This window comes from Anomalospiza imberbis, chromosome Z (genome assembly GCF_031753505.1).
Source record: "Anomalospiza imberbis isolate Cuckoo-Finch-1a 21T00152 chromosome Z, ASM3175350v1, whole genome shotgun sequence".
Classification (NCBI taxonomy): domain Eukaryota; kingdom Metazoa; phylum Chordata; class Aves; order Passeriformes; family Viduidae; genus Anomalospiza; species Anomalospiza imberbis.
In genome coordinates this window covers 69,583,291-69,704,517 of record NC_089721.1, presented here as the reverse complement: position 1 = coordinate 69,704,517, position 121,227 = coordinate 69,583,291, and the positions used below count along the sequence as shown (strand labels likewise).

General features: G+C 43.1%; 1 protein-coding gene across 8 annotated transcripts; it reads right to left on the bottom strand.

Moving 5' to 3' along the window:
• Nucleotides 1-27,267: 27,267 nt before the first annotated feature.
• Nucleotides 27,268-117,620, bottom strand: ZNF462 (zinc finger protein 462). Of its 8 annotated transcripts, none has more exons than XM_068177609.1 (13): nucleotides 117,441-117,620; nucleotides 77,624-77,874; nucleotides 71,473-76,994; nucleotides 70,440-70,604; nucleotides 68,561-68,829; nucleotides 65,369-65,487; nucleotides 61,069-61,260; nucleotides 45,982-46,246; nucleotides 43,327-43,463; nucleotides 37,774-37,997; nucleotides 35,266-35,398; nucleotides 30,745-30,859; nucleotides 27,268-29,802 (listed from the first exon to the last, which is right to left on the bottom strand). In XM_068177609.1, the coding sequence occupies exons 2-13, from the start codon at nucleotides 77,841-77,843 to the stop codon at nucleotides 29,598-29,600; spliced, it is 7,566 nt and encodes a 2,521-aa protein (XP_068033710.1). In that variant the 5' UTR covers nucleotides 77,844-77,874; nucleotides 117,441-117,620; the 3' UTR covers nucleotides 27,268-29,597. The 8 variants fall into 8 exon arrangements, with proteins under 8 accessions (XP_068033710.1, XP_068033706.1, XP_068033713.1 ...); XM_068177605.1 differs by lacking the exon at nucleotides 117,441-117,620 and adding an exon at nucleotides 116,801-117,303; XM_068177612.1 differs by lacking the exon at nucleotides 117,441-117,620 and adding an exon at nucleotides 116,801-117,302 and having other exon boundaries at nucleotides 71,473-76,553.
• Between the last annotated feature and the right edge of the window lie 3,607 nt (nucleotides 117,621-121,227).

Here is a 121,227-nt window from a genome sequence, read left to right as displayed (position 1 = left end):
ATTATCTCTGTGTGCTGTTAATTGTGCAGTGGTCTTTGCTGGTTTTGCCAGAGCAAATAATAGTGATTATTTGTGAATTAGTTGTCAGATACAACATACAAAGACATACAAAACCATACAAAGCCATACAATACAAAAAAAACCTACAAAAAACAAAGGTTCCTCCTCATAGCTGCAACTTATTTTGAATTATTTATAAACTAAATCATGCGCTAGATGTTTGTTTTGGGGGTTTTTGTTGTTTTGTTTTGTTTTGTTAGGGTTTTTTGTTTAGTTTTTCTTGTTTTGTTTGTTTGTTTGGGGTGGGGTTTTTTTGCAGTTGCATTGAGATTAGCTTTTCTTTAAAGCCTCATTTTTTACCTTTGAAATATGAAAGAGTCTGGAACAATGCAGAAATTCAGTAAAGGCCTGAGTCATATTCGTGACAGTGGGACAGCACTGCAGATTTGCCCAGCTGATATTGTGTGCTTTACAAACTCAGGTGAATGCAGTGGAGAAAGGCTGAGATCAAAATCTAAATTAAAACGCTTTTTCCTCCAGCTAGTTTTCTTTGCAGTTACCCATGAGCTTCTCATTAGGAATGGGATTGGCCCATGAATTCATGGCACGTGGAAGATATGCAGTTTATGTGTCCTACCCAAAAGAGAATTAGAAATTTAATATCCTACGTCCTATTAATTTTCAATAAATCATTAGGTTTCCAAGAGGTTAAGTTAGATTTGAAAATGACAGCAAGGCAACTGATATTTTCTGGTTAAACCTCCAACCATCAGAAATCATTTTGCCAGAGTAGGAGAAACCAAAGTGTTAAAAAAACCACTGTTGCATCAAGGGTTTGTGGAGACAAGGAAGGGAAGGAAGAATAAGAAGCAAATGCAAAGGAAAGATGGAGAACAATAACTTAATAGAAATGTAAATACAACTATGTATACACATACACATACTCTAAATAAAAGTGTCCATTTGTGCCAATTTGGGCATAGGCCAAGGCACGTTTTCCATCACTAATATCAATCACAGGCTTCAATTTTGCTTAAAAACTGCACTTTGGGATGAGGTTACAAAGTGCCTCACACCTATTACCAATGAAATTTTGTGCACGAGGCTTTTAATGGTGTCTCCACAAGTGGCTTGAACCTGTCCCCCCACCCTGCTTGTTAATGGCACTGGAGCAGGGTGGAACAGGGACTGAGGCTCCCAGGGCTTTGCAGACAACAGAACAGAAGGGTTTGAACCGCTGCTCCTCCAGATCCCCTTCCTCAAGGCCCGTCTCTGGGTTTCTGGCATCTTCTTCTCTTTGGCTACAAAGTCTTTGCTTGTCAGAGGTTTTATTTCTGGTGTTGACCTCAAAAACCAGATCCCAGCCTGAAATAAAGCTCCTTTGTGCTCCCAGAGAAGGATTGGCCCAACTGAATAAATGAGATGTTGTGAGGGGTCCTGTTGCAGCTCAGTTCTGCATAAAACACTGCTGTGCCTCCACAGCAGGGTCTGAGTACTTCACACTCCCCTTCTCCTTTCATTTTCACTGGAATGGGGCGGGGGCAATATTCCATTTCTTTCCAGGTGAGGAACTGCTGGATCAAAAAACCAAAAAATTTCATAGAAAACATCCACAGGTAGAGCAAGGAGCTGAGATGTTGGGTTTGTCCTGCTTCCCCAGTGCCACCACCATGTCTGTCCCTCACCCCTGGAGGACACAGACATGTGTCACCCACCTGCAGTGTCACTACCTCCTCTTGCAGGAGGATTATACAGCCACCCACAGCTCCTCCAGCCAGTGAGAGGCTTTTGGAACCATTATTTGCATGCTTGAATCACAGACACAGTCCTGCAGAGTGGAGCTTTGGTGCTGGTGTCTCGCTCCATGTCCGATGAAGTGCCTGAGCTGGGTCTCTCTGGGCATGGGAAGCAGCACTGAAAGTGGACAAGTGCCCAGCATGGACAAGTGTCCATCTCCCCAAGTGCCATTGGTTCACTTTGGCTGTAGGCACGAGGAATCAGTCTGCATTTTCACTTCAGGTTGCCTTTGCAGCTCACACATGATGTCCTCCTTGCTGATGTCCTCTCCCAGGGAATATCCTGGAGGCAGAGAGAGCAGTACCAAAGAGCAGGCACCCCAGCTCAGCCCCAGCAGCATTCTGCTCCTCTCTTAGGCGTGGCTTGGCCTTTTTTTGGCCCTTTTTCACTACTCACACAGCGTGAAGGGATGGGAGGAAAGAATGGCTGCCCTGTTTTGCATGGGGGCTCCCTGTGTGTCAGAGCTCCACAGCCTCATCTCTCCCATCCCATCAATGAAAGCACAAAACCTACTCAATCAGAGCAGCTTAAAATGTAACCCACGAGGAAATAATTTTTTTTAGGAGGAAGAGAGAGAGGTCAAGCAACAGGAAGCCTGCTTTGGGTCCACTACTGCCTAAATATTACATTGTCATTTCTCGTTTCAATGTGAAGTCCCTTACCAAGATTCCTCCTTACGTGTGTACTTTCAAGACTCAAGGCTCATCTGAAGGTAAATGTTTTTGTTCAAAACTAGAGATTGACTCTAAAGGAGTTATTTTTTCCCACTACTTTTTTGTTTTATAAGGGAAAAAAAAAAAAAAAACTGTAAAAATTGTCACATGGCCAGTAGAACTAAGATAAGTGTAAAGACCTATTTTTCCACAAAGTTCTCGTCTTATTAATCTGTAATATAGGTAAGACACTGCAAGTTACAGCATCTCTTTTCCTCTCCCCGTCTTTCACCACACACCTTATTGGAACGTGCTAAAATATGCATGGGAGAGATGCAGATTCAACAGCAGCAAAGTGATGTAGGAGGACAAGCCCCACTGAATGCCAAGAGCAGCTCAGAAACCAAAGCCTTCTTCAGCAGGTTTTTTGTGTTTTTTTTTTTTTTTTTTTTTTTTTTTTTTTTAACTCCATTTAAATCTGGAACTCCCTGGCTAAATGTAATCTGTAAAGCCTTTGTGGCCCTCCACACTTCAGGAATGTAACAAAATGAGACAATCACCCCTCCTCTTCACCATGTGCAATTTGTGCTACTCAGGGCATGTCAGACATCCCTCTGGGAGTGGTGGTGTCAGATATATCACCAGATGCATTCCAATACCCAAATTGGGCTTCCTGGGGCCTGCCCATGTTCTATCCAGGTTCTTCAGGCATGTTATAAGGAAATTATCAAAGAGGCTACCAAAATCCTGACAGAAAAATATCTTCTTTTTTATCTGTTTGCTGATAGAAGTTTGCTAAACCCTCTGGTGTGTTAATAAGCTATTAAAGACCATATTTGCACTGTAATAATAATTAAAATATCACCAGTGGGAATCTGACCCTGTGTGTAGAAATCCTTGTATGACAATTAACATAGTAGGGAGATGTGCTCCTAAAAACAATTAAGATATAATTGGATGAGTTGATCCAGAAAACATATGGTGTATTTATAAGAAGGCAGAGGTGAAAGAAGCAGCCACTTTCAACATGGCACAAATTAGAGCATGAGCAGACACTACACTGTGGCACTCTAATTAACTGAGCTATTTAATGTTATATTTAATTTAGTTTTTATCACAGGGAGAAAAACACCTAATTACACGATTTCACAGCCTCATTTTCACCTTCACAACTCCTTACGTGGTCAGATGATGTCACCCCCAAGTAGATGGCAAAGCAGCCCTTCATTTGTTGTGTGAAAGGATGCCACCACTCTGACCAATCTTCATCTGGATTTGTTTGTCTTTTTTTTTTTTTTTTTTTTTATTATTATTATTTTTGTGGGATCGGGTTCTTGTGTCTCCTGAAATAATTTAACACGAGTCAGAGTTCATCATGTGGTGGCAGGGGTATGGTTTGGCAGCACACAAGAGCTGCTGGAGATCACACAAAAGATGCCTGGGGGACAGCCAGTTACTAGATTACACATTAAGCCTTCCTCCCCTCTGCCTGGCCAAAAGTTGTCTCCAAAAAGCTGACAGGAAGAATAGCCTGGGGATTAACCTGTTCTTCTGGGGGGAACCCATTTCATCTCCTCTGCTCTGCTCTAGGCATCCCTCCTGCTCAGGGCTAGATCCCCTGACTGCCTTCTGCCCTGCCTGTTGGCTCTAAAGTGAGATGGCCATGAAATCCAGAGCTGGACTAATGTCTGTCTCATCTAGGTCCATAATGTGTTCTTATTTGTGAAATAGGAGGCAAAGCATTTCCCTTTTCCAATCAGTTCCTGAGGTTAAAAAAAAAAAAAATTGAAAGAAAGCTCATAATGTGCACAAACTCCACCATAAAAATGCAGTAAGAATGTGGTAAATAAGGTGTCCAAGAGGCCTGAAATAACTTGTTTGAGGACTGAATATATCCAGGAGGAAGGGGAAGGAGGTCCAATGAAAACACCTGTAGTTCCAGTGGTGGGAGATGGCTGACATGGTGCAGAGGCAGTGCTAAAACATGGCTGTAGGTTGAAAAGTGCTGGTCCTAAAAACCTCACAGTTGTGTTTGGACCTCTTGGAGTTAGGAACAGCCTTATCTTTTGGGTCTGGGGCTTATCCAAAATAGGGCAACACCATCAAGACTGTAAGAGCCCTTCCAAGAGAACCAACAACAAGAGAACAACACCCCAAATCCCACAGCAAACAATGGGCTGGACAGTGAAGGCAGCACTCCCTGAGAAGTACAGGATGAGCTCACCACACCTGGAGAAATCATTATGTCCATGATGGGCAGAAAACACCCAGGTCCCAAGAAATCCCTTCCTCTTTGACATCCTCTCCCCAGCAGGAAAGTAAACTGGAACCACAAGACGTTGGATCCACACTGGCATGGTGGGGTGGTGGCCTCCACCCCAGGCAGTCTGTGTCAGCAGTGCTCTGTGCTGGAAAACCACTTGGAAGAGGCAAAACTTCACTCGGGATCTGCTGATTTTGGCTGCCCGGTGTCTCCTGACACCTGACTGGGTAGCAGGAGAGCAGCCAGAGGTGTGGACAGTGCTGCGTTTTCCTGTTGGGCACATCAGCTTCTCCTCAGTGAATCCCAGGCAGCTTTCCCCTCAGGAGCAGCACGTCCTGCCTCAGTCCTTAAGAAAACTTTGGATTATTGAAAACAAAACTTTAGATAGGGTCTATTTGTCCTTCCTGTGTCTCTAGCCACTTCTTTCAGCTGCACTGGGTGTGACGTGAGGAAGTTGTGCAGATTTAGCTGTGCTGGCATCAAACTGGTTCCCAAGAAACAGCACGGTGCAATTTTTCCAGCCTGGAATGCTGTAAAGGACAGAAATCTTGCCTACATGCCTTCCAAGGGGGATGATTTACTAGCCCAGAGGAGACAATTTCCAGCATACACCAAAAATGGGACTCTTGAAACACACCTGTATGCATGCAAGGTGCACTTAATTAAGTCAGTATCCCATTGGAAATGCCTTAACTGCTTAAGGGCCTTAACTGCTGTTGCATAAGGAAGAAAATTCTAAAATGAAGTATATACTTTGGAGCTGAATCAGCCACACAATTTCAGGTTGGCAAGGCAAGCTGTGTTTACGACTTGGTGCATTCTGGTAAAAAGGTGAGCTAAAACATAGGTACCACAGCGAAAGAAGTTCTGAACCTGAGTAAACTCATTTCATGTCCCCACAAAGTTGGAGTTTTCTTATATAACAAAGCAGCAGCTAAAAGAATCAGTAATAAATAGGTGCCTTAGCCCATATCTTTGGCTGGTAGAATATGCAGACACATCCATTATCACCTTTTCTCTTTTTATATGAGCCCTTCCACCTCTGGCTGTTGCAACAAGGATGGATTCAAGAATCAGAGGAATTCACAGGAGCTGCTGGGAGCACAGAGCCCTGCATTTTGCATATGAAACACCCATGGTAACAGATAGTCTCGGGCAGTCCCTGTAATTGCTGGTGACTGTTATAGGAAGTTTTGGACCACTGTCAAGTAATAAAAGCAAGTGAAGGAATAATACTTTTAGGGGCTTTGTCCCTTTTCAATGCCGAGGAGTGAGTCAGTGTAGTCTGGCAGCCTGTGAAAGTCACATTCCTGGTTACATTGCTTGGTGAAGAAGAGATTCCTGATGTCATTCCCAAGTTTGGTGAGACCCAAAGCCAGCGTGAAACCTCGGCCATAAACCAGGTCTGCCTCCAAACTCGACCTCCTTTCCTTACACATATCTCTGACGTTTTAAATTGCATATTCCTGCATGAGGCAAAAACGAGACTTCTCTGTGTGCTTCCTTTTAGGGAAACATTGCTCAGGGAAGCAGAGACTACCTGGGCATAATAAAAAGTCAATTTGCAACAATATTCAGATAAAGACTGCGTTCAACATTTTTTATTCGACATTTTTATTGATTTTAGGGACTTGAAAGTCTGTTCATTACTCTGTAAGTTGTAAGTGAGAGGGCCTGTGAGCTTTGAAAAACAGGCTGAGGAATTCAATCTGATTTTGACAGAGTAGGAAATTAACCTGGGAAAAGGATGGAGAAAGTAAATTAACTGTCTCAAGAAAAAAAAAAAATCTGGAAGGAATAATCAATTGTTCAAATACCGTATTAAAATATCTGGGGGTTTTAGGTGGCCACAAATTACATGTAAGCCAAGAGTGATACAGACAAGTCGTGTCTGGATGCAGGAATACAGCAGTTAATGTCTAACACATCTGAAGCCATCCCTCTGCTTCTTTACACATAGGTTTTGCATGCAATGTACCTATTTGGTCATTTTGTGGGCATCAGATTCCAAGGAAAATGAGGGTCCATTGCAGCAAATGCAAAAGAGAGCAACAGTGAGATTGAGAGTCTGGAAATCCTGACCTGCAAAAGACAGAAAAAACTTTGGTGGTTGTCCGGCTCAGAGGACAGCAAAGGGAGGTGTGGGAGATGTCCTCAGCTGCTCTGAGGAAGAATGGAATAACCTGCCTCCCATTTCCATTGCAGATGGGACACAAAATTATGCTGTCTACTGCAGGAAAAGTTCATTAGCTCCAGCTTCAGGAAACAAAACATGCAGGCAGCAGGAGCAGCTGAGCCCCAGGGCATCGGTATCACACCTCCACCTCTGGAGGGACTGAAGAAGAGATTAGACAAACATCCATAACTCAAACCAGCCCTGGGGCATGGCCATGGAGCAGACATCTCTTCCAGGCACGTTCCCTGGTTTCCTGTTTGCCAATTGACTTTTTAAATGAAGCACCTCCACCAGAGGATTATTTTGCTCTTGTGTTGTGTGAATGGGTTGCTGATGCTCAAATTCACTGCCTCCATTCTCCTAGGGCTCCTCTGTGGATTTGGCATTGCAGAGAGCCCCAGAGCAGGGTTTCCTGGCTGTCTGACCACTGTGAGCATCTCCCTTGTTTGTCCCTGAGTTACCACAGCTCAGCTGGAGCCAGGTGTCTCCTCCAGCCTTGGCTGGAGCCCTAGCCCTCCTCCCCAGCTCTACTTACTGATAAAGAACCCGAAAACCTTGGGGAAAAACACTTTTGGAAAGATCACAGTCTTCTCAACCCTTTGGTGTTGAAGGTCTGCATGGAAGCAGAACGCTTAATTACACTTGTATTAATTTCTCATTAATGAGTCCTCATTTCCCTCACTAAATACCCCCATATAATTCAACTCTTACTCCCAGTTCTGGGAGTAAGTAACTGGGAGTGCCCAAGCTGGAAATCAGAGGTTTGGTTGCCAATTGCAGGGAGATCAGTGTGAAATCAACAGTTTGAAGCCCTGTGGTTTGTGTTCCTGCAATGGATTGTTTCCTCTGTGCTGGGCGTTCAGATGCAAGACCACAAAAGCCAATTTAGATAAGAAGGAACTTTGCAGCAATTGTGATAAAAGGATGCAGAAACCAGAGCTGGGGAGACAAGAACAGAGTCAGAAGAAGGAGGGGGCAGGGGGAATTTCCTGTTTTACCCGCACTAAACAAAACAGAACAAAACCTGTATGTCTTACCCCAAAGCTGATCATCATTTTTCCTGCTCTTTGAGCAACAGGAGGAGGCATAGACACATTATATGGTAGGATGGCAAACCACCACTCTGTCCAAAGGCACTGCCATTAACAGAATGACACCTGCCCACTTCAGTAGCAGTGGTGTTTTTAAGGACTTTATTGGAATTGTTGGATAGGAAAACTTCTGTTCCATCCATCAGTCTGGGTGGATAAGGGCCCACAGCCTCAGCTGCTGTCCAAAACCATGATTGTCTATACAGATATGCTTCCCCAAAACAAAGCTTAGCTGCCTGCCAGCAAAGTTCCTTCTCTCTAATTTTGGACTGGAGATAGGAGAAACATTCCCAACAATGTTGCTGTGGCACTTGGATCAAAATAAATGTTATCAAGGGGAGGGGAACAAGGAATGAAACAGGTTTTTTTTCCCTGGCATGTCTTCTTTATCTCTCTGACTCACAGCCTGAAAAAAATTGTAGTTAGAATATCTTTGGGTTTGGTAGGGTTTTGGATTTTTAAAGAAAAAGATAGGCGGGGTGGGGGGGAAACTCCAAACCACCAGCCTGGAAAGCACAGCAAACCTTCTGCTTTGGGATTTTCTTCAGAAAAAAAAAAAATGGTTTGCAGGAAGCCACCTTACTCAGTTCAGAAAAGCAGGCAGCAGCTCCTTCTTTCCCTTCAACCACAGCATTTCTCGTGGCCAAAACAGCTACCAAAGACGACCCCAAAAGTGTTATTTTTTCCCCCTGAGGATTTCAAGTCTTTGAGGTTCTTCTTCTCTTTGCATCACTTTTGGTACAACCACTGTTACTTCACTTCTCTGGCAGCAGCACCTAGCAACCTCAATCATTTTGGCAGATGTTATGCAAACACATAGGTCCATTTGCACTGTTCTGCATGCCAGCCCCTGAGCTCTCCTATTATTGCTGGGACTTATATGCATAGCTGGTGAATGTTACTGTGCTACCTGCCTTTCAAACACCCTTGTCTCAGCCAGATCTCTCAGAGAACTTCTCCAAGTGTAAGCAAGCCAAGACTTGGTGGAATCTCTCTCTTCAAACTGTCATATTCCCTGAGAGATTGTTGGGTTGTTTTTTTTTTTTTTTGTTTTGTTTTGTTTTGTTTTTTTTTTTTTTTTTTTTTTGTTTTGTTTTTGTTTTGTTTTGTTTTGTTTTGTTTTGTTTTGTTTTTCCCTTGCCTCTGGGCTGCCCCTTTTCAAACCTGGAGTCACCAAGGCAGATAGATGAGGAGAGCTCAGTTCTTTCTGAGCACTTGCCCATCAGTGTGTCGTTTATATTCCCCTCACTTTTAGAAACCCTTCTCAGGGCTTTGTTTGCTTTTCAACTGCTGCCAAACATTGTCCAGATGGTCTTAATGTCACATCACTGTAGGTCTTTTATTTCCTAGTCTGTGCCCTGTTTTGTCCTTCCTTCCAAGCCAATGTCTCTAAGACTATTTTGGGCCCCTTACTTCACTTCCCCTCCCTTCTGTCCATCAAGCTGGGTGAGTCACACTCATCTGTCCAGGAAGCCTCATCTATTACCCCAATTGTTCTGGACTGAAAGGAGGAGAAGAACAGTCATCTCCAGATGACATTGTTTATGCCACCCCAAAGCAGCTCACCAAGGGTTTAGGTACTTAATACCAAGCAGTTGCTCCACACACACACAAAAGGCTGCCCTAGCAGCACTGACTGAACCTTCAGGAATGTGCTTTGGAGAGGGAGCATCCTGCCAGGAGCCTGCAGTTTTCACATGCCAGTGTGTTTTTTAGCAGTACCAGGAGGTCCAATTCTCACCTACACATACATGCAGAAGGAACCCACGTGTGCCAGCAGAGATGTCCAAGCACAAACCTTGGGCTGAGGCTCAGCTCCTTGTGCAGGGTAGGTAAAGAAAGAGGCACACAGTCCTTAAATTTAGACAAATGGATGCATTTCCTCAGCGTTTTCCTCACCAGCATGATCATTAGAAACCTTCATTTCCCTCCTGAGTTTTTGTCTTGCATTGTAAGTAACTATCTGCCCCGAATTTAATTCCATCACAGTGAACATTTCTGCATTCCTTCAGTCCCATCCCAAGGGAAGAAAGCTCTTCTGACTGCTGCCACTTCCTTCCAAATTCTGAGGGCATTTTTCCAAGGCCATTGGTTTCATCATTGTCCTTAGTTTTGATGCTCTCCTGCCTGCTCAGTTTTAAAATGGAATCCTGGCCAAACATTGCATTCCTCCAGAACAGGCAGCTCTTTCTCTGTAATGTAACCATCACTATCAGCAAACATGAAGGAAAATAGATTATCTAAGCCTCAAGGAACAGCTACTCCTGCCCTTCAGAGGCACAGTAGAGGAGATATTTGGGTTTTGGAAACAAGGCTGTGCAGGGTGACAATGTAAAGCTGTAGAGCCCTTTGCAACCTTTAGTTTAACACTACTCATTCCTGAAAGGAGTGGGAAGTATTTCTGATTTTAAAAAGAAGAAGAAAAAAAAAAAAAAAACACACACACACACAAAAAAAAACAACCTAACCTCACCTGTGTCATAATGAGCTAAGACAATAAAGGGAGCTGAAAACTTCATAAATAAAGGACTTGACTGACAGCATCTCGGGAGTCCCCATGTTGTGTTCAATCCATCAGACTTTGTGAGACGTGGAGCCAAATTCTCACATTCCTTACCTACCAGGGCAGGTAAAATCCCTTCTAATGCCAGAGAAACAACTCTGGAACCACACACTGGCAGTTTCTAGGAGGTGAGCTTGGTGTTTTCTCTCCCATCCAGTTCCAGGGTTATGAAAGCACTGCAGAAGTTCCCATGGGGGGCCTTTGTGTGCTTACCAACCTGTGCAGCAAAAAGTGCTGCATCCAGCAAGTTAACAAGATAGCAAGGTGCTGAGGGTCATAAGGTCTGCATAGAAATTAATTTTGGGAAGGAAGGAAGTTTTCTTTTTACATGGGGAAAAAAAAAGGAAAAAAAAAAAAAAAAAGGAAGAAATCTAGTTCACAGAAACTTCAGGTCAACCTCATTTTTTTTTTTCTAGGAGCACACAATTCCAAAAAATCAAAAGCACCTGCAATCCTTCAACACCTCTGTGAAATCAGGGCAAATCTTGGGCTTTTCTTATTTTCCAGGGTAATATAATACAGCAAGTTCAAACCAAAAGATCCTTCCCAGCCTGCCTAGTAATCTCCTGAGAGCCATCCCATACATCCTAACACAATGCTGCAATGCTGTCAGTTGGATGATGGGATTAAATGGCATCCAGGTTAAAGCCAATGCAATCCAGAGAACAATGATTTCAAACTCAGCAGTCCCGGGAAGTGGAATGTATGGTGTTCCTCCCTTTTTTTTTTTTTTTTTTTTCCCTTCAGGGATATTCTTCCATGCTGAGAAAATGAGAGTGAAACTCTCAAAAGTCACCCTACCTGCCCCCCAACAGGAAGATCTGGGTGGGATGTAAGAGAATTGGTGTCAGGAGCCATTCAAGACCACATTTAAAGCAGAAATGAGTTTTACAAGATTTTAATTAAAGGAAACACAATTTTTTTTCCTCAATAAATCTGTCCAACCTCCATTTCTCACCAGGCTATAATGATAGAGGCTTGAGACTGCAGAAACCAAAATACTCAGGCACAAAAACCTGGTTTTGGATTTTTCACTCCCTCAGTCTGTAACACAACTTTCATTTCTAGAAGACAGAGTCAATGATCCTGAAATTTTTGGTAAAATCCTTAAACTCTGGAAATTGCACTGTGTTCTACTGCTGGGCATCTGGTTCGGGGTCCTTTATCCAACCAGGATCCAGGGTTCTGTGGAGGGTTGCAGAAAGCCTGTCCTGCAGCAAGGATCAATAGTGCAACACAGGGGAGGCACTTGTAGACAGGATAGTGTACAGGAACAGCAAAGGCATTGGCCAGCACAGGTCAGCCAGTGATCCTGGGACAGCAGCAGCAACCTGCAAGGGTTTTATGTTCATGGGTTGCTTAAAAAAACTGATTTTTGAGGGGTTTCACATACGCCGAATGGGCAAAGCTGAAGCGTGGCCTAAACAGACAAATCTAGTGAGAAACCCAAATCAGAAATTCCTCTGAACAGTTTCCCTCCACCTCCAAAACCCCATTATTACGGTTGTTGCTGTAATTATTGCGGTTGTTGTTATTATTTCACCAGTTCCGATGTTTACATTTAATCTCCATCTGCCAGGCAGCTGCTGCAGAGCTGGGAATCCTCTGCGTATGCACAACTGCTTTGGTGACCCGAGTAATTACACAAGTGCTCCATAGCTTTTCCCTTCCCCAGGCACCGTGGAGATGACATCCCTGAGACAGCAGGAGACGGGTTTGGTCTGTGACTGTGGATCATCACTAAATTGTTTCCTGAGCTCCTGTCACCACCCTGTAAGGATTAATGTGAGTGGAATGAAAAGCAGAGCTTTCCTCTCAGAGCCTTCCACTCCTGCTGCTCACAAAGGAGGATGAGCACACCCCACGCGCTCCCAGCACTTGAGGCAGAGCTCAGGAGCCTGGCAGGTGAGGAGGAAGGGGCAGGTCATGGCACACTGAGGGTGGGGAGGTCATCAGCAAACTGAGCCTGCACTTCTCCAGGCACTTCTGAGAGAGGAGCCTCTCCTCGCTCAGGGGCAGCTCGTTGTCAAGAAATACACATTTTTTCCTGCCGCGCCGCCTCAGAGGAGGACACCTCGCATTGTCCTGCCTTGTGCTGAATCCCTTGGGCCAAGCAGCACTCGACCCCAGGAGGCAGAGCTGGGGCACAGGTGAGCCCACGCCGCTCATCCCGCTCCACACAGACTCTCAGCCCTGCCAGGTGAGGCCACTCACCTTAGCGGCAGCTCCAGCAGCCAGCCACGCTTTTGAAATCATGTATGCACTGAGCTCCTGGAGGTTCCTCAGGTTTTTTTTTGCTCTCCAGGCAGTAGCAGCAATAACTCCCAGAGCTTCACAAATTTATGAGGCGCAGCTCACGTCACTGCGAGCACGGTTAGAAACACTGAGGAGCAAATCCAGCTAGCTATTTATAGAGGGACATAGGAGCACCTTCCAAATCACTGGAAATGCTCCAGGCTGACTCGTTTTGTCACTGGAACTAAAAGATGGGATTTCAAAGAACCTGGTCGTGTAAATCTGCACCTCTGAATACCCGACGGGGCAGCAAAAAGCTGTGGCCAGAGCCTCTGCTCAGATTTTTGGGGGGTACAAAGGGAGGCTAATCCATCAGTCAGGGGAGGGGTGGTGATCTGTGCCAGTGGAAGAGCTGTTGCCTTGGGGGAAACTTCACAAACTCCAGTCACACCTTCCAGATCACCAGGAAATTGCTCTTGCAGAGGCACTGTGAGATGCATGTGTGTGCATGTCTGAAGCTAGCAAGATTTCTCTCTATTTTTTTTTTTCTCTGCAACTGTGTGGGAATAGCTTAATCCAAGCTCTTTATGGACTGTGTGGCAGCTACCCAAACACCAGATCTTCACACACCTTCAAGTTCCATGCTCTGGTGTCCCCATCTTTCCACGTTCATGGTCCCCACTAAGCCTGTCCTTGCAGGGTTCCCACCTTTCCCACTTCTGCATGCCCAGTGCATCCCAACAACTTTGTGTCCTGCACCATCTACCTCCCACAACTCTGTCAGGCAGCACTTCTCCTGGCAATGGAACCAGAATTTAGTGCCACACCTGCCCCCATGAGTGATCAGCATCTTTGTTGTCACTGCCATAGGTTGGGAAATACTCAAGAGGTGACTTTCCATTGTGTTAATTTTTTCTCTTTATGAAAAATATTTTTAATAGGACTCAGAGTCTTCTTGACTCTATTTATTAAATCTTTCTGGAGGTAATTTGACAGAGTTCATAATCTTCTTTTTCTTCAGCAGCATGAAGTGCTGGAGGAAACAAGGGTTGACCAGTGTGGGTGAGGAAGGAGAAGCTGGCAAAACCTCTGTGGTTTTTTTGCAGTCCCCTTTACAGAGAGGAACAAGACACAGATGTGCAGTTGAGCAAAATAGGTGTTTTTTGTAAGAAAGGGAGCATTACAGCTCTGGGCATCATGTGAGACTCAACCTTTTCTAAACTAAGGTTCAGGAAAACCTGTAACAAGACTTTGTGCAACAAGAAAGAATATTGAAGCAGTGCAAGTCCACTGACAGTTGAAAACTCTGTTTTGCCATGGTTATGTCTCTAGAAAAGCACAGAGAGGGGAAAATACTCTAGTTTTCAGGCAGCAGCTGGTGGTAGGATACAACAGGGAAACAAAACAGCTACTGTGGGATGCTTGCAAATCTAAAGGCATGATCCACTTCTCTGGCACAGGGGAATTTTTCACCAGGAGCATGCAAAGTGCATGCCCTTCTTTAGGCTCCACAGTTAGTGAGGCTCCCTGGTATGCCTCCTGGGCTTCAGAAGGTGAGAAACCAAGCCTGGTGAGGTCATGGAAAAACACCAGGGAAACGTTGCCTGACATGCTCTGCCTTTCCTCAGCCTGTGCTGTTTCTGTAATCCTGACCTCATCCTTTTCTCCGGTGTCCAGCCTGGATCCAGGGACGGGAACTGAAGCTTCTCATCTCAGTTGCCTGCCTCTTTACCAAGCTTCAGAGAAGCTGTCAGTAAAGGCATTGACTCCCTGACACCTCTGCTGCTTGGCTGAGATGCCACCAATCTGTTAAGCCCCTTTCCCTCTGCATCTCTGCTTCAGGTCCACAGGGATGAGCTAACTCATCTTTAATCCCTCTTCCTGGTCACTGTGCCCCCGTTTGACACCCCAGCCTTCAGCACTAGGTTTAAGAGAAGTTGGAGAGCATGGATTCCTGCTTCAGCACGTCTGTTTAATAAGGTGCCCAGGTGTTGAAGTACCAGGTGTCCTCTGGGCTGGTAGGGGTGGGCTTGTGGGACTTGGTTGGAACGGGAATGCTGCAAGATCCAATAAAAAATAAACCCTTGCCTCTCCAATCGAGCTCTCAGCAGCACATCGTCCCTAAACAAAGGCCGTTGCTGCTCGGGACTTTGAGCAAGTGGCATCCACTGCTTTGATTTGCAAGGAGATTCCAGCCACAGCAAGGCTCCTGCACGGCAGGTTTTGCATCCATGGAATCAGCACCTCCCAGCAGAGAACCTCAACCTTGGCTGTGGAATGTTTCCAGCCGTCATTGGTTTGGAAACAGTGCTTAGGGCAAATCACACTGCCACATCAACACCGAATCCTACCTTAGATGCAGATAGAAGCCTAGAGGCTTTCCAGAACAAGCTTTTTTTTTTTTTTCACCACACCCTTAATTAAAAAAAAATCCTTTTTTGCACTTCCAGTTCTTCCCAGGGCAATGAGCATTGTTAGAAGTGTTTACATTGCTGCTCTCTGCCAAATTAACATTATCACTCTCACCACCGCAGGAGCTTCTAGGTGATGCTAGCTACTCACAGGCAGCAATTTCAGAAGCACTAAAAGCAAACAGGATATATGGCTACATTTAACTATCACTCTGCTTCAACAAGCAAGAATCCTAAATTCTAAGCTTTGTGAAAAAGCCAGAATATCAGATGCCGCCAAGCAACCTGCTTTGAACACATATTTTGTTGCTCTTCGCTCTTTCAGGCATCTTTCCACAGCCACTGTTGTATCAGGAGGTAGGTAGTGAGAAGTAAAAATGATCTGAAACATCAGTCCACGTTTGGAACCAGGTTCACACGGAACATTTCACCTCCCCTTTGCCCACCTTGAACCTCCTGTGGAATTCACTTTCCCCACATTCCTGCTCCCTGTAGGAGTGGGACAGCATTGTCACAGCTGACTGAAGCTGGAGTCATTCCATGGAGGAGAAAACTGAGGACAATTCATCCGAACCTTACCCCTAAGCCTGACCTTTAAGATTGTTTTCCCTCTCCCAGCTGTGTGTGTCAAGTCTCGATATATCATCATCAGTGGGAAACACGTAACAGCACTGGAGGAGGAAAGTAACTGGGAGACATGTGAGTAACTGAGACAATGCAGAGCTGCCAGATCTGTGACAGCTGCTGAGGTCTGACATTATGCACATCCAGGTAAATTATCATTTTGATATGTATTTCGCTGTGGGCACGGGAGCTAGCAAAAACATATGAGGGACTTTTCATTATTACCACATCGTGAAGGAAGTATTGAAAGCTCCATTTCCCCCAGTGGCTGTTTTCTGGAAGGGGGAGAAGACTGGTGGTGTCCCTCTCAAACACCCTGGAGTGGGTTAAATAAAGGCATTCCTTCAAAAATGCTAAATCTACAACTCCTTAGCCCACCAGGACATATTTTAAATTAGCTCAACAGCAATAACAGCAGCCTAAGCACTGTAAACAAAGTGTCTTTTCCATGCTGAACAGCTTAATAAAGAAGAAAAGTGAGAAAAAAAGAGAATCAGAAAAGCTGTGGGATATCAAGGCTGCCCCTGTCTCTGTGGGGACAACTCCTCACACCTGCTCTGAGTGTCTTGAAGCTTTGGCAAAACCTCTGGCTCAAGCCTTGAGCTTTGTCAGGCAGGCTCCTGGCTGATCTAGCCCGTGGTGCTCTGTCAGGTCTCCATCACCCTGCAGGATGAAGCACTTTCCCTGCTTTTTGTGCTGAGTGAGTCCCTGCAGCTCCCTGTAGCCTCTGGTGAAATGCGCAGTGCCGCCTGAGGCACTGAGCTTCCCCAGGCCTGTGAAAACCACCTCCCAGCATCCCACAGTCTGCTTGGAGAGCTTTGGCCAAGCTTTGTCAGTGAGATAGGATGAAATATACCATCTTGTGGTGGAAATATTAATTAAGTTACTGTTTCTGAAGTGTATTAGATGTTATGGTGTCTCTGTCTCTTCTTATCTGCAATATGGGCTTTCTGGCCCTTCTCTCTACCCCAACCAATATTTTATACAAACCTGGAGTGCAGAGTCTGCGCTGACACGTTACAGGATGAGCCAAGTGACTATCATTCAAATATTTATTTCATGAGAAGTAAGAACATTTTGCACTTTTCTCCAGAACTCTTTCAAAATCAGCTCATTTCTTCTTGTTGGAAGAGGGCCCATTGTTCATTTGACACTAAAGATAGAGCTTTGCTGTTTTCTTTTAAGTCAGCATTTGGAGGGTGGACAGCAGAGAGGGAGTTAAGCTTTATTATGCTGCCTTGTCAAAAGGATACAACATTATGCAAAAAGAATGAAGTGGAACAAAAAAAAATTTTGCTTTCTTTTCCACACGCTCTCTCTCACTGGCATACAGTTTTCAAATTACATTCCTCCTTTGCTTTGTCTGGTAGATTGGATTTCAGATGACTCTGTCAATTAAACAGCAAAAGCACCTTGCTGCCTCAGGAAGCAGTTTCCTCCTGCCCACAAAATGTCTAAATTAATGGGGCAGAAGGGTGGTGCTGTTTGTCTGGTTTTAAATCTGTCTTAAATAAGCATTTGAACAGCTTACTGCTGGAGCCTGCAGCCCGGGATGAACAATATTCCCCCAGAGTGAAGGCAGGCAGAGTGTCACACCAATAGAGGGGCAGGAGGGGCACAGAGGCACAAAGGGATCTGCCTGAGCTGACACCGAGTGCAGCAGCAGGGTTCAGGACTCACAGCTTCCCTGGCTTCATTCTGGAGGCAAACAGAGAGGGACTGCGTGATCTACCAAGAGAAAAGGGGACAGATGGTTGTTTTCCTCTGTGGCTTTGCAGGATAAACCAGGAAACACTGAGTGATGTCCCTCCTGATTTGTTTTTCTAACAACGTGTCCCTACATCCCAGCTGCTCTCGGGATGCTGTGCAGTGAAGTGCTGGAGCACAGATCTCATCAGGAGCAGCTGAGGGAGCTGGGAAGGGGCTCAGCCTGGAGAAAAGGAGGCTCAGGGGGGACCTTGTGGCTCTGCACAGCTCCTGACAGGAGGGGACAGCCAGGGGGGTCGGGCTGTGCTCCCAGGGAACAGGGACAGGAGGAGAGGGAACGGCCTCAGGCTGGGCCAGGGGATATTTAGATTGGATATTAGGACGAATTTTTTCATTGAAAAGGCTATTAAGCATTGGAACAGGCTGTCCAGGGAAGTGATGGAGTCACCATCCTTGGAGAGATTTAAAGGACACGTAGATGTGGCACCTCAGGCTTGGCAGTTCTGGGTTAATGGTTGGACTTTATGATACTAAAAGGGTTTTTTTTTTCAGCCTAAACAGTTGTGTGATAGCCAATGAAGTGTTTCTCTCTGTGTTCATCATCCTTGAAAGTGGAATCCCTCATGGCTGGATGCAGCTTGCATGGTGCACGGCGAGGGACTCCAGGCAGACTCCCAGTGAAATCCAGAGCTGGGTGTGATTAACTTCCCTGCACCTCTGAGGAATACTACCGGGAAATTGCTAACATGGTAAATTGTCTCAAACATGCACTTACTGAAGCCCTTAAAAAGCAATTACTATATGTTAACTGAACACCCATCAACTGTAAAAACAGCAGTTATGTGGGTTTAATAGGTATATAAAGGAGAAAATCTCACCACCCTGCAATTAGCTCTAAATCTCATTAAAAAAGTGTAACTTGTACACTTATTGCTTATTAATACATAAAACATGTACAGTATGTTAAAAAATTTAATTAGCACATACATAACAGGCTAAAAGTTAAGTACCAAATTATCACTAAAATATTGTTGAGCTCCTCATTAGCCATGTGAAACCACCCCTCAGCAGGCAGGTCTCGTATTGCCCTGGGAATTAGGTGATTTCAGCTACTGTTCAGTGATTTTAGGTCGGGGACAGCAATGCACTGCCCATTTTCCCTGGCTCCAGAATCACCTCAGGACACAGGATATTCCTGAGAGAGCCAGAGGGCAGGGGAGGGGCAGTGGGAAGAGATGCTCCTGAGCATGGTCTAGAGCCCTCACTTCCAGGAGGCTGTGCTTAGAAATCTGGCCTGAAAATGAGGTGTGAGCAGCAATTCACACTATGCTGGCCTCCATCAGGACAGAGAAAAGGGTCCTGCATGAAGCTCCTCATGCTGGAAGAGGAGATCAGTGCTGGATGACATCAGCAGGAGGGTTTGTGGCAGAGGCCAGGGGAGAGAGGAGCCAAAACTGGGGGGCTGGAGGCCCCCACCATCACCAGGAGGGAAGTGAGGGACTGGATATTACAACGGGAGTCTGAAAAAGTAGGAAAAATAGGGTGAGGGCTGGCAGAGCAGGGGGTTAGGACCTGCAGTCAGGATGGATTCTTGCTAGGGATCCCAGAGAGAGGAAAATAATATCTGATATGTGCCACTGGGAACGTCACCCAACCACACAGTCTGTTGACAGAAGGAAACCACAACGCAGAATTACCCTTTGTTTAGTCTAAGTCAGCTGCCAGCGTGCACACACACCACATGAAAGGCAAAACCTGAACATGTTCCCAGAACATCTTCCTGAAAAAGCCATCTGCTGCTGCCCAAGCTAATGTTACCATCGTCCCCATCACAACGAGCTCTGGAAGCACAAACTCCGTTTTCCAAGCTGGATAACATCCTCACCTCAGCTCCAAGCCTGCCAAGTGCAGCCCAAAGACCTGTAGGGTTTCTCTGCTTGCACAAGGAGGTGGTGAGGATGGGACACCCAAACAGCCCCCAGATTCCATGGGGTAGGTCTGGAAGTGGTTGGTCAAACTGGAAGTCCAACACAAGAGGGTCATCTCCTGGCCCCAGACACACAGATGGGTGTTTGCTTCTTCCCAAAGTTGGTAGAAATGCCTCCCTTTCCTCAGAAGTGTTTGTTAACAGGACCCAAGGAGGTTTGGAAATTTGTTCCCCCTCAGAAAAAGGGTATCCTCTCACTAAATTTGCTTAAGTTGTTTGACAGTATTTTATTTTACTTGAAAATATTTGACAATATTGTAGTCATTACTCATCTAGATAGTAAAGCCTAATATATGGTACCCTGCCAGATTCAAAGATTAAAAAGGAAAAAAAAATAAAATAAACATTAAAAAATAAAAATAGCAATAAGAAAAAGGTGTGCCTTTCATGCACAAAGGTATAACTTGGAGAAAATATTTAACTAAAATCCTTTCAACTTCTGAATGTCTTCAGGCAAAGGCCATGGACAAGGACCCAACTCACCAGAATTAATTTTTGGGTTATGATAGAATTCTTCAAAACAACATTCCCTCTTCTACCAGTTCCACATCTGGCAAAAAGGGATGTTAAACACCTTTTCTGCCCCAACAGCAAGACACAACTTGTTTGTCCTTTATATTGTAAGACTTTTTGTGAAAGGTTTCTGCTCTCTTCCTACGACAGGAAACACTACAGAAATATTTGTGTGACATGATTTCTTTATGCTATTGTCATGCAGAATAGATTATTGTCTTATTTCATTTTTCTCATTTCATCCTCTAATTACTCTCTTTGAAAGAGCATTAGAGGCAGAGGATGAAATGCTAACAGACTTCTGCTCAAACTCTATGTACTGCTGGTGAAAAGAAATATTAGAATAAAAATAACTGAAATACTTCATGAACAACAAAAGCCTCTCTAGTGCAACTGATCTTCCATGAAAGGGACTTTGAAATGGTGATAGGAGATATTTATATGTAGTTCTAAGCCCTTGTCTCTTACTGGAGTGTAAACAGAAATTAAAGTTTGAGGATTTTGAATGCAATTTTGTACAACTCTTCCTGCTTTGAGAGACTCAAATATTATAGGTTTGGTGACTGTTATTCCTGACACAATAAAATTAATCAATAGGGGACTATCACTACCTTTAAAAGAAAAACATCCCAGCCTGAAATTTGAGACAACCTGGACTAACCACAGCTGTGCTGGAAACCTGCTATTGAAGAGGAAAACAAGATTCCCCACTGCACAGAGTCAGCTGAAGACAATCTGGAAAACCTGGTGCAGAGCAAAGCAGTCCAGCAATGAAACAGCTGTACTGACAGGTTGTTCAGGGACCATCAATTCAGATTTTCAAATTAGACATGGATCTGAGCCACAAAGTTTTGATCAGGATTCAGGTGAGTCTTTGGTCTGACCTACCATGGGACTGGGCCAGAGCTCACATCCTGATGTCTCCAAAGTTCTTGCTCAGTTTGGACCCGAGAGGATTCCACCCACACCCAGCTCAAGCTCCAAAAGCTCAAACTCATCCTCTGCTTTGAAGTTTGTGTGGAAAACCACTGTGTCAACATGGGCAGGACCTATAGATAACCCCAAAGAGAGAAAGGAACCAGGAAGCAAGCTTATATCATCACTGTCTGCTTTTGTTTTCCCCTTTTCCATCATTAGCTTTCAGATTAGACATTAAAAAAAAAAAGCAAAAAAGTAAAAAAAAGTATAATGGCAAGGTTTGAGATACTTAAGCTTGATAAAAACCACATTTGTGTGCATAAGAACCAGCCATGGAATGGAGATCCTGGTATTTGCAGAAAATATGAATGAACACAGAATTAGAAAACTCTCACAAAGCAGAAACTCACCTGAGTACTGGAGAACAGCCCAGCTGCATTACACCCTTGATATTTCATTTACAGCATTTGCTGGTGTTCATTTCAGGGTGGGAGCTCTCTGAAATTTAATCTTGACATTTTAACCAAGAAATCTTGGAAACTTGTCTTGCTCAAGGTTCCAATTTTGCATGGAAAATGAAGTGATCACCTCTTCCCTGAGCACTTTAACCACCTGTTAGCACAGCACTTCTCCGCTGCTGGCTGGTGAAGGGACATGATCATGCCTCTATTTGAATTCACAGTGTAAAATCATGAAGTTTCCTCTCAAGGATCACACTGAGGAGAAGGTCTACCTTTTTTTTTTTTTTTTTTTTTTTTTTTTTTCTCCACAGGCAAAAACCAGCTGAATTCTCTCCTTCTAAGGCTCTCCCAGAATGCAGAGTTCCCCCAGGAACACCCTACTGACTCAGTGACAGCACCCATTTGATATTAAATTAATGGGAGGGAAAAAAACAACTCCTTGTCAGCTTTCCAGTTAAATTACATGGAAAGAAATCTAGGTTACAGCATGAAACCATGAAACCCTGCAGAATGAGGTCCTAATTGCTAAACATGAACTTTTAAATGGATTAAATAACAACATACATTTAATCTGATGTTAAGAATATAATTATACTCTTTTTGCTGCTGTTCATTGAGTCATTTGCACGGGATATGATATCAACACCTGGCCACCTGCCCTTCCTGCTTTTGGTTAACAGCACAGAAGCACAACCAGTTCCTCAGGGAGGGATCAGTCATATTTAAAGCTGTCGACCCCCAAAAATCCTTTTTCAGCCACTGAGCTGAAGAAACGTTAAGTCCTGTTTGCAGCACCTCAACCAACAACCACAATAATGTCTCCTTAAACAGCCCAACTCCTACCAGCTAGATCCTGGCCAGTGTTTGCCACCTAGCTTCCAGAGCAATCCCATGAGGGAAGGAGGAAGAGGAGATTACAGGAGCAGCTGAGGAACAGGGGGAAGAAAACACCATTTTCTAACCTGTTTTTCTGGAGGGTATTCCTGTGGTATTAGCAAGAAATACTCTGCAGCTGTAGCAAAACATCTCAAAGGCCTCATGCCTTTCTGCAGGCAGCATGTTTTGAGTGATGGATATTTAATTACCTGTGAGAAACCAAACCCTTTCCATTCCTGAAGAACTATTTTTACTCAGATGATGTGGTTTCAACAATCACGTGCCTGAAGTCCTGAGACTAAGCAGAGGAAAATATGTTTTTTTTTCCTGGAAAAAACACATCAAAGGCCTAGTGCTATACAGCACTTGCCTGCTAATTATCTGCTGGTTCTTACAGACATAAACCACATTCAACAGTTTAAAATTCCTTTCAGTGCATCATCTCTGCTAGAAGCCTGCAGTGACTTTGGTCTAAATGATTCCACAAGGACTTGAAGCAATATTTGGCACAGTAGCTAAATACGGTTTTCTTCAGTTGCAGAGAAAAATTTAAATTTCAGTCCAATATTTTCAGCACAAGCTAAATTAATTTGAGGCATTGCTGGTGAATACCCGCCTCTCTCTAAATGCTGCTGAGAGCACAACAGAACAGCTGCAGGGAGACACATTTCACTTAGATTTGGAAGTCATGCATGTACATTTGGCTAGACTGAGCTAAGCTCTTCATTAACAGAAGTGTAAACTCCACAGAGAATTCAAGGAGCGAGCTGAGGCATATTTGCTGTTACACCAAATATTCAAAGAGAGAAATTATTTGAGAAGGAAAGCGTGTCTCCTCTCATTCCAGCACCTGACTTCATTTTTTTCCCTAAGCATCCTAGCTGAAATTAATCACTTGCAATTCTTGACTGATTATTTTATGAAAAATGCATTTTATGAACAACGTCAGAGTAACACAGCTCACACAACTAACTTTTAGGAAACATATCTTTTTGGGATATTAAAATAACAAAAATTTTTAACAACACCTAAGTATTTTACCTCTCAGTTCTCAACAGAAAAACTAGGTGTTCAGTCAAATCTAAAATTGAATTAGTAGCAAAAGTACTGTAACTTATGTAATCAGAACACAAAATGAATGTGAAAGAGGTAGGACGACTTCTACTTCCGTGGATAAAGCTGTTGTCAGAATGGATTAAGGTGAGACTTTCATTAGGGACGGATTATTTCCTTCCTGCTTGCCGTGGGATTTTCTTTTTTCTCCTTCAGGAGTCAAGACATTGAGCCAGAGAGGGAACACCCCCGATCTGATCAATTTCCACATTCTGCTGGAACAAAACGTATCTCAAATGCAGCAAAAGGAAAGTCAGTTGTGCTACCTGAGTCTTAGCTGCACACTCTGTCTGTTGCTACACAATACAGTGCATTGCATGAGAATTTATTTTATTTTGCTTATTTTTTGAGCCTTTTTTCCTCACTTTTTTTGCGAGCTGACAGAACTTTGCTTCAGATTCTTCCAGCTGTAAAAAGGGAGAACATGGGCTCAACCACAGGAGCAAAGCAAACCCAAAATCTCCCCACACTGGCACCATTTTGGGTGTTTCACTTGATTGGCAGCATATTGTGTGAGTGCTGGAGGGAAGGGATTGTAGGACCCAAGCTGGAATGAATTAAATATGAAATAGAGATCTGTAGCTTCTCCTCTGTAATGATAATTTCCTACATGTTAAGGGCCCTTGTGTGCTGTCCCTTGGCAGTGATGCCTATAAACCTAAAGAGAAAATCTGATAAAATCCACTTTGATTCTGCTAAGAAATCACTGTCTCAGGTACATGTTATACCACTGAGTATACATTTAAGTGGCTGGGTTTTTTTTGCTCCTACCTTTAGATTTGCCTTTTGGTCAGAAATGATGAGACACAGGACAGCCAGAAATGCTGTTCAGAGTAGAGCTGTGAGTTGATGAGCACACCCTCAAAGTAGCTCACACTTCACCAAAAACATGGGCTTGCAAAAAGAGACATGCTGGAGAAGTCAAGGGTTTAGAGAACACAAAATAAATAGGAATTGGGAAACAGGATCAGGAGGGAGACCTGGAGATCAAGAGTTTCAGCCTCTTGCCAAAAGAAGGATTATTGCTGATGCTAGACCAGGCCAGTGGCATTTGCGATCTCTCTGCTTTGGAGCCAGACAGCTGACTCTCATGGAGGGAAAGTCGTGTGTTCTCAGAAAAATACTGAAGGAAGACTTCAGGGTGAGGAAGAGAGTAGAAACTTGGGCCAGCTTCCACTGAACTGAACACCAGCAGGTGTGCTGAGATGTTTCCGCCCCGCCTGCAGACTGACTTTTGCTGTGTAGGTTCACATGAAGATAAACGGGCCAGGAGTACCAAGATTTCACACCCACTTCCCAGAGAGTGGATTTTCCTCTGGAAACCCCACAGATCCAGACTTGTATGTGACTCTGCCAAGCTTCAGTGCTGCCCCTGAGTCACAGGACAACCTCAAAGGTTGAACTCTTCTCCAGGGAGGCTGGATGTTTGGAAGGGAGGGAGGTATCAGCCTAATACTACTATTCTCATAGCAACTCCTGCAAAACCTCTCCTCTGGGGTGGACACAAAGGCAAGAGCTCTACATGGGGAGCACTCAGGCACTGTACCTCCAGGCTAGAGGAAAATGCCAGCAGTCAAGATAGCAATAATGAGGCAAACATTTACCCAGGCTTCGTAAGCAAAGGGAGGACAATGAGCTTGGGAACACAGTGTGTGCAAAATCCCACTTGTCCCACGGCACAAACGTCCCCTGGGAAGCCCTGGGCTCTCAGCTGAAAGAAAGGGACTTGCCCATCGAGGCAGAGGGGTAATAATGTGAGTAAAGGACCATTTTTAGTAACCATTCCCTTTGATCTTTTCCTTCCACTCCTGTGATTTCAGCTCAGCACAGGGTCCTCAACACAGGTGATCCAGGACATGAAGGGAACTTGAGGAAAGACAGGGTGAGATTGCCACTGTAGTGATAAGACAAGGGGGAGTGGGTTAAAATCAAAAGAGAATGGGTTTAGATGAGATTTTAGGAAGAACTTCCTGGCTGTGAGGGTGGTGAGGCACACTTTTCCCAGAGAAGCTGTGGCTGCCCTATCCCTCAAGGCCAGATTTGGACAGGGCTTGGAGCAACCTGTCATAGTGGAAAGTGTCCCTGCCCATGGCAGGGTGCTGGAACAAAATGATCTCTAGGGTTCCTTCCAACCAGAACCATTCTATATGATTCAGTCACATCCAGCCATTGACACTTAAAGATGGGGAGATCAAATCCTTTGTTTCAAACTCACACAATCCTGACACTAAGCTGAGTAGGAAAATGCAGCTGCAGGATTCTAGAATTCACCCCAAGGTCTTCCATTATTATATCAGTGATGTAATTCTTATTAGTGATATATTACTGAGCAGCCCTTTCCTCTTTTAATTTAGGGAAAGGTGGGCTCTGGGCTAGAACACATAACGTGCAAATTACTTGTAGGTCTTTTTGAATAAATGTTCCCAGAGATCCCTGAAAAAGGTAGTGTGTGACACTACCAAAATGCATCATTCCTACCTTTTCCCTGTCAACACAGGTAAAGGAAATAAGCATCTTCACAGGGAAATATAATATTTCTCAACTTTTTGACTCCTAGTGAAAAAGGCATGAGCATGTAAAGCTATCAGGTGATCAAAGGTTTCATGCTGTTTCACAGCATACACATTCCTTTGAGATCCAACTCCAGTATCAGCAAAAAAGCTGCTTAAACTGGGAACAGGATCTGATTAAAACACAACCAGATAGGAAAAAAAAAAAAAAAAAAAAAAAAAAAAAAAAAAAAAAAAAAAAAAAAAAACCACAAAAAACACAAAAACAAAAAAAAAAACCAACAACCTTCTGACAACCTACCAACATGCATTTAAAAAACCTGTATTTAGCAAAGGAAGATTCTGTGACAACACCACGAACATCACTTTATGTTTTTGGAGGAGAATGAGGAAATACATCCAGCTCCAGATTTTTTGGGTGAATATCCACCTCCAGACAAGAACAGCATCAGTGCTGGATCCAGCAGGTCATCAGATACTGGGGAATCACAATATTGCAACAGCTCATGACAGGGCTGAGTCGGCAATCCAAATACCAGCCTGTCTCCATCTAGTTTGATCTTCCCAGACAGCCTGCAAAATTCCCTCATTTCTATGACTGGGTTCTGGAGTCCCCAGAGCTTGGCAGTGTGCACCTGACCTCTAATGGATGTTGGGCTGGGGCACATTGGAGGCATTTTTGGGGATGTTGTAGACCCTAGACCTGTGTAAGCTAAGGCAAGTCACTCCCCATAACCTGCAAATCAAAAATTCCCTGTGAAGCACTGGGGGAAAGGCTGCAGGAGGGAAAAAAGAGGACTTTGCTCCCACCCAGAGCTGCCAAGTTGCAAAACCAGTAACTTGTAGGGACCCATCTCCAGATAATATAAATATAAAAAACACACAAGACAAGCAAACACTCTTAAAAAGTTTTTATTAATTTTCATTGTTTTTTTTAAAAAAAAAAACAAACCCGTCAGTGCAACAGTTCAGTATCCCCTTCCTATCCCCCATCAGTAAGCAGTAATTTCAAAATCAGGAAATACCGAGTGCTGAAGCCAATGGGTTAGCATTTTGCTATTATTTCCTTCTGTCAAACTCTGAAAAAGTCCTCTGTATAAATTAAACAATGAAAAAAATGTTATTTTCAATTCTATGTCATTACAGTCAACAGAATCATAATAATGCACCTAAAATGTGTGTCCACAATATATCAGGTATACATTTTTGGGAAAAGAAAAAAAGGAAAAAAATATGACATTCTAAGCTTGTTAAACGGATAATGGTCCCATATTTTTTTTATTACAGGTTAGCAAAACAAAATCCAATGGATTACAATATTTACATGTTATTTGAAAAATTAAGTAGTGATAAAAGCATGTCACAATCATTGTTTCTTTTTTTTTTTTTTTTTTTTTTTCTTTTTCCTTTTTGGTAACCATTACAAACACCCAATCCAGGTATGGAACTGTTTAAAAATATTTGAAATGAGGCCAATTAAAAAACAAATACAGACACAAAATGTGTACTTATACTTGTCCCTCCAATGTGTCTTTTCTATGATGTTCCCTCCCTATTAAAAAAAAAAAAAAAAAAAAAAAAAAAAAAAAAAAAAAAAAAAAACCACAACAGAAAAATCGAAAGAATCCCCCTAACACACAATTGATGAATCCCCAAAAGCAAAACACCATGCTTCTCAAGTAGCACTTATTCCACAAATGCAACATTTTTGCCATCGCTTTTAAGTGAAGCTCTCCAGGACACAATTTCCTGGAGAGCTTCCTATTTTCCCCCCTCCCCCTCCCCCAGATCCCCCCCAAAAACAAAAAAAACAAACGAAGACACATGCATTTCTAAAACTAGGTTTCAGTCAAGTACTTTCTACTTTTTGGAAAGAAACTTTTTTTTCAGTTTTTTTTTTCTTTTCTCGTTTTTCTCTTTTTTTTTTTTTAATAATTTTAATATATTTTTTTCCTCTTTTTTGTTCACAATCAGAACATACCATGGGCACCAGATCCTGTATTGGCCGCTCAGAAAAATCCCCAAATTGAGTTTAAATAGGCTTTCTACCCAAGGAGTAGTTGCAGGATCAGCCACTTAAGGTATGCAGGTTCCCATCCATTCTACACTGCTCCCCTCATGCTAAAAAGCTAAGGAGGAGGGGAAAAAAAACTCAGCAACTCCATCCACTGAATCGAGTTAAAAGTAGTTCTCCAGGCTCAATGTCGTGTATAACCATCTCACCTCCGCTTGCAAAAAGATGTGTTAACAGACACCCCTCCCTCCCACCACACCAAAACAAAACAAAACAGAAATACAAAAAACCCCCCCCAAAACCAAAAAACAACCAAAAAAAAAAAAAAACAAACCCACGCACAAACCACAGACGGAATTAAAAAAAAAAAAAAGGAAAAAAATAAAGGCAGCCAATTTCAACAAAAAGTTACAGTTGTGAGACTGATCGATGTTAATATGTAATATGACAAGCAACAGAACGGTTATGAGGACCCATGTGTTTGGCCCATGAGCTGCATAGCTGTGCTGTAAGTTTGGTTCTTTAGTCTTTTTTTTTTAAAGTTAAAACTTCTTTGTTATCTCCATATGTTTAAAATTAACGAGGAACAACGACGACAACAGCAACAACAAAAAAAGGTTCTATTCACAAGATCTAGTCTCCTTTCCCTGTCCCCAACTCGAAAAGAAATACTAATTTTTTACATGAGAAACTTAATTGTGCTGTATTTGTAACACCTCAGGCTGATAGAAAACAAAACATGTGGCAAACAAAACCGCACAATTAGTCACATGAAATCTACCAAATACTAAAATTATAACTGAATACTAACAAACAGCTTACCTGGAATAAAGGATGACAATTCACAAACAGTTATCTAGGAATTAAAGTATCTCTCTCTTTTTTTTGTTTTTTTTTTTTACTAAAATAATTAAAAAAATCACAGTATTTTAAGAAATAAAACCCACACTGGGATTTTAAGCACAATTTGTTTTTCCTTTCTTTAAAACTTTTTTTTTTTCTTCCTCCATTCACCACCTTGCCCAGCAGTCTCTCTACATTTAACCACAACAACAACAGGTAGTACTGACAAATGCAGAGATCTCCCTTGGTTAATTCTGAGGTACTAGGAAACAGGTGACTGTTTTAAGCAAAGCAGTTTCTGTTTTGTCTATTTTTTTTCTGTTTTCCTTTTTTTTTTTTTTTTCTTTCCCTGTGGTTTTGTTTTTTTTCTCTTTTTTTTTTTTTTTTTCTTTTCTAAAGCAGTTGCTTTCAGTCTGGAAAAGCGTTACGTATTAAAACTAGAAAAACGCACACAAACTTGTGCGTCCAAAAGTTGTCCCCCTACCACTTCTTCCACGCTCACGACGCTTCCACTCATAAAACAATCGAAGTCTCCACTGCAAAGCACGATGTGAAATGTAGGAAAAACACGGGGAGTTGCTTCATTAGTCCAAAGATGAACGTAACTTCCCATTGTCAGATCCAGGAGGAAAACAAAGATGCAGTGATGTAATGGAGCCACTTATTCCATCACATAAATAACTTTTAATATACACACACTCACACAGGTACCAGTGCTTTGAAAATAGATCATTCAGTCCTAAAAGCAGCTTTATTTCTTCCTTCTGCCCTCCCTGCCCGCCCCGCCCCGCTCATCACTGTGTTCAAGTACTGTCGATTAGAACCACACCAAACGCTTATTCTTATTCGTTTTTGGCCTCCGGGGTGTCTAGGAGAGGTTGGTCAGCAGCCACCATGCTGATGGCTGTTTCCCCGCCGTGGGAATAGTCCACCACCATGGTCTCGATGCCTTCCTTCTCTTCTGGCAGCGTGCTGGCTGTTTCCTCCATGTCCTCCTTGGGCTGGCTGTCCTCACCGCTGCTCCTGTGCTTGCTCTCACTCAGCGCCCTGCGGGAAGCACAGACGGTCGGGCACGGGGCACAGCAAAGCCAGCCCGTGCCATATGCTGTCATATGAGGGACAGCAGCTGACCACTCTCCAAAAAGGCAGCCACACCACGCCACCGGCTCCAGAGGAGAGGCGGAGGAATGAAGTTACTGGTGGGACATTCTAGCCCTGAAACCGAATCTTTGTTTGCTCTGCGCTGGGACAGATTTGGGATCAGAAGGGAGGACTCAAACTGTGACACTTGAAGTTTATTCCCACCTCCCCGGTCCCCTCTAACAAGACTTAGGAGGCACCAAGCAAAGGCACAGGAAAGGAGTGCTTTTCCCAAAGAGTTAATAAAATCCAAGAAAACTTTTCATAGTTGCAGCATTTCAAGTACTTATGTTCATACTTACATTCTCTTAAGGGTAAGAGAAGTTATTTTTTCTTATCCCATCACACTTAACACACAATACTGTATTCAGATGCTTCCCACATGTCAGTAGCCTTGAGTGAAATCTACTCTTTGAACAAACTCTGGCTAGAAAAGAGGTCCCTGCTACCAATGACATCTACATCAAAAGAAGGAAACAGATTGCTCCAGAGATTCCTATCTGTGATGTGTATCATCCCACAGTGTGCAAACTGCCGTAGAGAGGAACATTTTTTAAAAAAATCAACAGCACACTTAGGGGAAGTTAATCCTGGCCAAAAGGCATTCACCTAGGGACAATCTTAAGTTTTAGAATCACAGTTAAACCCTGCAGTTTACAGCCAGCCTGGGCAGCAGAGTCAAAAAGGATGCAGAGACATTAGATGACTATCCAAAGACAAATTTGGTCTTCACAGAACTGTGTTTGCATTTACTGCAGCGTTTTTGGAGGGCAGGGATGGGGTGGGGGGAATACAATGAGATCTACTGACACCTTTGGCTGCTAGGCAAGGGAACACAAACCAACCTACATGCCATGCCTCAGCACGTGCCGCTCCCACTCGGAGCCCTCGGTGAAGGACCGGCCGCAGAACTCGCACGGAAAGCGTTTCTCTGGAGCACTGCTGTCAGGAAACATCATGGGATCTGGAAAAAGACAGCACAGCCCGTGAGCTCAGAAATGCCAGGGCAAGAAGGGACCACAGTGATCCTACTCCAGTCCTCTCTGCTGCACCTCTCATTCCAGAGAAGCAAAAGGACTTTCTTGTCAAATAACTGGGAAAATGCAGCTGCTGAAAAGAAAAGTGACACTGCAAAAGACACAACCCACCCTAGGTCTTAAAGCATCTCAGCAAGTAAGGGTAACAAGTTACTAGTCCTTGCTCCTCTATTTCAACAAATGAAGAGACTGGAATTTAAATTCTAAGCCTAAACTGCAAAGTTTAGGACTGAAGTGGCTTGAAAGCAAAATCAAAATCCCCACCCAAGTCCATCTATAATTTTGGAACTGGTAGTATAAATTTTAGGAAACACACGGACTTAACATGCAATTCTTGTAACAGATCATGAAGCCTCATGGATTAAGTCCTGCATCCTAACTGCATAGGTGTTTCATGCTCATCCTAATCTTTTATAAGAAGTGCTTGGGGCCTCATTTGCAGAAGTGTCAAGCACCTTCTAAGTCACTGGCAGCTCAGGGAATAACATTCCTGAAAGCCCAGCTCCATGTAAACACAGCCTGCTCTGACAAAAGATGAAAGATTTTCTCACAAATTGAGAAGATCACCGCACAAGCCATTGAAAATAATTGCATGAACTATCTCACTTGATTCTTTTGCTGGAAATGAGACAGCACCATCTGCTCAGAGCATTAATTCCTTAGCAGGGATTATCTTAAGCAAGAAATCAACAGAATGTCTTTCTGACTCCTCCTGAACTACATAATAAAAGAAAAGGGATTTTGCTTAATTTTGATTCTGATCTCTGCTCACTTGATTTCTTCACTCTCAGACTTACTCTGTTCAGGATCAGTCTGTGAACTCAAAATTGCTCACACATTCCCTATTACCCACACTTAAGTTCTGCAAATGCATTTTTCTGACACACTTCTCAAGAGTTAACCTTTACTTCAGTTTTACATGGAATGGTTCTTGACACAATTTTTTGGCCTCTTCATGTGAAAGGAAAAAAAAATCTACTTTGTATTTCTTATTGTTGAGGGCTTATTTATTATGTGGTTAAACATCATAAAGCTGCTGTGTTGGGGAACACCAGAATGCAAGCAGCAAATGCCATCAGCTCAGTTTAAATCTGGATTTTTGACACCTTAAGCATGGCAGAAATGTATAAACACACTGCAACACACAGACTAGTCATGACACAGAGATAAATATTTTTAGAGGGTAATAGTGCTGGAGGCAAATGCTGCTGATGTTCTGTATAGGAGTATAGAACGACCTGGTATAGTGGAAGGTGACCCTGCCCATGGCAGGGGGTGGGACTGGACGCTCTTTAAAGGGCTCTTCCAACCCAAGCCAGTCCTTAATTTATACCTGTAAGTCCCATGAAGTTTAGCAAGTGTTACTCTAGTAAATCCACTGCCTCTTCAGACAACACTATCTTGTTCATCCTGCTCCCCAGTAAGTTTTGCCTCTAGGCATGTGAATTTGGGCTGCTTCCCTGGAGGATTATCAGAAGCTGCTCTGGGTACTGCAGAGGAGAAATAACAGATTGCACACACACCCGACCTCTCTGTGGTTTTGCTCTGCCACACATGTGAACATGTACATGAACTCATGTACATTTAATTTTTGCCCATTATGGAAAAAAAACCTCTTGATCTGCTGAGACCAAGACATAAGGATCAGTAACAGCCCCTCTGCGACACAGTTCTACCTGGGAAAGCTGTTCTTGGCATGGTCTATGCCAGACACTTCATTTTTCCCCACACATCTCCTTTTATACTATATCCTTTACCACAAGTAAATTACTCACTTCCTTTCCCATCCAAGAGTGCAGTTCAGCTCTGCCTGCCCACATGGACAATGGCCTTTGTTTGGTCCAGTAGCCCATCTGAAGAAGCCTCAAGTTCTTATTTGCACCTTCACTACTGTACAGAGCAGCTCAAGTCAAAGTGATGAATTCAGGGAAAAAATCCTGATTCTCCCAAAGTCACAGACCTCAGACAGACACTTGGAGCATACAGAGGCACTTTCAGCAAATCCCACTTCCGGCTAACACCACAAAAGTTAGATTTGCCAGATGCACCCCAGCAGCACCCAGGACTGCACAGTTTGATGTGGTTTGAAAGCTGTGGCAGTGTTAGCCACTGTGACAGGCTCTGTTTGAAACCACAGGTCTGGCTGGCTCTCTGCTACCAGGGCAAACCATTTCTGTGTCAGAAGTATCTTCTGAAAATGCCTAGGGAGTTGCCACTTAGCATCCTTCAGTTCCTGTCTCACTGGGACATTTTTAAAAAATCTTGCACCTTAACAGTGGTAATTCACACAACTTACCTAGAAAAACGCAATCAGTACAACTGGATCTTTTCTAATATCCTTGTTGTAGTAGGCATAAGTGTTTTCTGCATTTTCTACCTATTTTACTATAATCTATTACAAATGGTTAAGAGACTGAAAAGGACTAAAAACCTTAATAAAACCAATGGTGAAATATCAACCCTACAGGCCAAGGAAGAAAGAAATCCTGCAAAGCAAACCTGAAAATATGCCTAATTTTTTTTGGCTGGTCATCCAAAGAAACATGCAGAAATGATTTTAGCCAGTCACCAATTAAAGAAAACAAGAGACACAGGTAAAAAAAAAAAACGTACAGAATCATCAAAACGCTGCCTTGCTTAACTCTGAAACATGAGGATAACACATCTATTAACCCTTGCACATGTATACTCCAGCATGGAAGGTGATGGTTTTATACTTCCAGGGTGTAACCTAAAGCCAATCTAAACAATGAACTTCACCTTGGGCTGCCCCCCACTGGCACATTCACAGGGATTTGTGAGGCTTGGCAGAGAGCACTTTTTTCTCCTTGGTCTGTGCACCACAGCCTCCAAGGTCACCTCAGCACCTGTGTCTGTGTGTAATGCTAAGGTAATCCTCACAAGGACAGCCTGACTCATCACCCCCTGCTAGCTGTGGGTCTACACACGACATTAATCAGCCTGCTGCATCTGCAGTTGAGGTGAGCTGGTGCTTTAGTCAAATCATGACACAATTGTTGTTCCAGCCACGAAGCCAAGAGGGTTGGAGCTGTCCCTGAGGAATGCTGAACTCTGAGATGCACGGGGAACTGATATCGCTCCTCTGATTTTTCTGCTGCTCTACCTCTAAGACCTTGTGCAGGGTATTTTTCATTAAAACATAAATGGTTTCCTATCCATTTGGCTTGCATTGTCATTTAAGTTAAAAGCCATCACTAACTGCTGCTGATAAGCACAAACGGAATTCACGCTGCAGGGACACAAAATAAAATCCAAGATGCTGGGGTCTTGCTATTAAAAGGAAAGAAGCATGATCTGAACCCCTCTAGCTCTGTAAACTACCTGTGAATCCAAAAATGGGAATTTTTCAATGCCTGAAAACATGTACACAGACACTTTTTTTTTTTTTTTTTTGTGAAAAGCTCTTGAGTGAGTTTGAAAGCTAAAAAATCAGGAGGAAAATGTTCACTGAACATGGTGGTGTACCTTTAGCTGAAGTACACAGAACCTGGCTAAGTGGAGTTTTCAGCATCAAGAATTGGGGGGCCTGTCCTTCAAACCATGAGGGGACTAAGTATATTAAATAAAGAGTTATATGATGCATTGTTGCACCAGACAAAATACAGTTACACCAGATACGGGAATAACTTGCCTTTCATGGGAGAAGGTTGTTGGAAAGGAAACTTAATTTTCAGAGAACTTGTTCTCTGCTGATCTAAATTCAACCAAACCAGAAGTATGTGGCCTAGCTCTGTTGAAGTCAGTGGGATTATTCTTCAATACAAACCTAGGCATATATTTAAATATAAAATGGTACAGACAGGTGGGCATGGATGTACCCTGGCTCTGGAGCTGCCAACTGCAGCAAATGCAGAAAGGACTGACTGTCTGACAAAGAATGCTGGGCAGAGAGGTAAATAACAGCCTGTAAAGCAGCCTTCACCCCCCACTTGGACAATGCCAAGTGAAAGCTGGAAACTGGTTACCAAAATACAAAAAATCTGACAGGCCACTACAATACACTTACTTAGGTTTCCAAGACCTTATAGATGCTATCTGAACAGGCAGATTAGTCACAGATGCTATCTGTGCTTTCTCATAGTGCATATTCTCTCTGAACAGATAAAAAAAACTTGTAAGGAGGATTAGAAACATGAGATTCCCACAGGAGATGTGTCTTCAGGAAATTCAGTAACATTCTGTTACTATTTCTGCAGAATATGTGCTGTCCACTCAACAGCTGACCTGGCATGGTTGAACTGGTGAGGCAGGTTGCAGTGCCCCAAAAAAATCCAATAAGAACCCCCCAAACACATCAAAGAGCTGCACTGACCTCTCTCTTGAACCTTGGGGCTTAACTCTTCTTCTTTTTCTTCTTCATCACTGCTAGAGCTCTCTGTTTTCCCTTTCATTTGTTCCAACTGGTCCAAGTTAACCCGTCCAACCAGCTCAAAATTACGACTCACCTTTGAAAGAAACACTTCTGTTAGCAGTCAGCACAATCACCAACCAGCCAGAAAAATGGCCACAAATGCAAAACAAAACCGATTACACCCCAAAGCCTGCTCAACTCGAGGTGACATGCAGTCCCCATAATCAAATTAACACTCATTTATTTCCAGGGGCAATGATTCTTCCATTGCTGTTTATTCTGCATTTCTCATTTCTGTTTTTTGGTAGTTAATGGGATTGGGTAAACTCCCTTCATTTCTTCATCCAAGAAATGTAAAACATCAAGTCATATCCTCATTTTTATGGCATTATTCAACTGCTGTGATCAAACACTATTACCACACATCCATGCTGAGGGGAAACTCTCTGTGACGGGTTCATTCAGCTTTATTCATGAAAGGATGGTTCTTTTTTTCACTAAGCACATGGCTGCTGTGTGGCACATACTCTCTCACTCATTAATAACAGATTAATTTTCATTACGCCCGCGCTGCAAAGTGCTTTGCAAACTGATACACAGCCTATAATGGGAACACTTCACCCAGCAGTCAAATTCAGCTAACCCTGGGGTGAAATGCACCAGCTACTTAACAGCTCACAGCAGCAGTATGAAAAGAGCAGCTCAGGGCAAAGGAGTCAGGAACTGCTCCACATCCAAGAGGAACAGCGGAGCAGCAGCCCAGATTTACAGTGGAGGCGGAGAGCGTGGAGCGTGACCAGACACTAAGGCTAACACTTCCTGCATGACAAGTGCCCTCTGAGCTCATTGATCACTGCTGGGAAGGGTTTTGGATTCATCTTTCATGCAGAGAGACAGCCCTCCAGCAGCACAGGCACTGAGTCACGCAGGCAGAGGGGATGGAGACGGAGCAGCGAGTGCAGTATACATGTCCTGCAAGAGGCTGAATGAAATATCAACGCCCACTGACTGCTCCTTACCCCTCTGTGGGAAAGGAAACGTGAATGATCCCAAAGAGGATGTGAAGCAGGCTGTAGGATACATACAAATAGCAAAGTATCTTGAATATGGAGGTGCGAAAATTCCTAGTACTGGGTTACAGACAGTTGTGATGAGGTTCTTTAACTTAACACATCAACCACAGAGGTTTAAACAAACAAGACCACACACAAGGCACTTGATTCAACTCAGCTCATGAAAAGGAACTCTTTTTGAGGTGCAATATACAACCGGGTAGTATCTGAGCCCAGAACTTAAGACACAGATTGGAGAGGTACAATTTACCCACCAAAAAAGGGGAAGCGATGCCTTAAACTACCAGCACCACCACTGCAGGTCCAGATCAGAAGGGAGAGCTAAGTTAAGGGAATAATAATCTTCCCAGCCTGATGCACTGTGTCAAAAAACCCAAGCAACAGTTCCTCCTGGATACAGCAGGCACCTTGCTGTGATGACCAGGTGTGGAACTCCTTCTGTACCATTTGAATCGCAGAAGACTCTCCAGAAGTAACAAGGATGGCAGAGGAGCCTAGCATGTCAACATAAATTAACTAAGTTTGGTTTTATAAGATGGCCAAATATTTTTTGAGCATGAAAATTGTTGGTTTTTTCTTTTCTTTAACTTCTGCTGCTAATACCTTCCATATATATTTGGCTTTAAGGAAAAGTCATTCAGTCAATGAAGCTTTTAGTGAGGACCTTGGGCAGCTAAGCTCCAAGAGGGGAAGGCATATAGCTGCCCCCCCCTGGAAACCTGCCAAGGAAGCACTCCAGGAAATATTCCAAAACACATCTCAGTTCTAGAACTTAAACATTTCTCAGCTACGGAAATTCAAAGCTAGCAGTCTTCGGAAAGCCTTTAAAGATTGGACAAGATATGCTCTCAGGTAATCCACAAAAACTCCAAAGTGGTTTTAACTGAGGACCTGGTCAGACTTGCTGTTTATCTTTCCCTTGTTAAAGGTAAAAGGGGATGTATAGACCTCTTTGTTATTAAAATATGCGTGGCATGTCCTGCTGCTGAAGTTACCAGAGTAATCCTGTGTTTGGAATCCCCTACCTTTTAGTCTGAATCACACTGCCTTGCTATTGTTCCACAACTCTTTTCCCACCCCCCTTTAGATAAACCCAGCATACACAAGAGCCTTTTCCAGATAATCACACTCTGCATGCAGCAGTTTGCCAATTCTGATCAATCTGAACATCTTCAGAAATGATTATTTTTCAGTTTCTGAAGAAACAACAACAACAAAAAAAGATAAATTAAGAGAAAAATGAGAAAGCGAAACACAACATGGGATTAGTTTTCAGATTTGGGGAGGGAGAGTCAAAAATAACCCCTTGTCAAGCTGGCTAGTCAGACATGCAAATACACCAATTCAGTATTTGCAAAGACTAGACTGCCACAAATTAAAGCTAATTGGGTCTTACCTTGTGCTCATCTCGAAGGTGAGCGTCCAGCTCCTCTGTGTGTTTGGTCTCATAGTAGCAGAGCTGGCATTTGTACGGTTTCAGTTCATTGTGCTTCTCTATGTGCTGCTGCAAGCTCTCATCACTGGAGCAGGTAAAGGTACACTTGTCGCAGCGGAAAACGACTCCCTGCAGGTACTTGGACAGCTTGGAACGGCAGACTTCAATGGGAACGACCCTCTCCTCTGTGGGGACAGCACAACATTCACTTAACAACACCAGGAAAACAATCCTGCGTGACAGGGCAGGGTTAATCTCCAAAAGCCACAAATGCAGGTGTCCTCTGTGACTGGTGATGGGGTGAAGAGGATGGGGATGGAATGTTTTGGGCCAAGTGAGACTCCATCTATGAGTCAGAGGAGCAAGGCCTAGGAACACAAAACCAGCCATAAATCAGCCAAGACCAGAAGCGTGGTTTTGTTCAGTACTTGACAGCAGCCGGGAACTTCTAGAGAAGTAATAAACAGGGGAGCTGCAGGGTGTGCTTCCCAAAGCATCACACACTGCTGGCTCTGCATAAATTGGAGCTGGTGTTCTCACCACCACCCCCAAACCGGCCCTCTGGGGACTGAGAAGGTGAGCAAGGCAGCACTTCTCCCTGGAAAAAGGCCTTGCAAGTTCAGCCAACAGCAGAAACTTCCTTATGTATCCAGGGCTTTCAGGAAGCCCAAACTCTGCGCGCATGATGTACTGGAAATGCTCTTGCTGAGTTTTTAAACTCTGCACTCCCTCTAACAAAGCAGTGATATTTAACAGAGCAGCAATTAATTTCGGTCATTTGACACAGCCAGAATCTGATGTGCCTCAACACTCATCCACTATGGTTCCCTCCATGCTGTGCACACCAGAGAAACCCCAAATCTGACCGTTCAGCTGAGGGTCACCAGCAGGTCTTCATTAAGGCATTTGTTACCCAAACTGGCATTTTGAGCTAGAACACTTGAAACTTAGCACTGTTCCTCCTTATGCACTGCCTAAAGGAGGGTTTTTTGATCCTCCTCATCCAGGCTCATCATCCCCAAAGACAGGAGAAAAAAAAGAGGCCTGAATCTCTTATGGTAGACATGAAGGCTGAAGGAATGTGAGACGTGGCAGTGCACACATGGATCTGAGCCAACGGGGCCTTTCTTCTAGTGAGGAGGGTAAAATTACATCCAAAGACAACTACAGAAACACATACTCCCTTTGCAGCAAGACTTTTTTTCTACAGCTCAACAAAATATTCCATCCTGCCTAGCTTCCCCCTAAGCACAAAACTTATCTATGTCATAAGTTCCTCTTTTTGAAGTTTTTCCCCCCCAAAAAAAGAAAATTAGACTTAGCATTCTTTTCTACACCAACAACAGCTTCTCTAGCTATTAAGAAACCAAATAGTGGCCATTCAGGGTGGAAACACGGGAGGGGAGAATAGGGTTTAAGACACAGCAGAATTCAAAGCTGTGCTGTTGAGACCACCCGAGAAACTTTTTACAAGGTTGCTGCAGCTGCGTGCTTTTGGACTTTCAGAAGTAAGTGACACAGCCGGTTTCAAAAGTGAAAAAGCCAAGTGAAGTTTTCAGAAACAGAAATGCTAATTAAAATATCTTAACATTCACTTTTCCTCTAACACTGGGCAGAGATTAAAAACACTAAAACATGCGATGGTATAAAAATCTTTAAATCTACCAGCCTGAAGTAAAGCAGCATTCTCTTATTCATATGAACAAAACCTATTAACCTCACAACCACACACACAGTCCCCAAATCAAAGGCAGCACAGTAAGAGAAGAGCAAAACAGACAAAAATATCAACTCTAGATTGGAAGATTTCAATTTCAGGGAATGATTTAAAACTTTTACAAGATGTATTCAGTGTCAACTTTTACAAGACATATGTCAGTGAGCTTCCTCCAAGCTATGATTTTGGAACTTGCAGGGCTACCTGGACCTGGAATGTTGCAATTCTTAAGGTGATGCTCTCACCTCCAGCTTGCCCCTGCAAAGCCCTGTTTATTTAATTACTCATTTAGAATGCACTTAGCATGTCTGGACAACCAACAAAACTGCAGCAAACCATAAAGCCCCATACAAAAATTGAAGAGGTAGCTTCCTTACCCCCGTGAGACTTCTTCAAAGCTCAGCTGTGTCTAATCAAAGACTACTGTAGACACCTCACAAAAAGATGTCCTGAGACTTGTGCGAGAGTGGTAATTAAAAAATTAACAACAGAATAAACACCTAACAAAGGCATCATCTTGGTTTAAGAAATCCAATCCTTCCACTAGGCTGGAATATTCAGGCTAATTGTGTCAGGGAATTAACTGAAAGGACATTAATGACTAACTATTCTCAGTACTATAACTCAAAGCAGACATACTTTTTTTGCTAAAGGCACAAGAGAACTCAGGACTCTATTAGTCCTTAGTTGCAAGGAGAAATCTTTGCTCAGCAACACATCAAAGCATATATAACTCAATTCCTTCCCTCAAAGGTAAACCAAAAAAAAAAAAAAAACAAAGCAGTCCTACTATCTAGACACAGACCAATTATTTGGTCATCCTGGGTTCTGAAAATACACATTTTTTGCCTGGAAATCCAAACTACACTCACATAACAAGTAGCATTTGGATTCCAGTAGTCAAAAGTAAGCACTGCACAAAGGTTCTGTATGTGTCTGTGAAGTTGTATGTACAATGGAGAATGCCAGAAAAAAGCATGTGCAAGGAACCAGGATCTGTAGCAAGGAAACCTCTGGGGAGGTGGGTAAATTTGAAAATTTATCTTAAAGGTTACTATTCAAAACATATGGGTGTTAATTCTCTTACATGGAAAAAGAAAATCACTAGTTCTTTAAAGAAAGGATAAGAAAAAAAATCACCCAAGGATTTAAAAGCATAGCCAACAGTGAACTTGGTAAGTTGGATTCAGTCCTGGAAAAACACCAATATACTATAAAATGCATGAGGGGAATGCTGCTGGAAAGGATAACATCAGGATAAAAGGTGGTCAGGTATTGGAAGGGGCTGCCCAGGGAGGTTTGGAGTCCCCATGCCTGGAGGTGTCCAAGGAGCACCTGGAGGTGGCACTCAATGCTCTGGGATGGGGACATGGTGGGGATTGGTCACAGGTTGGACTTGATGGTCTCAGAGCTCTTTTCCAATCTAACTGATTCTGTAACACACTAATTGTATTGTCCAGCATAAATTAAAGGCTAACATGCTGCCAGATCAGGAATTCCCCATCTCCTCTTGCCTGTCATAAAGACCAGGAAGAACTAGAGAGCCAAACTTCTCCTCAACGACCTGCAGCAGCCTCTGGCTGTGTCAGCCCCCTGGGACAGGACACCTGTAAAGAGTCTGTGCTCCATCTGTACCCACAGGAGACAGGTTGAACTGCCCTGGCACTGGTCAGGGGCAGGTGGTACATGAGAGAAGCTCTTGGAACCCCTCCTTCTTAATGGAAAGCAAATTCCTTGCCTTATTTTTTTTTTCCCCCTCACTAGGCATTCAAGCTTCTAGCTGATACTGCTTTCACCCTGTGAAATTCAGCCTCTGTAGCCACTCATTAGGAGGCAAATATATTCTCCATTTCAAGCACATGCTGTTTCACCAAGGATTAGGGGTGCAGCAACTTGGAAGTAATGTAAGAGTCATGCATCTGTAAACATGCCTTTTGCACAAAAGGAACATTAACTATGAATGGATCGAATCCTTCACTCCTGATTTTACATACTGCACCACTCCATCTACCTCAAAACTAATTTTCTTGGGCCATAGCTCAGGGTTATGCCCTTGCTTTGCCAGTGCAGTGGCCATAAAACAGGAAGGCTATCTCAAACTACATTGACTATCCCTCAGCCTCTTTTTCAGAGCACATTAAATCTTGTCAAAACCATCTGCTTCAGCTGCCACACAATTAAACACAACAGCAGAGGGCTGTTTTTTAGCTGGATATATGCATCAGAAATCACTCTAAGTAGGAACCCTGGATACGTGATGTTAAACAAAACCCTTTTATGGCTTCTGAGACTCTTTACCAGCTATAATCCCATTTAAACTTACTTTACTCTGTTTTTTCCTCCCCCCAGCTCTGCGGTGTATAACCATTATGTCCTTCTGCCATGAGGTTTGTTTCAGCAGCAAAAACTCTTTGAGGATGGTTTGTGCAACTGAAGCAAGTCCTACAGAAGAAAAGACCCAGAGTTTCACTCACCCAGGAGGTGACAACCTCCTTTCAACTGGTCAGAAGCAGCTCTGCACAAGCAGTAGAGCTGCTTGACCTAATGAAGTGCTCTTCCACTTCTGCAACAGGACATTCCCAATACCAAACCAATGCATGATGGAAAATATCCTAAAACCATCCAGTTCCCTCTGTTTTAAAGGTCTGGCATTGTCTACTGGAGGCCTGGCATGGCCACAAAATGGAGAAAACCAGGCAAAATCTGACACAGCAACACCTTCAAAGACAGGAAGTAAAAGCCAAAGCATCGGCCAAACCCTTGCAACCAAATATGTCAGCTTTGTAACGTGCTTTCTGAATCACTGACAGGTCATTTCCCCAGATGTTCCCTCAGAGCAGCCCCGCTAGCAGAAAGAAATCTGAATTCTGGCAAGCTCACTGCGCTTGTACAAGAAGGACTTCAAGCTACCAGCACACTGAGAAGTGGTATACTACAAGGAATTACGACAGCACTTGTCACACCAGAATCTCCTCCAGGAAAAAGATGGCATGCAAAACCTGTGTTTGCTCACCACCAGTACCCCACTGTGAATCTCTGCCCAACCTGCACGCAGGCAGAGTGCCATCCCAACACATGGGTTTGGATTTCGGCAGCCAACAGACCATCCACAAGCATCAAGTGTGATAGCTGTGGGCAGGAATCCCAGCCCAGAGAGCCCAAACTGCTGTCTCTTCTGAGCTACTAAGCCCACAGTTAATAGAATATAGAAATCCCTACTCCCACTTGTAGAAGGCTAAAAAACCAAAATTTTAAAAATGGAGAGGTATAGACAGAAAAGGAGTCTTACAGTAAAGCAAAAAATGAGATAATTATTTTGTACCTAAGAACACAGAGGAGAAAATACTCAAGGAATTTATCAAGGGATATTTTGAGGCCTCTATGGTTAGCTGATAAACCTTTTGGGTGACTTTATGATAACAAGGCCTTTAAGATAACAAGGACATTGGTGGGGCACAACTCTGGCCTAGATCAAAGCTGCAAATTAGGGCAACTCTTTCTAAACAGGTGTTTGATGGCTTTTCACCTCCCTTGAGGAAAAACTTAAAATCTATCCCAAATCTGCCCCAAATAAGCACTGGCAAACTTCGAATTTTACAGGAAATAAATCAGATGCAACTCATAGAAATGAAACAAAAAGACAATCAAGGGCTAGTGACTCCTTCGACATGTCTGTCCTCATGCACAGAGAGAGGAAAAATTTAATGAAACCAGTCTGAAATGCTGAATGGAACCAGACCAGGGCCCTGTCCAGCACTCCCCTCACTGGACACAGACACGGACACGGACACTGTTACCTCTGTGCAGAACTATGTGGTCAATCATGTTGCGTTTGTATTTGGTGTGGTAGAGACAGAGAGGGCAGCGAAGGTCTTTGGGTCCTTCCTCGGGGACTGCCGAATGCCCGGCCTCCACGTGCATAGTAAAAGCAGATCTGTGAGAGAGGAGGGGAGACAATGGCAGCAGTCAGGAGGGGAGCAGTGATGTGCCACAGCTCTCTATATGGGATGTGTGGTGTAAAAAGGTGCAGATGCCACTCAGCCCTGTCCGCATGGCCCCGCAGAGGGGCTGCTCACATGAGCGACACATGAGCAGAGGAATCTGCAGGCTCATAGCCTCAAAGCAACAAACACTCGTCGTGACAAGATATTTTGCTGCATGGGCTGCTCCATTACAGTCACATTGCTATAGTTAAGATAGCAAAAGAATTCCCATCCTTTATGCTCATTATCTGTCTTCAGGCTGAAACGTTCAGTGCACTTTCTCCGGTGAAGGTTAAATTTTTAGCAGGTTGAACAAAATCTGTCAACTGTTCTGGACTTGCAGAGGGGAGGACAAACTTATTTCAGGCAGTAAACATCCTTAACCATCTTGATCTAACCAGATAACCTGCTTAGATTGTGGCCACCAAAGGGATTTGTGTTCATATAGTGAGTTTGGCACTGAGTGGTTTAACTTCTACATCATCAGCTGAAATGATCTGAAAACCCAGGACTTAGAATACTGTATTTATTAGTGTGGAAGAATGAATGAATACTTCATAGTACTTCTGAACCAAAAATTTCATGCTGGCATTACACTGGCTGCACACTCAAAAGTTGCAAGAGATATGCATAACAGAAGAAATTAACTGTACATCCATCTAACAACAAGCCCAACTACTGAAACCAGAGCTGTCCCTAAACTTGGACCACTGGGTACCTTTTCCTAAAGCAGTGATAAACCTTGCAAAAGCTAAGGGGCTTGACACATTGAACTAGAGTAAAAAGAGGCTTTGGACCCAAATCTAGCAAACACTGAATTCTGCAGGTATATTTCTATCAACTTTGGTCACTGCTGTCATGCTTTGAAGTTTCTAGGGTGGCTTGAAGAGGGGATTGGCATGTATTTGGGGATTTTTGTTTTTGCCTCCTCCTCCCCTTTTTTAAGACAAAAAATATGCTGCTATGGACATGTTTAAATGCTTCCTGATTTATTTCATAAATATCAAGGTGAAAGAAAATGGCACTTGCAAGACACAGACAGATTGGACCTGTAAATTTTTGGTAGTATTTAAGACAGAGAGCAATCAGGATACTAAACATAAGCAGCTAATTTTAACAGGGAGATGGAGCAAAAAAGGGTAGAGACATGTAACTAGAGGCTGTTCACATGTGGATTCTCTCAGGTTTGTGCTCAGCATTTTCTTCAACAGAACTCCTTCCCTTGATCCAGTCCTACTGTTTACTGTCACTCTTAACAAGTTTAAGGCCTCAAAAGTCAGCTCAGGGTGTTATGCTTGAGGGCCCAGCACATCAGGAGGAAATGGTGAACTGCACAGGTGCCTCTTTCTCTTTTCTTACAGAAGAGAAGCTAAAAACACAGACAGACACACACACACAAACAAACACACAAGGCACCAAACCTTTAAATTTAAATAATTGGATTTTCTGAAATGTCTCTGTATGCTATCTGATATGCTAGAGAATAGCATCTTTCTATCATTTAACCTAGAAAGACTGTGGGGAAAATAAAATTACATGAGAAGGGTTTCTTCAGTAAGGTGAAATAAATTCCCCAGTCACCGCTGGACACTTGATTGTCCCACATTTCATGCTGGTTGCATGTGGAAATTACATTATTTCTGCAGAGAAAATTTTCACACTTAAGGACAAAGGGATTATGAAATGATAGTTTTTGATTCTCAGAGAATCTCAGAGAAGTAAAGAGAGGTGCAGCAGAACTGCCACACTGGACTACCAGAGGGCAGACTTTGGCATGGTTAAGGGTCTGGTTGAGAAAGTTCCCTGGCAGGGCATCCTGGAGGACAAAGGAATCCAGAACACTGGATGTTCTCCAAGGAGAAAATCCTAATGGTGCAAGAGCAGATTGACTCTATGTGCCCGTAGAGAGATGTGTCTGGAACTTGGGGAAAAATGGAGAGTTTATGACTTTTGCAAAAAGGATCGTGCCAAGTGGACCACTGGGATGTTGTGAACCTGTTGGCCTCAAGTTGCACCAGAGGAAATTAGGATTGGATTTAAGGAAAAATTTCTTCCCAGAAAGGGTTGTCAGGCACGGGGAAAGGCTGCCCAGAGAAGTGGCTGAGTCACCACCCCTGGAGGGATTTAGAAGATGTGCAGATGTGTCACTAAGATTTAATGTTGGGCTTGGCACTGCTGGGTTAATGATTAACTCAATGATCGTAAGGGTCGTTTCCATCCTAAACAATTCCATGATTCTGAAACCTACTGCAACTTGTTGTCTGCAGCAGATGGTACCGGCTGTTGTAGGAGAGAAGAAAATGGATTACATGGATGCTGCTGTGATCTGGCATGGCATTTCCTACACTGCTCTCCCTGGTCAGCAGTGGCCATGTTCCTGTGAGCCATCAAAGACCTCAGAAGCCTTTTCAAGCGCTGAAAAAAAAAGCCCCTTACGTGTTCAGTTCATCTGTTTTGCATGGTACTTACTTGAAGCCTGTATAAAAGGAACAATCTTTGCACTTGAAGAGCTTCTTCCCTCCGTGCTTGTCACGGTAGTGGCGCCGGATGCTCTGAATGTAACCCGAAGAGAATTCACAAAATTCACAGTTAAGGATGGCTTCCGCTTTTTCCACTCCTGCAGCACTCCCAGAAAGTGGGATTGGGCTGATGTTGTTGTTATTCCTGGCTAAAGCTGCAGACTGGTAATGGTTCAACTGCTGCTGAACATCAGGAGGCTCCGAGTATGAAGAGTCTGCAGGGAAACAGAGCAGAGTTGTTATTCCAGGTGGATCAACAAATCTAAAAAAGGTCTGATGATGCCTGCTCCAGAACCTACCAGCTTTTGGAGGGGATTGATCAAGCTGTTGGTTATGAAACTAATCCTGCTTTCTGAAGGGATTAAGAGGTGAAGCACTTCTTAATCTAATTTAACGTGTATTCTACAATTTATAAAGTGAGAAATATGAATTACTCTTTTTAGATCTGATTCAGGAAGAAAATGAGTGACACATTTAAATTAAAGTAGTCTAAAAAGAAGCCTGATTTTAAGACATCTAATTTTTGAAGGCAAAGCCTGTTAATCACATTGCCAAATGTTTTATGTATTTGGCACATAAATCAGACCAGATCCTCTCAAATATCATATGCCAGTTCACACAAGGTGAAGATCTGGCATGGGGTACATGTAAATAATCTATCTATATGGAAAAAAAAAGAAAAAAAAAGAAGAAAAAATAAATGGATACTCTTCCCTACTTAGGCTGATGCTGTTAGAAATTAAAGCATCACTGGAAAAAAAGATGTTTAATAATAAAATCCAGTAAAGCAAACTTTCAAACTGCTGCTTGGCCACACTGAGAAAAGAGATCTCTAAAGACACATTCCTTCTACAAGCCAGCAGAACTCTGCCACACCATTTTAATGGCATGTGGAGGAACAGAGTCCAGAGCTGTCTCAGTACTGAAACTGAAAGCTGTAATATGTTGGTTGGATACCCCAAAAAAGGAGTGTGGGGGGAGGGAGGGTGGTGTTGAACCTTTCCCAACACACTGCTTGAATGTGGAGGTTAGGAATTCATCTGCTTTGTTCTACATAACCCACAGCTGCCCATGAATGGCACAAATCAAAGCAGATGAATAAAGCACAGATGAATTTCAGTGCAATTTTCCTGAATAGAAGACAAAAGGCTCTTTTCCTAAGCTTTCTAGAAGGGGGAAGAAAAGCGAGGGGAGGGGGGAGGTGGGAGGGAAGTCAGGACACAAACTGTACCGGCCACCTCCTGCTTTGATGTGTACTTCATTTTCCAAAGCTGAATTCCCCAAGGCTAGATATATAAGAATTCCCTAACAGACACACATTTGTGGGAACTTAACACCATCCATTCCAACCAATTAGTATAGGGGAACAAAAGGCAAACAGGCCTATACAACACTAAGTGTGGGGACTTCTCCACCTGTCTTCAAAAGAGCAAAATACTTGCTTTCTTTTCCCACTACCACAGGTGGGGGTTATACATGCCCAATAAATGAGCAACAAAATAATGAAAATTAAAAAAACAAACCAAACCAAACCCCGAAATAAAACAGAAACAGCAAGTAAATGTCTCCATGCTTCCCTGGCTTCACCACCAGGTGTACATGGCAAAAAGAAAGGCAGCTACATGAAAGATTCTGGTAAAATGAATGAAATTTGGTTTTGTTTTTCTTATCCAAGCCCCATGAGCTGAGTGAGGCTGGATTACAACGCAGCGTTTATCACCCCTTGCTTCCACCACTTCCACAGCACGTTTGCCCACCAGGAGGGCTCACAGCGAGCTCCACCTGTTTAAATGTCAAGGCTTTCCTTCCCTTGTGTTCAAAGCAGGCTCCCCACATCCTTTACTGTGGCACAGGACAGCCCTGAGGAACTGTGAAGCCTCTGCAGAAGTCTCTTGTCTTTCAAAGGCAGCAACTGTGTGTTCACTCTCCCTTGGAAGAGAACCTTGAGAGCTCAGATGGGATTTGCTGACTCACTTCGCTGGGCTACCAGGTTCAGTGATTCTAAAAGCTCAAAACACCGCTAGACAGATCTCCTGGCAAGGATAAGGCAGCCTATAAAGAAAGTTCATAGCATTTGAAACTGTTTTTTTTTTATTTTTTTTTTTTAATGTGTACTAGTCAAATTACTCTTAGGGTATTGAAGTCTACTTTGTGGCTCACTTGTTCCCTTCCTCAGGAAGAAAAGATTAAAAATTTCCACCACATCACCAATGTTCCTGGCCAAAGTCCCAGAGATATCCATGGCTAAGAAAGCTACAGGTCTAAAAACCATTCTTTTCAGTAGAAGGAAGTTCTGCTGTTGTCTGCAAGATCTACTGTACTTCAGATGTTTTTACTCCTCCTATCATCTGGTGTCTATTATTCCAGCTTTTGGACTTTCCATTGGTTATTTACACAGGCCTGTGGAATCTGGTTTGTGAAAACTGCAGGAGCAGATAGTTCCATGTCCATTCACACACACACACACACACACACACACACACACACACGAAAAAAAGCACATCAAGTAGCTTTCCCTGTCATCATGAATAGCCAGAAAAAAATTCTACCTTTCACACTGGTCACCTCACAGTTTTTCAGTATATTGCTTTATTTCACTCAAAAGTGTTATGACATTTAAAGAAATTTTAAAAAGCCATCTGAAGAGTTTTCCCAGTGAGTTGTACCCTTGAACAATGGCAGCATGCACGGCCTAGTGTACTCCTTGCCTTTTCCCCTTGCCAAGTCTTTCATTACACTTGCTGCAAACTTGCTGCAGCGCAAGATTTAGCACTTCCTGAAGGAAAACATTCAGGATTAACACATGTGCATAGGGCTTCTGTTGGTGTCTGCGAACCAGCTTGCCAGACAGCTCTCCTGGCATGAAGGTGCAGCCCAGCTCCATCAGGAACACCCTGGACAGAGCTCAGAGTTGACTGAAGGCACGGGAAGTTTTCCACTGGGTTCAGCGAGCCCCACCTTCATCGTGCCCACTCCAAAACCAGCAGAGGCAGTGGAATGACAGCAAATGACCTGAGCCTGCCTCCAAAGATGCATTCTGGCACACAGCACAGAGCAAACTGCCAGCAAATGAGAAACAGTGGATGGGGGTGAGCTTTTGGATATATTTTTTTTTAATTCATTTTTTACTAATGCGGTGTCTTAAAGAAGGGTCAGGGCATGCATATCCAGAGTCACAGAGCAACAGCACTGCTTTAAAAACTGCATTTTTCCTTGCTCTGCTCCTGCTGGAAGAGTGGGCTGATGTTCCAGACACATTTTGGAGGTGTTGCCCCAACAATGGGATGCCAGGCTGGAGGATGAAGGAGGAAAGGAGCAGAGCTTTTCCTTCAGAACTGACCCAAAAACTGAGTCAGGCTGTACACAATTCAAGTTCCACCTCTTCTTTTTCCTGCACCCCCAGGCACAAAGGGCTGGGTGCACTCTGATAAAGTGTTAACAATCTTGGCCTAGAGCAGGAAGAGGGTTTAACCATCCAAGTCTGAAACAAGCAAAAAGGGCCCTAAAAGCCGACAAAATCAGAAAGCAGAAAACATTTAAAATAAACAAAAGGAAGATGTAAGAAAATTTGTATTAATTACATGTACAACACAACAGCAACAAATAAAAATGAATGGAAGAGAAATTAAGAAAAATTAAACACCAGGAAGTGCCATTTACATTTTAAGGAAAAAAGGGCACTTTTTTTTCCCCCACTCAACAGCCTTGAGGCAGCACAAGAAAATAAAGCACATTCATATATGCAGTGAAAGGCAAGAAAATGGAGCACTTAGCCCTGACTCATTTGAAACAATCAAACAAACAAAAAAAGCCCACACCCAAAACACTGAGACTCCTTTGTGAAGACCAATTTTATTCAAAATGAATGGAAGGACTTCACAGCGCAACTCCAGAAACAAGATAACAGCAGAGGACCATCTGTGATAAAATTAAGGACACCTACAGTCATGTCAAGAGGCAAAAATTAACAGTGATTGCTGCAGTTAAAAATGGAAAGAACAGCGGCAATGATGGGAATCGCAATTTTGAGATTTTACATATGGCACCTACCTACAAATTACCTGCACAGGACAAATAACAAAGCCAACAAATAATGTAACCCCTGCCAGCACCTATGGATCTAAAAGGCATTGCCTTTCCTTAGTATAGAAGAGCGTTTTTATACCCAAAATTCCAGAAGTTGACAGGAAGGCAGGAGAAATGATTGACCATGTGGTGATTTATCAACACAGCTGTATCTAAATTACTGCTGCATTCTGGTAAGAACACACAAGCAAGTCTCACTGTGTCCTGTCCCTCCAGGGGCATTTCCAGAATGCCTAAAACACTAAAATCCCTGGTCAGGAATGCTGTCACCCCAAAAACTTCATCCAGAGTACAGTCCCAAAGACTGGGACAAATGAGTCTGCCAACAAATCTGGAAGTTCCCACCTCAGCCAAAAGAGCAAGGCAATACAGTCATGAAAATTCAGCTTGATTCCCTGCATACCCCGGGGTCACACACTGGGGAAAAAATGTACAAAGAAAATATACAATGAAAACCCACTACTGAAGCAAAATGAAAATCCAAAGTTTCATTGGATCCTGTGCAGCATATAACATGTTTGAGATACCTAAACGAAAACAAAACTTTGGGATCACTTCCAGGCGAAAAAAATGCAGTTTCTGATCCCAAACTGAAAACATAAATTCACACAGAAATTCAGTGATGTTTCAGTTGTTTTTATGTCTTTTCAGAGGTATGAATGAACATCCTATGCAACAGCAAAACACTTCCACAAGACTCCTAAACACAAAAACTAGAGGCCAGAAATTCACCCAGACACATCTAAGTAAGAGACAATGAGCAACAGCTGAGAAACGAGGGAAAAGGACTTATTACGAGGGAAAATTAAAGCATTGATTTATCCTTATAGGGTGGACAGAACCAGACATATGTAATATAAACACTTTCATGCCTGCACAGTGATGGATAGGGGTGGAGGGAGGAACATTGCTCAGGAAAAGCAGCTGTTGGAGTGCACTGGAAAGTGACATTATTGACTTTACGGAATTTTAATAATTTAATAGCTCAACGACCAGGAGGAGTCACTGGGAGATAAAAGTGAAGACATCAGGCTCTCCTGGTATATCACATAGAAACATCAACCAGTCAAAAGAGACCAGTGTTTGTAAGAACAGTGAAACTGGGGACAGAGATGGTTGGCTCATGAGATAAGGAAAAATCCCAAAGGGAATGTATAAATAAAAGAAAGTGCTTAGTAACGCTCTGTGAGGGGAAAAAAGGAAATTAAATATTAATATAGGACATTCTGGATCTGCAAGGAAATGTTCTAGAGAGACTAAGAGGAAAATATTTGGAATGCTATTTAATTTTATCTGAATTCATCCATAAAAAGAAAATTTCTACAAAGAATGACAGAAAAAAAACCCCAAGGATGTCAGAAAAGCAGCAGTCTCCTCTGGATAAAAATTTGTAAAACCAAGTAAAGGTGCAATGCTGCACGAAAGAACACCAACAAACAACATAAGGCAAATTGCTATTTTAAAATGCTTAAGATAAGCGTAAGGGTGGAATTTAGGAGATTTAGGAACACAATCCCTTCCAAAATTCAACGGGACTCAAAATCACCAGCTGACTGAGTGGCAGGATTGCACATAGCCATGAATGGCAACAGCTTGAAAAGTGGGAAGGTGGCGAAGCAGGGTGCCATACAAAGATTGTGAAGACTGCACACATTTGTTCACTTTATGCCACACAGCACTGACCTGGGAGGAAGAGTATGTGGGAGGGTGAAATGTTCTGGCAATAAATTAAGCTGAGGGGAGGGGAAGAGAGAATAGACTCAGAGAGATGCAACTAAACATTCATGAAGAAGCTCAGGGAACCAGACAGTGCAAGTCTTGTTCACTGCATATTTAAAATCAGAGTGTGAGCCTAGTCCTCTACCTAAATTCTGATTTCTGCTTAAGAACCTTTACATTGCCAGAATGTTATGAGTGAGAAATAACAGAAACAAGTTTTGTGCCGTCACTTGCACACTCCCAAAATAAAAAGCAAAGAGTAATTACAAAGAAAATAAAGTCCTGGAATAAAATCACCATTTAAGGATTTATACACCACTACTACCCCACAAAAAACAACAACAAGCCCAAACCAAAGCAACAAAAACAACAACCAACTGAAGAAAAACCCCAAACAAAACAAAACAAAACCAAAGCTTGTTGGTGGAATTTATTTCAGCTTTATCTCTAAAGACCACTTCTTGGATCATGACAGACCAGCTTTTGTGAGAAGGATATTACATGTATTTCTAAGAATCAGAAGAGAGCAAAGAGAAAGGCACATGAACCACGCAACCTTGGTTATTCAGAAAAGGTGAGAGAAGCTATACCCATATTTCTCTATAACTCTGAATTTCCTCTGAAGTTGTGTCCCATAGCTCTGATCAGGAATGAGACAGCACAGAGGCCATGCAGCTTCTTGTGCTAATAGCCAAGTAACTTCCAAGGGACATAAATTTCACCTATTAAGAAGAAAATAATAAATAATTTTTATTATCTGAATCACTTCCACAGAGAGACTCTCACCCTGCTGCCTGTACAAGAATTTTGGAGTTTCACAGCTGAGATCAAGAGTGCCTGTACAAAATTCTGTAAAAGATGATGCATTTGAAAGCAGCAGGAACTAATTAAGATCTATGGAGAAGTAATATAATTGATGAAGTAAGTTGTACCACAGTATTTCTGTAAGAAGGAAAAGATCAGTCCAGGAGATCCCCATGCCCCTCTGTTTTAGAGTATCCCACACCACCAGAAATTCCCATTTGCATGAGCTTTCAAGGCAGGCATCACCCTGCTCTGCTGATACTGTGATTTGGAAGGATCAGTTCAGTGCTCAGGAAATGCTTCACCATAACTTCTAGTTATCACTTGTTTTCATCTCTTTTCTCCACAACCATATTTCTTTCCTGGCCTCAACTCAATTTAACTTTTCTGCTCTTCAGGTGACTTGGCCACTTACTGGTCACATTTAGGCTGCACACAACCCTCTCACTGTAAACAGAAGTAAATTCCATTGCCTAAATACAGGATTGCACTTAAAACCAAGATTTCTGCTACATGTCAAACACTGGGATCTCCATGACCTTACTTATTTCCATAAAATGCATAAAATAAAAAGTTTGTCTAGCTATTCCTTCTTCTGTTAAACTCAAACTTCATAAAGGGAAGTGCATTTACAGAAGAGGGGAACACAAAGAGAACTGAAAATAGCTCTAGCAAGACACTGATTTAACCAATCTGCTAAAAGTACTTACTGGTAACAAGCTCTTTTTGGAATTTATGAAGTTCTACTTCAATTGATTCTTCACTCAAGACAATAACCTACCAATCAACTTTTTTCTTTTTCATCAGTAGCCATTTGATCCTCATGCTATTGTGTTCCATGATTTCCTTCTCATTTTTAAGGGCAATTCATCAGGTAATTTTCACATTTCCTTCCTTATATGACCCTCTACATATTTGTATTAATACAAATACAGTGCCACAAACACACGTGTTTCTGTCACCTAAATGCTCACTCTCCTCTAAGGCTTGAAATTAAGAGGGGGAAAAAAATCAATTTATCAAGCAATACTTATTGGCATTCTGCTTTAAAACTGGCCCTAAAATTACAGTGGAAGAATGTGGGTACCAAGGATTCATTCTAACCACAGAGCTCAGGAACCTGAACTTGTGTCATTTGTTCTGGAGACCTCCAAGCACACACCTTGACGTTATTTTTATTGCCAACAGAAAGTCCTCATCTCTATCACCAGCTCTGAGCTCAGAACACTCCGGGCAGTGTTTTCAAGCACTTGTAGCAACCATGTTCCTTAAAGAAGAAATAAAACCAGCTACTTAAATGTCAAATCTTGGGCTGTCAACTATGATGATAACACACATCCATTTCAACAGAGCTAAAATGAGCAAAGAAGTTTTACCTCTCTGCCAAGCACCAAATCCCTCCAGCATGTTTTAAATCAATGGGATAAACTGGAGTCTCAGGTGACAGGGAGAACATCAGTGAGGCGGACAGAGAAGATATGTGGGTATGATACTCTGCAGAAATGCCCTCTTGCACATCCCTTGGTCAAGTCACACCCTGTATCCCCTTTCATGCCAACAGCATCCTTTTCAGTCTGTGCTGAGAGATCACAAATTCCCCAGACACACAAAAGATCAGCATCTACCACTTTGTCTTCTATCCTGAACATGAAAACCACAGACAAAAGAAAGCAAAAACCTCAAGGGAAAAAAAAAAAAAAAAAAAACAAAACCAAACAACAACCCACAACAGGAGTCAGGAAATTCTTCTTTCTTTCACTGTGGGTGCTATCAGGTAACTTCTTTCTGCATCAGATGCTTCTTCCTTCAGTAATTTCTTGACCCACCCAAACATTCTGTCTTCTCCCAACCCTAGGCAAGCCTTTCAGGGCCACAGCAATCCCGTCACAGCGGGGTGGCCAACTCCACACAAGGCTGACACCAACCTTCTCCAGCTGCATGAGCTCCAGTCTGCGCCCCGCTCCATCTCAGCTTTGCCTTTGCCCATTCAGCTCAAGCACAAAAAACAGCACCAGAAAAAAAAAGCACAATGAACAGCAAGCTGACACTCCCCCCAGCACAGCCAATGACATCTCCCTCTGTTCCACCAGCCACAAAACAGTTCTCAACATGCTGCAGGAAAAGGCCAGAAGACAAACAACTATACCCCAGTGGAAGAGAGCTTCAGAGAACAAGGTCATTCCCCCAGCGCCTCAGGACCTTGGAACAGTGAGGAATTTGTTCAGTAAAAGTGGAGGTGAACAAGCCCTGTGCTTGTTCCACCAGTCCCTGCCAATCTGATGGAGGAGAAAAGTCCTATCTGATCCAGCATCTGATATTTAGCTTAACACTGACCACAAGGAGTAACATACACCAAGCAATTACCACAGAGTTTTAAAAGCACTGTGAGGCAGCGTGGCCACTGTGGGAAGAAGAGACAGGCAAAGGCTGAGGGGAAAGCAGGAACTTGCTCTAGGTTAGAGAAAGAAGGAACACAGCTGGGGAAAATTAAAAAAGCAGCCTGCAGGTAACACAGATTAATCTGATACTTGAGAATGAGCATGAAGCATCACTCCTGTGGGGCACAAAAGCAGGGAAATGAGCAGAACAAGCAGGCAGCTCTTTGCAGCCCAACTCCAAAAGCAAAAACATCTTCTGTACTGCAGTATGCAGATCACCATCTTGCATCCTTAACATGAATGCAATCCTTCCAACTCACCTGGCAATTAAAGCAATTAGCTGTTGAAGCTCTGCCTGAATTTGCCCTGTAGTCACTACTGGCTCTCTGCCCTTCCAGCCAAACTGCAGTGAAACAGAAAGGGCCTGAAACTTCAAAAGAGTCTTTGTCCAAGTCCTCCTGCCAAAAAAACCTCAAACCCAGAACTAAACACATTCTGCTCTAATACCAAGTCTTCTGGCTGTGAGGACTGACCACTGTGATTTTCCCCAGACAGCAGCAGCCATAAAACACAAAGACACACAAGCAACAATAACAGAGAAACAGCACCAAAGGGGAAGGGACCATCTTAGGAACTTTCTGCCCTGATTGCAAGGTTAGAAAAATATCCCTTATCAAGAGTATCAGTGCACATGAACAAAAATAAGCAAGTCAGCCACAATTCATTATAGGGATTTAATAGACTCAACAACAACAAAAAACGGGAGAACCCAAAAATCAGGGTAGTATGTCTGGCCACATGGAAAGCCTGCCTCTCCTCTGAAAGGTGGAAGGCAGAATCATGACCCACTGGCACCAGATTTGCGGATTTTCTTGAAATGGTGCCTTGCTGCCCATAGTTCTCCCCTCATTCTGGTATTACATTAGATTGCTTTAGCAAAACCTGCCAAAGGCCGTCTGCACCTTCACAAGTTCATCTGTAAGGCACCACAGAAGAAGACATTACAGTCTGATTATGCACTATCTACTTGAAAAAGTGTACTGAAATGGGAAGGGATTTACAGTTCTGGAACAACAGTCCAAGAAACAACACTTAGTCAAGCAGTTTTGTGCCCAGCCTGGCTCTGGCAAAGCTAGCAGATGTATTTATATTTCAGTCTCTAGATGAGGCTAAGTTATTTTCCACTGGCAAAGGCTAAAGTTCAGGAAAAAAAAAACTGGAACAGGGCACTGGATGTTTCACTTAGCAGTTTTCAATGCATTTCCTGCTGCAATTGATTAATTTAATTAAGATGTTGACATACTATGTACTGGGAGACCCAAGAAATCTTCTAGTTCTGACCTGTGTTTTGTGATGTGTGTTGGTATTAATGATAAATGCTGTTTGGTTTGCATAACAGTGAAAAGCATAATTATTGAGCTTCAAGGGAACACAAATAGTGTGCTACTTTCAAAAGATCAAGAACTGGTAACTGGTAACCAGTAAAAAGAAATGGTCTTATACCACAGCAGCATGACTGAGGAGACATTAGAAACCACATCCAGGTCCTGTTTAGCCTGGCACTTCGCTGCTTTATTTTGACAATTCAATATTCTTAAACACTAAAATTTTAAAAAGATGTAATTTTGAATTACTACACGCAATCATGACAGAAGGAAATTTATGATGCTCCAAATCTGCCAGCCATATGAATAAAGAGCAGTGCTTTGCTCTACAACATGGTTAGGCCAAAGGGGTTATTTTCAAAAAACAAAGGGTGACTCCAAAAACCAGTAATAGCAGCCAGGGCAATTTAGGACAGGTATTTCACGTGGTCTCAAGAAGCCTTTGCTGTGTTTGAAGGCACAACGTGAAACTGTCCATCAGACTGTTAAGTCACTCTGCTTTACAGGCTTTATGACAAGGGGCTGAGCTCGTGTGTCTCTGCAGTTTGTGAGAGGAGGGCAGATCACCACCTCCACACCCCCCAACCACAAACACACTTTTACAACACCACTCACACAGGCAGTGTTTGTGGCCATGTGCTTTGCCCGCAGCTGATGATCCCTCTGCACACAGCTCCTGCTGCTGTTCGTGTTTTCTCACGTTCAGCCACACAATTTTTGGGTCTCTGCTTTTGAGTCTTTGCAGCTCTTTCTTATGGAAAGAGATGGGAGCTTTCCCACATGGTGCCTTGGAAATGCAGATTTATGGATTCCATTGCCTTGCCCTCAACAGGAACAGAGCTGGGAACACTTACCTGTGACACACAGGGCCCCAGAGTATGACACACCACCATAAAAAAAAAAAACAAAAAACCCAAAAACCCATTCTGGACAGAGATTAACATGAATGCAAGCTCTTACTCTCACAAAGGCTGAAAGAACATGGAAGTAGATCTTGTGAGGAGATTCATCCAGCCCTCCTAGCAGTTTGTAGTATTTCCATTTACAATTAAATTTTGCTGCTCAAATTCTCAGAACTGTTAAGGAACATTTTAGTATAAATTGAAAATAAGTAAATTCAAACAAGCAAGCCAAACACTCATGCAAATATATAGCAAACCCCCACCACTTCCTTCTTGCAAGACAAAAAATACCTGTGAACTATCAGGAGAGCCAAAGAACATTTTACCGCAATGGCAACCTCATTGTGTCAAGCAGAGCTGGACACTACAAACCATTCAGTGCCCCTATACTATGAGAACCAGAAAAATAGCACTTATGACCAATATTTTCTGGGGTTTTTTTGGCGACTGTTTTAAGAAGAACACCCACAAACCAAACTATCATAATTCCACATGCCCCCAAAAAAACCCACATAGTGCTTTACTTCTGTTTAGAAGAGGATACAGTGAAAACAAGTTTTTTATATATAAAATATTGCCCAGCAGGCAAAGAGGAATAGAATAAGAAAGGCAGGATCTTTGAATTATGAGTCTATAAAAAAAGCCTTCTCTGCTGACTCATCAAGAGAGACACCATCACCTTCTTACACTACTGCCCTGAGAGAAGCACACACACTTTGAATGATTGTTATTAATTGGACTAAAGAGGTTGTTATGCTTTCTAATGACAGCTGTCACCAGAATTACAGTTGGCAAGGATGGGTCTATCCAAAACGTTCAGCACCTACTCCACTTTAGCTTCAGTTCCATGAAAAGTCTATCAGGCACCCCAAAACACCTCTGGGATGTGCAGCTGAGGACTCCAGATTAGGTCTGCTGCTACCAACTCAGAACTGAAGGAGATGAGCCACAGAAATCTGAATACATTCACCTCTTTTAATGAATAGATGGATCTAAAAGAACAAAAGGAAGGGCCATCAGGGAACAATTTTTGCAGGGAAAAGAAGCATCACACAAGTTCCACTGGGTTGCTGTTGCAGAGCAGCTCTATTAATGCACTTTGCTATTACAATTCAGTACCCTTCTCCCTCTTCCACATTTTTAAGGAGCTCAACAATTGACGAGTCCTGCCAGCTCCCCAGATCTCCCCAAACCACCCTGCTACTCCAACCAGAGCATTCATTCACAGGCAGGAACAGCTCCTTTCTGCAACCACTTCAATTACACAAGCCTGCTCCACACCTATCAACCCACAAAACAAGTTCATTAACAATGGGATGCAGCCTTTTGTCTGCCTTTCACCCCAGCCCAGGTTCACTGCTGCATCCCTGGTGAATTAGCTTTGATCACGGTTCACACTGCAGGGTATTCATACACACCAACAAGACAAAAAAATCCAGCTCCTCTACACCACGTGAGCCCTTCATAATACTCCAGCTGGACAAAACAGTGCCTGCATTTCCTATTATTGGGACCAGTATTTCATCTAGTCTTGCACACCGCCTGTGACTCACAGGCCTGGGCCACAGAGTCAATTATTTATTTCCTTCTAAAAACCCAAAAACATGTGATGCCCTAAGAGCAGCCACCATTAACCTGACCTGCAGCCAACTGCATAATGTGAAAAAACTACTTAAAGCAGGTTATTCCTTCCTCAAGCAATACTGAAAATGCTAACACTATTATTGTAACACCTGTACTTGTCTGATGAGCTCCCCAGTGGGTGGCTTCTATTATTGTCAAAGTGACTTAACCATTAACCCCATTTAAAGATGATCTAGCTAATTGGGACAAGTTTGGCCTTGGTCTCAGGCTGTAATACAGGTCTAGGTAACAAAGTCAACCCAATAAAATGCTGTTGTTAACAGAGTCATCGTTTTAACTATTTCTCAGAAGAATTCTTAAAGGCTGCAGAATTATCCTCTACAGGATACAGCAGGTATCCTGAATTTTAACTCCACTAATCAAGAGTCTGAGCTCCTGGGATAAGCAAAATAAAAAAAAAAAAAAAAAAAACTGAGCCATCCTTCCCAAACTGAGTATTGTCCACACACCAATTACAAAAGACTGCTAACACACAGAAAAGGCTAGGACAGCCACTGAAAATTATTCTCCACTTCTTAAGTCAGTAATGGAACATTTTATTTTAAAAGCAGCAAAAAATAAAGCAGCAGAACACATCTTAAGATGTACTCAACTTGCTGGATTAGCTTAAACTAATCCAGCAAAAAAACTCAGTAGTTGCACTGTTCCTGACAACCCATTGACAAATAGGTTGTCTGGGAGCAGCTGGCCAAAATCTCTTGTTAACCAAAAAGTGACTTGCTAAATCACAAAAATATTTTGCCTTTCTTTTTTTCCCCTTCAATAAGGTACTTCTATGCTGATTATTACTTCTTTCAATTCCTTTCAGCCGTTTTCTGAACTTCTTTTCTTTCACTCTGATTTCACTTTTTTTTTTTTTTTTTGCTTTTCTGGTGAGAAAGAAAGGAAAACAGGAGACCAAAAATGCTACAAAATGATTACTGATAATATCTACCTCCCATCCTTAGCTCACCAGTATCCCAAGCAAAATGGCAAACAACAAAATTCCTGCTGTTTAGCAGCTAGAACCACTCAAGCTTTTAGGAAAAAAAAAAAAAAAACAAGTATTTTCCACTCTTCTAAAACACCTCTCATATATTCCAGTTCTCTGAACATCTGCAAATATTCTCCTTCCACGTCAATGAAACTCATTCAGGAATTAAGGTTGGGGTTTCCTTTTTCCAAAGAAGAGCTCTTCTCTTAACTGGTAGGAGGTGACACCAAAAGATGCCTCATATGCTACTACTTAAAAAGCCTTAAAGCTTGCTGTGATACCCCAACACCACCTCTTCTAAACAGTGTCCCTCCCTCTGCTGCTTTCCAAGCATCTTCTACACACCCCTCCAGCACAAGGGGAATAGCAGCTTTCAAAAGAAGCACTGAAAAGGAAACAGTGCTTAGGTTCTCCTCCCTGCAGCTGAGTATCTGAAGGTACTTTTGATGTCCTCTACAGAACAGACAACAACAATAATTACTCTTCCTACTAACACTGGTTCGCATTTTAAACTTTAGCATGTGCTTTCATGAAAGTGCTCTACTCATGAGATTAGATATTAGGAAAAAATTGGTCCCTGTGAGGATGGCGAGGCCCTGGCAGAGGTTTCCCAGAGAAGCTGCGGCTGCCCCAACCCTTGAAGAGTCCAAGGTGAGGCTGGATGGGGCTTGGAGCAACCTGGGATAGTGGAAGGTGTTCCTACCCATGGCAGAGGGGTGAAAGGAGATGATCATCAAGGTGCCCCTTCCAACCCAAACCACTATATGATTCTATGAATATAAAAGAAAATCAGGAGCATGGATGGAATTTGAAGATCCCTTTCCCACTGGCTACGAATGGATATTATGAGTCTGAAATATCTTCTGCAAGGTAAATCTCTGCCAGCAAAGCCAGCAGTGACATGTTCCAAAGTCAGCTGGAGCAGTGAGGGAACAAATAATTGTAGTATGAGCTGGTGACGACCTAAAGCAGATCACTTCCTACAACACCACGTTTACTCCTGGTTTGGATGCAACTTCTGGTTTCCTCTTAATGACCAAATGAAGACGCTTTTGGTGCAAAGCTGCCTGCTGCAATTTGGTTTGCAATAAAAATATTAAGCGGCACCTTAGACAATTAAATTCTTTGCTCTGAGGCACCTCTTACCATTAGAGTCCTCCACTTCTTCAGCAGGAGTGTGGTTCTTGGAGGTGTGGTGGGCGTGTGAGGCTGCAAGGTTGACAATGCGGGGTCTTGGTAGTGTCAGTGCTTTCCCATGCACTTTCAAGGAGTGCTCTTTCAGCTGGCTGATTGTCATGGTGGAAAATGAGCAGGAGGAACATTTGTAGGCATGTTCACCTGGGTGAGCGAAATACAGGCAAGTCATCAGCTCACAAAATAAACAAAATGGGGCCCTCACACTTCTCTTACTGAACTTGGCAGTAAAATTCCCACGGACTCTTCAGCGAAAAGACTGATCCCAAAGGACACAAGCTATGCATGTCTCCTTGCTGGAGCAGCCTGGAGTCTGTGGGTGTAGACACCTGCTTTGGACCAAAGTATCACTTTCTGGCAACTGCAGATCCTTGTACAGCGGCTGATGTCAAGAAAAACAGAGACCAGACTTTCAGCATGCCTGTGTTGCATGGTATGGGAAGAAAACAGACTCTGGGATGAAAATGGAGTAACTTAACTGAAGCACTCCCAAATTTGTTTGGGACCACAGCAACTAGAGATGGTGAAGTCGTTTGTTTCTGCATGCAGCACATCCAGCGTCATTATTAATGAAGCAAGAAGGACACTACAAAACTCTAACAAAGGCCCTCCACGAACAGAAAAAAAGAAAAAAAAATGTTAAAAAAAAGGTGTGTGGCGTAATTACATTTGGGAAAGGTTACAGTTTTCTTTATGAAAATCCTGCCATTAGGCAGCATCAATCTTCAAAGAAGTGGCAACCAAGTCAAGGCTGGTGACACATGGCAATGCCAAGTAAAAAAGGGTGTGGAAGTGTGTTATGAGACACCACTAAAAGAAGTGAAAGAAGTAATGCACAGTAGTGGATTTAATTTTGAATACATTCCAAGCCATAGAGACAGCAAACAAGGGGAAACAAATCCTAATACAAGATTTGTTTTGCGGGGAGGCATGGAGGCAATTGGAACACAAAGTGAAACCATCCCAAGACAAACAATGTGATATTATATACAGGTGCCAAATTATTGTTTTGGAAGTGCCACTTCCATGTACAAGAGTAACACTGGCCACATATGAGCTGTACATAAAGTGCCAAAACTAATACAGGAGTGAAATACTCATGAACAGCAACAGAAGAACGAAAGTTTTGGTAATGGATGAAGCAGAAAATGTTTTCCACCTCTTGACAAATCCAGCAAAGAAGGTTCTCAAGCAGCACTGTTTCCCACACCAGAAATAAGCGAACCAAAAGAGAATATAAAAACACACACGTTTGCAGCCATTCAGACTAAGCACACCTGAAATTATTAGCAAACATCCTCCACAAAACTCCCACCCCTGTCTTCCAGAAAAACCATGCTAATCATCAGGACAAAATACAAACTCTGAGAAAGCCCTTTCTTGGTGCATCTGAAAAAGAACAGATCACTTGAAGAGTCTGAAGTGGTGAAACAAAAAACCGCCCTGCTTGTTTTTTCAAGTGACATTCCCCACCTGTGCATTACAGGAGTTTCACTTTTCATTTTTACAAACAGAAACACAACATTTCTTGAGTGGCACACACAACGAGTTACTCAATGGAACACAATAATGTAAGGACAAAAGATATTGCAAGGTTACAAGATACCAGTGGGATACAGAATATAGACCTTCATGGCTTTGTCAGTGTAAGAGATTCCTGGATGACAACATGCACCAACCAACTGTTAACTTAAATGCACCACAAGACATTAAAGCAAATATAGGATGATTACATACCAAGCAGCCTAGACACACTAATAAATATGCCCACTATTCATTTCCAATGGACATCAAAATATGAAAAGGATGTGTCTGATTGCAAAGAAAAAGCTACAGTTTGGCCCAACAGAAGTCTTCTGCACTTTTTTTGACTGCTAGTTTTGCATCTCACCAAGTGATCATATTAACACACAAACAAATAAATAAATGTAAGCATTTATGTAGTGGGTCTCAACACTTGATATGTACTCAAAGCACTAGATTACACAGAAAGTGAACAGGATCAATGCTCTTATCTTACAATCACCCCTTTCTGCATTTCCAGAGTAATTGCTGATTAAGAAATTGTTAACAAGGATTCCTCAAAAACACAAGCAAAAAAAAAAAAAAAAGGAAAAAGAGATAAAGAACAGGTGAAAAAGTTCAGATGAAAACAAGAGAGCCCGTTTAGAGTAACTGTAAACTGTTCAGCTCCATGCCAAAGGAGATGGCAAACACTGGATGAAAAACAAATGCCAGAAACACTGGTACCAGCTGTCACACAAGAACGGATTTTGTAGTTCACTGAATTTTAATCCATACCCAGAAAATAAGGCAGAGAGGCAGACTGAGTAAAACACTTCAGGATCCAGGATTTTATGGACTTTTAAAGATCTCCAGGAGAGTTCAGGAAAAATTTAGGAGGACTGAAGTTTTAAATTCTAAATAAATGGATAATGAGACAATTGACAATTGAAAAAAAAATGGTAACACAAGAGAGGTTCAGAGAACCACCATGTCATTGAAAAACTGGGGAATCTGAGGCAGTCAGACATGTTTGTTCAATAATACATATTTCTGAATGACTGACTCAAAGCACACCAAAGCAAAGTTCTGACTGAAAAACATACAAGCAACTTTTCTGTGATGTGACCATTCATTTGGTAGAAATGGGACTGAGGCAGAAACATCTATAAGCCTTTGGAAACCCTATTACCCAGGTCACTGTGCAAGCACTATCTAGGCAACCATGAAATTGTGTTCTTGTAGAATGCAAAACGTGGCCCTTCAAGGGGCGTCTGTCCACTAAACAAAGCTCAGAAGCATGAATTCCTAATAAATAAATCAATGAATTACATGAAGAGAAGTGTGAAGTAAATATTTGTTGCATGGTAACTTTGGGTCTAAAAATCTGGCAGGTTCAAGCAAGGAGCCCAGCTGTGTAATAGCATAAAGAAAACATTACTTAATGGTTGGTGAAAATAAAGAACCATGGCTCCTCCACACAGGATGTGGGATTCTGTGAACTGGAACTGCTGTATACAGTTGGATTTCCTGGAAAGGACAGAATGCCATGGTCCTCCCATACAAAAGGAAGGTGGCAAAAGTTAAGCCAATCTATTTTATCCATCCAAGTACAGAAACTGGCAAAAGCTCTGTGAAATCAAAAAAAAAACAAAACAAAAAAAACAAACAAACAAACAAAAAAAAAAACCAGGAAACAAAGTACACAAGACCATCAGTCTGTATTTCTGTAGATGAAAAATGCTTTTGGATCAATGGCAACAATAATATTTTTTTGTATCAGCAGACAGCTCCAAACTTCTTATGCCTTTTCTCCCCATTTTTCCACTTTCCTCCTCCACCCCAGAGTATATGACTTTGAGTAAGCAAATAATAGAAAAAGGAAAATACTTGTGGGTCTTTTTTATCAGAAACTCCTGTTCAAGGAGTTTCTACTCACAACTTTTAAACAGCTGGGCTAGTTTTCAGGTTTTCAGACTGGTCACTCTTCTATTATTTGCACCAGAGTGCATGTTTGGACTGCAAACCAAAAGATAATCTTTCAATGCTGGATGTGTGACGATGCCAAGAGTCTACGGCCAAGGAATAAAGATGAGGAAATCCTGAGTCTCACTTTTCAATAATCAAAGGTGTAACAATTTCAGGTGACCTATTCTGTGTGACACATCACCTTCCCAATTACTGCTCCTCAGAAGCATGTCTTGCTTGCTTGCTGGTATGGATTCCATACTGAAATACAAAGATTTGCAAGACAAATTTCCACATCTGATAATGCAATTTTGACATTCTCAGTCTGTTGCACGCAGACCTGACTCCCAGTGTTTGCAGGATTTGTATTTAACAAGAAAGCCAGCATTAGACTCTACCAAAAACCACCTAAAGCACCAACATAAATGCAAACAGCAGATCAATGCTCACTGCTAATTTCATTATGGCATCTATGGTGTAAGCGATGAAATCCAATTGGAGAAAAGCAGAAATAAGGAAAAAATACCATTCATATAAAACGAAAGAGAAGAAAAAAGTTCTTGAAGTACTCATCATTGTAAATCCTTGCCCTTCCCATTACCCAAACTCCCACTTAGCCCAAGAGATTCCATCAGCTGGCCAGCCACAGACATGGCCTTTGGAAAAATCTTACCGAGTTCTGGTGACAAAACTGATGCAGTGGTTCAACCCAGCATCTATGATCAGCCACAAGAACACACTGGGCCAATTTCAGCTGCAAGACTTAAAGGGAAAGACTTACCAGCGTGAGCCTTGAGGATATGGGTTTTCAGGCAGCTGTTGTAGGAGGACTTGAAGGGGCAGAGCTTGCAGCGGAACGGCTTGTGGTGCCCGTGGTGGGTCTGCATGTGGCGGTCCAGGCTTGAGGAGAGATGGAAAAGGGAGACAGAAAGAGGTCAGTTGTTTCAGCTGTGCCTTCAGAGGCAAAGCAAAGCACTTTACAGCAACAGCAGAGCAAGTAAGGACCCTTTCTCACACGCTCTCTTCAACAAATTCAACAGGTCTGCTTGCACAACGAAGTCAAATCTAGTGTCAAGGAACGGAGCAGAGCTGACACCAATTCTGCATATACAGAGAGAAGCCACCTAAATAAACTTATAGGGCAAGATTAGTATAAATTAAGTTATGCATGATCCACACTGAAAGGACCAGCTGAAGAAATATGAAACAGGCAAGAAATTATTTTCTTATTAAATTATCATGTCACAATTTTTCTCCTGCCAAAGATTTTTGTGAAAATATATATGTCCCCTCTTGTCCTGTTGATCAAGAGTAAAAAATAAAAAAACTTTTTTTGTTGACCAGCTTTACTGAGGAAGCCTTCTTTTGGTTACAGCAGCAAAAGCAGATTAGAGATCCTGCTCTGGGGAGGGTGCCAGCAGGCTACAGTTGATGAGTTCCAGGATTAAAAGGCAGCAGAGTTTCAGAAGCAGCAGTGTAGGAGATTCTACATGAAGCTCAGCAGGAGAAGAAGGGGTGGCAAAGACCAGCCTCTACTTTCTTCAGGGAAAATGGAAGTACCAACAGCCTGAATACTGTGAAGTGATCAAAAAACTGCTCTCGACACAATCTGTCGTGACAGCTCAGTCAAGTTTGGAGGAGTAAAAAGGATGCTTCCCACATTTTCTAACAGAAGATCAAATTCATTGTAACTGAGTGAATCCTGCAGAGCTCTGCAGTTCCTATGCTGTGGCTGACAGACATGAATTCACTGTCTCTGGGTGGCAGGCAGGTAGTCTGAGCCCAAGCTGTAAATATTTCTAGTACAGCCTCTACTTTGGACACATTTATGCTTTGTGATCTGGTCTTAGCTTGACTCATGCACAGTGATGGAACAACAACGGGGCAGAGACACTGCAGGAGTTGCAATTTGCCAAAACTGCCCTCCACCCCCACCTCAGTTCTAGGTGTATTTCAGGCGTAGCTCTTTTTATTTGTCCTAAATTGTCCTGCTCTTTTACAGAGTATCAACATGTAGCTCAAATAGCAGTTGTTCCAGCTCTGTCACACTACACAACACTTCATGTGATCTTTAGTCCCACACTGACAAGAGCCTGATCCAGAAAACCCCTGTTTACGAGAGCTAACACTGAAGCCTGTGTATTCAAACATCTGATAACAGGGAAAAAAAAAAAAAAAAAAAAAAAAAAAAAAAAAAAAAAATATTAACTTGTATCTCCTCTCAGGGTCTCTTCATACAAATACAACTTAGCAGAAATCCAGGATGGAGTTTGGGACAAGACAAAATGCACAGCTTTTCTACAGAAGTGGGGGAAAACATCTCTTAAATGAGTAAGGCTTTGAACACTCACAGTGCATACTTCAGAGAACAAAACTTGTTTTAAATAGCCTCCAGGGAATGAGATTACTTAACAATTAAAGCAGCCTGCCAAAGAGGTATGTAATACATATTAAGCTATTATAAATATATATACCTTAAGGTATTCAACATGGCAATAATTAAAACTATATTCACAACCACATAGTTTGCCAGCTGCACTCTTCCAAAAGGAGGTTTTAAAGTTTTGGTCAGATATGGGAGAATACTGGGCTGTTTAAACATTTGGCTTGGTTTCCTTCACCGACTTAATCTCCCAGGGGAAGAATTGCATCAGAAACAAAAATAAAAGAAGCAAACAACTTCAACAACAGAGACCACACCTATTATCAAGTTAGGTGGTGAGTTCTTCCCTGCCATCCATCACTTTTTGACTTACCCATCCTGCAACTTCTGGGACATGACTTACCCTCTGTAGGAAACAGAGTGACTAGGCACCAAACTCAACAAAAGTCTGATTGTTGAAGCAAGTTTACCAGGCAAACAGCAAGCCCTGCAGGGGCACCCCTCACTTGCCAGCCTTGCCTGAGCAGGGTGGGATACACCCAGCTGTGCACATCATCCTTCCCCTAACTCCCTCTCCTACCCTTGGCTGCTCAGTCCCATGGACCTTTCCAACTGTGGCATCCGCAGTGCTGTGACACCTGCAGAAACTTTTGGTTTTTAACACAAGGAACCAAAAAATGTCTTCTCTTCCACATGCATTTGACTGTGAAGCGGTGACACCATCACCAAATTTAAGTGCTGCATCAAATGAGCACCTGGATCTGCCTCCTTTTGTTAAAACAGTGAACAAGCAGCTCTCTCCCCAGAAATTAAGAGGAAACACAGACCTGTGAATCAGGTCCAGGGTACCAATGGAAAATATATCACAAACCCCGTTTTTGGGGGGACACATATATTTTTATTCTTAAAGTAATTTTTAAAACTAAGAAACTTAAGGCTAAGTCAAATCTCAGGGAAACAAATTATAAGAAATGTGACTATTAATGATTATCATATGTCAGACAAGGAAGCAGGATGAGGGAGTCACTCATACAGCACATTGTTATGAATTTGAAATATTTGTGGACTGAAATTGCATGCCATAATTAAGAAAAAAAAACAGATTTAGGGTAAATTTATGACACTGTTTTAACTTTAGAAATGAAAACTCAAAAAAAGTAGTAATTACAAACAAGGTAGTTATATGCAGCAGAAGTTTCTTAAATATGGAAGATTAACTTTTCTCTTCTTGGCTTGTTACGTCTCATGCATGTGACAAAGATGTGTAAATGGTGGGCAGCACTCTTTGCATACTAAAATAATCCTTATTCTTTGGCTTGCATGCTTCTCCTCTACATGCAAAAAAAGAGGGCTAACAGGAATTAAAGAACACATAAAGGTGCAACCATTTACAAACAGCCAATCATAATGGCCAAAGACTTTGCAGAGTGGAAAATATGTAAGCACCACCAGGAAAGCATGGCTGAGCATCAAGTCAGGCGAGCTCTTCTTCAGTGTCAGCCCACAAACCAGCACTGCTAGCTGGCGATTCTTTAGGAAAAAGAAACAAAAACAAAACCAAAAACAAAACAAAAATAAGCCACAACTTACTTGTGCCTGAAAGCAGAGACAAAGGAGCAATACTGGCAGCTGTACTTGTCTTCCCGGGCAAACATGGCCAGAGCCAAGTGACTCCTCTCGTGAGATCGCAGACCCTGCATAGACATCAAAACCCGGTCACACTGGCTGCAGTGGAAGCCCCCAGGCCTGGCTTCATCTTCTAGGGATGCTCCATATTCTGTAAATTCCTCAATGCCAGGGTCTTTGGCTCCCTCAAAACCCTCCATCAAAGTTGTGTTTGAAGGATCTTCAGCTTCCTGCTAAAAAACACATATCCCCCCCAAAAGCCATCAATTCTCTCTCCCCTTCTGCCCCCCTCAGTCTTTCCCTGTGCTCAGCAGAATGTCCAAGCTTACCACTGCATTATTTCTCTAAACATATCCCTACACGAATTCCACATCAATGGCTTTCTGAAAAAAAAAAAAAACCTTTTCTTGGGAGAGAAAAATGTAATTACATCTATTATATACATGCATGCATATGTTAAAAAAAAAACAACACAAAATACATCTCACTCCTTGAGCAAGTTTGTGTCAGATCATGCAAAAAGCCAAGAAACCTATCTTCCCATGGTCTTAGTGAAAATCTTCTAAACTTGATCAGATAATAATCACTAAGTTACAGATAAATTAATTTTAGTTTAGTTTACTCTAGCTACCCTGCAGACTAATACAGCTGTCTACTCTTCAGTAGACTTTGTCCATCAGTGTCAAACTCTCAAGAAACAAGCTGGCACACTAAGACCCTAGAACCCTCTAAAAATATAGAGCAAACAGAAAAAGTCCTTTTTTTAACTCTCTTTCATAAACTTCCTTTCCCATTTTTAGCCAGAGCATGCATTTGTGCAGCTACTTAAATACCCTGTAAGAGGCATTTCCAGCACATTCTTTAGGCCATGGCTTTCAGCTTTTGTTCCCTGATGCAAGATTTTATTTACTCAAAAGAAAGCACTGACCCTACACAAGCATCACTTGAGACGTGAGGAGGAGAGGGAAAGGACTCTTAGGAGGGAAGCATCTGAATCTGTCAGGAGTACCAGGTGAGAAGGTAAGGAAAGGTCTGTGGTAGGGCAGTGAAAGCTCTCTTAGGTGGGCACAGTTAGGCTGTGGAGGACAAGGCTTCATCACAAAAAGCAGATGATGTCACCAAAAAAGGCCTGTCATTCAGGCAGCAGGAGCCTCTGACAAGAGGCTTGGTTCACTTTCCCACAGCCTTGGTTCACTTTCACTTCCCCTGCCAATAAATATCCTGGAAAATCAGACTCTGGAACACCACTTGTCCTTGGAGATGTCATAGGAGGCACCTCTTTCCACAGGGAGAAAGGAACAACACGTTTGCACCTAATCACCTGGAGGGGATCACTGGCTCAGCTGGCCACTGAATGCTTTGTTTGGAGCCAGCATGCAAATTCCAATGTGGAAAGGTGCACCACAAGCAGCTTCACACATTTGTATGTGCACACTTCCTCCTCCTAAAATAAAAATCATATACATATAGAAAAAGAGAAAACAAAAAACTCTTTTCAAGCTTAGCTAAGCAGAAATGTAGCCCATAAAGTAGCTGAGAGAAAGTTTCCCACTCATAAACCGTCTTTTGATCATCAACGACACCAACTCCTTTGTGGCTGAGAAGAAATGAGAATTAAAGAGTCTTCGTACCCCTGGATCGAGAGTGAAAAAAAATTAAAACATCTTGAAATGAACCAAAGGCAGAAACTTAGTGTTAGATTAAAACATCATGCTGAACTGGAATGCCCAGTTCAAAACCCATTCAACTTCAAAAGAGCCCTCCACAGGTTATCAACCAGGCCTTTATTTTAAACAATGCAAGTAGTTTCAGTCACTTTCAGTCACCTTTAAGGAATTCTTACCTTTACAGTGGCTGACACTGAAGAGACATTCCCATACTGGACATGCTTGCGGAGGTGATTACAGATGGCTCTAAGTGTTGGATGGACTTCCACGCAAAATTTGCACTTGTAGCCAACCACCTTCCTCTCCTTGAGTTTTGAAACATCTTCCAAATGTCCAAAAGCCTGTTTGAGCACACAAGCATAAAGCACTGAAGCAGGTTTTGTCACCTTGTTTTTAGGAGCACAGACCAGACTTCAGACCTGATGTTATACTTGATGTCCAGTCTTGCAGAACTGCAAGGTCAATTTCTGCTGAGATCATTAATTCATACAAAGTAAGTGGACAGACAAGACATCTATGCAGAAGAAACATTCAGTTTATGGCTAACAGTGATCCTCTAGCAGACCATTTTGGAATGGCCTGAAACTGTGCCTCCTCCTCCTCCACAACCCCCTAACTTCTCCAACTTCTGTGCAAAGCTTTTCCTGCACAAGTGTATTTTTTCAAGCGGAAGCAGAAGGAAGGGGGTAACTATGCAAGAAATGGAGAAACAATTTGGTCCCCTCCTTATGAGGCACCTGCCCAAAGCTCCTGTCACCAGACAGATCCGTGTCATGCTAATCCTGAGTGCTCAATGAGAGAAAGGACTGAGAGAGAGAAGGCTGAGAAGAAAACTCATGTGTTATCCAGAGGGACATGGAAGAAGGGGATGGGACATTTTGTAGAGAATCTGCAACAAAGTACATGGCAGCCTTGCCACAAAAGAAAAAGCGACTGTCAGACACAGATGGCCCTCCAGAAGCGTGGGAGGGAGGAAAGAAGATAAAGAAAATACAGAAGTGGTAGGGAGGAACAAGGTTTCCTACAGAACCTAGGGAGGATGGATGAGGAAATTAAATGTGTAATTGACTTATGGAGCTCACTGGCACTCTGAGTCATTCATTAGCCTGTGGTCATTTGGTTGTCAAAGACAACATGCAAGTGGGCCTTGGTGGGCTCCCTGGTGGGGAGCAGGGGGCAGAGAAAGAGACCAGACACACAAATCCTTACCCTCTCTTGTTTGAAATCTGCAAAAGCACCATCTGCATATTTCTGCTTGCTCAAAAGCTGCTTCCTCCTCTCCTGACGTTTGGCACGCTTCTGGAATTCCTCATTGTGACCATTCAAGTGTGCAGTCAGCTCTGCTGTGCTATGCAGTTTTGTATCACAGTGCTTGCACTGGTAGACAGGGCTCTGAGAGCGGGTGCCACTTCCAAGTATGGAAAAGTCCCTCTTCAAATCCTTGCTGTGGTGGTCAGTGTAATGCATGCACAGCAGCTCTGCCGTGCTGAAGGAGAGCTTGAAACATTTAATGCACCTGAAGGGAAGCCACTCGATTTCCTGAGCCTCAGCCTCCACCTCAGGCTTTTCAAAGTCGTTCCTCTCCTCGGCTGGAGCTGGTTTTTCGTGCTCATCAGCATACACGGCAGTGAAGTATCCCCCTAGCTTGCTGGCATGCTGCTTCTTAGGGAAAACACCAGGGTGACGCTTCATGTAGTGGGACACGATGCCCTTCTTGCTGAAGGACTGAAAGGAACAGAGCGAGCACTTCTTCTTCTCTACAGCCCTCCTCAGCTCCTCGCTGAGCTGAGGAGTGTCATCCTTGGGAGGAGATGGAATGATCACTTTATTGGGTTTGTCGCTTACTGTCCTGGAGGCTGCCAGGCAGTGAGTGTAGTAAGCATCAATGTCATGTCTTTTCTGGTAGTGTGCCGCGAGCCCTTTGCGGATGGGGTTGGTGTAGGAGCACAGAGCACACTTGAAGAGGTTGTTCTTGCCCTCTGGCTGCGCCCGGACGTTGTTGTGTTTGATGCGGTAGTGTCTTGCTATCCCCTTCCGGGTGGAGCAGAAATATTTACAGAGCTGACACCGGAAAACTGTGTGAGACACTAAGTGAGAACTTGAGAAATGGGGCGCTGGCATGGAGACCTCTCCAACATCCTCAGCAGCAATTTCTGGGGAGGCCTTGATTTCAGTCACCATGTCTGGCTCCACTGAGGCAGACACCTTTGGTGGTGACTGGGCAAAAACATCAAATTCGGGTTGATTGTGATACTTCTCATAGTGGATTTTCAGCTTCTCAAGGGTTCCGTGGGTGTAGGGGCAGAGTTTGCAGCGGTAAGCACCATAGCCTTGCTTGAAAATCCTGCTTGTCTCTTCCACGTCGTTCTGAGCAATGTCGGTCGACTGCTCCACGTCATGCACAAAGTCTTCAGCAGTGACTTTTACTGATGGGTGCCGCTTCTGGTAGTGTGTGAGGACGCCATGAATACGTGTGTTAATGTATGGGCAGTGTCTGCACTTGTACACAGCCCCTGGGTTAATGTCTATATCCTGAGCAAAGTCTGCTGCCTTCACTTTCATGCCAGGATGCTTTTTGCCATAATGTGTCAGGAGGCCATGCAGGTTGTTGTACTCAGATTGGCACACTGTACACTGGTATGGAGTGGAGGAGATGGCAGGATTTGCAGAAGCCAGCTGGACAGTTTTTTCATGGGAAAGGCTGGGATCCTCTGCACATTCTGCATCCTGATCCATCTGTGGTGCTGCTATCTGGTCTTCAGATTCCATCCTGACCCCACCTTCATCAGGCTGTGGCATGATTTTCTCAGAAGTATCTTTCTCCTTAATGATATCTAACAACACAGATTCATCTCCATTCATGGCCCAAGGGTGAAATGCTTGGTAGTGATTAGTAATATCCCAAATTGAAGATGCTTCAAAAATGCAGTCTCTGCATTTATAGGACTTCATCTCTGCTGGCATCACTAGGGCAGGAGGGGAAGGATCGGGACCTGCCCAGAGCTTGGTTGCCATGTAGGTATAATCAACATAATGCTCGGGATGTCTCCTTTGGTAATGCACAAGCAAGCCACTCGGCTCTGTGTGTGAATAAATGCACCATTCACAGTGATAACCAGCTTCTATCAAGCCGTCCAGAAACGCCCACCTCAGTATGGATGTCACCGTGGCCTTCAGATTCGGGTGGTCTTTCTTAATATGCTTCCTCAATGCATAGAAGTAAGGGGAGGTGTAGCTGCACTGCCTGCACTTGAGGGCTCTCAGCTTGGACTTGTCCTGCTCGGTGCCGGAGGTGTGGGCGGGCAGGCTGCCAGCTGATTTCTTCTGACCGCGGTCACAAAGGCTCCTGATGGTGGCCGTGTGCTGCCTGATCACATCCGCATTGGCTTTGAAGTCGCGGTGCTTCTTCTGGTAGTGGATGAGCACGCCCTTCACGGTCCGGTTCCCGTAATCACAGTGCTGGCAGAAGAACATTTCGTTCTCCGGAGGGTTCACGGAGCTCTCGGACCCACCGCGGCCCAGCTGCTGCATGGACACTGGTGGCCTCTGGATGCCGGCTGGCAGCTCCCCTGCCCGCATCATGGCTGCAGTCGGCGGGGCCTGCCTGATGTACTTGGCTGTGACCTTGATCTCCGGGTGCCTCTTTTGGTAGTGGACGAGCACCCCCACGACGGAGCGGTTGCTGTAGGAACAATGTTTGCAGTAGTAGAGCTCAGTAGAGAGGTCTGGGGGCGGTGGTGGGGGAGGTGGAGGCTGAGAAGCCAAATTGGAGAGCTTCGGGGAGATGGGAGCGCCCAGCTCAAACGACATTTGGGCGAGGGCAGAGCCCCTGTCAACAGAGACTACACGCATGGTCTTCTGGATTCTGAAATATGAGGCCTTTTCTTCGGGGTGCTTCTTCTGGTAGTGCACCAAAACTGAATGCATGTTAGGGCTTGCAAATGAACACACATCACAGTCATAAACAACCACAGAGTTGACTGAAGGTTCCTTCTGATTTTCACACTCAGGACTGAAACTCTTGGTGGCACTTTTGTTAAAACCAGCTGGCACACCAGTCCCGCGAGCCACAGGGGTGGAGGTTGCCATAGTTTTTGGAGCAGAATTCAAAATCTCTCTCAGTGTCTGAGACTCTGTGTTCAGCCCTTCTTGCTGCTCAACAACATAGCTTGAAAATATCATTGCATTGTTAATTTTCACTGTGGGATGCATTCTTTGGTAATGTGGCATCAGGCTTCTAACATTTGGGCTTGTGTAAGAGCAGAAGCGGCAGCGGTAGATCAGATCAGAATGATCAAAGTTCAGTACATTCATAGCTTCAGGATGATGCTCTCCATAATGCTGCTGCAGGTCTTCAAAATTTGTGTAGTCAATGTAGCACTCGAGACATCGGTACACTGCACTATGATCATTGGGGTCCAGGATGTACCTAAAGCTGAATTTAATGTAGGGATGCATTCGCTGGTAGTGGGTGCTGACACTCCTGGCAGATTTGTTGCTGAAATCACAGTGTTTACAGTAGTAAAGTCTGCCAGAGTCACTGAACTCAGAATTCTCGTTGTTCTGGTCAGTACCGTACATGTTGGACTGGCTGCCCAGAACAGAGGCATTAGGGCTCTGATGGTCCTTCATGCTGACAGCAGAGTAGTAGTCCTCCTCATCCTCAGACAAAGTGAGCTCAATCTCCGCCCCATTGGTGGAATTGTAGTCATGCTGCATGCTCCTGAAGCTCGTCTCCTTCTGGGAATCATTAGCCTCTCTGCTCCACATTTGCTGGGGTGCGTAAGAACTGGAAACCTCTATCATTGGTTCTGATTGTTCTTCCTCTCTGTCTAACTCCACCTCTATCTCCACCTCATTGTCCTCCTCCTCTTCCTCATCATCCTCTACATTAATCACAGCATCCTCCTGCTGTTTGTTTTGGCTGATCTTGCTCTGCAGGTTGCTCGCTATTTCGTCAATTCTAGTTCTCTTTTTCACGGGAGAGAGATCTAAAGGGAAGTCATTTGAGACCTTCCTAGGAGCTTTTGCAACAAAATTATTTTTAGATGAGAGCCCAAGGATGGAGGTTTGGCTCTTCTTCACGGTGCTGGCAGAGGGGTGAGCATCTGCCTCGCTCTCCTGCGGCGCGTTTGACGGCGGCCCATCGTATTTTGGCAAGTTGTCACAGAACGAATGCTTGTGCTGCTGATGAACTCTGAGGCCTTTCAAAGTGGTGGTGGAATAGTTGCACAATGTGCACTTGTATGGATGCTGTGAATGGGGCTGGGGTGATTGCTGCTGCTGCTGTGGTTGCGGCTGTGGCGGCTGCACAGGTTCCATCATCCCAGCTGACTTCCTGCCGTTGATACTCCCACTCTCGTAAGACACCGTGCTGTCATTCAGGGATGAGGCAATGCTCTCAGCCTGGGAGTTCATGGTGTCCCAGTCGGATGTTGTTCCCGTGTGACACTGCTTGTGGGCACCAAGCTTCAGGGAACTCTTGCAGGTGAAGGGGCACTCGTCACACTTGTACACAGCCGTCTTCCCAGAGAGGTGGATGTTCTCAATGTGACGGGAAATACTTCGGCGGTGCATCGTCAGGAAAGGGCAGAAAGGACACTGGAACCTGTTCATGTATCTTCTGAAGGGAATTCCCTTTGTTTCCAATAGTTTGTTGCCATCAGATCCCATCAGCTGCTCTGCAGACATTCCTGAGGTCTGGTGATCCATGGAGTTTAAGCCATTCTCGCTGTCCATTTCATTTAGCTCTTCATCTGAGCTGGAGTCATTTAGCATACTGCTTGTTTCCAGGTCAGCAGAAGAATTCGTCATATCAGCAATTCCATAGCGGGATCTGTCAGACAAATTAACCATGCCTGAGTTGTGAGGTGACTTAGGCTTCATTTGAGGGTAAGACACAGAAGAAAACTTTGAAGATGTAGAAGAGTTGGGCCTGATAAGTGAATTGCCCATAGATCCCCTGAAGTTAGAGACATTAGCACTTGACATCTCACGTCCTGTTGTGTTCATGGACATGTAATTCGAGTTTGGAGAGGCACTCTGGGCACTCTTACTCTGCACCTCAGGTGTGCTGGTTCCATCCTGCTGCTGCCTCAGGCTCGACAGGATTTTCACCATGCTGCGGTGCTTCTTCATCATGTGGTCACACCAGCGCTCCCTCCGAGGTGTCTGGTAGCTGCACCACTCACAGCAAAAGTTGCCCCTAGACTTGGTCAGGGGCTTGACCATCGACTCCAAAATGCTCCGCTCCACCACCTCTGCCGGCAGCTCCTTGCAGGGTTCCTGCACTGGCACAGAAGCAGACGTTGATTCAGACACAGCAGCAGCGGCGGCAGCAGCAGCAGCAGCAGCAGCAGCAGCAGGAGCTGAACTTTCTTTCAAGTTGTTTTTGTGATACATTTTCTGGTGCTTAATAATCCTCGCACGCCTGGGTGACTTGTAGGTGCAGAACTGGCAACTGAAAACTTTACCAAACCCTTCATGCATCATGATGTTGTAATTTAGGGAACTAGAAGCTGGCGGCCCCACTGAGCTCCCCTCAGCCTGTGCTCCATGAACCTTCCGTGTGTGCTCTATGAGGAGGTTTTTGGAACGGAAGTAACGCACACAGAACTTGCATTGGAAAAACTTGCTGGTTGGTTTAGGATTTGGAGCTATATGCTGGCCATAGAAAGTCTGGTTCTGGCTATAGTAACTTCCAGTCCCCATCTGACTTGTTGCATTTTGCCCTAAAATGAGAATTAAGGTGTATATATAAATTTGTAAATAAAATAAAATAAAAAGCCTTTTCCTTCACCCACCCTCTAAGCTTAAGAATGTAACCACACCCAGAACTGACAACAACCATTACAGGATTCCCTCACTTACTTATGGTAATATCTACAGACCTGGCAATGGTCAGAAAAGTGGCCATTATGCATAATTTCTACATATAAATGACTGTTGTGTACAGTTTGGGGTGGATAGTTTCCAAAATTACCTTCTTGAGGGAAAAAATAAAACTAGTTTCAGTTTGAAAACTAACAAATGCAATTTTGAGGTGGTTCATGGTAGTGAAAAACAACCATGAAAAGTTGAAAATGAAAAAATCAGTATGAAGAACCTCATGAAAAGAAGCTGGGAAATAAAGCCATCCTCCATGCTTGCATTTGCAGGGAAAAAAAAAAAAAAGCCATGGTCAGAGCAAGTATGGCTGATGCTAGATATCTGCTTTACTGACATAGCCATAAAGATAAAGATAATTTTTAAACCACAACAAAGGCTGAAACTAAAACACACCAAAATAAGACACATGTAAAATAGGGGGTAAGAACTGAGATCTTAATAGCTGAGATCAATCTTGGAGTTGGATATTTACCTGCTATATCATCTGCAATTGCAAATTCATCCTTTACAGAAGAAAATTCAACCTCGGTCTGGTTGCTAGCGTTGATAGAACCAGACCTTGGCTGGGTAGGACTCTCCTCAGAGACATCAGTTGGCTGCAGAAAAGCAGTGTGAACATCCTGAATGTGAGCTTTTAGGTCTTCGTAAGATGGAGCTCGAAAATCGCAGCCATCACACTGCAGGACCTCCATGGTTCAGTATGATCTTTTACATTAGAAAAATCTGCAAGAAAAACAGGAGAAGGAGAAAAGAACAATGATATGAGTTTACAGCAGCACTTTTGGAACAAATCCTGGAAACACCAAGGTAACACCAAGCTTCTGATGACTCAGTCATTTGCGGAGATTCCACAAACACAGTGGCGTGGAACTCAACCTTTCCCTACCCTCTTAAGAAGCGTCTGCTCAGATCCACAAGAAGTCCTATCTAGGTAGCTCACAAGCTGCTGACTCAACTCTGTGAACAGTCAACTCTCTGACAAGTGACTACCGATCCAGTGGACTTTGTCCTCTTGGCTTTTCCATTACATCGGGCTGTTTTTCAGAATTTGGTCTTGTTCAAAGACCACAGCCCATGTGCAGAGAAACGGCACATTACTCCCAGTCATACACTGGAATTTACAATCAGAAGACAGCAGCTTCTGCCTTCAGGAGACACACTCTAACCTTCCTGGAAGTTGCCAATTCCTGCCGCATTCACTACCACGCATCAAAAGGTTTCACAGGGAGAAATCTGTCTTTCTTCACAGCATCCTATCTGTCCTGACATTGAAACCCTAAACCTAACAGCAAGGTTACAAGCAAGGATATACTTACACAAACCCAAGGCAGAATACATTGCTCTGCCCTACTTCCACCAAGCTTTTAAGAGCACCTCCACTCTTTGTTAAAATGTTTACAATTTCCTTTCAGTCTATTCTAGGGACAAGACCTTTGTGCCTTAGCAGCCTGGGGGATGGAGACAGCCAGAGGAAGAAAAGGACAGCAACAAGAACAACCATACTGAAAAAGTACAATGGAAACACCAGTTCCAAAGACTCAAGAGTCATTATGACTTCCCTGATTTATCCAAAAGCCCTGCATACCTTCCAAGTACAAAGCAATATAAGATACAGTGAAGAAGAGTGGTTTAGTTGTGACAATTAATCCTGCGACAGAGGGTTGTTGCACTGCCATGAAGGACTGGAGACACAAAGCAGAAGCCAAACAAAAGACTTAGACCCTCCTACCCAGTGCAGTGCTTAGGCACAAAAGCTACCTACCTATGCTAATACAGCAATTGCCTCTTTAAGCTTCCATGCATCTGCTGGAAAAGGATGACAAATGGAGCATTTCAGAGGTCCAAGACACAACGCAGCCCACAGCAATTTAAATTCCATGTGTTTGTTGTATGTGGAGTATGGAGGAAGCAACCTACAAAGTGAGGAGAAAGCTCCAAAACACTAAGGCACAGAAAAAATAGAGGGAAATGCACCAGGATTTTACATGAAGGAATGCTTCTTCTGATAACCTACTAAAATAAACTTCTAGCTAGTCAAATTCCGGACAGTCTGAGCACAGAGGCTCTCCTCATATTTACCTACACTACTTTGCAGGCTGCACTGTGTCCTTTCTCTCCCCCCACTGCCTCTTACCACCAATAAAGAAAATGAACGCTGCACCAGCTTCTTTTCATTTAACAAAGTTACAATAATCGAGATACTCAAGCTTTTATGTGCAAGCACCAGACCAAATTGTGTGGAAGACGTTGCTATCTGCTCTGGATCAAATTACAGCAGTGAGTGAAGCCCCACCCCACGTCTCCTTTAGCACAGTCCATTAGACCTGAAAACAAATTTTTCCATGGAGCAGACGACTCCTGCATTTAGAGCACTTCACAGAAAAGCAGATCATCCAGTTTTCACTACCCATCCCCCAAGCTTAGTCCTTTCATCTCAGCCAAACAAGCCACAGCTCTACTGAATGTGTTTATCACACTTTCAAGAGATATGAGCCCCTGCGTCACTGAAGCTTTAAGACTCACTAAGCTGCCCTAGTCCTCTGAGCTTTGGGAGCAGCCATTTTAGCTCAGACAACTCCTGCACTCAGAGCCTCAGAGCTTCTTGCCTGTGCACAACATGGCCTCACTTATCTCAGCTTCAGCTCAAGCACACCAGCATTTTTTTTCTTTTTTTTCTTTTCTTCCCCCCCACCCCCATTTTAACTCCTCCTCCTTAGGTGATGCTTTAAAAACCACCATCCCCCAGAATCACATCTCCCTTTCTCCTGGCATGGCTTTGCCCTCCAAATCTTGTCTCTGCTCTCCTCCCCCTGCGCCCTCCACAAAGCTGCACCTTCTCTCCTTCAGCAGAAGGCTTGGGTTTCCCCAAACCTCCTCCTCAGGGTTGGGTTCCCCTGTCCCATGGATGACAAAATGAGGCGGTTCGCTCCACAAACGCTATATTCACAGCGTCAAGACACTGGTCCAAGCTGTCCTACAGGCAGAGGCGACAAGCAGCTGAGCCTCCCAGGACCAGAGGAGCAGGAGGAGGAGGAGGAGGAGGCGCGGGGGAGTGAGGGGGGACAGCAGGCGGCAAGCCTCCAGCCGGGCCTGTCCCTGGGGAGCTCTCCTGCTTGGCGCAGAAGACACCCCACCGCAGTCCCCTGCCAGATTCCAAAGTCTAATGACCTTTGTTAATCACCACCCAGCCTGTCTGCATCAGCAAACCCTGCCAGCAGACACACCCTTCACACAAAGGCTGTAGCTATGCCTTTTAAGAGAGGTTCTCTGAAAGCTCCATTGTGTGGAAGAGATGAAAAACAAGGCGAGTACACAATAAAAAAATCTCACTCTTCACCCCCCCTCAGCCCTCCCCCTCCTCAGGCCCCCGAAAACTTCAGACCCTTTAGAAACATCACTGCGAAACGCTGTCTCTTTTGGAAAACTTCAGGCCAGCTTAAGAAATAGAACACCAGAAGGGAGACCAACGCTGAGGATATGAAAAAAAGGACAATTCTGGCAGCTCCAAGAGGTGAAAGCCACCACCATCTACATTCATCTCCAGCACGCACTGCTGCTTGGAGAATGCATCCTCTTAAGGATGCTGGTTGCTGTCTACACAAGCTTAAACCAACCTTGTGTTGAGAGATATCATTAATAGCTGCTGATTACAAAAATGATGGAGACTTTCTAATGGGTTCCTGCTTGAATCTCAACAGGGTCTGCACCACAAAGGTAGCACCAAGCCCAAGAAGAGGTTAATCTTACTGCTTCCTGTGAGGAACAAACATCAGGTACAGCTGAGTGGACTTCAGTGTGATGTTTTCACCATGCATCACCTGCTGAGAGCAGGATGAAGCCTTCTGTAAGGCATTCCACTCTACCATTTCCACATTCGTCTTTAAAATCCCACCACTGCATAAAGGCTAAAAACCCACACTGCCAGTTAGAGCTCGTGTATCAAAAGAAACTGTAACACAATGTGCATTTCTCTTCTTTTTTGTCTGCATGGGACATGACACCAGGAGGTACTCACCCAGTGAAAAGAGCAAAGAGCATTTTCAAGCACAGATTTTGAAGCACTGGCAAGACACATTCCCAGCCATGGAGACTAAGCAAGGTTCACACGTCTCCATCATGGTCAGCAAAGCTAACTCATTCCATACCATCCTTTGCATTTTCAATAAGAAAATTCAGAGGGGAATGGAGGTGGAGTGAGACAGTTACCAAATCTAGTAACTCAGCAGCAGAAGTGTGGGTAGAAAAGCCCAAAGCTACCAAACAAAACCACCATTAAATGAATCCATAAATCCCAAAAGCCCTTGAATAGATTCACAAGCGATCTCTTGAGACCACACTGTGTATAAATAGTATGTGACTTCTAAAATACCCTTACTAATGCAATGCTAACCTCACAAAACATTATTAAAATGCCATTGTCTGGCTAATTTGCATTTGCAACGTCTTCTTAAATATGGAGGTATTCTCATTTTTCTTATGAGCAAAAAGCTTTCAAAACATTGGGCAACAGAGATTCTCAAAGCCACCGTTTTAAAGACACAAGATGGTCTCAAATAGTCTACAGCATCCTCCTCTACACTCACTCATAAATGCCTGAGAACATCTGAGACACAGTTGCATTAGATTTTGAGGTTTGTAAAAATCCAAAACAAAAGATAATTGTGCTTGTTGAACAACAGTAATTACAGAATTTGGCAGCAGCCAAAGTAGTAAAAATCATTATGTTTAAGTCTGGTTTTAAAGCTTCAAAATACAAAATTAATTGTGAAGCCCAAGGCACTGACCTCAAAATTGAGCTTCTGTGGTTTGACTACCCATCCGTTATATTTTGAGATGGAGTCAGCAGAGCTTCTACAAGTTAAGAATATGCACATGCACAACCACAACTAAAAAGGTCAGTCAGACCACACAACACTCTGCAAGCTTCCAGCTCAGCATTAGTAACACTCCATGTGAAACAAAGGCATCTCCAACTCCCCAGCCTTTCCTCTGGTCAGATGATCAGAGGCATCTTCAACCCCACAACTGAGGTTGCGCTCAGAGCACTCATTTTACTCAGCAAAAAGGTGGAGCTGAAGAGAAAATTTCTTGCCCCAAGCACGGAGCAGGGAAGTGGTTGAGTCACCCTCCCTGGAGGTATTTAAAAGATGTGTGGATGTGTACCTTGGGGGCACGGGTTTCATGGGTGAACATGAGCAGTGCTGCCTGATGGTTGGACTCCATGGTCCTCGAGGTTTTTCCAGTCTTCCCCACCCTTCCAGAAATTAACTACCAAACACCACGGAAACTAAATTTGCTGGCATGTAATTACAGATAAGACAAGTTTTCAAAATTCCCATGAGTAACACCTCAGGCATTTTTCCTTGCTAGAGAAGCCTGGGTTTTAAACCAATGCCTACAGCTATGCTGATGACCTTCCAGCCCTGCTGCCTGGGCTCCTGGCCAGGTTCAGCCCATTTACAGTGGAGCTGCAGCTCTCATCTTTGGATTTGGGGTTTTGGGCTTTTTTTCCCCCCGGATTTTTTCTTCTTAAACACTTTTTATAATGTAAGGTCACAACAGCAAAAATGAGGACTAAACAAATAAAACCATTGGATTAATGCAAAAACTGACATATTTGAGAAACTGGAAACCTGAAGGCTGTTCCAACTGGAGGAAGCCAGCCTCACCTTTCATTAATGAAAGGAAACCCCATAATTAATTAAGAACTCAGAGAATAAATTCAACTAACAACTACTGTCAGATAAACTTACTCAACTCATAGATCTTTTTCAATGACTGAATTCCAGTCAAGCTATTGGAATTCTTGGTCCTCTGAGGACTGTCTTTGTAGTTACTTCTCTGAGCTGGTAACAACATAAACTAAACTGAAACACCATTTCTTTTTTCACTATTTTTGTTTTCTTTTTTATTTGATACAACGGGGTTTTGATAGACCTCCATGGCTTGGGTTGCAACTCCACAATATACATACTTTGTGGTTTATATTTTCCTGTAAAGGACTTAATGATAAAACTGTATCACTGGTTACAGCTTTAATTATCATTATCTCCATATATCCAGTTTTGTTCCATTCTGAAACTCAGCAGTTAAGCACATAAGAGATACGTTAGCTGATGCCTGTGATTCCATTCTTCCAGTAAATATTTCCCTTGACTTACATGGAAATGTATATTAAAATGTAAAGTATTTTCAGGAAGAACTTTGCTATTGGAGATTCATTACAAATCAATAATAAAAACAATCTAAACTGAGAAGACACAAACTCATTTTCTCCCCAAAACGTCCTTATCTAGCTACCTGAAAGACTGTTTGAGCCTGAAGTGGGTTTCAGATAGGATTTCACAAAAGGAGGTCTTCTACACATGCTTCGTACATTATCTTCCACACTTTTCAGAAATCTCCCTGTCTTGGAAAATAGGATGGCTAACTCTGCTGATCCACATACAGTTGATATTTAGTTATGTTCCTGAATACAGACATTTAACATACCCAATAGCACACTAAATCTATCACAGCTTGCAAAATCTTCTACATTTAAAAAAAATATATAAACCACATTCTTAAAGCATATGGAAGAGATGATTCTCATTGCTACCAGAAGCATGGTGCAGTTCTCTTTTTTTTTTTTTCAGTTCAAGAACCTCTCACAAAAATAAGATTAAATGGGTCAAAATGATGGATACACTGGTATCAACTCAACTGGTTCCCCAAGACTATGACTTCTCAAAAATGGGGGTAAAAAAAAGGCGAAACTTCTTTTAAAAATCCAAAACCCCAGAAAAACGTAGTTATTAAATATTAATACCTATTAGCCATCTCACTGTAAGACCATAGCAGAATAAAGGCACACCATCAATTTCAGAAGAAGGTGTGAAAGGAGAATCACAGATAGTGGCACCTATCTGTCTGCTTCTGCTAGGGCTTTACTGACTCAAGCTACCTAAGTGCTGATGACTCCTCCTTTTCCCACAAATAATGTTTCTTCTCTTTCTTTCTGTCCTGGGCTCTAAATATATACCTGTTCTGTTAAAAAAAAAAATACATTAAGAGGCCATCCAAATGCCTGAAGGATACTTTCAAACTTCAAACTTTCAAACTTTTGAAATAAAAGCAGATTACAAATAAAATGCCACAATCCTATTAAACTACAAACTGAGATGGTCATACAAATTACAATTCTGGCCTTTTTTGTCCCTCTTTCCTTTGGGTTAGCTGTGAGGCAGTACATGATACAAAGCATAGGCAACAGAGTCTGAGGATAAAGAACTTCCCTGATGAGAAAAGCTCTCAAACATTAAATGCTCTTGCTCCAAGCAAGGCTAGGATGGGTACTTCTGATCTTCTGAATTACTTTCACGGCAAGTTATTAATCCCTACAGAATTCAGAAAGACACTAAATATATATATATGAGAATCTGAACAACTGGATGGTCAGAGTAGGACTTTCTCCCTTTTTACATATGATGCTTAATTTGCTGCACAAAACTAGTTTAAGAGGGAGGTGAAAAAGGATGGGGCAAAAATTTAGAACAGAAATGTGGTTTTGCCACTTGGTTCCTGTACTAACAGGACATGAGCCAAGTCATTCACCTCCCCAACAAAACCCAGCTCCTCAGTGCTCTTCTGCACAGACACAAAGGGCAAGTGGGCTGGCCCAGCTGAGGAAAACAGACACCAGAGCCAAGCAGCTTGGCTTTTGTACCCTGCTCATTAGTGCTCCCCATATGGCACAATGGAACTGAATGCACTGGGGTCTGGGGTTTCTAATTTCCAGCCAAGAGTGTATGGTAAATTACCTCGAGTAATGCTGTGGCTGTGAGTTAAGAAAGAGGTGCAAACCCCGGTGTATGCTGAGCTGAGAGGGAGAGGAAGATGTCAGTAGGTGGTGCTGAAGAACACGGCAGCACCGTGCCCGGGTACTCCAGAAAAAACCTAATTCCTTCTCATGCATTGCAAATACCTTCCAGGAGCTTTTACACAAAGGATGCATTACCAGCCTCACCCTGGAAGGAGCAGGGGAGGAGCAGGCTCCTCAGCTTGGCACAACCCCAGCAAAGACCTCGTCCTTGCCAAGAAAAGTCAGAGCTGCTTAAAAGGGGGTCCTGCCAGTGGCAAACCAGATATGACAAACTCCACCACATACCCCGCTGGACCGTGGACTGAAAGAACAGCCACAAAGTCTGAAGAGAGAAGAGGTTTATCTCCTCATAGTCATCTGCCCTTAAAACACCCTCCTTCCAATGCCTTTAGAAGTAATCTTGCCATTCACCCTGAACTCCATGCTCCATTCCATGGCCACTGGCAGTGCTGTGGCTGGTGGGCTGCGAGCTTTAAAGAGGACCAAATCTCAGTTTGCAGGAAGCACGGTATTTTTGCAGAGGCTAAATACAGCTTTATAAACTGGTGACCGGGCTAAACCATGGGAACACAGAGACTGCTGGATTATTTTAGGGGGCACAGAATTTTAATCTTAAGAGATCTGAGATTAGATCAGCCAACACAGCTGGTTTAAAACACATGCAGGCACTCTGAGTGTAGTCACAGAGGTGAATACCAAGTCACTAGCACTCAGAAACCACAAATGCAAAGGGCAAAGCTGTGTTTTGGGCCTCCAACTAAAAAAATGTGATGCCAAATAAAGCCAGAATATCACTAGCTTGAAAGATGTATGTGAAAAGTTGCTTTCCTGGACTCATGTTCCTCCTTTTAAGTGCAGAAACTGAACTGGACCTGATGTAGCTGTGGTGACAAAGATTGAACTTGGCTGATGAGAGGAGTAATCTTCCAGCCAGAAATCATTTCCCTAATTTGGCACCCCATTACCCTGTTTGGTCCCTCAAGATTCACTAAGTTCACAGGGCAGTTGGGAACCAAAGGAACATTGCCTGGATCAGATCCAAGTGATCCATAACCCTGTGCCTGTCTTTCACACCCATAAGAGCTCAGCTTCCTAAGGACCCTGGGGATTAAGAAGCCCTCTCCCCCTCAGTCCATCCAGAGATCTTACATGCTCCAGAGGTACTTTAGAAGTACGAGAGAATGTGGAGAGGATGGAAAAGGACTTTTAGATGAATGGTTTTAACCCCATAAAACCAAAGCACCAGAAGTCATGCTCTGTACCAGCCAGCAAAGCTGAGCGCAACAGCACACCACCTTGTGCAAACCCAAACCCACCTCATGCATGACTCCAATTATAAAGCAAGATCCACTGCTGAAACCCTGCTGGAGGGTAAGAAAATGCTGATTAACGAAGTCTAAAGATTGTTCAGCTCTCCCAGGCCACCCCTCAGAAGCACATGTTTGTTTGAGGAGCTCCACTGACACCCTGGCTATTTTAACACTGCCTTTGTCTCCAGCTATCCCTCCCCTTCCCCCAAGTTTTCTGCTATATTTGACATTTGCAGGGCAGCAAGCAGAAGCTTCTCTGTCTGCCAGTTCATTTCCTCAGGTAATACAAATCCACCACTGACCCATTTATAATACCAGACAGAATACACAGTTTTATTTGCCCACTGACTCACATGCAGTATGGCAGCCAGCATCTCTGCCCCAGGTAAAAGAACACACTCTTTTCCAGCACCTGACAGACCTCAGACCAGTGATTACCACTGGGCTGACACCTTTCTCCCTGCCAACCCCTCCCAAGAGTTCTTGTCCACCTGAGCAAGTGAAGGTCCTCTGTCTGTTTTGTAGTGGTGTCAGTAAGATGCTGGTCCTGCCAGCTGAGAAGGGATGCTACAGAAAAGGAGGAACAAATTGCTGCTAACACGCTGCCCAAAATTCTTTGCCCCAAACAACTTCAGCTATAGATATAATCCTTTGGATTGCATGTTGAGGTGCACTATGAATGCAATATCCTGGGTCTAAATGAGAACCTTGCTCCTTTTGCTCCCCATTTTCACTCACCTACTCCTTCCAGGAATCAAATTTTTGCAGCTGGTGTAATAATACAAAGCTCGAGTACAAAATACTTAAAATAGCACTCTGGCTCATAATCATAATCATTAATGTGATACATAGACGGCAGACAGGCTCTAGAAGAAACCAAGTGGAACATTACAGTGTACTTCAGGATTGGAGGAAAGGGAATTCCGAGTGATCCTGCAGCTATGGATCACAACATTTGTGAATCAACCAGGCTTAATGAAAGTTCTCCAGCCAGAAAGTGGTTTAATCAAACAGGAATTAGAAACTATTACATTAAAACAAGGAAAAAGCTGTTAGTCCCTGTCTGTAAAAAAAAATATACTTCGTTATGCAGGTAATAATTAAGAACAATCTCCCACACCAAAAGAAAAAAAAAAAAAAAAAAAACAAAAAAAAAAAAAAAAAAAAAACCCCAAAAAAAACCACAACCAACCTCTTGTTAACCTTATTTCATGTCTTTCCAGTAATAAACATCTTGTGCCCCTGACTACTATGAATGCATTCAAATTAAGGAGAAATTTAGTATTATAGCTCAATTGTATCAAAAATGGCAAGAGACTGAAACTCCTAATGGGGTTCTTCTGTCCTAGTTTAATTCTTTTTGCTTTAAATAATCTGTTTGAGGGTCAGCCACTGACATCCAGTTTCTTTTTCTTCCTCTTAAGAAATACTCATACAGCAAATAGATCATAAAGAATAAAAAAATCCCCAATTTTCTTTGCAATAAAGGCTTAGATTATAAGCAACTGCATCCTTCAAAAGCTACAATCCTTGCAAATATGTGGACATTACAGAACTCTTAAGAGTTTTTTTTCTCTTCTGCAAGTCCATTACACACCACCTTATTTTCTTTTCATCTGTTGCAAATGCTCTACATTTAATGATTTAAAACTCAATAATCTTCTAGCATTTATATTTATCTAGGAAGGTGACAAAATCTAATTTTAGAACAAAATAATCAGTCTCCATTGTCATAAGATGCCTCTCATTTTGAAGAACCATTCTCAAATGGCCCTAAAGATACAGGATGACACACGTGATGAAAGAAAAAGTGAAGCAAAAACTTCACTCCAGAATATGCAAACAATTGCCAAACTACATCTATAATCCCCAGTGTCTCTTGTCACAAGGAAAGTTCTGTTCAAAACTAGTTTGTCAAGATAAAAAGTATCTCTTGAGGTAAAAAAACCACAAACCAAACCAAACCAAAATAACCCAAAAACTGAGTAACCTGGAATCTGCACCCAAATACTTTATTTCTGTAATAGAGAGAGTAGACTGGAAGGGGTTTTCAGTTTCCCTGGCCTAAAAGAGGACAATTCTTGGGGAAATTCAATGTGGGGGGACTTTTAAAAAAGCATTTACATGTGTCCCCAGTAAAAACTTGAACTGTCTCCAATTAGGAAAAACCAAAATGCACTTAAAACCCCACAAAGATTCTTAGACAAATTCAAGAAAAGTCCAGTGGCAACTCAGGCTTTGTCAGGGTTTTGGTTTTGTGAATAATAAGAAGCAATAAAGACAAGCCTCAGTAGAAGCGTTAAATAAATGGCCAATAAATGGTCTTCTAATACGACCTGGCCTCAGAAAAACCCTTATTTTGTTGCATTACTGAAAATTGGTGGGACAATGGCTCTTCAGGACAGATATTCTGCTTTTGGCTATGTGCTTTGGGTCCCAAAAAGGCTGTTTGGAACTTTAGTGCCTCTGTCTAAATAACTCCATGGCTAGGAAAACCTTGACATTTACTCTACATGCAGAAGTGGATAGGAGTGGTTAATCTATTTTTAAGTTAAGAAAGATGGAGCAAAAAAAAAAAAGTTTCAAAATATGCAAAAGAAACCCAGAAGATTGAAGCCCTGTGGTGGTTTAAAATCCATCTGTAAACCAAAGAGAACCTTCAGCCTGATGAGATACAAACAGAATTATGGAATTTAGCTTGCCTTTTAATCTGGGAAATTCAGAAGTAATGTTCTGAAAGCAAAGGAAGGGTTTTCTGGCTCTCAGTGATTTCAACAAAGTAAATTCACCTATGATAATGACAAAGGCACATGTGCTGCATGGGTACATAATTCCTATTATCTTTACTGATTATTGTAGAACCATTAAAAAAAAAAATGGAACCAAGTTTGACTTAAAGGGAAGGCACTTAAAACCTTCCCAACTTGCTGCTTTTCCAAGATGTACATTTAAGTACTTTCAGTAGATCAAGTGTCATTGAATCCTCCAGCTCAAGGAAATTTTAAAATAAAGCAGGATTAAGTTCAAAGCAGAACCCCATAAAGAATTCTATTTGGTTCCTACAAAAGGAATAAAGATGGAAACAAGCAAGCAAGGAAAAGAAACAAACAAGCAAAGAAAACCAGAAAACAAAACCTAAAGCACAAAGACCTATGTTAAGACTGTGCTGTTAAAAAAAAAAAAAAGATTTATGGTGGTTGAAAGGGACAGGATGTGTCTTTTAATTTACAAATGGAGAGGAGACAAGGTCAATCACATATATAAACAACATACTCTCCTTGCATTAAGAGTCCAACTAAGTGAACAGCTCTTCAGACACAGCATTCAGCAACACCACTTGTGAGTCAGGTGGATCTCCTCCCTGTTTCTTTCATACCAAAAGAGGCATACATGAACCTGATGACACCAGAATTCACACAAAGAGTATTCTGAGATACTTGATTTGTTTTGAGCCAATGTCCTTGAATGGTAAGGAAAAAAAAAAGAACATAATGTGGTCTGCAGTCCACTCTAGACTTTTTTCCCTTTTAAAAGTCATTTTAATAAGAGGCATTTGCACTTTTTAAAAATTCATTTCTAGCAACAAGCATTCATTCAGGCGTGGGTTCTTGTTTGCAGGAATGCACGCAGAGTCAAAGTTCCACATTAATTTATGACCTCATTGACAAAGTGTCTTATGGGAGAAGTGTACAATCAGTTCTGCGCAAATTTCATTTTCCCTTCTGCTGTTTATGGAACACTGAAGCATGACAAAAGACAGGATCTTATGTTTCAGGTTTCCATTCATTTATCACAGACAAGTCATTACGGTCAGCAGAAGTGACTTGCTCTCAGAGACAGCAAAGACTGAAGTATCTCCCTGGTTTTCAAATGGCTGCAAATTCAAAATGAAATCTGAAGGTTCACGATTTCAAGTCGCAGATGAGAAACAAAAAGGCAGATATCTTTAAGTATTTCAGGCAGCAATATTGACAGTCTATTCCATCCAATCACAAACTCTTTATTTGACTCTCTAAGTCCAGGCCACACTTGTTGGTGGGCTGTGTGTGTGTGAAAAGCAAGCTGAGTGAGTCTGCCACAAAAACCCCTTATTCCTTTACCTGGTAGTGGAGAACCACAAAGAAGTGAAGCAGCCTTGCCTCCAGGTCACACAGCTGGCCTGTGGCACAGACTCCAGCCCTTCCCTGTGAGGCCACGCTACCTTCCTGTGTCACTGTCCCTGGAATCCCAGTGCCAACTTTCCACAAGAAGAAGAAATGGAAAAGCTCTCCAGTGTGGCAGAAGTTGTAATTCCAGAAGGAAAGGTAAATTAAAACACCACACACAAGGATATAACTGATGCTCTTTATTTATCTTTGTATTTATTTTCTAACTGGAGTTGCCATTTCCACCGTTCTGCACAGAATCCAGACCTTTTGCTGAAGAATTTAGGTCAACTCAGCAAAATGTCAGAGCTGAAGAATACCAGTAGAGATGGAGTTTGAGGCTCGCAAACAAGGTCTAACCCTCATATTACTTGACATTGCAATGGAGGATGTACATGGTAAAAAAACTGGGGTTTTTTTGGGAAGCTTTTTATGAGGGTGAGGAAGAATATTTGTTTTGCAGTGCTGGCAGCTATAAAAACTGAAATCTGATGATCTGAGAGGCTTTTCTCTTAACAGGACTTTGCCCATACTGCTGAGTCTTTCTTCCCAAACTCTTCTAAATAATCAGAAACATCTTAATAATTCTGTTCTAGCAAGTAATCTGGACAAAATCCCATCAATACTTACTAGCAATCATCAAAGAGAGTCTCCTTTATAGCACTTTCATAAAGATACCTGCAAGAGGAACTCTCTGGGTCTTCCTTAATGTCTTTTTTTAAGCAGGAGATATTCAAGACCATAGAAGAGGAAGTTTGATTTAATGAGACCTCTCTTTCACACATGCTAGCTGGAGCCACAAAGCATGTGCACACTTCCACTCTACTCTGGCTAACAAAATTTACGACAGCAGCAAACCAAGCAATTAGTTTTCACATGCTGACAGTTGCAGCTATCCTTCATTGTCTGTGTATCACCACAAGCAAGACAAAGGTATTTTACAGATTTTTTTTAAACACTTAGATTGTACGAGAATCACGTCCTACAAAACCTTTAGGCATCACATCACCTTCAGCCTATGTTCAACCAGTATGTGAAGCTATTAAGGTTTTTTCTGAAAATAAGGTTTTTCAATAAAATAAGTGTTCCCTACTGAGAGTCTGGATGTCTAAGAAAACACGTCTTTCCAAAAGGCTCTGTGCTCAGAGCCATGCACAGCCTACCAAGGACTCCTGATCCCATTTCATGTGAACCCAAACTCTGCAAAAGGAGCTTACAGACACAGAGCAGCCTCTGTAGTAATCCAAGATACTGCTGGCATTCCTGCTGAAAGGAAGCACACTGAGCATGCTTCATCCTATGTCTGCAGAGCAGAACCAGCCTGAGCCCTGCTGAAAGCCAAGTGTGTCATGGGCAGCTGTGACTGCTACTTTGCCTGGGCAGATGAGGAAAAGCACCTCTCCTTTGGGTGTTTGGGGTTTTTCTTCTGCCTGTAGCTGTAAACTCAGATACACAAACATTCTTGGCGCAGTTGGAAGACACCCAGCAAAAGACTCGGTTTGCCCTTACTACAAGGTGCATCTGGGCACGCCATGCAGTCAAAAGCATGGGCTCCAATCTTTCAGCACACCTGAGGTGGCACACAGGCTACAGATAAGGCTGTGCACAGCTGCCTCCTGCACACAGTTTCTGTCAGGATCGCCTGAGAGAGGAACAATCCCAGCTGCTCCACACCCAGACCCTGGAGGAACCCTGGCTTCCCACCCTGGCCAGCCCAGCTCACAACTGCCATGGGAGCTGGTGTGAGATCAGATCAGCACTTCGAGGAAGCAGGCAAAAAAGGGTTAAATCTTTCGCCGCCTTCATCTCTCTCCACATTCATAATTCATGAAGAATTGTATCTTCCTAGGTTCCTAGACTTGTTTGTCTGAGTAGAGTCACTTTTTCTTTCAAAGGACCATTCCTTTCTAACATAACTTGCCTCACTTTCCAAGCTGTACTCCTGGCACTAAGCCATACCCTTTCTGCTTTTCTGTCAAAATTATTCTTCCTGGTCTATCCACTATCTCCTCTGTATGCCACTCATCCTCCAGGTCTTCTAGAAAGATGATCTGATCATCTGCTATTTCTACAGTCCAACAGATAAACACATGAGCAACACAGCTCTGAAGCCAAAACAGTTGGACCTTCCTTTCTTCTGAAGCTGTTTGTCAGCCCAGTCACTCAGCACTCAGCATGACATAAAAGCCACTGCTTTTCTGTCTTAAGAAAGGAGCACATTCTCAAAAAAGACTGCTCAGCTCAGATCCCTTACTCAGTAGGGCACAGAAAATGTGGGAGAGAGAAGGGAGAGCCAGGAAGGACCTACAGCAACCATCACCAGGAATGACTGGCACTTGTCTGTCCCTCAACCTGCTGCTGCTGAGGGGCCTCCCGTGCACACCAGAAAACTGCCATCCAAGGCTACAGAAGGCTTGTATTTCTTCCTCTTTCTTTTTGAGGAACAAGGCTCCCTTTTTCGTTCTCATTGTCTGTTGCTCTGGGCTCTGTAACTGATACAACCATGGCCAGCCAAGGTCCTGCGTATGTGTGTGCGTGTGTGTTTGCTATGTCTGGATCCTCAGGAAGGCAGCCTGGTATTTTATTTTTAAACTTTGGCTCCTGTTGCACAGCCCCACATATAATGGCTCCACTCCTGAAGGTTGGATAGTCTTCTGCTATCAGTTTTCAAAGAAAAACAAAGCCACCCAAGCCAATGCCACCAAGAGAACAGGAGCAAAGTTCTTGCCTTAAGATTTTCACTCTCACAAAAAATAACACCCCAGGATATCACAAAAAATATTAAGCCATCAGTGTCATCCCAGCTTCATGCTGCTGTATTGTTGCAAGCTGTAGAATATTGTGCAAGTCCCAGCAACCGCTGGGTGGTTTTAGAGACTTCTCTAGGTTTTTATTTCTAGAAATTTGCTGGAGTACTGCCAGTTTTCCCCAGCTGAGGACCAGACCTTTATGTGGATGAGTACTCACTACGGCCTTTTATTACGAAGTGGAGGACTGAAACAGGAGTGAGTTTCTCCTCACCTGGATGAAGAACCTGCAGTGGATCTCCCAGGTTTTAGAAGGTGAAGGAGGCAGAACCCAAACATACTAATCAGGGACTGGCGCTATTGTTCACCCTTCCTGGAGAGCCTGCCCTTCAGATGTGTTGCAAAGCTGACAAAATAACTGATATCCTATACCTCTAAGCCACCTGCACTACAGGATCATTTCAGCAGTGAAGGTCCACTGTCAAAAAAGGATTAAAAAATTGTTTCATTTTCAGCTGAGCACACAGGGCCTATATCTGTAGGCTTGATTACTGGAAGAAAGGAAATGTTCAAGCTGAAGACTAAAGGACTTGCACCCATGTCTGGGAGAAGAGATTTGACACAGAACATGGGAGAGAAGTGGAGAAAAAGTGGTTTTATATCTTATCTTATATTTACTTGCATTTCATGATGGGACATCACTAATTAGTGCTATTTATAGGTTAAAATAGTCACTCATTCCAAAAACAAGGGGAACAGCTTCAACATCTCCTTCATTCCTGATCTCCTTTCTTCTCCCATTGGCTTCTTGCTCCTTCAGTCAGACTGCTGCTGAGTTCTGAATCTTGAAAGAACCCTTCCAAAACTGAAACTATAAATTAAGAATTGAAAACAACCTGTCAATTAGAGAATCAAAATTCTCCTTCACGCTGCTGTAATAATTGGTTTATAAAGTAAACAAAAAAGCATTTACAGTGAGGCCTCTACTGCTGACCTTCAAAACCAAGCTAATGAACTATTTTTCCCCTGAAACTGACTTGTTTTTGCATCAGTTAACAAAAAAAGAGGATCTAATGATAGTGCTTATTGTTAAAGTCTTTTATAAGCACAGAAGACAAAACGACCTAATCTCTAGCTTTCCTAGATTTATCACCCTTGACAGACCAAAGCCTAAGATTTTGAGAGATGACTAACAAAAAAAAAAAAAATGAAACCAAATTACTACTGAAATTGCTGAGACCCTCAAATCTACTGAAATGCATTTACAATAATAATTCTACTGCTAATAATAATTTCAGATGGCTTAGCTGGGCTATCTATAGTAGAATGTTAGGCTACCCTAGGAAACTGACATGTTGACAAATTATGATTGGGTTTCTGTGCAACAACCTCCTCTATGGTAACTACAGGACAAAAGCCTCTGGTTCCCATCTGTAAAACCAGGACTAAAGTTCGGGGTGACTTAAGCACTGCTAAATTCCAGAGGAAACCAGAGATCTTCCTTCTGGGGGATTTATTTATCCTTTAGAAATTACTGTGTGAAAGTCTACAGTAGCTCTGTCAGGACTTTAAAAAAAAAATCTATTTCCTTTTATTCCTCTTCTGTAGAGACAACAGAAAAATGCATCAGACTGTGAAGAGGAAAGCAGCTTCTACCAACCTTCAGCACAGATTACACCTGGAGAACAAAATGCATATCACTTGTCTATAGCCTAAAATGGAGATATGGAGGAATGCCCAGTACAGAAAATCAAGCCTTAACTGATAAGTACAAGCCCACAGTCAGCCTTATCATTTCACCTAACTGGGTTTATTTGCTTCCCATTCCTTTGCCAGGTGTGGAAGAACCTTCTTGCACATTCTGGTAGGACACAACCAACTCCCTGGACTCCCTGCAGCTCCACATGGCAGGATTCTCATCAAATGTGCTTTAATCCCTAAACTGGCACCAGATAGCAGCACTGGGAGTCATCCTGCTGAAGGTTCAGCTTTTACAGCTACACAATTTGTCCACAACCAACTCCATCAAGCCTGTCTCCCACCACAGCATCGGAGGAGAAACTACACTTGACCCCTCACAACTTTTGACAGTCCATCAGAAATTCCAATAGCTCTTCAAATTTTCCTGCAATTCAGTTAGAAATTAGGAACTGTTTACACAATGTGCATCTTTCTAGTCTTAGGTTCCAGCCACTGCATCTTTTTACAGCTTTATACAGACTCCAGATTCCTGTAGTACTCTGCAGAGACAGGCAAATTGGCTGATTTTAGTCCTCCAAATGTCACTCCTGAAAAGCTCTGAAAGGAAGGAATGGACTCCCTTGAAAGCTCCACCTGAAAGCTCTCATGGTGAAGCACAATTTTCTAGGCTTCAAACCTTTACTATCACGAGCATTTCCATCCTAGTCCACTTAGCTATTCTAACCATTTTAAATATCTATTACTTTGCAGGATCACTTTTTTTTAATTTAAAAGGAAGACAGGAGCATTCCTTTAAGTCCACACAGGCTGCAAAGCCAACATATTTCTTGAGTGAGTCTCAGACCATTTTCTGTTCCACATTTTCTGTGGATACACATTTAACAGATACAAACTGAACTATGAGCTTTTAGGTCTGACACATTAAAAAATATAAATTACTGGCATAGAAAGCAGACAGAAAAAAGGAAAAGTCTCTTTAAACCCTGTCAGATACCCTTCTTGTCTGACCTGTGGGATGCTTTTGTTTTGAATGGAATGGGTCCAAAATACAAAGGAAAACCCTTGCTTATCTCTTTGGGATCAGGGCTCTCAAAGGCACAACACTGGTGTTATTTGTTTGATACATCAAAGCAAGGTCATTACTTACTTCAGTCTTGGAAAGATCCAAAAGTCTTCTGATACACCAGAAAATCCAATGGCCAAGGAGATCTGTGACTCTCCTGCACTTTCTGCATGGAATTTTTTTTATCCCACAGTCCCTTTCTCCTAGAGATGCAAAAAACAGGTGCCTCCCTCTGGATGATCCCTGAGGCACTGACCCATTCTCAATCAGTTTTACTTGTTGGAGGGGGAAAAGACCAAAAACAAACAAAAACTAAACCACAAAATATGTCAGATGTAGGTCCAAAGATGGTACAAACACGTTTTGATCATTTGTCTCCTACAGCTCAGCTCCACTGAGAACATCTGACGACCACCCAAAAGTCTGTTGTAGTCTCTCAAGTGTAATTGATAATTCCTCAAGTTTTGTCCACTGGAACTGCAGACATTCACTCTGCTTGACCTAACAGATGCCTGAGAACCCAAGAACATTGCTGTTATTCAGACTTTCACGCAAGCCAATCCTCCATGCTTCCCGTGCTTCCTCTTTGATATAGCACACAATATAGCAACCCCCTTTTTTTTTTTTTTTTTGCAAAAAAATGATCAGCTTTATGACTGGCACAGTGCTCTGAATTTTCAGAAAGCAGAGACTGGTCCAGCTGTCTTGTATCTTTAGAAGTCATATCACTAGGAAAATAACAAAAATACCCCACAAAGATAAGATCTGCCTAATATCAATTTGGGACTGTAACAGCTTCAAAGGATACTTTTCTCAAGTTCTCCAAACCTAGCCAAGATCCTCTGCTGTTCCTCCTACTTCCTGAAGAGGTGAGTAAGCAGAAGATAGTAAGAAATAATTTTGCAGCCTTCACTGATTCACAGTTGACCTTTTAATCTCTGCCTAGTGCCAGGCTGATACTGTTCTTTCACTTTTAGACCCAAAACTTTATCACTTGAGAGAATGCACTTTTTTTTTTTTTTGCATGATTTATGTGCAACCATGAGATTTTTCTGCTTGTCCTCACACTCAGGCATGGATTGAAAGCTCATTGAACTCCCTCCACTAGTCATTTTTGGAATATAAACATTTTTTGATCACTCTGTCCAAATAACACTGACTTACTTCAGACACAGTTTGCAACCATGGTTGAATAAAGGAGCAACACTAGTGGTATTATTTCCTGTCCCCAATATTATTCCCCTTAGGTCAAAGAAGCTGGAAACACATGCTGGTGGGTTCTGGGTCAAATCCAGCATGGCACATCCTCTGGGATGACTTTTTAGCCTCTGCTGAGAATAAACAGAGGGAACAGTGAGGTGGACTGAGAACTGGCTGAAGGACAGCTCTCAGAGGATGTGATCAGTGGCACAGAGTCCTGTAATTAGTGGTGTCCCCACAGTTTGGTACTAGGTCCAGTATTGTTTAATGGCTTGGGATAGAGTGTCCCCTCAGCAAGCTCACTGATGATACAAAACTGGGAGTGCTGTGCTGCCCTTCTCAAAGGCCTGAAGGGATGGGTACAGCAGAAAATTTTGAAATGCAAAAATGCAGGGTCCTGCACCTGGGCAGGAATGACCCCAAGCACCAGCACAGGCCAGGGTGGTCTGGCAAACAGCTCTGCAGAGAAAGACCTGGAGGTCCTGGAGGACAAAGAGCTGTCCTGAGCCAGCAGAGTGTCCTGGGGATGAGGAGGCCAATGGGATCCTGGAGTGCCCTTGGAAGGACACTGCCAGCAGGTCAGGGGGGGATCCTGCCCCTCTGCCCAGCCCTGGGAGGCACCTCTGGAGTGTTGTGCCCAGCTCTGGGCTCCCCAGGGAGGAGGGACACAGAGCTCCTGGAGCAGAGCCAGCAAAGGCTCTGGGCGTGAGCAAGGGCCTGGAGCATCTCCCTCACCAGGAAAGGCTGGGGGAGCTGGGGATGCCTCTTGAAAATCTACAACAGAAGCTGGACCAAATGACTTCCAATGGTCACTTTCCAACCTGACCCTTGCTGTGAGTCTGTGCAATTCTGTGAATTTTCACAATTATTTTGGGACACTAAACAGGCCAATCATGGCAGCCCAGCCATCACACATTGGAAACTTTCAACAGAGGCTTCCAATCAGGAGAGTCTGATGACTTTCTGATGTGTTTTTTTTAAAGTGGGCTTCTAAAGCAGAAGCTTTGTTCCCAGTGCATGCTGATGATGGACTGTCAGCATCCTGTGAAATTAATTTATGTCTCTTTTGGATTGACAGACTTGTCTAGGCTGTACGTGGGAAAACAAAGGGCAGAAGGGATCTCATGGACAACCAAGACTGGTTCTGTTATCACAGACACAAATCTAATCTCCATTAACTTAAAGAAAAATAATGTGTTTGCTAAAAAAAAAAAAAGCAGCTCTTGATCCCTGAGCCAAGGAATGCTTGATTTTAAAGAAAACTGGTTCCATATGAAAGCTTTCTGATCATGGTGGACTTAACTGCTAGCATTTTCTAGTCCCAGTGACCATGCAAAAAGGTAATATACAGAGATCTAACCAGCCAGGTTACTGATATAAATTCTATACCCCACCCTCCAAAGGATTCATTCCTCAGCTGAAATACTCCTTGAGGCTGGAAGTCATATATTATAGTTCTGAAATGTGAAGTAACCCTCAATTCTACCCAGCTTATCAAAATTCCCTGCCTGGCTTTCTCCCTTCTCATATCTCCTTAGCTTTATTATGCTTTTAAAAAAGAGAGATTGCTACTAAAATCCCAGTTGGGTTAATTTTACAGCTGGAGCACTAAAAACCACAAGAATCTCCCAAGTAGAAGGTTCTGACCGTCCCAGTAGTTTCATCATTCCAGCCCTTCCTATGCAAAAGTCCCATTAGGAACACAACTTAGAGGTATCCCAGAACACACAGACTATTCAGGTAACACAGAAAAAAGAGAAAAAAAACAAAAACAGAAAAAAAAAAAAAAAACCAAGAAGAAAGTATACAAGAAGTCTCAAGCAGGAGGTCAGAGTTCATTGGATTTAAAGACCCACTGACCTTCCTTCAGGAGAGGGTTGGTCCCATATTCCAGGCCTGGAGCATTTCACCAGTTTCCTAATTACAGATCAGATTTTCTAGGCAGGCTACAGAAGCAAAAGTGTTCCTTCAACACCAGTAGTCCACTGCCACATTTTCCCATTACGAGCTTGTCAGCCTGCCAATGCAGAGAACTTCTAGAACTCCTCCTTGCTCTCTTCCCACAGAACACAAAGCAGCATATTCCTTCAGAAGCCCTATTCAAACTCCCTTTCTTCTCTATGAGCCTGCATCTTTGAGACAATGGATAAGAGGAGGCGGACCACTTCCGCCATTCATTTGCCCAGCCTGCTGAAACGTCAGATCTGTCTGATCTTGCAGCAGAAGCATTATCCTTTGTTGTGATCAGGTTGCACAAATAGCTGTGCTTGTATCAGTCACAGAGATTTTTCTTTTTTTTTTTTCCTTCTTTTTTTTTTTTTTCCTTCTTTTTTTTTTTTCATGACCAATATGATTTACGGCTTGCACAACACACTGTGTCCTGCTAAAAATGTTGCAGTTTTGTTTTCCACCAGGCAGCTCTCCTACAAAAAAACTCAGTTCAGCGTTAAATGAAAGAAAGAAGTGGAAAACGCACAACGCTGTTTCTGCATGTATCCTACACCAATGTGCCAAAATATTCCCAGCCCTCACACAAAAGAGCACAGAGTCACCAGAAGCACCTGAACAGGCTTGAAGGAGTTAGAGAGGCACAAGATTATTGCGACTCCCAAGACTTCCCACCACTTCTCTGAAGGTTGGGCACTCCTCGTGCTCATCAGAAGCAGCTGCCTTTGCGTGTCCTAACAGCTTACTGCTTCCCACACAGACAAATTGGGCTGGCCCCAGCCACCCCCAACGCTGTGGTGACATACCTCTGCCCAGAATTCACACCTGGACAGCTTGCAAGCCATCTGCAACCCAAGAGACAAAGGCTGGCCACTGCCAGGTCGTGTGAACACGCAACGTGGTGCTGTCTGCTGAGCAGTTCTGTTTCCCACACTGACAGAAGAAAAATAAATCGCCAACCTCTACTGATAGAGGTTACAAAACGTGGCTTTAATTCTCCCTTCCCCTTGTTCTACCATAATGCACGCTTGCTTATGAAAACAGTTGTTATCAAACATCCTTCCTCTTCCTAGGGCAGAAAACCAAATCAACCAGAAAACACAGCCGGTCAAGTTCTTCAGAACTTCAACACATCTGAAACCCTCATTCAAGCTGGAGGTTGAACATTACCCACTACCTCCAAATTTCTTATATTTTTGCCTAGGTGTAAGTATGTACATAAATATGCTGTCTCTGTTATCAGGTAAAAGCTCAAATACCAATTTCTGGCTTCTAGCCAGCATTTAAAAAGGAAAAAAAAAATTGCTAATCCATGGTTGCAATGGAAAAAACACCTACCACAGGGAAAAAATCCTCCTGCCTTTAGCCAAATCTAATCTAATCTTTTCTCACAGCTGTAATATCACTCTGAATGCTTCACTACCTAACTTTAGCTTCACATACGAAGCACAGGGAATTACTGATACACACCTTTTGTACAAGGCCAGCCTGAAAAATACCCAACATGGGTGGCTGTGTTTAACATTCCTGAGTTTGCCATGAGAAACGGTACAGTTCCATAAGATATTGCCATTTTTAGTAACTACAATACCCTCCAAAATGCAACAGCATTATATGATTTCTGTTCCATAGAGGCTTTGATGTTCCATCTATTATCCCAGTCTTGCTTTAGCACATATTTTATATTAGAATGCGTTCCAGGAGGCATATGGCAGTAGAACTAGGTCAACCATTAACCAAATAACAGGAAGCTGCTCTGCAGAGCACACCCTTCAAAGCTCGTTTAATGAGCTGGCTCTTCAGAGTGTGTCCTTCAGTAAGGTTGAAGCTAACTGTTCCACAGGATTTTCCTTAAAGACATAAGTTTGTCCAAGGCAGGTGATTTATGGACATGACAGACTCTGAAGAGCCATCCCAGAGTCTGAAAGCATCTGGGTCAGATGTTGAGATGAAGAACAATCCACAGTCACATGAGAGACAATGAATACCAGGAACCAGCTCTAATAATTTCCTCATCTTAGATGGGAGCAGAGCCCATTCCACTATGAATCTACTCCCACAACTTCACGGGAAAAGAGCAGAGCCTTTGTAGAGTGTGTAGGGAAGGATACCATCACTAGATAAAGATTTTGCATCTCTCTGTCCAGATGAGTCAACTCCATGCTTTTGCAACGTTTGGGGGGAAAAAAAAGGGCTGATGTTAAGCCTTGCAAGTCAGTGTCTGACTAAATTCTTCATGACTCCTGCTTTCTCATTGATCTCATTTAGATACATGGATTTAACATCATCTGCCAAATCCAGTAGAAGAAAAAGTCCATCATCATTGCTGGTATCTTCATTTGTTCCACCTCAATCTCACCAATTGCTTCCACTAAATATCACATTCCACACTTCTAAGCAACCACAGATGCCCAAGCTTTAAAGAGAAGTTTTTAGGACTTAGAAGCATCAAGCACCACAGAACAAAATCCATGAGTAACATGGAAGATAGAAAAAGTTCTGATTCGTATTATACTGTCAACAAGGCAGTAGAGATGGCCTGATCAAGTTGGTTTTAAACAAATAAAAGGCAAACACTTGCCAGCACTGTAATTGAAAGAAAGTTTGCCACTGATATCCATCACATAATTGCTGCAATAACATGATAACTCAACAGTCATGTACCACAAAGCAGTGTAAACTTTTCAAATTCAAAAATCATCATACAGCTATGTGACTACAGCCAAATCTTGACACCAGGTGTATACAGATAATAATATTCATTTTCTGATACTCTCATAAAAAGTGGATATTGTCTCTTATCTCTTTATCATAATCTTTCTTCTGGACAGCATCCCTACAAAACAAAACATTCAGAGGTCCTGAAGTCATTATTTTCCCAAACAAAGCTAACAATTAAAAAAAAAAAAAAAAAAAACCTCTCTGCACCACTGACAAGGGTAGGCTTGCATTTCTCCATAATTTTTAATAGGAATGACTGCTGCAAGCAGTCCATCTTATATATATAATCTCAAGAATTTCCCCAGTAGTTCACAAACATCCTGCTGACAAAAATAAAAGGCAAAAAAGCCCTTGCCTTGTCTAACAGACATTATTCTAGGAGAGCCTCCGTAACTGAGAACTTCTTTGCAACCAAAATGTTTGTGAGGTGGGAACTCAGGTCCACCTTTCTGGAGGTGGATCCTGATGGTTCACCAGATAATAACTGCAGTTCCTAATTACAGGCACAGGAAACGATAAGGCATCCATGATGACTGAGAAAACAGTCAGTGTGTGTGATCATATGTCCCTGCAGATTGCTTTGTATCTTAAGCGACAGCTCCTTGCTGAAACAGGCTAACTCAGTGGAAGACTGCCAAGCATGCTGTGGTGAGATTATCATCTTAGTAGTTATTTATAATAAACTATCTTCAGCAAGTAGCACCTTTTTCAGTAGGAAAAAAAGTCAAGGACAATGCATTTTCTTTGCAGTACAGAGATGGTCTGTGAGAAAATGTGCAGACAATATCTGGTGGCATTGTTCATTTGCATACGAAGAAGCACTTCTGATGAACATTCCTCCAGCATGTTCTGAAAATTGTTCCAACACCACCAGAAAAAGCAGAAAATTACCAGCCACTACAAAGTACAACCTGGAGTGGAAATTACATGGGTAGACAGAACAGAGTGCCGTACTTTATTTTTAAAAAAATCTTTTGATTTGCCTGCATCGTTAATACTTTTGATGATGAACAGCCACACCATGGCATAGCTATGGAACCAAGAAGGAGTTCTGCCCTGAGAGATGATGTTCAAGTCTCATGTAACTCCTCAGTGCCATTTATTTGCAAGTGCCCTATGCAGAAGTGCAAGAGTGTCATAGCTCCAACCAAAAGATCTGAACAGGGCCAGTGGAGCAGTTTTACGGATGGAGTTACTGCAGAACAGAACAAACAGTCTTCACACACAAGCCATGTTTTATATGCATCCCCTTCTCCCATCACCAAACTGCAACTGGGAAAACATACCTGTGGGTTGACTACTCCCACTCCAGTTCTTAGGAACACATGAAGAAAGTCATGCTTTTGCAGAGCTGCCACAGAACGGCATCCAAGACAAGGATTCATTCAAGGGAATCTGTAACATATTATCTGAAGATCCTGCTGAACAGGCAATGGAAACCATGAGAGCTCTGATTATGAAGTTCAGCTCTGCTGTGCCCATCAAGGAGCAAGCTTTGGTATCCCAGACCTTCCCAGGCTGCAGCTACAGGAAGATATCTCCAAATGTTATGGGTGGAAAAAAAATCCTAAACCAGTTGGCCAGTGTGTGACTGAGCTGACAAAAGCCATACCACCAGATATTTTAAATCCACTGAATGCATAGTAAACTTACTTAGAAATCTTTCTTCTGCAGATTTAGATAGACAAGTAAAAATATTTGACTCTTCAGAAAAAAAAAAAAAAAAAAAAAACACAAAAAACACAAAAAACACAAAAAACCACCAAACCAGAAGGGTGTCACGGCATTAGCCAAATAGGACAAAGGTGTTATAAAAGCACATTTCTGGTAAAAAGAAAGAAGAACAGTTGCAGTAGCTTTCTACAGTTCTTAGTAATTACAGAGTTTCAAGGTCTACACTATCACAGCATTTCAAACCTTCTGCATTTCGCAGCTGCAGTTCAATGTTCTCAAATGATTCCAGCTTTTGAACAAACTGTGTCTGCACTAAAGCCAAAAGTATCTACCATGGAGCTTCATCTGAAGCTCAGGACTTGCACATGACTGAACTCTTCTCTTTCTCTTTCCAGATCTGCTCAGCCCTTCAGCCTCCCCCCAGCCCCTTTTATAATCCATCAGACATGCTTTTGGAGTGCACTTCATTGCTTTGTGTTTCGTTTGGCTTTTTAAAAAGAAACATACACACAAAACAAAACAAAACCAACAGAAAAACAACCCAAATAAAAAAAACACAAAAAAAAAACCAAAACAAAACCAAGAAAAAAACCCCACAGGTTGAGGAAGAGAGGAAGAAATGAAACACTATTGGGCTGAAGTTTCCAGATGACAAAGCAGAAGGTAATTGTTTAATACCAAGCATGAAAGCAGCACAAAAGGACAAGATGCAGAGGAGGGGAAGAAAAAAAATCTATCTGGGCTTCCTGCACTGGCATGAAATGGCTGCTTTCCTTCTTACTGCCAGCTCCCATGCTTCATGTTGACATTACACATCCTGTGCTGTAGATCCACCCCCATGCTGATGCTTGCCCAACAGAATTATCTCCTGCGTCACAGCAGTGGTAACAGAACTGCTGGCTCTGCAGATCCGAGAGCACCATTTCAGCGCTTAATACACGCAGCAACTGGACACACTACCAGATATTCTGGGTTGGTTTATGGCACTCTCAGTGCTGTACTGCTTTGCCTAACCTTCTGTTAACCAGATGGCCCGTTCTCTCCCCTTGGGATCAAACCATTAAGTTTTATTTTATTAATCTCTACCAAAACACAGGGACGGTTTGGAGCCCTCGTATCTGGTTTATCTCCAACAGGGTTGCTAAAATGAAAATGACCTAAAAATAACTGGAAATGCTGCTTCAAACCAACAGAGTCCAAGCTCTTTTGGAATAAATATTTAAATGATCTGCCAGATGAACCACCACAGCAGCATGAACCACATGGATAGGAACTTGTATTATGCACACACACACAAAGGTACACACTTCTGCCATCGTAAAAGGAGCTAGGTTGCATTCTTCCTGATCCAAAACACTTTTGTCTTCGACAAACCCTTACCATATTAATATCTATTCAAGCCAATTCCTTAATTAAGAGGAAAAAAATGAGGGGGGAAAAATGGCTTCCAAAACCACCACAATTAGTGATGGGGCTCCAGAACACGTGAACATCATCCACAGACAACACAGCAACAGGAATGCTCTCACTAGAACATCTGCAAACTCACATGAAACAGTACTTCAGGGACATGCCAGCACTAACTGAAGTAAAAGTTGACTATTTATAACATACATGCTCCTGCTGTCAAAATAGAAAGAGTGAGAATGAAACAAGGAGCACACGAACGAAAGTGAAAGAATTATCTAATGCATATGCTTCCGCTGAATCTTGCAAATCTGCTACAGCCATGCCCTCACATGCAACCACAAATGAGCATCTCATTTATGTAGGTGGAAGCTGTTGAAAGTTAAGGGCATCCTCAATTCAAGATGTAATTTTCAAACGCCTCCCTGAAAAGCTCCACAAGAAATACTCCATGCAGCTAAGGATTGTATCTTCAAATGTTTACTCACACAAGTAGCTGCAGTGAAAATTCAGGATCAAGGCACAGCAACTGTTCACATGAATGAGCTCTTAGAGCATAAGGGCTTTAGCTATCTACTATCTACCAAATGCACTACGGTAACTAGGAAAATGCAACAGTGGTGAGGTCTGACCTATTAAAAAGCCTTTGTTAACATTCCTAACAGTGGCAGTGAGCAGTTATAAAATAAATAAGTAAAGCGCACATGCCTGCACACTAAACTAAATCCCAGCAATGTAAGAGGAATCCTTTGAAAGTTCCAGTTTTGCTGTCTTCCAAAGGAAATAGGAAGCAAATCCACGTAAAACCTAACTATAATAAATCATTAAAATCTGTTCTTTGTGGCTGCCACCACAGTGCAGTGCTTCATAAGCACAACTGGGTTCACTGCTCAGATTGCTGCACACATGCATTTGTCTGAAGCTGGATCTTTTCAACCTAAAGCTCCAAACCTCTGCAGGCTGGGGTATCAAACATGCTCAAAGACGACGGCACTGCAACTATCCAACTTCCTACATGGAACTAACTTCTGACGTGGAAGGAGATCACAAACCGCCTTCTTCACACCACCTGGGCCGCTAAAATGTTCTTGTGGTCATCCATTACTAAAAGTCTTACTGAGACATGAATAACCCTCCAATCTGGATGTCAACAGATGAGCAGGTATTGCCTTCAGCTCATAAGCAGACTGCTTAATTCACCTGTAAAGAGGATTAGATGTCTTCAGCACATCAAGGAAAAAAGCATGAGAACAGGTGGTGTGACATTTTAGCTCCATCTATCTTTAAAATTTCCCCAAAGAGCAGGATTTTTTTAATGTCCCATTTAAGTTACTAACTCATCATCATATGACTGGCCTCCACTGCCATGACATACAAAACTTCAGTATATGGTGACAGGCCCCCTAGAAAGTCATTCCACAACCTGAAACATCATCTACCCTTCAAACACACTAAAAATAGATTCCTCACCCCCTTGAGGTCTCAGCAGCCCATCTGATATTACAGTACAGTGTTAACAAACCTATGTAGACATGAATTCTTAAAATAAATATCTTCAGAGATAAGACCAGAATACCAGCAAGCAAACTATATTCCTGTACACCAACTGGTGAACCTGTGGAAGCACTGAAGAACCATGGAGGGCAATGACCCTTCCATGTTCTTCTTGCAGGAGCACAACTCGGGCAACCTTTGGTCAACCTGCCTGACATCTTGCCAAGCAATCTCTGTCTGAAAGACATTTTCTGACTACACTACAGCCTCAGCAGGTCTTTTTATGTGGTTCCTTGGGAGAACTGAAAATCTTTGTCTTCCCCCCCGCCATCCTCTACCCCACAGTGGATGGAGAGCAGCACACTGGTAGGGGGCGTGGAATGGGAAGTTCATTGTAGTTTTTTATCACCTCTGCAATCTGCTCATTTTAAAATAATTCAGGTTAACTCATTTATTCATGCAAAGACCCAAACACACTGACTCACTCTCTCAGCAGCCCCAGTGAGTAATACAGTTATGTCCTTAGAGCCAGAGATTTCAGGTCTCACACACGCACGGGTGCTCTGGCAGGAGTAACCCATGTGCGCTCTTGAGCAACAGCAGCTTCTTCCCAACCCACCAGGATGGAAACACACCAGGAGCCACTGAAGGGTTAAACACACCCATCCTGCACGGCAGAACGTGGCCTTGGGTCACATTTACCTACGGAATGGCTGCTGGAGTGCTCCTCTGCCCTGGTGCTGCACACTGGACTGCTTCACACCATATGCTTGATCACAGACAAGAGAACTTGGCCTCTGCATGACCTGACACAGCTGAAAGACGATATGCTTTCTCCCCACCGCCCGCCCCCAGCAAAGATAAAAGGTCATTTAGACCAAAAGGAACCTGTCCACACTGACTTCAAGTTACATTAATTCAACTTTTGGGATGCACACTCCTGGCCAGGAAGCCAAACCCTTTCTCGCAGGGCTGCAAGCCACAGCCATATGACAGGGCAGGAACAATTCAGCAGTCAAGGAGCTAATTAACCAGGCTGAGAGCTGTCTGGCTGCTCTCGATTTTCCATCAGCCATTTTTTACATTTTTTACACTTGTCAAGCTATTTAGCTGAGCATGATAGAAGCAAGGCTTCAGAGGTCCCACATCCTGCAGCCCGAGCCACCCAGCTGCAGACAAAAGGGAGGGGAGAAAATGAAATGCAAAATCAGAGCTTCCAATCAAATACTGAGAGAAATAATTCCAAATTTGTCCACATTGACATTTTATTTATTTATTTATTTGTCTTCATGGTGCCACTTGTCTCACAACACAGAAGGAAACAAGAAGATGACTCCATTGGCCACTGCCTTCCAAACTCTGCTGCATCACCAACTAAGTAGGTACTGTGTATACATAAATATATTTATCCATACTCACCACAAGCAACAGCACAAACAGCACACTTGAGAAGACAGGCTCAGTCAGAATGACAGCAGTGACACAAAAACAAGGTGGCAGGTAACCACATCTCATCTCTCAAGTGCCCGCCAAGAGAAGAGCAGCTCTGCTCGAGTCTCACACACCAGAACCACTTACAAAACAGGCTTTTCTTTCCTTATCTTGCTTTGTTTTAACACACACAGCAGCAGAATCCAGCACCAGGGTCGTAATTTCCAACATCCACGTTAAATCCTAATTATATTACTGGGTAGAGGGATAGATGGTTGAACGAACTAAAAAAAAAAAAAAAGAAAAAAAGAAAAAAAAAAAACAGTATTTCAAGGGCTGGACAGGAATTCTTTGGTCTCCTTTCTTTTTGGTCAGAGAGACCCAAATACACTTAACAAAGAGCCACATGTCCACAAATCTAGCTGAGTCTGACTGGACTGAAGAATCCAAGTCTGAATTAAAATAAATAAATATCCTTGGGCCTCTTAAGTTCTCTCCAGCAGCAGTTTGCTCAACTAGAGATGAGTACTCATCCTTGACTCACCGCATCCCCCTCAAGACCAGCACTCCTCAAGCTATTCCAAGTTTAGCCCAGATTGTAGTTTTAACTTTAATAAAATCATGAAAATTAAAAATTAAAATAGGAAAAAAGGGAAGTTAAAAAGAAGTTGCTAAACAATCACCACTGACATAAACCACCTACACCAATCCCTCTGAATTTCTGACCTAGGATCAATTTCGGCTGTCTATTTAATATCAACAAGAGGGAGGTAGAAGTGAGAAAACAAAAACAAAAACAAACCCAAAAGAAACCAAAAAAACCCCACCAAACAAACAAAAAAAACCCAAAAAAACAACAACAACAAAAAAAAACCAAACAAAAAACACAAAACCCAACCATTTTCAGCATCATCAGCCAGCTGAATTCTGACTTTTGGACCACAGCAAGGCCTTTATTAATGATCCCTCTCCCAGCTACACACTCAACCAAATTCTCCAGCAACTCTGTCATTATAAGGTAAATGAACCGCCCTCCACATCAACATCACGCTGGACAAAAATCTTCCAGCACAAGTTGTCTCTCCCTTAGCTCTGCTGTTTATTTGACAAATAAGGGGAGAAAATTTAAGAAATTTAAGAGAAAAATCACGAGAAATTTAAGAAAAAATTGTGTGCTTGCCGGAGCACACGTTCCAAGTGTTACATTCCCTTTTCTTTGGAGAGGTCTGGGGACAGGGTGTGGGAGGAATGTGCTTGCCCGGCCCCTGTGATAAGTGGCCATTGTGTTCTGAAGCATTTGCATGACAACAGTCCAACCCAGGATGACCCATCTTCTTCCCAAAAGGAACATCCTGTGATGCCTTCTTTCCACTGATACCATCCCAAGCCACTGTTTGAACCTAAGAGCTTCAGGCGGAAAGGAAGGGTTTGCTCATCCCAGCAATGCAAAAGAAGCCCCCATTGTCCTACCAGGCCACGGAAACACTGACCACATGTGCATCAGAAGATTCCATTTTTAGCATCTTTCAAAACAAAGTCTTCTCTTTCACATTATCATGAGCACACTGAATCCTCAGTCTTCCTATATCATTCTCTGCAATGTCTGCTTTTTTTTGTCTTGAAAAATCGTTCTCCTGCCTCTCTACCCCATGCCACTGCTCTATTAGCAGCAAGTTTCCACTGCACATAATTATGGCATGCCTTAGCCTACTTTTTTCTGTTTGCTGAACAGCTCTGCCTATTTTCTACTTGTGCTGATGCTACAATTTACTTTTCCTGACACTCTAATCCTTGTATCCTTTGAAGGCCTGACTTCCTCCACACCATGACAGCAGCTGGGGTTCTCAGGCCCCTTTCCAGACCTATTTAATAGCAACTGTATTGCCATTCTGATGAACATCCCACTTCCTAATCTTCAGGCCAGCACAAAGCCTGCATCTGTAACAATGGCTGCAAATACAACATCCCGGGCTGCTGAGCACCCATTATCTAAATGACTTCAAGTTATTAATTGCATATTCCTGGAACTGGAAGGAGAAGGAAAAACACTGTCACATAATGCAAGCACTTAGCTTCTTCACACATAATCCCAATTAGAAGGTCTTATTTTCCACCAGGAAGTAACAAGTGACACACGTCAAGAACTGAGTTCTTAATTTAACTGGTTCAAAACTAATAGAAGTACCCCAGTGAATCAAGTGCTTTCCCAGGATTATTGGTCCTCAACACACACTGGCCTTGCAATGATTGCTACCCTAATAAGCTCTAAATAAGTCCTTCCTAATCACTCATGACAGTGATGCTGTGCCTACAGCTCTTTATGCTGACGCTATAAAACAAGTATTCCTTAAAAGACTGTGTTTGACTCCACTCAAGAACAACTCCTGAACATCCTGAGATCTCCTATTTCCATCTTCTTTCAATTACCAGCTAAACTCAACTTAATTGCTTCTTCTGATGGATCTTACCATCTTCTACCTAAGAAGCTGCTTTTAGCCCAAGCCAAAACTCCACCGTATTCCCCCTAGACAGCAGCTGTGGAAGTCCATAATTATAATTATGGACCACAAAAACCAGCCAAAACGATGAGACTTTTGATCAAGGTAAAATACAATGTACAGCACTGCTGCTAGGTCTGGGACTGATGTTCTGATAACAAGTGTATCTCAAAAATTACTACAAAGCAGTCAAAACCAATGATGAGAGAAAGCTTTCTTAAACACTGCTTAAAGAAAGTTCCTTTAAGTAGTGATTAGCCCAGGATATTTTGAGTTACTGCAGTAACACACGTTGCCTCGAGCTGACCAAAGCAACTGCACCAGACCATCAACTCCAAGACAGCTGAAAAGAGCCCAGAGAAAAAAAAAATACATTGTATTTAAGACTGTGTTCAACTGTAAGACACCAAACACAATGGCTCCCCTTTCCTTATCTCAAACTCTCTCCTCTTCCTCAAATCTCTTCAGAGATGTATTTGTGCTGCAACCTCTGGCACAGCTTAATAAAGCTCAAGAGATGAGGGGCAGATTTTTTAAATCTTTGGTATTGTTTTTAACGTTGAAAGAACAAAACAGAACAGAACCCAAAAACAAGAGAACTCACATGACTTTGTATTTACCTATGTGCTGAACTTCCCAAACACAAGCTGAAAGCAGAAGAATACATCCTAAGCTCAGGATGCAAACAAAGACCACTTCTATTAAACCTGGTCCCCTAAGTTTGGAATGGAAACTTCTACTAAAGACCTTTTTTTTTTTTTTTTTTTTTTTTGCTACAACCAACAAGATAATTATCATAAGTCGATCTATCTCCCTTCCTCCCCCCTTTTCTTCTTTCAGCACTGGCATACAAACCATGCTATTTTAACTTCTTTCCTGTTCTCCCAGTTCTTCTGGAACATTTTATTTTCAACAGTCAACTCATTTGGAGAAGTGCCATGCTGAAGTTCAACCGTGTACAGTGTTAACTGTGTCTCTGCCAGCAACTGAGGACTTGCATCACACCACCTTCTCCAGCACCTCTTGGTTAAACAATTTGAGTTCCTCTCTCTGAGAAGTTAGCAGATGTTTAAGCAACCTTCACTCTCACCACACTCCTTTTATTCCACCCCCACCCCCGAAATTATTCTCACTCTCTGAAGAGTAAGATGGAATTTCTCATTCTCTCCTCAATTAACACTCAGCAGACCTCCTGCTCACCTCCCGGGGGCCCAGAGATTTCTTGATTGTTTAGTACCCTAGAGTGAAGCCACTGTTGGGAAAGCAAGCAGGCATTTGGACTGATGAAGTTCAACATCTCTGCTGAAGCCAGCAATTAGAAGTTCATAGTTGAACACATCTTGGATCAAGTATGCAAGTTAAGCAAATCATACAGTTCTGGCACTGGTAGCAGACCATATTCATCTAGAACAAGTTCACAAAATATATAATCTTCTACTTCAAGGTAGAAAAATAGAGTCAAAATAAGAGAAATACATGATGCTGAAGGAGTATTTCCATTATTTTTCTTCTATAATAGATTGGAAGTGTAACAAAATATAAGGAAACAAAATACACAAAACAACACAGACATCTCAGCCTTTGTAGACCTTTCCTGATCTGTGGAAAACAGGACCTCCTTCCTCCATCAGCAGTTTCTTCCAATCACTATTTCACTGGGGACTTTTGTATTTGTCCCTAAGTTTGCTAGGTGAAGCTTCAACATGGGACAATATTAGTTAATGAGTAGTACACAGCTATTCACCAGTTTCATGTTTTCAAGTCCTTTTTATGCAGTTTCTTACTTCAAAGCACTGCTGTTCTGCCCGTTTAAGGAAATTATCCACAACACCACACAGAGAAAGTATTACAGTAAACTGAGGTAATCTCAATTTATATTGTAACTCCACACATGTTGTTTGGAATAACGGGAAAACCCAATAGGAAATGCTAATTCACACTAGATTTCTGGGAGTTCCAGATTTGAAGAGACATCTTTTGAGCTCTTCTTAAGTATTCTTCCTCAAACTGTAAGTTGTACTATTATAAGACTTAAGTTCTTCCCATTTCCTTTTTAAGGCTAAAATTAAACTTGCCCATTCCTTGGGGCCCAGAGGAACATCTGCCAGATGTCCAGACATCTATGCTGAACAATAGTCATCTACTTGTCAACTCGCTTTTTAGTCATCCTTTTATCAGTCTTCATAAAAGTCAATTCCTCTTTTAAGTCAAAGTGCACAACATTAACGAATTTATAAAGGTCACTCACTGGATTGGAATTATCAAATTTTTTTTAATTTCCACTTTTGCAGTTGCCCTGCTTTCCTTTTCCAGCACCCCATTATGTACTCATATTCTTCACAGTCTAAGCATACACATTATTGTATTTTTAGTTTTCTTCTTGCAATAAAATAGTATTTTTAATTATGGAAGGAAATTGTAAACATGACATCTTAAGTTTCTCAACAACATAACCCAGTGTGAAGATAGCAAAAATGTAAAACGAAATCAAATAACTCTTTAAATGTTTTTAAAGCAGTCCTTCATAGGCTATATCTAGTAGGTGTGAGAAAAGTGATTAAGAAAAGCATATTTAAATACTGGAGAATGCTTATTCTTTATCTATTAGAGATTGGACCAACAAAAGATTCTGTGTGCTCCAAACCAAAAGCAATTGAAAGCCATTGTCTGAATGAAGAAATGTACGCCTGATTAGGAGAAACATTCATGCCACCAACCATGGCGTGAATTAAGTTAATCTTTCTGAAGCTTCTTTAAAAACCAATGGGTTTTGGGGTTTTTGTTTGTTTGGGATTTTTTTGGTGGGTGGAATTGTTTTGTGTTGTTTTGGGAATTTTTTTTTTAATAGAAGTTCTTCAGCTAGAATTTTAACAGCAATGTGAACTTCAGTCTGTCTGGGCAGAACAACAGCAAGAAGCACCATTAACAAGAATGTAATTCTCTCAAAAGATTTCAGTCTCATAGTGAGGAAACCCAGAAAAAAAAAAAACACAACAAAAAAAACCCCATTAAAACTACTGCAATGTTGTTTGGTTCTCTAGGGAGGTAAGAGGCCCTCCCAAAAAGATCTTGATCTTAAATCTCAGAGCTGTTCTTGGATTGCACATGTCATGTTCAAGGGCAGTGTATCTGCAGGGCACCCTGTAGTGCCAGCACTGGGCTGACCTCTCCAGAAGTAAGAGGAGATTCGCAGCTCTGAACCACAAGCACTCGGCATACGGTCCATATTAGGGGATGGATATTTGGGATCTGACCCAAATAAGCAAAGGTCAGTGGGCAGTTTTACAATTTGTCTTCAATGGCTGACTTAGACCTGTGCAGAGGTCTGAAAATTCCATCAAAAAATATCACCTCAGGGAAAAAAAAAAAAAAAAAAAAAAAAAAAAAAAAAAAAAAAAAACCACCGCAACAACTGCAAAAACAACAAGCAAACAAACAAAAACACAAAACCAAAAACAGTTAGCCTCTCTTTTTGTCAAAATATAAGATTAAACATACCTGAAATGGTATGTTCCATGGCCTTCTTCTGAAAGATGGAGACAATCAGAGAACCTCAGTAATTTGGGTGACACCTCAGCAACCAGAACTTAAGAAATTCACAGTTGATAAAGCAATATCCTTCCGAAGTATATTAGATTAAACATTAAAACATTTCTTCCACAGCAAAAATAAAACAAGGGCATTGATTTTTAAACTCTAAGATGGATCTTAAGTTCATCACCCGTCACTGCAATCCTCAAATCTTTCTGGTTTTTTGCACATCTGGGAGGGTGTTCTGATTCAGATTCACTGGTCACCCATCCTGCCACTTAACATCTTCCCGTACCTGTTCTTAAACAGCTTAGAATAATCAATGTATGGACATCACTCACACCCTTCCATGGAGCTGTGCCTTCAAGCTCAGCAGCACTGCACTCCGGTATGCCCCTCATGCATTTTAGGATGTATTTTGAACTTTTTGAGGAACTGCATCTACTGTGCAGCTGATGTGCAGATTTCAGTGGGTGGAAAAAGATCCGAAGCCTACTTTGGGTCTACTCAAAACTGCTTCAGATTAAAAGGTGGGTTAAAAACAAAGCACACTAATTCCTGCTCAACTGCTATCTCGCTTTAAAGATCTCAGGTTTCCATAATGACCTTAAAATCACAGTAACAATGTTGCTGTAAGTTTTCGGGAAAAAACAGTATTTTATGACACCAAAAAGACAGCTGTGAAAACTGTTTTGCTTTTTCCAAGAGAGATTATGTATGTTATGATGCTCTGAGGAACCTACTAAAAGCTTGCCAGTATCACTTTAATGCGACCTAATGAGTGGGGAGAAATATTCCATCTTAATTTAAAACACATCCAAAAGAAGGAATGCTCTTGGAAATGAGATGTTAAAAATCCCAAAAATTAGGCATCATCACCTAGGAAAAAAAGAGACATTTCATGATACCCTCTGGAAGAACCTGAGCAGCCTCAAGCTGCATGCACTTACCTCCAAATGCTTACAGAAATCTAAAAATATATGCTTATATACACTATTTACTTGGCCAACTGATCAACCTCCAAAATCCTGTGGTCTTTAACCAAAGAAAAATATCTACAAAGGTGACCTCTGCATGAAAGCATCAGAGGAAAAAAGCCTGAGGATGTGTTTCTCTGTGTGAAGGAGAATCTGAGCAATTTCCTCCAATCCTCATTTCCTGATAGCATGAAGACAGCGAGAAGACCCATCACAATGTTGTGCATTGAAAAATCTGAAGGAAAAACCTTAGGGGAAAAAATCATGATTAAGCCAGCTCCTGCCCAGCAAAGCCTCAAAACATGGAGAGACATCCACAATGTTAGGAGCACTTCCCATCTCAGCTTTGTCTACTCTCTCTCTCCTCCATTTTCTGGTGGAGCTAGAGAACATGACATGGCTTACCTGACTCAGATCACAGCTCTCTGCCAAACTAGTCACTTCCTCTTAGACATGCAAGCAGCTTCATGAGACAAACAGACCCCCACAGACGCACACACAAAAGCAGGAGCAGAAAGCACTCAAAACTTGGAGGTCTCTCCCCTTCCAAACACCAGAGAAACAAATGAAACTTTTCCCTTTTTCTCCCCCAAAAAGAGGGAGGTGAAGGGAAGGGGGGGAGGAATCCTATCAGATCACAACTACATGAAGCTCCAGGAGGATCTCTCTGTGAGGAGAATAGAAACCACAATGCTGAGGGGAGCCGGGGGGCACGGGGGGGGGAAGGAGAAGGTTACTCCAGAAGACATAAAGAGCCTGTGGACTGTGTGTGTGCATGTGTGCGAGAGCGAGGAGAAGCTTTGTGTTGTGGAGCCTGGACTGGAACCAAAGCAGACAGCTTGCAAATGGAGGACAGGGAGATAAAGAAAGGGAAAGAGGGGGAGAGATAGGGAGAAACCTGCTCCGGGTGGGTTGAGAAAGGGGTAAGGGAGAAAGCGCCTTCTCCCTTGCCTGGTTTAAAGGTAGGGACATCGGGGAACTGAGCAAGTAGAAGTGGGCTCCTTCCCCTTCCTTTCTTCCCTTCTCGCTCTCCTTTCTCTCAAAGGAGAGCACAAGCGTGTGTAATGGCTCCTGCTCTCCAGCTGAACGCTGTCCTCCTCCAAGCCACCTCCTGCGGGCACCACCAGCCCCCCAGCCCCGACGCCGCCGGGGACCCCCGCATCCCAACTCCAGGAGAGCCGCGGTGGGGGCACCACCGCCGGGGTGAGGGACCAGCCTCGCCAGCGGCGAGGAGGGCAGCGAGAGGGGACGAGGAGAAAGAGGAGGAGGGGGAGAGTGGCTGAGAGAAAGAAAGAAAGAAAGAAAGACATCAAGAAGGAAAGAAAGAAAGAAAGAGAGCGGGAAAGAAAGAAAGAAAGAAAGGAAGGAAGAAAGAGGTCACCCGATTGCCTGGGTCGTGCCAGCACGGAGCTTTTCTCTCCTCCGTGTGTCTCCCGTCTCTGATCCAAGTCCACACGCACAGCACCATCCAGACCTCGCACACATACACATATCCTCTCAGGCACCCCCCACCCCGAAAGCTCGGCTGGTATCTCACTTATCTCCCCATATTTCCCCCACCCACCCCCCCCCCCCCCGTAATGCAACAACAAAAAATTAATTAACCGCCTTCCTCCTCCTCCCACCACCACCACCACCACCACCAGCACCTCCTCCTCTTCTCCTCCTCCATGCAAGAGACTTCTCTCTCAAACAAAACACCCCGCTCTCACTCCCCTCTCTTCTCTTTTTTTTTCTTTTCTTCCTTTCTTTCTTCCTCCTTCCTCCGTTGACCGAATGAATGGATTTCAGAGGAAGGTGGTGGAAAGAAAGACAGACATAAAAGACCAAACAAAATAACACGCACAGACACACACAAACAACGAGACACACATACACACACAAGCGAGAGATGATCTCTCCAATGCCAAACCAGAGATGGGTTTTAATTGCAAGAACTTACAGGAGCGTCCCGGCACTGCTGCTCTTGCTGCTGCCTCCTCTCCTCTCCTCTCCTTTTCCTCTCTGCCTAGCTCTTCTTGTTATTGTTGTGGAAGTTGTTTTGTGAGTCTCATGTGCTCCTTGCCAGGTCTCAGCAATGGAGGATCGCCATCTTTCCCTGCTTTTCCCCCCCTCTCTCTCTCTCCCTCTCCCTCTCTCTCTCTCTCCTTCACTGGTTTGCTGCAGCTGCAGATGACCTGAGATATCCGTCTCTCTCTCTCTCTCTCTCTCACCCTCTGTGTCTCTCTCTGAATAATGAGCAACCAGAGGGAGAGAGAGAAAGAAGACAATCTCCTCTCCTACCACACAAAACGCAAGAGCACCAGGGGGTGCAAGAATCCTTTCTAACAACAACAACAACGTGTAGGGGAAGAGGAGGAAAAAGAGAAAGAAAAGAGAAGAAAAGAGAGGAGGAAAAGGCAAGAAGAAAGAGGAGGGAGGTGGAAGAGGAGGGGGGAAAGCAAGCAAGCGAGAGAGATCCAGCAGGCAGACAGATGGAGGAGAAGATGGTAGTGATAGAGGAGGAGGTGTTGAAGATGAAGGAGATTAAGAGGAGGAAGGTGGTGACAAAAAGTTAAGGTTTGGGACACTGAATCACTCACAGGCCAGGGAGGAGGAGAATAAGTGGGAAAGATCTGAAGATCTTCCCCTTCCAAAGCTGTTGCCTTCACAAAGCTTCCTCTGCTGGAGCGCTCAGCAGCTCCTGCGATGCTGGGGGAGCCGCTCGGATGGAGCGCTCTGCTGGGTCATAGCTCTCTTCCAGCCATGACAAAAACCGGTTTCTGCATGCAGATCTGCCCCCGAGGTGATCCCTCAGACACATCCATCTAGAGGCTAATCTTCCCTGAGCAGGGTAAAGAACATAAATGGAGCTGAAGGTTGCAAAGTATAAAACCAGATCTACCACGTGGTTGGTTTTTAATCCCCCTTCCAGCTCGCATTTGATGTGGAGAAAGGACACTCAAATTGTCCATTTCTGGCACGTATTTTGAAGTCTACTCCTGGAAATAAAGACAGTAATCTCCAGGTTTTTTATTTCTCACAAGCGTTTGGGAGAAAAGAGAGCTTGCACAACTATCACCAAAATCACTTCTACATTGGTGAAACGGTTTTTTTTTGGTTTTTTTTGGCTGTAAAATAAAATAAATAATTCCACTTAACTTTTATGCCTCCCAACACCTAGTTGTCTGCCTCTTTGTGACTGATTATTTAAAACCGTGGAAACTAACGATCAAGGCTCACAAAGAAAGGTATCTGGGTGATGAAGGCAAGCAGACAAAGACAAAGAGGCTGTAGCCTGCATTTTTATTTTAGTCTCGTTTCTATTAAGCATTGTCCTGAGCTACTTCTTTTGCTCGACACCCCCACCTCAGCGCAACCCCACCCTCCCCCCCAGTCTTTCCACAGCACCAGGTCAGATTCTTTCTGGGGTTATGTCTAGCGAGGAAAGGGGGATGGGGGTGGAGGGGCGGGAGGAATTAGGGTTTACGTGCAGACTCAGTAAATCAATACGCGGGAGTGAGGCAAAATCAATTTGAGCACAAGGGCATGACTGGTATTGGAACATCAGTGGGGTTTCTCGAGCTCTCCAGCTCTGCAATTTTGCATGGTTGGAAGAGAGACTAGAACCACGGAGCTCCGGTTCGGCTGGAGGGGGAGATCCTCCCGTGCTCCCGAGGAAGTTACATGTCAGTGGTGGACCTGAGGTGATCTGGAGATTTCTGAGTTCACGCTTTACTGACTCTAGGAGAAGTCAGGCATGTTAGAACTTCATTGTCTCTCTCAGCTCAGCTGAAGACCAAGCGCAGAAATACTAACCATAGCAATAAAATAAAATAAAATAACGAAACTCGGTCGCCCAGGTAGTGGTCAAATATTAAACCCATGCATCCTCCGATCTTCCCATCCGCAAGAATGCCGTGAGTATAAAGCACACATGCAGGTTCTCTCCCATTAAATCTTCTTTTTCTTTGAGCCGTGCAAGTTAATGACTAAACAGGAGAAAGATCTTCTCCCTCCTCCTCCTCCTCCTCTGCCCTCTTTCCGCTCCCCCCCCTCCACCCCAAACAAGTGCTGTGAGAAATGGGAGGAAGGATAATATCTGGGCAGAAGGAGCACTGTTGGATTTAGAGAATTGTTCTTAAGGAAAAGGGGAAAAAACACCAAAACTGAGGATTCCTACTAAGACTACTGGTTTCATGCAGACAAACGGAGCGGACACCCCCTAAGAAGCTGATAAAAGAACATTAAGGAAAAGGGAGGGACTGTCTTTACGGCTGCCAGAATGTGCATGTGTTCTGCCTGCAATTTTCTATAAATCATCCTCATTGCAGGAACAGAGCGCCTGGGCTTTGCAATCTTTGACGTACCATCAACGCCGAGACAGATAATTCACCTCTTTGTCTCTCAGCATTTTAAATTTAAAAACCAAGCAAACAAACAAAAACAAAGGGTGGGAAAAAACCAAAAACAACCCGAAAAAAAAATTCAAAGAGAGAAAGAAAGAGCAACCCGCAACCACAAAACACGTTCCTTCTGACCAGAAAGAAAGAAATTGGATCTTCATGGAGATAGTCTGGAAGTGTTTTCCCGCTCTATCCCCCCGGTCCTTGGGCGGGGGGGAGGGGGAGTCCCTCCCTCGCCGGTCCCGGAGGAGCCCCCCGAGGCCGGGGGGGACAGCGGGCTCCGGCGGCAGGAGGTCGGGGCGGCCGGAGGAACCGCGGTGCCGTGGGGCAGCCCTGGGAGCCACGGGGCGGGGGGCTTCTCCCCAGGGCTCCGGTGGTCCATAACTTCCTCCCGCAGCCTTGCTTCCATCCCCAGCGCGCCCCGAGCGCCGCCGGGGTCAGCCCGCAGCGAGGTGGACACGCTGGGCTCTGAAGAAGCGGGCACCGGGGCAAAGAGGAAGGGGGAGATTCCCCGGAGACTCTCCCCCCCCCAGCCCTCGGACCGCTGGTTTCGCTCAGGAACGGGCATCTGTGGCTACCGAGAGGCGGGGGGCGAGCCCGGGGGTGCAGGACCCTCCGCGGGTGGTGGGCGTGCGGGGGGACCCTCCTGGCTCGCCGCGGTGCTGCGCCCGGCAGTGAAGAGGTTAATCTTGCTGACAGCCCCCGGGTCTTAATTACCCCGGCGGGTTAAGTGTCCCATTAAGGGCGATGAAGACAGTTTGCTCCTCTCTGGATGCTGGCGTTTGGGTCGCCCGGGGACGTCGGGCAGTGGCCAGGATGGCCCACGGCAGCCCCGCTCCCCACCCGCGGGTGGGAAGCTAGACGGGAATCTCTGCTTCTTTCTGTCTTCCCAACAAAGGTGGTGTCCCATCGCCATGTTGGTTTGAAGCCACAGTAGAAGGGGTGATCTTGGTTTAAAAAAAAAGAAATTAAGCCTTTGCTCATTTATCTGGGGTAGATGGTCCATGTTCCACCATGCAGCCAGCTGAATGAAAAGCCAGGGGTGAGGGGAAAAAAAAATCAAACACACATAAAAACTCCAAACCAACCAAACAACTGTTGGTTTTTCAACACAGAACCAAACACAAACATCTTTCCAGCTTCTCCGGATTGACTGCATCTTTCCTCACTCTGGGAATCTGACCAGTCTGAGCTTAATCCTAAGCATTTCATCCCTCAGTGTGGGGTTGGCTGTGGTGCAATGAGTCAGGTTTGCATGGCCGTGGCTGACACTGTGTCCTGCAGCCCATGAAGGCTGCACAGTGAGCCCCAGGGTAGCAAGACCACAGGCAGAAGGGTGAGAAGACTGTGTGGAAAGATCTATTCTGAATTTCCTTTTCCTCCTAGCCCACTCCCCTCAGCCAAACCTGTTTCTCCACGGGGTCTAATTAGCTTCTCAGGATGGCAAACTGGTACATTTATAATGGACAGTGAACACAGCTGTAGTGAGCAGGAGACTTCAGGAAAGCAGATGTGGAAAATAAGACACTGAAAGCAAAATCTTTGTACATAGTCAGCAGTGAAGCACTGTTGTTAATGTCCACTCACAGAACTAGAAGTGGCTTCCCTTTTTTCCTTCCAAGATTTGGAAGAATTTCTTCCTTTTTCTACAACAAGTTTGTATGAACTTGTATTATTATCCTCTTCTTCACAGCTGTTTTATCCTACCAGACCTAGGTAGGCAAGAGACAAGTAAGTATTGTATCAGCTTCTGAACAGCTAAATATCAGTCTGTCTGTAGAATATTATGTTCTCTAGCTACTGAGAGAATTTCACTTTCCTGTCTAAAAAAGATTAGTAATGTGCTGATCTGACTTCTACCCTGGTAACTCATACTTCTTTAACCTCTAAGAGTTTCCTTCTTGGGAGAGGACTTTGAGGAGAAGCTAGTTGTCTGGAAGTGCTGAAGTCTTGCTCTGATCTATGAAAGACGAGGAACATCATC

Coding starts and splice junctions, on each gene's coding strand:
- ZNF462 (XM_068177609.1), bottom strand. CDS start 77,843: ATGGAGGTCCTGCAGTGTGATGGCTGCGATTTTCGAGCTCCATCTTAC. Junction 46,247..61,068: donor AGAAGTGGAGGACTCTAATG/GTAAGAGGTGCC, acceptor GTTTCCCTGCAG/ACTCTTCATACTCGGAGCCT. Junction 43,464..45,981: donor TCCTTTTATACAGGCTTCAA/GTAAGTACCATG, acceptor CCTCTCTCACAG/ATCTGCTTTTACTATGCACG.